Raw genomic sequence first — 144,179 nt, forward strand, 5'->3', positions numbered from 1 at the left:
ATATGGTGCTAGGGATGGACTTGGACCTCTTCCATGGAAAGCATGTACTTCAACTGGTTGCGCTACATCTTAGGTCCTGTAGTTCAAATGTAAAAATCACCGATAAATCACTAATGAGGGGGCCAGAGAGATAGTAGAGTGGGTAGGGCACTTGCCAAGCACAGGCTAACCAGGATTCATCCCCAGCATCCCAAATGGTCTCCTAAGCACTTCCAGAAATAAGCCCTGAGCACCACGGGCTGTGGCCCCCAAAATAAGCAAAAAATAAACGAAACCCCAAAACAAAAATAAGCACTAAGGGGGGCTGGAGAGATAGCACAGCGGGTAGGGTGTTTGCCTTGCAAGCGGCTGACCCGGGTTTGATTTCCAGCATCCCATATGGTCCCCTGAGCACCGCCAGGAGTGACTCCTGAGTGCAGAGCCAGGAGTGGCCCCTGTGCATCGCCAGGTGTGACCCAAAAAGCAAAAAAAAAAATAAAAAAAAAAAAATAAAGCACTAATAAGGGTGGAAGAAATATCCCAGCAGGAGGGCTCAAGTGCTATCCCCAATAGGAGTGTCCCCTGAGCTCTGCCAGAAGTGACCCCTCAGGCCAAAAAGATTACAAAAAGCCCATGGCTCTGTGCTCAGGGGTGACTCCTACTGGTACTGGGGGAATCTGTGGTATTGAATGTGTGGTATTGGGACTGAGGCGGAGTCATGCAAGCCAAGTGCTTAGCCCCTCTACTCTATCTGGCCCATCTTTGAAGAGACAGTCTGGAACCTGGTATTTTTCTTTCTCTTGGTGGTGGGTAGGGGCCCCAGCAGTGCTCAGGGACCACTCTGGCCCTGTGCTCAGGAGACCACATGTGGTGCCTGGATTCAAACCATTGTTGCACATCATAGGTCTTAATCTTCGTACTGTGTAATAAGCCCAAAATTTGGTGTCTTTTTTCTTTTTTTTTTTTTTTGCTTTTTGGGTCACACCCGATGATGCTCAGGGGTTACTCCTGGCTTTGCACTCAGGAATTACTCCTGGCAGTGCTCAGGGGACCATATGGGATGCTGGGAATCAAACCCAGGTCGGCCGCATGCAAGGCAAATGCCCTACCCGCTGTGCTATCACTCTAACCCCAAATTTGATGTCTTTTATGTCTTAATTCCGACCAGCTACATCTCAAACACTCGGCAGGCTTGACAAGTGACTGTGGATGCTGGTTCACCTTTAATGTTTCCTGAGTCCTCAAACATGCACATGTCCTTCCATTAAATCTGTATTTCCTGGCAGGTCTTTTCTTCTAACCCTTCCTCACTGGAGTATTCATGCTTTCCTCAGGCCTTTTATTCTCTTTTCATGTAAAATTTCTCAAGCGGGCCCAGTAACGTCTCCATTGGAGACTTTGTTGTTACTGTGTCTGGCATATCGAATACTCTCGGTAGCTTGCCGGGCTCTCCGAGAGGGGCGGAGGAATCGAACTCGGGTCGGCCATGTTGGCCGCTTGTAAGGTGAACGCCCTACCACTGTGCTATCGCTCCAGCCCTTTTCATGTAAAATTTATTACATCTGTTTATGTTTTGGTTTTTGGCCACACTTAGCAATGCTCAGGTCTTCCTGACTGTGCTCCCGGATCACTCCTGGCAGGGCTTGGGAGACCATATGGGGCACTGGGGATCAAACTCGGGTTAGCTACATGCAAGACAAGTGCCCTATCCACTTAACTATTTCTCCAGTTTCTTGATAGTTTATTCTGAAAATGGAAATATTTAAAACCTAACATCCTTGTGCAAATATCCCCCTTCTTTTGCCCCATTTTTGCTTTCACTTGCCTGCTTACACTGGGAAATCTGTGCTCATAGAGTAAAGTTGCATTTTCCATCTTAACTTACGTACAAATATTTGGTTGACGCAAAAGGAATCCTGCCCAGGGCTAAGGTGGGAAGCTCATAGGAAGCCACTGTACCTGTTGCTCTTCCTACCAGGTCCTCACCCACTGGGGTGGCAGTCTTGAAGTTCAAACAATATCATTGTCACTCGTTAAAGCTTCATTCCAGTCTTAGAGTTGCTGTTTTCAATTGAATAGGCAGCCCAGCACACACCTCTCTCTCTCTCTCTCTCTCTCTCTCTCTCTCTCTCATACATACACAAAGAACAGAGAGAAGAGAGAGAGAGAGAGAGAGAGAGAGAGAGAGAGAGAAAGAGAGAAATCTGGAAAACGTAATCCTTTATGAGAAAGCAATTGCTTACTGTAAGTACTATATAATTACTATCATACTTCTGAGTCTGGCTCTCCACTGCCATTCTGTGGGGAGTCACTGGGTGTTTGTCAGGAAAGTCAGTCTCTGAAGTTTTACTTAAGGCAGGCAGAGAGGAATTGGGATTCTATCCTGAGACCAGAACAAAGCAGGGACCCACAGTTTCAGCCAGGGCAGTTGGTTGCAACCCACCCTGAAAAATCCAAAGTCCTTCCTCAGTTCAGACTCCCCTTGAACTTAGTACCTAGTGTTTTGGTCTTTTGCCTTCCTTTTCCTGCCTTTTTTTTTTTATGGGGGGGTGGAGGGGTGGCACGGTGATGTGGGAGGGCATACCCAGTGGTGGTCAGGGCTTACTTCTGGCTCTGCACTCATGAATTACCCCCGGTGGTGCTTAGGGGACCATATGGTATGTCAGGGATTGAACCCAGGTCAGCTTCGTGCAAGGCAAATGCCCTACCCACCTACTATCGCTCCAGCCCCTCCTGCTAAGAAGCTTCCTGAGCGGTCCCTGTGGCAGCCTGCCCTATTTCCTTTCATCCTCAATGCACTACAGAAAGCTTCCGCACCAATGTAACATGGATATCCCCGATGCTGAGACTTCCTAGCTACTAAATTCTTGACTTGCTTCCCACCTTCCTCTTTCTTTTTCTTTCTTTTTTCTTTTGGAGGGGGTACAGGTGGGGAGGGGGTGGCTTACCTTGAACTGCTCAGAGGCTGCTCCTGGCTCTGTGCTTGGGCATCTGTGCAGTGCTAGGGATTGAACCAGAGTCAGCTGGTTCAAGACAATCACCTTAACCATGGTTCTCTCTCTCTAGCTCCTAATTTGCTTTTCCTTTGTCAACATCCTCAACGGTCAAACACCAGAGGCATTTCCATGGAGCTGGAACAGATACTGCAGTGGGTAAAGTGCTTGCCTTGCACTCAGCTGACCTGGTTTTATTCCCAGCACTTCACAGAATCCTGAGCTTCTCCTTGGAGTGATCCTGAGAGCAGAGCCAGGAGTAAGACCTGAGCATCACTGAGTATTGCTCCCCCACTGCCACTGCTATTGTTTAGGATGTTCTGGAAGATTAATTCAGTAAGTCTTATTAGAAAAATAAATGTAAACAACACATGTTGGAAAGAAGGAAATTACCTGTTTACAGATATGGAAAATTCCAGAGAATTATTTGAAAAACAGAACCTAGCAAAGAATTTAACAAGGTTGCCTGTTACAAGCTAAATGACAAATAAAGACAATTGCAATGCTTTGTGCCATTGTCCCTTCATTCATTTAAAAACTTTTATGAGAGAGCAGACAATGTAGAACCATTGTTTCTTACACACTAGGACTACAGTAATGAACAAAAGATATATGGTCTCTGCTCACATAAAGTTTACATTCTAGTCAAAGGAAGTTAGATATTATAATGAAAACAAATTCCACTTGGGATCAGGATGTGGTTCAGTGGCACATACTTTTCATGTGTAAAACCTTAGGTTTAACTTCAATTCCTAGCAATTTTCCCCCTGCAAAAAAAAATAATAGTAATAATAATAATAAACAAAACCCCACTTATAATAGCATTTATTAATAGAAAATATCTAGAAATAATCTTTTGTTGTTAGTGGTGTTTTGTTTTATCTTGGGCAACACTGAACAGTACTCAGGAGTCGCTCCTGGCTCTGAGTTCTGACCTGGATTACTCCTGGAGGGCTTGAGGACCATATGGGCTGAAGGGGATCAAACTCAAGTTGCCCGTGTATAAGGCAATTACCCTACCTGCTGTACTAATGCTTCAGCACTGTTATGGTTTTGTTTCTAATCATTTTTCTTTTTTGGCCATATCATCCAGAGCTCAGGGATTATTCCTGACTGCTAGGGAACCTTTTGGTGCTGAAGATACAACACTAGTCTTTCACATGCAAAACGTGTTCAGCCCTTTAAGCCATCTCCCTGGCTCTCTAAGGGGAAAAAAAGGGCTATAATGTAATATAAGTATACAGTAATGTGTATGATTTATTAGTATAGGACTGGAGAGATAGTACAGAAAGTAAACACTTGCCTGCATGAGGCTAACCTTGGTTTGATCTCTGGTACTGCATATGGTCCCCCAATCCCTGCAAGGCGTGATCCCTGAGCACAGAGCCAGGAGTAAGCTCTGAAAACTGCCAGATGTGGCCCAACATCCTCCCCAACCCCCCAAAACAATTAAAAACTAAAAATGGAAGTAAATCTAGCTACAGCTAGATTTGAGCATCTAATATGAATTCAAAATTATAATTTATTTTGAATTTATTTGATGCAGTGAATGTAGCCTGACACTTAAGTTTAAGAAAATAGCCAAGACAGTTTTGAAAGAGGTGTTAGGCTTGCCCTGCCAGTTATTGCCACAGAAGGAATGACTAAGTGGGGTGGAGCTGTAGGAAAAGACAAGCATATCAACAAAGCAGAAAGAAAATGGATGTAAAAGCATGTATTATCTAATAAAGGCCTCTCGCATCTGAGGGGAATAGGATACATTAGAAAATGACAAAAGTTTTCCAGTTGATGCCAAATGTCCAGGTAGTTGATGGTTCCTGAAACCCTAAGAGGATGGGGAGGCCTACTCTGAGCTTGACCAGGAGGCCTGTGTTTGACAAGAAATATCTTCCCTGGGCCAAGGCAGGCAAGACTACACTCAGGCCATGCATTTGCCATTCCTGGATTATTCATAAATATCATTGGGACAAATAGCAACAATTTTGGGAAAAAATTATTAGCTTTTTTCTTTCTGATACTGAAGACAGAAATCATAAAGGTAAAGATTGCTAGATCTGGCTACTTAATTACTGAGCAGTTTCTTTTTTGCAGGGAGAGAGGCATACCTGGAGGTGCTTAAGGCTTATTTCTGGCTCTGTGCTCAGAGATAACTCCTGGCAAATGTGGGGGACCTTATGGGGATACCAGGGGTCGAACCCAGGCTGGCTGTTTTCAAGGCAAACACCCTATTATTATTATTATTATTATTATATAGTATTATTACTCTGGCCCCAATCACTAGAAACTTCTGTAGGGTCAACTGTCAATGGACATTGATAATTTAAAGGGAAAATGCATGAGATATAATGATTAATTAATATTTTTTACTATATTATAAGTTCCTCAATAAGAAAAATACAAATACCCAAAAGGAAAAGGTGAAAAAGATGTGAGTAGCTAATTCACCGAAGAAGAAATGTAAGCAGTTGAGAAATAATTTTTTCCTTTGCTCACCAGTAATCTAAGGAATGAAGTAGCATAAACATAGTTTATGCCTTTTTTGTTTTTGTTTTTAGGGCCACGCCCAAAAAAACATTGGAGGTGCTTGGGGGACCATAAGGTGCTGGAACACTGGATTCCTGCATGCGGAGCAGCTCTCCAGTTCTCGAGCCATCTCCTCCACCCTATGCAGTTTCTGTTTGTTTGTTTGTTTGTTTGTTTTCACCTGTCAAGACTGGCAAAGAAAAATCTGCAGGCCTGAGAGATAGTACAGCAGGTAGGGTGCTTGCCTTGCAAGTGGCCAACATCCTCACCATTCAATAAATACCCAGAACCCCTCCAAGAGTGATCTCTGAGCACAGAGCCAGGAGTAAACCCTGAGCACAGCCGGGTATGGCCCCAAAACAAAAACAAAACAAAAGAATAAGAGAAATCTCTTATTTCCATGGGGTCCACCCAGGTTTGATCCTTAGCACTGCATATGGTCCCTTGAGCACCAGGAGTGATCCCTGAGCTCAGAGCCAGGAGTAAGCCTTGAGCACTGCCAGCTATGGCCCCAAAAACAAACAAAAAGAATAAGGGAAAGCATCTGAAGTGGAGAAAGCCCCAGCGAATGGAGCCTAGTCACCATGGACTCACACTCTACCTAGTATTGGTTTCTGATCACCTTTTCCAGAGAGCATCAAGCAGCAGTTGTGAAAGGCGCTGATAGGTCGCTAAAATATAATCTGCAAATTTGTGGTTAGCTAGAATATCCTGTCAGTCTGTTAAGTTCTAGTTTCCTTTTCTTATTTTAAAATGTCTTTTCCCCAGAAAATGGGTCATGGCTGTACAGGCAAGTATCCTCTAATAAACTTTGAACTCCTTGGATGTCCAAATTTCTGGCTAAATGGTTCAGTCTACCCTTCAGAGTACAAGGTGACAACCAGTCCTCTGCAGGCTCCACAGTGGGGCCAGGAGACTCCCCTGTGGGTTATTTCCCCACAGCAACAGGCCCTTTCAGGCTCGAGCTTCCTGAGAGGGTGAGACTCACCTCATTCAGCGTGCAAACAGTCCACCCCACATTGTCACTTGGTTTTGGGAATCCCCTATTAATCCCCTAGAATTCCCAAGGACGCTAGGTTGAAAAGTATCAGGCCATGGTGATATCAATGATAGTCTTCATTCTGGTTAAAATGTGATTCCACTTTCCGGGTGTAAGACCCAAGTAATCAACAGGATTAAAAAAAAAAGTGGGAAGATTTTATTTTTAGTTTGTTAGCAGTCCAAATCAGGACCTTCTGATGCCTTCTAGGTCAAATAGGCATATTCACACACGACTGGTGGGAAATGAAATTAGATGACAATTCATTTTACTTTGGGTAGGCAAGATGTAAGTATGACATCATGGAGGACAGAAGCCTTGCCTGGCGCAGGTTTGTTTCCCAGCATACAGTATAGTCCCCTGAGCTCCAAGTGGAGTGATCTCCGGGCACTGTGTGCAGCCCTCTCCTCTCTTGCCCCCCGCCCCCCATAGAATATAGGACTGGGAGTGTTGTTAAGTAATAAAGCACTTGCCTTGCATGTGAGGTGGTCCTGGTAGTGCCAAGAAGAGGAGGAGAAGGAAGAAAGGGTGGAGGAGGGGGAGGGAAAGGGGAAGGGGAAGGTGGAGGGCATATGGTGCCTCTAACATTGCCAGAAGTGACCCCTGAGCACTGCCAGCTGTGGCTCTAAAACAAGCAAGCAAAAACATCTAAGATACTTTAAAAAAAAGCAGCAATATAAACCATCATGATTTTGTATCCAGAAATGGTTTCTTAGGTATGAGTAAAAGCAATAAAGGAAAAAAAAAAGATGAACCAGACTCAAAAAAAAAAAATAGACTCTATTAAAAAATAACCTTTAAAGGGGACAGAGCTGTAGTACAGTAGATAGGGCATTTGTCTTGCAATTAGATAACCCGGGTTTGATTCCTGGCACCCAATATGGTTCCCTGTGCCCTACCAGAAGTGACTCCTGAGCACAGAGCCAGGAGTATTTCTGAGCACCACTGGGTATGGCCCAAAAAGAAGAAAAAAGAGGAAAAAACAAAAAACAAAAACACCCGATGAAGCCAGCACTTACCTTATATCTGTATAGCCCTCAGTTCTATTCCTGGCCCCAACTAAAAGGGAACAACTCACCCACAAAATGGGATAAAATATTTGATATTTTCAATCAGATAGCAGATAATATACAAAATGATATAGAACTCTTGCAACTCAACAACAAAAAGCTTAGGCAGTTTTTTAAGTGGGTTAAGAATTTGAATAGACATTGCTCCAAAGAAGGTATACATACTGCACATGAAAAGAAACTCAAGTAGGAAATGCAAATCACTAGGGTGAGTAATGAAAATGAAAACCACATTTGAGATGCCACTTCATACGAAGCAGGACTTCTTGAGAAAACAAAAAAGAGGCCGGGGAGATAGTGCAGCAGGTAAGGCACTTGCCTCACAATCAGCCCCTGTGTTTTTCAAACTCTGGAGTCAAGGTTCCCTTGATGAGTTAAAAGTTATGTGGGGGTGTGGGGGGAGGATTCAGAGAGATAGCAGGTAGAGCACTTGCCTTGCACACAACTGACCCGGGTTCAGTCCCCAGCATCCCATATGGTCCTTAGAGCACCTCTAGGAGTGATTCCCCAGTGCAGAGCCAGGATTTACCTCTGAGCACCACCAGGTATGACCCCAAAACAAAATAACAACAATAACAAAAACAAAAAGGTTAAGGGCCAGAGTCACGTGCAGTGGGTAGGGTTTTTGCCTTGCATGTGGTAGACCTGGGTTTGCTCCTCAGCATCCCATAAGGGTTCCTGGAGCATAGCGAAGAATAAGTGCAGAGCCAGGAGTAAGCTCTGAGCACTGCTGGATGTGCCCCCCGCCCCCAAAAAAAGTTATGTCAGGGACTGGAACAATAGTACAATGGGTAAGGCACTTGCCTTGCAGGAGCCCACCAGGATTTGATCCCCGTATGGTGCCCCAAGCCCTTCCAGGAGTGATCCCTGAGCACCACTGGGTGTGGCCCCAAGACAAAAGTTATGTCAATATGTTCGCTGGCTCTCAAAATATCTTTAGACCATGCTTGACCCGGGTTAACTGAAGCCACAAAAAGCAAAACTGTCACTGAGGAGGAACTACTGTAACTCAAGAGAAATGAAAACCCAGATTTGCACAAAAATTTGTGCACAAATATTCCCAGAAGCATTCATAATGGTGAAAAAGTGGGAACAAGCCAAATATTTGTTAGCTGGTAAGTAGATAAACAATGTGGTATAATTGTACAGTGGAACTGTTCAGTCATAGAATGAAATGAAGAATTATGCTATAATAGGGATGAACCTTGAAAACCTGCTCAGAGAAATAATTCAGTCACATATTATATACTTCTATTGTATCAAATGTCTATTAAAAGCAACCCCAAAGTCAAAAAGTCGCATTGTGATGGTCAGGTCTACGGTAGAGGAGCATGAGTAAGGAATGGGGAGTGAGTGATAATGGGTCAGAGGTGTTTCTTGGAGGTCAGGAAAGACTGGCCCGGGCCAGAGTTTAGGGATTAAGTCATTTTTCTTTACACGCGGTTGACTCTGCTTTGATTCTGGTTATCACATATGAACTTCCATGAGCATCTCTAGGAGTTACCCCTGAGCCTCATTGGGTATTGCCCTGAAATCAAACCAAACCAAACCAAACCAAAACAAAAAAATATTTGACATAAGACAGTAGTTGATGAATACACAACCTTGTGAACACACTGAAAACTACTAAAGTGTATACTTTAAAATGGTGAGTTCTAACTATGCTCCCTTCGTTAAAAATGATTAAATAATGCATTCTAAACTATGATACCTAAATAAAAATGAAATAAAATGGTGAATTCCATGGGACTGGAGAGATGGTACAGCAGGTCGCGCCCTTGCTTTGCACATGGCTGATCCAGGTTTCATCTCTGGCACCACATATGGTCAGTCTGAGCCCTGCCAGGAGTGATCCCTCAGCACAGAGCCAAGAGGAAGCCCTGAGCACTAACCAGGTATGGCCCCCAAACCCAAATAGCTGCTTGAAGACATCAGTTCTGTGGCTCAGTGGTAAAACATATGCCCTGCATGTATGAGACCCTAGGTTTGATCCCTGAGCACTGTTGGCAGTGACTCCCTACCCTTCCTTCCTGTTGCGTGTGGCCCCAAAATGAGAGAGAGAGAGAGAGAGAGAGAGAGAGAGAGAGAGAGAGAGAGACAGACAGACAGACAGACAGACAGGCAGACAGGCAGGCAGGCAGGCAGGCAGGCAGGCAGAGACAGACAGAGACAGAGAAGTTTGGGAGCCTGACTGCTGTGTTCAAATCTCTGCCACTCATCAAATCAAAACTCTGCCATCACCTCACTCTCTAACCCTGGACAAGTTACTTCATTGCTTGGTGACTGTTTTCTCCCCTGTGAAATGGCATCAAAATACTGTCCACAGGGCAGGGGAGATGGCTCACAGGGCTGGAGGCATGCTTTGCATGTGGGAACCCTGTGTTCAATCCCTGGCACCACATATGGTCAATCTGAACACTGTTCTCTGAACACACATGGTTCTCTGAACACTGCTGGGAGAAACCCAAAGCATTGAGCCAGGAGTAGCCCCAGCACCACTGTGTGGCCTTCCCCAAACAAATCAATCACCATCTGCCTCTTCTGGCCCTGTAGACTAAATGATTAATTTATTTAAAGTGCTTGCAATACTGTTTTGCAAATAGTAAACTAGTGATAAATATTAGCCAGGTCTGGAGAGGTTGCTTGCAGCAGCTCAGGGTGAGACTAGGGAATTCCCATACCTGACCTCACTCAGGTTCTGGGAGAAAACAGTGGGAGACACTTCTCTTTGGGGTTCACTGAGTTAGGCCAGAAAGTGCTTTTTTGATGTCAAAGTGAAGCAACAAAGGCAGGTACAGGTTTTCATCCACGCAGAGGGAGGGTTAAGAAGGTATCTGGAGAGCTGCTTCAGGGATTAAAGCGCTTGCTTTGCATGTGGTTGACCCTGGTTCCCTCCCTGGAGCCCTGTATGGTTCCATGAGCACCACCAGGAGTCATCCTTGAGCACAGAGGTAGGAGTAAGACATGGTATGTTGTTGGGTATGGCCCCAAACCTAAAAAGAAGACAAAACAAAAGAAACAAAAAGAAGATGCACCCAGGGGCTGCAGACCTGGCTCAAAGGGACAGAGCTCACACTGTGTCTGTAGCAGGTGTGACGGCCAGCAAGGCCTGGTTCCTGAGCACCTCACAGTGTGGCCCAGAAATAAGTTAAAAAAAAATCAAAGTGTATCTGTATGTCCTCTCTGTGGTAAAAAACCTTAGGGAAGAGGCTGGAGCGATAGCACTGCGGGTAGGGCGTTTGCCTTGCACGCGGCTGATCTGGGTTTGATTCCCAACATCCTATATGGTCCCCTGAGCACCGCCAGGAGTAATTCCAGAGTGCAGAGCTAGGAGTAACCCCTGTGCATCGCCCTGTGCATCTCCGGGTGGGACCCAAAAAGCAAAAAAAAAAAAAAAAAAAAAAAAAAAAAAAAAAAAATTGCTTAGGGAAGAAATACTTAGGCATCTTTCATTTCATTATTTCATTAGTGGGGACTGAATAATGCTGCCACTAACAACAGTTGCCTCAATTCCCTGCCAAGGAGTATTCAGCTTGGTGGAGGTCTGGGGTCCTCACAGGTGCTGGAGAAGGGTGGGGGGCAGCTCTATTCCTTCCTCCTTCTGTTAGTTGACAGGACGTCCGAGGAGTGAGAATTCCCTCAGCGAACACCCTGAGAGCCTAAGAGCAGAAGGGGCTGTGGTGTGGTAAGGGGAAGAACTCCCCACGGAGTAATGTTCTCTGGCACACGCCTCTTCGCCTTCCCCTCCCCTGTCGTCTCCTTCCACTACTCCTCTGCCCCTGTCAACTCTGTAGCTGGTCAGCACCCTCAGGGCTGTTCAGAGCAAATCTCTCTGTTAGTTCCTTCCTCCGTGCTTCCTCCTTAATCAGTCCTTGAGAATACCCACATGCCCATGTGTGACTTACTGCTGCCACTTTTTGTTAACTTCCTTTTTCCTCTCAGGGTGTTGAGGGAAGGCCTATGTATCAGAAGTCAGCCCTGCGGGACGCGGCGGAACCAAGACTTGGTGCCCACAAAGGCAGTATTATTTCCCGAGACAGCTTGAGAACCCGGGTGATTATCTTACCCCGTTCTCTCAGATGGAGGACTAAGATCCAGAAAGGGGAGCAGCTGGTCCCAGATCACCTGCTGGGTTGATGGGAGAGCCAGGCCTGTAAGTCAGGCCTCCTCAGGTTCCACTGGGTGGAAGTTTCCTTGCAGAATGCTGATGCTGAAGAGCAGGAGCCCCACTTGGGAGTCTCAGAACGCCAGTTTGCTAACAAAGAAGAGAACAGCTAGGGTGGGAATTACGAGGATCTGATTATTTTTCACAAGCAAGGTTGCCCAAGCAGAATGACTCTGAAAGTCTGTCAGGGAGGCAAGGGAGCAGCAGGCCTGGCACTGGTGAGGCTGGCCGTGACTGAGTCTGGAGGGCCGGGCATTTGTGCTGAGTACTTTGGATTTTCTCCTGTAGGCCATGTGTAGCGGTGGGACTTTAAGCAGAGGAGTGATGTGGTCAGACTGGAATTTTAGGAAGGCCCCTCCGTGGCCAGGCCAGGCAAGATGGCCAGAGGACTTGGCCACGGATGGTTTTTCTGGTGGTGACTGCCTATTTATACGTCTGGCTGGGTGCTGTGTTGTTGGCTGCAGACGTGAGGCCCAGCCACATGCACCAGTGTGTGGTTCACCAACTGGGGGGGCCGAGAGCAACCAGGACAAGGTGAGCTCACTTCACAACGCTCAAGCTCCTGACCTGAGTGGCTTACATTCAGGGGGACAGAGAGCATGCTGTCACTCCATGGGAGACCTCAAGAGGGTACCCAAACTGACAGCTGGGGTAGGGCAGACAGGAGTGTTGGAGGTGGGTGTTGCGTGGTACCCCAACTGTGGGCCGGGAGTGGAAGGGAGACCAATCTTTGTAAACATGCAGGACCACTGCTGGAGCTCTGAGCTGACAGGTGCTTGGCCGTCTACTCTTGACAGGCCACGCTCAACTGTCAAAGAAGTTTAACAGCTGCAAAAGGCGCATCTGCTGCTCAGCCCACAAATAAGGTGGGGTGGGGAGTGACCCACACTCACTGCCCCAAAGGACAAAGGAAAGGAATCCTGAAATAAAAATCCCTCTAGGAAAAGAGGAAAATTAGATTCTAATAACGTGACCAGCCTGGCTCCTGGAGTATACTGCTCTGAGATGCTCTATTACCCAAATCTTCTTTTCTTCCTTTTTTCTTTTCCCCTTTTGGCCACACCTGGTGGTACTCAGGGGTTATTCCTGGCTAGGCACTCAGGAATTACTTCTGGTGGCGCTCAGGGGACCACATGGGATGCCAGATATCTAACTTGGGTTGGACATGTTCGAGGCAAGCGTGTACCAGCTGAACTATCTCCCCAGTTGCTCATTTTTTTCTTTTTCTTTTCTTTTTTTTCCTTTTGTGGTGTTGATATCGAACCCTGGTCCTGACACATTTCAGGCATATGCTCTTACCGCATCTCCCCAGCCCCTGTCTGATCCTTTGTTTTTGGTCGTGCTGGGATCCAACCCAGGTCTTCACACATGCAAGGCAAGTTCTTTGCTGCTCAGCTACATTCCCAGCCATCCAATCCTTTCTTACCTGCAGTTTCATTTTCAGCTTTCTGTTGGTTCTTGATCACATGCCTTTAATGAGGTTCCTTTCCAAATCCAAAGCAAACTTTCACCAGTTCTCCCTATCCAAATTATTGTTCAAATGCCTTCATTATGCTGCCAATTATTTGAGTTGTCTGTTCTAGCTCTACTTCCTCGCTGCCAGGCCCTCCTTTTCAGTAGCAACTGGCCTCCACCTCACTCTTCTGAAATTTTGCTTCCCAAGGATATCCACAACACTGAAACAGTCTCCCCAGTATACTGCTATGATCTCTTGGGCAACCAAGAGATGTGCCCACACCAAATTAAGGGTTGAAAACCAGACCCTTCCACAAGCAAGGCAAGTACTCTATTTCTGAGTTGTATATCTAACCCCATGATTTATAAAATGACAGATAATATCTAAAAAACAATTAGAGGGGCTAGAGAGATCGCATAGGAGGTAACGTGCTTGCCTTGTTTGTATTGATCTTTGTTCGAATCTCCATCACTTAGGGTTCCCTAAACAGTGCCAGGGTTCATGCCTGAGCAGAGCCACTGGATTTGGCCCCCAAACTATTGGAAATTAGACTTGAGTTTTTTGTTTGTCTTTGTTTTGGGGCCACACCCAGCAGTGCTCAGGGCTTACTACTGGCTCTTTACTCAGAGGTCACTCCTGGGAGTGCTAAGGGTCATATGGGATGTCAGGGATAAAACTTAGGTCTGCTATGTGCAAGGCAAGTGCTCTACCTACTGTACTAGCTCTCTGGCCTTGAGGTTTTTTTTAAAAAAAATTTTAACATTTAAGTTATATATGTCACTGTCACTGTCCTCCTGTTGTTCATTGATTTGCTTGAGGGGGCCCAGTAACATTGTGAGACTTGTTACTGTGTTTGGCATATCGGATATGTCACAGGAGTTTGCCAGGCTTTGCCATACAGGCGAGATACTCTTGGTAGCTTGCCGGGCTTGCCAAGAGGGGCAAGTTATATACAGTATGTAGAGTTCTGTTTGCATATGGTTCATAAAAAAGAATGAAGGTCATTATATATGTAAGTTACAAATAAATTTGGTATATGCTAAGGATGTTTGCATATAAATTTGGTATATAGTAAATATATAAAGCATATAGATTTGGTACATATTAAGAGGGAGTGCCCTTTTGTGGGGGCTACTCCTAGCAGTGCTCATAGCTTTGGGACTACTCCCAGTGGTACTAGGGGCTAGTGGTACATGGTACAGTAAAAAGGTAAAGGCCCTCCCGTTGTTCGTCGATTTGCTCGAGCGGGCCCAGTAACGTCTCCATTGGAGACTTTGTTGTTACTGTGTCTGGCATATCGAATACGTCACAGGGAGCTTGCCAGGCTCTGCCGTGCGGGCGAGATACTCTCGGTAGCTTGCCGGGCTCTCCGAGAGGGGTGGAGGAATCGAACTCGGGTCGGCCATGTTGGCTGCGTGCATGTTTTGTGGGGGTACACTTTAAAAAAAGTTTCAGGGTAAGCTTTGAATTTTGTGTTATGGTATTTTAGGCTCTTGATAATTTTGCCTGATTTCCTGGTGTCTGCCGCCACCTCTTCCCTTCATTTTCCACTTACTGAGCTACAAGTTACTACATGTCTTCCAGCTGCACCGAACATTGTTTCAGCAAAGTAATACGGTGTTCAAATCCAGTAACTGCTTTACTATCAGTCTTGAAACTTTCCCTTCTGATTTCTCTCAGGGGCAGAGGGTGATTTTTTTTTTTTCTCATGGACTGTTTCTTTTCTCATATTTGTTCTGTAGATACTTATTGAGCCCTGCTATGTCAGATACATGCCTGGCATTAGAGAGGTGGTGAATAGTCTAATTCAGTCCCTTACCTCAAAACTAATCTTTAACTTTTTCCACTTGGTTTCTTATTTCCCTATAGCTCTTACCTCTTCCCTTGAGTTTGTCTGTTTCTAGGGAAATCACAAAGTTTTTTTTTTTTTTTTTGAGTCACACCTGGTGATGCTCCGGGATTACTCCTTGGCTCTGCACTCAGGAATTACTCCTGGTGGTGCTCAGGGGACCAGATGGGATGCTAAGGATTGTACCTGGGTTGGCTGCATGCAAGGTGTACTCACTGTACTATCGCTCTGCATGCAAGGCCTTACCCTCTGTACTATCACTCTGGCCCCTCTGTTGACTATTTCTATCTGCATAAACTCATATCACCTGTCTGAATGAATTGTTTCTTTCTTGTATCTTTCTTTGAACTTCCACCCAGTTCCAATCTTCCCATCTTTTTTTTTTTTTTGGTTCACACCTGGTGGTGCTCAGGGCTTACTCCTTGCTCTACGCTCAGGGATCACTCCTAGTGGGCTTGGGAGACCAAATGGGGTGCCAGTGATCGAACCAGGGTTGACTGCATGAAAGGCAAACGTCCTATTCACGATCACCCTGGCCCAGATACTGAATTCTTAAACATTAGACCAAACGGTTTTTTGAGGAGCACTCCTGGCAGTGCTTGGGGGACCATATGGGGTGTCTGGAATCAAACTAGGGTCATCTACGTGCAAGGCAAGCGCTCTATCTGCTGCACTATCACCTGGGCCTACATGAGGTAGTTTTCTGACATTTTGGGTCTCTCCTCCTTGCCTTTCTTCTTAGGCCTTACTATCTAAATCATTTTCTAAATTATTTCCAGTTTTGCCTGTTGTATGGGAGAGGATTGAGAAAAATGTTATTTTTTTTTTTGAGGGGTGGGAGAAGGAGCACCGGCCAGGTGTGCTCAGGGACTATGCCTGGCTTAATGCTTGGGGGGGCCATTCAGTGCCAGAGACTGAACCCAGATCTCTTGCACACAAAGCAAGCACTCCAGCCTGGTTCAGTTCTCTATTTGATCTTAGGCCTACTTTCCATTACTTCACTTTGGAAGTTTTAGGGACTCCTCAAAAAAATCATTTGATCCACTGTTTAAGAATTCAATATTGGGGCCAGAGTGATAGTGCAGCAGGCAGGGCATTAGTCTTGCATACGCCAACGGAAGTTCAGTCGATGCCATCTCATTTGGTCCCCCATGCCCTCCAGGAGTGATCCTGGAGCACAGAACCAGGAATAAGCCCTTGTGCACACCAATTGTGGCCCCAGAGCAAAAACAACGAACAAGAGTTCAGTATCATTCCACTCCTGCTCTATTCCATAACACCCTGTGATTGTTACACCTGGCTTACTCCCAGCTCTGTGCTCAGGGTTCACTCTTGTTAGTGAGGGACTAGACAGTGCTGGGGATCAAATGCATGCAAAGCAAGTGCCTAAGCTCTTGGTACTAGTTCTCCGGTCTCTGATGGCCCTTGCTATTTCCACTTATTTTTTAACCTCTTCTACCTATCCTAGTCCTTTTGTCTATTTTCTCTCAGCTTTTTAGCAATATTTAATAATAAAAGATTATTATCAAATCGCATCGCTTGCTATCTTTAAATATGTCTTTGACTAGATACTGTGGGTAGAAATGGACTTCTGGGTACACTAAAGTTTTGTTTTTGGACATACGCAGAGAGGTGGGGGCTACTGGCACAGTGCTAGATTAGTCCCAGGGATCACACTTGAGCCTGTAGCACACACATTAACCCTTTTTCTTTCGGGAGTTTGGAGCACACCCAGAGGGGCTCAGGGTCTATTTCTGCTCATTCCTGAAGGTACTCTGTGGACTACATTCGATGCAGATCAAATCCTGCATATATATATATGTATATATATATATAAAATCTCAAGAGCCTGACTTCTGTATTATCTCTCTGACCCCAGAGGTAGCTTAAAGGTTTCAAGTGTTTTAATCAGATCTTAATAATATACACACTTTTCCTACCATCCCAAGTCCAGGATTCGTGTACCTTTAATACCTCCATTTTATAGAGAGGTTAAGTAATTTGCCTACGCTTACAAGTGCAGAACTCAATCTTGAATTTAGGTGCAGAACTCAAATTTAAATTTAGGCCTTTTTTTTGGGGGGGGGGGGAAGAGTGGCACTTCTGATGGTACTTGGGGACCATGTGGACCATGTTGTGCTGGGGATTGAACCCAGAGCTACAGAAATATAGAATGTGCACTCCAAGGCCTGAGCAATAGCATTGAGGGTAGGGCACTTGTCTTGCAAATGACTGACCCAGGTTCAAGCCCCAGCACCGCTTAAAGTCCCCCTGAGCCCTGCCAGGAGAAACTTCTGAGTGCAGAGCCAAGAGTAATTCCTGAGCACTGTCAGGTGTGGCCCCCAAACCAAAACCAAATGTGCATACCAGGTATTTTTTTAGTTCTCTCTCTCTCCCCCAGACTATGAATTTAGGTTTAATTTCCCCAAACTGGAATCCTGGATTTCAGTGATTACCCGCCTAACCCACAAGTGGCTATAAAATATGGGACACCCCTCCCTCCCTGTCCCCCCATCTTACCTCCAGGAACTTTTAGAACCAGTTCTATACTTCAGAAATGGATGGACTGTGGAGAATAGTTCTCAACAAATATTTATCATGGTTAATACTCTCCTCCCACAGGAATTTCTCTCTGCTGTTAGTGATCTCCCACAGTGCCTGGGGGTTTCAGCTACACACTCTGGCACCTAATCATCTATTGTCTTCTACAGTTGTTTTAGTGTTCAGTATTTTAGCCTAATGGAGAATTAAAAAAAATTTAATTAGCCTGAGAATTTTTCTTTTATCAGGTCCAGCCTAGTCCCACAGGCTGACGGGGATGAGTCTTTATAGCAGGATCTTCTTAATCTGCTGGGAAAGAAAATCATGGCACCCAGATATAAGAACACGTTGGGAGTGTGAAAATGCAGTCTTCTGGGTAGGTTTGGGTTGGGACCCAGGAATCCCCAATTTCAATACCAAGGTCATTCTTAAGTCGCAATCAATGGGCCAATCTACATTCCTGCCCGTGAGGGGCACAATTATTTCCTGGTACCGATTTCTCTAAACATTGCACACAGCTGAAGGATTAGAAGCTGGGCCCCTTTTGTTTCTGGATACGGCCACTTGGCAGGTGTAATAACATCCTGACAGGCTGCCGGCCACAGGTGCATGCTCGCCACGTGCGCCCCTGCTGGTACCATCCCCCACTCTGGCGGCCCAACCCCAACCCCTCCCTCTACCCCCACCACCCCAAAGCAATTGCCCCTTCCCCTCCCCGCCCCCATCTTTCCCTCCCAGTCCAGCCCTTCCCTCCCCCGCCGCTCACTAGGCCCCCCCAGGCTCCTCCCACCGCATAACATTTTTTTTGTTCTGAGTTTTCCCTGGGAGATGGGGGTGGGCGGGTGAGGAGGGAGACTCACAGCCGTGCACTGGGGGTCCGATCCGAAGGGCAAAAGCCTGATTTCCTATCAGAGAAATGGGCAGAGGCCTCTCTCTGGAACTTGGCTGGAGGGACGTCTCTTGGGAGACCGTCTCTGCAAATATCCCGAAGCAGGCCCTGCCTGCCGGGTTCCTTTGTTGGGACGAGGAGGAAACGAATCTCACCAGTAAGGTGAAAAGGGCCGGAGAATGCCGAGGGCCTACCCGTCTCCCTACCGACACCTAGCACTGAAAGGGAAGAAAAAAGGCACCAACAAAGAGTTTCGATAGCAGTTCCCAGCTTTTTCAAATAGGAAGCATTTTTTAACCAATCCACTTTTTAATTTTTTTAAATTTTGACATTACAGAACTAAACTGAAATTTATTAACATTCCACTCTTACATTTCTTATCGACAAACAGAAATAAAATTCATGAGCCAAAACCCAAACAAACTAAAAACAGGGAAAAGCTTATAAAACTAAATATGAATCCCAGCGTTAACTGCTGAACAGAGAAGGTGATTTTTTTTTAAATTCTTAGCGGATGATAAAGTTGTGTATAAACTGAACACTTACAAATTATTTAAAACCTGGAATCACTGACCAGAAATTACACAGTTGGATCATGGGAAAAACAGCAGAAAGGGTTATGAGTGAACCTACACCGTTCTAGCTGCACCCCATGCCCTTCTCAGAGGAAAGCCTGGCATTGATTAGATACTGGGCCAGACTAATACTGGCGGCCGAACCAGTGATAGTAACCTGCCTACCAGAAGAGCCTTCCACTGGGTTGGCAATTTTGATCTGGGCCCCCGACATCTGGCGGATCTCATTGATGTTGGCGCCCTGGCGCCCGATGATGCAGCCAATTAAGTTATTTGGAATGGTGAGTTCATGGGTGGTTTGAGTGGATGCATCCAAACTTGCCCAATAGCCTTTCACCTCTGGAGAGCTGGAGTCAATTCCGGCGAATCCGGTCCCGCCGTGCATCATGGCAAAGTGAGACTGTTGTCTTGCCACCTGGTTCAGCTTGGCCAGGTCGAGCGGCGAAATGGTGTGTTGTCCTTGAATCGAGTAGGCGTCTAGCGGGGGTCCCTCCAGGTCGTGGGTGGCGTGCGGGTAGCCCGCCGCGTCGCTGCAGCGATCTTGGCCGCCCGCGCAGATGACCGGCGAGCTGGCCGGCATGGGCTGGTACGGAATGGTCATGACTCGCCCCTGCGGAGACTGCGAGAGCGTCTCCAGCATGACCAGGCAGATCTGCTTGACACACTCGGTGACCGACTGCGGCACGCCCGCGATGGTGATGGCCCGCTCGGTGGAGTTGGGCAGCATATCCCCCGCCACCTGCACCTGGGCGCCCGTGCTCTCGCGGATCTCTTTGATCTTGCAGCCGCCCTTCCCGATCAGGGAGCCGCACTGGGTGGCCGGCACCACGAGCCGCAGGGTGACCGGGGGCCGGCTGGCCGCCGTGCTGTTGGTCATGGAGCTGTTGATGTCTTCCTCCAGCTTGTCGATGATCATCGCGAAGGCCTTAAAGATGGCATTGGTGGGGCCCGTCAGGGTGATGATTCTCTCCGGGCAGTTCCCCTCCGAGATGTTGATCCGCGCGCCACTCTCCTCGCGGATCCGCTTAACCGACTCCCCTTTCTTCCCAATGATGCTTCCCACTTCCTTTCCGTGCATCAGCAGCCGAATGGTGAGAGTCACATTTAGTCCGCTTTCAGTCACACCGGCATCCATGGCGAGCGGCGGGCGGCGTTCGGGGGAGTTGGGCTCGTTACGTGGTCAAGTCTTTGGCGGCGGGCGTGGGGGAGGGGAGGTGTAGGCCCAAAACTGCCGGCGCGAGGCGAGCGAGGGCCGCGGGAGCGAGCGGGCGCGGGCGGGAGGCCGCGGCGTCGTCGCAGGAGCGGGCGGCGGCGGCGGAGGGGGCGAGCGGGGCCGGGAGCGGCGGGCGGGCGGGTGGGCGAGGGCGCGGCGGTGGCGACTCCAGCGGCAGCCTCGGCGGTCTGGGCGGGGCGGGAAGCCCGCTTTCAACCCCGCGTACCCTCTGACCCCGGAAGTGCTTGCCGCGCAGGACCCCTTGAAAAAAATCGAGGACCCGTCCTTTTTAGGTCACGCGATTGCGCCAACCCCTGCGGGGCGCGCGGAAAAAAAAAACCCCGGGGTGGCCTGGCATTGAAAATAACGCCCCGATGGGCCGGAGGGGCGCGTCCGGCAGTTTTAAAACGGACACATATTTTTATTGCGCGTAGCGGCACGGGCGGCCATTTGGAGATGTTCGTGGGGTGTGCGGGGGTGACACGTTACTTTCGGGCCTATGAGGGTGGTTTTTTGGTGCGGAGCGACTCGGGCAGCCCCGCCGGTCACTGCAGGCGGCAGCTGGGACGCCGCGGGTTTAAAACGTGCGCGTGAGGCGGCCAGGGCGCATGCGCCGGGGTATGGGGTGACGGGAGGGGCCGCCGCGGCCTTCCGGGGGGGAAGGGCGGTTCGGCGAGGCCCGCGGGGCGGGCGGGCGCGCGCGCGGGCGGGCACGTGGGGCCTCTTCGTCCCTGGCGTCCCGGCGGCCCGCGCCATCCCCCACCCGGTCCCGGCCCCGTGGCGGCGGCGGCCGGTGAGGCGGGACGCCGAGACCCTCCCCCAACGTCGCCCGAATAGCGGCTCTGATCGTTTTTTTTTTTCTTTTTTCGGGTGGGGGGGGGGCGCAGTGCTGTGAACGCGGGCGTCAAAAGAATGGCGTCCATTTACATAATGCTTTGTTTGCGTCTTGCAAGTCTCCGGTTAAAACCCCGCCAAAGCCCCACCTCCTGTCCCGGTGTTTTCAGTTGCGGCGCCCTCGGTGGACGCTTAAGACCACGATGCGTTCCCGAGAGGCGCTTTTTTAATTCGGGGGATACGGGCCCGGGCTGCGGGGGTGCGGTGTGTGCGTGTGTGTGTGTGTGTGTGTGGGGGGGTGCCTGCGCTTCTCCCCGCGCGCTTTGCACTCGGCGGCTGCCCTTCAGGCCTCTCCTCTTCGGGGGCAGCCGCCGCGCCCGCTCCGGGGGCGGCCCCTTGACGGGGCGCCGCCATCTTGGAAAGCCGCTCCTGCCGGGTGTCGCCACCGCGTGCTCCTCGGGCGAGGGGAAGGTCGCCGGGACGCTGGTGTAATAACGCCTTGTCATTGGGGAACCCTGCTCCTCTTCCTGAGCTCGGCCAGCAGGGAGAGGCCGTGTGCGCCGTGCGCCCGCGGCCATCAAGCCGAGGCGGCTAACGTGGCGGCCCCCTCCTTCCCTTCCCCCTTCCCCACGGCGGCGGCCGCCATGTTTCCTGCCTACAAAATGGCGGCATACGATACCCGGAGTCGTCGTTAACGAAAAAATAGGGTCGGCCCGAAAGCTCTAGAACGCAACCCCCTCCCGCTCCACACCACAGCGCCCGCGCGGCTCGGGGTGGGGGTTGGGGGGAGGGGTCTCCCCCGCGCCTCGGGGGCCACTATCACCCGGGGCTCTACACTCCCGCTCCCGGCTGGCGAATTTTAATAAGAGCCCATTCATTCATTTGAGCTAGGAACCCGAATGGCGTCAAATGGCCTGAACTGCGCACCGCTCGTCCGCCCTTTTCCAGCTTAATGAGGGCTAATGAGACGCGGGCAGGGGAGGGCTGTAGCAATCAGGGGGTGATTTGGGACCCCCAGTACCAACATGTTTTAGCGATCACGGCTTTCCTAGATGCCTCACATAAGGCCATTGGGCTGGAGAGACGAGGAAACGGTTTCAGCACGCTCTTAATAAAAAAAATAATAACAGTAATAAAAAAAGACACTTTCTCTGAGAGGACATGGACGCTGGGTCCCTTTTTTTTTCTCACGGGCCAACCGGCCGGGAAACTCATTTCGTTTCAAGTGCAGAAGGGCATCATGCCCGACTCTGCCCGGCTCTGTGCTGGTATTTTGCCTTCCATGACCCTTATTTTTACGATGATCATCAGGTAGGTGATATTACAGTTCTCTCTCTCTCTTTTAACAGACAAAATCATTTAGAACCAGAGAGATGAAATGACTAACTCAAGGTCACTCAGTGTGGAGGAGACAGTGTCGAGGATGGAATCCAGACCTTCTGATTTCCTTATTGGTGAGCGCATTTTTTTCAACATTTTTCTGTTAGTGGGGGCCGGAGCCATAGTACAGCGGGTAGGGCGCTTGCCTTGCATGTGGCCCACCCGTGTTGGGTCCTCACCGTCCCATGTGTTCCTTCAGAACCTTGTGCTGGACCTGTGAGCTCGGAGCCTGGAGTCAGCTCAGAGCACCGCCGGGTGTGACCGCCAAACAAAAACCGAACAAAATCCAGTACTTTCTGGAAATAAAAGTAGAGTGATTTAAGCGCAGTTTCAGAGTTCAGGTTGAGCGTAAGCGCTTAGCCATCTCTCTTCGAGGATTTCCCATTTCTCCTGATAGGTACTATATCTGTTAAGGCTCCGTGGTATTTTTTGCTTTGGTTTGGGGACCCACACGAAATAATCCTGGGGGCATCCTGTGGCCCTGGGGAACCATGTGATCCCAGGATCCAAATGGGGGTAGGGAGGGAGTGTGAGATGGAGTGTTGGCTGTGTGTGCCTTGATCCCGTTGTATCTCTTAGGCCCTCATGCTTTTCTCTTATTATCCATAACAAAATCCCCAAATTTCGTAGCTTAAAACATACGTTATCTCACGCTGTTGGTCAGAAACCAGGCAGAGCTTAGGTGGTCTCATGCTAATTTTTATGAGGTGACTAGGTGAGGAGAGGATGGGGGAAGTGATTCAGCATGTCTAAAGGCCCACGTATCCACGGGTCTTCCTGGCTCTGTAGGAGCAAACAATTTCTCTGTATGACTCACTAGCTTCCTTCAGCTTCCATGGGCATGACTTCTGTCTTCCCCACCCCAGTGTCCCAACCAGGTAAAAAATAATTTTACTCTGGCGCCAGGCCTTCATTTATTTCTTTGCAAATATTGACAGAACATGACTGAATGCTAGATAAATCATAGTCTGTGGACTCTTCAATGTAACAGATAATTTGTAGGGTAGGCAACAACTTTGTGCCTAAACAGAGCTTTACTTGTGTGAGGGCATTTTGTTTCCTTTTGCTTCCTTTAGCTTAGCACTAGTGTCACATAGTAGACTTCCCAGAGTACTTTCACTTTTTAGGATGCTACACATACCTTTAATAGGTGCGGAACAGCAACAATGATGATACTAGCACTGAGTTTACTATGTGCCAGGCACTGTTTCAAACTTTATTTTATGCATTATTTATTTAGTGACTCTCACCTGGGGGAGGAGGGGGCACGAGGGCAGTTTAGACCACACCCTGAAGTGCTCAGGGCTCACTCCTGGCTCTGCTCAGGGGTCATTTCTGGTGATGCCGCAGGAACCATACGCGGTGTGGGGAGTTTAACCCTAGTAGGCTGTGGAACCCTAGAATGCAAGAGCCCTGCTTGATGTTCTATCTTTCTAGCCCTATTTTACATCTTTCAAAACAAACTACCACAGGGCCAGAGTGGTAGTACGGCAGATAGGGTACTTGCCATGCACATGACCCACCTGTGTTTAATCCTGGGCATCCCCTGCGGTCTCTTGAACCTGCAAGGAATGATACCTGAGTGCAAAGCCAGGAGTAAACCCTGAGCATAGCCAGTTGTGGTCCAAAACCCAAAACAAAAAACACGAAAATACCGAAGCATAAACTACCACAAGGAATATAACAGTTTGTACATATATGAACATATGTATACAGAAGAAGCAAAACAGTACTATTTTCACTACATGCAGTTTTCTCTGGTAATTTCCGTTCTGTATTACTGTTTTGTTTTTTGGTCTATTCACGTTGGTGCTCTGGGAACCATGCATTGCATTGGCTCAGTCCACTAGCGATTTGCGCTGTCTTCCCAGCCCTCCATTTTCTTTTTTTCTTCCATCCTCCTCCAAAAAAAAAAAAAAGAATAAAAACTAAAGTGATTAAAGTCCACTATTAGGTTGTGACCAGTATGAGTAGTATATTTAACCTCCCCAGATCTAGCATAGGGATATTATTTCTATTCCACAAAGGTACACAGAGGTGAAGGAGTTTGGCCTAGATCACAGAGTCATTAAGTAGCAAGGCAAGACTTTGAATATGTATTGTCAATCTGAATCCAGAGATGATTTCACTACTATTTCACAATGGAGCAAAATATGGTCTCTGTAGAACGTCTTGTTTGTGGGGAGATAAGAGTTGATCAGGAAATTTAAGAGCAAAAGTTAAAAATTTGAGAGACAAGGAATAAATTACATTTAATTAAGAATTAAAGCCAGATTCTGGGGCTAGAGTGATAGCACAGGGTGTGGGGCACTTACCTTGCATGAGGCCAACCTGGGTTTGATCCCTAGCATCCTATATGGCCCCCAGAGCCCTGCCAAGTGTGACCCCTGAGCCTGGGCCAGGAGTAAGCCTTTAGCACCCTCAGGTGTGATCGTCCGCCCGCTTTGCCGAATTAGCTAGATCCAAGATGGGATGTGATTCTGGTTGAATGCATGTGTGAGATCCTGGATTAGATTCCTAGTGGTAGGGAAAAAAATACCCAGATTCATAGTATCACCTATTTTGCCCTAACGGAAATTTATTGATCAGCTACTTCCCCCCTCAAGTTGCCTATTTTAAGCCTTTTCTGCCAATCTTAATTTTTTCTTATCTATCAGGTCTCTTCTCCCCAAGATTGTCTTTACTGCCAGAAATAGTCTGGCAGTAAGTAGTCTTAAATTTTTCTTTTCTTTCTTTTGCCACTCCCGGAAGTGCTCAAGGATCACTTTTGGCAGGCTCAGGGAACTATTCACGGTGCTGGGAATCAAACCACATGCAAGGCAACCTCTTATGCATTGTACTGCTGAGGGTAGGGCACTTGTATTTTTTGAATTGTAAAGTGTCTCATATTAATAATGTGTTGTATAGGCCACAAGTACCTTGGATGACCCTGTTACCTGATAAGAACAGGCTCTCATAGCTTCAACTCTGTCACTTACTGACTGGGTCTGAGTCTTCTATAACCCAGTTCATTTCCTTTTTATTCCTTTAAATTTTATTTTGTAAATGGGCCACACCTGACATGCTTGGGGCTTACTCCTGCCTCTGTGCTCAGGGACTCACTCTGGGTGGGCTTGGGGTACCATTTGTGGTGCCGGGGATTGAAGCTGGGTTGGGCACGTTGCAAGGCCTACCTGGTGTACTATATATAGCTCGACCTCAACCCAGTTCATTTGCTAGATCTTGCTGTTGCCATCTATAAAATGAGATTAAATTGTCTCTAAAGCCCCTTATAAATCTGTTCAGGGAGTGATGATATTTGATGATCTTGATAATTCATCCCTAGCGAGGAGGGTTATATGAATATTTTTTTCCTCTGTGACAAATTTTCCACCTCCTTCCTTAGAACTACTCCGTCTTGTGGACACGTGAGTTCCACAAGATTTCAACATGAATTCTACCACCCATTTTACAGATGAAGTCACTGAGATATGGAGCAACTGACTAAATAGTCATAGCCGCACCCATGGAACCTCACAGATGACTCTTCTCTCAATCAGGTATTGGACATTGGTTAAGGGGTTTGGGAAGGTGAGTCAGACTTAGACTTTAGCAGGATTTATACTTCATTCTGAGGAAGTTTTTTTGCTACTTCACCTTGGCATTTTATATAAGACCTTTCAAAGTGATTTCACATTAATCATCACAGACAACATACTTTCCAGGAAGGTATTATGCACATTTTATGGAAGAATTGTCTGGATCAGAGGAGGAGAGTTCTTTACCTAGTGTTATACAGCTTGTTAGGATCCTGAGCTGATTCTGTTAATAGTTGTGCGCCATTTCTTTCCTTGGTTCCTTTCTTTTCTTTTTTTTTTTTTGGGGTCACACCGGCAATGCACAGGGGTTATTCCTGGCTCTGCACTCAGGAATTACTCCTGGCAGTGCTCAGGGGACCGTATGGGATGCTGGGAATCAAATCCAGTTCGGCCATGTGCAAGGCAAACGCCCTACCTGCTGTCCTATCACTCCAGCCCCTCTTTCCTTGGTTTCTGAGGCTGTGGCACTGACATTAACACATGAGATAATTTTTTATCTTAAAAACTTTTCATCCACGGGACCAGAGTGATAGTATTGCAGGTAGGGCATTTACTTTGCATGCAGCCAAACCTGGGTTTGATCCTTGGCACCCTATATGGTTCCCTGATCCCACAGGGAGTAGTTCCTGAGTACAGATACAAGATCCAGGAGTAACTCCACGCGCAAAATAAACCTTTCAATTTTTATTTTTTCTTACCCCAAACTTGCAGCATTCAACTTCTTAGCTTCTGGATTAACATATTTGGGGGTCAGAGCTATTCGATAGTCCAGTGGGTAGGGAGGAATTTGCCTTATAAAAGACCAATCTGGGTTTGATCCCAGGCATCCCATATCCCATATGGTCCCCTGAGGACTACCAGGATTAATTCCTGAGTACAGAGCCAGGAGTAACCCCTGAGCATTGCTGGGTATGACCTTCCCTTATCTCCCACCCTCTCCCCCACCAAATACTCCTTTTCTCTTACTGCATTTATGGTTTTCGGAAATGGTTGGAATGATTTCCTCAAGTGAACTTAGTTTCCTGGGGAATAGGGACCACAGTTTCTTCTTTTTTAACCTGGCTCATCATACACATTAGTAAAACAATGTGTGGCTTTTTGGGTCACACCTGGTGTTTGGGGAGCCATATGGGATGCTGAGGATCGAACCTGGGTCAGCCACATGCAAGGCAAAATCCCTCCTGAAGCAGGATAGTTTTTATTTAATGAAATTTATTTAGAAGCGAGGGGAGAAAAAGGACTGTGTTCATGAGAAAACATGGGTTTCTTAATAGTTGAAAAAGATAGATTTGTGTTCTCAAGGAGAACACAGGCTTGAAAGGGCAAGCAAGGAAGTAAAGAGACAAGATACATGTTCCGGGGAAGGAATAGGCTGGAGAGAGCAAGCCTTTATTACTGCTTTTAGCAGTTCTGGGACTCAATCCCAGGGCCTCTCCCATACAAGTGAAGTGCTCTACTGCTCAGCCACACCCCCGATTCTATTACTGTAATTTTTATTTGCCCTATCAATATGCAGCATTTTCCCCAAAACCTTGGTTTCTTTTTCTCCTTCAAATTTAGCTTCCCATTTCTTTTTTTTAAACAATTATAGTAAATTGAGAGGACCCTTTTCCCTTTGGGCCTTCCCCACTTTTTCTCTTAGGAGGAAAAAAAGGCTGAAGAGTGCAGCCTCAGAACATGTCTTACCCACTTTGTGGTTATTAACAGTTGACCTCATGTCGTCATAACCATGCATTGCTGTTATGGAGTCACTTCATAGTTTCTTTAGAAGTGTAAGAAATATGTTGATGCTGTACAATAAGTGACTAGGCATTACAGCACAACTTTGACTAAGTTCTCCTAGTTGGTGAAATAGTGTCCATAGATTCTTCAGGGTGACCAAGTGAATTATAGCATGGTGAAGAGAGTACAGAGGAGCAGTAAAGGGAATATGGAAACTAAATGCAACTACGGAGTATAGAAAGTGAAGAAGAAAAAAAACGGAGAGAAAAAGAACAGGTTAGAGAAAAGTTGTGAATACACAGCTACTAAAAGAAAGATAAAGAGATCAATCCAGTGGCCTGCTCTTCCTTTCTGAAGTATGGGAGTCCTTTTTTTTTTTTTTCCCGTTTTTTGGGTCACACCTAGCGTTGCACAGGGGTTACTCCTGACTCTGCACTCAGGAGTTACTCCTGGCAGTGCTCAGGGGACTATATGGGATGCTGGGAATCGAACTCGGGTTGGCCGCAATGCAAAGCAAACGCCCTACCCGCTGTGCTCTCTCTCCAGTCCCAGGTATGGGAGTCTTTATGGGCTGTTATCTTGGACGAAGTAAGAACATCTGAGCTGGTCTTGGTTAGTACCTCTCATATTGATTTTTAATTATTTTGGTTTTTGGTCACAACTAAGGTTTTTACTCCTGGTTGTCTGTTCAGGGATCACTCCTGGTGGTTATCCGGGAACCATATGTGGTGTTGGAATCTTATTTTTTCATTCACGACTAATTAGGGGATACCAGGGCCAAACCAGGGCCATCTACGTGCAAAACTCATGTATCAGCCCATGCTCAGCCCATTGAGCTTTCTTTTCTTTCATGTAAACAGTGGTTTTGTTTGTTTGTTTTTGTTTTGGGGCCACACAAGAGCAGTGCTCAGTGTTAACTCCTGTCTCTGAACTCAGGAACTACTCCTGGTATGCTTGGGATGCTAGGTGTTGAACCTAGTTTGCTGTTGCAGGGCAAGTGCCCTACCTGCTGTACTACCTCTCCAGCCCCTACAAATAAATAGTTATTGATTGGTATATCCAGATATTAAGTGTATACACTTTGTATACACTTGGGAGGTCCTATCCTTGTCTTCAAAGTATTTATGGTCTGGAGAGGGAGTCAAGGAAATTCACAGTGTGTTAAGTATTAGGATATATGTGAGCAGGGGATGCAGTTGTCTCAAAGGAGATTCATCCCCTGATTCAACCCTAGAAAAGTACTCAAATTGCCTAGAGAAGTAATATTCAGATAGAGTCCAATCTTGGCCTGTTGCTAGGTGGAGAGCAATGAACAGTATTTCATCCAGGCAGAGGAAGCAAAGGATTAAGGATGGGAAAACACATTTTATTCAGGAGTTGTTGCCATTTTACAAAGGTCTGAAGGATGTTGGCCTGATTCAATTTTCTGTTACTCAGAAAGAAATGTGAAGGGCTGAGATATAGTACAGCTGGGAATGCTTTTTCCTTGCGTGTAACTGACCCTGATTTGATCCCTAGCATCACATATGGTTCCTTGAGCACTGTGAGGCGTAAACCCAGAGCACAGAGCCAGGACTAAGCCCTGAGCTCTGATGGGTGTACCTCTCCCCACCAAATGGATTATTGAGACTGATTATGCTATTAAGAAAGATAAAGTTTATCAGAAAATGTACTTCCTGTTTGGAGAGTCTGAGGACAAAATGTAAATAAAGCACAGTCTTTAACAATAATAATAACAACAATAATAAAATACTTGTTAGTATTTTGGGTTTTTGGATCACACCCTGCAGTACATAGGACTTACTCCCATCTTTGTAATCAGGAATCACTTCTGGTGGGCTTGGAGACCATATGGCATCTTGGGGTTGAATGCGGGTTGGCTGCATGCAATGCACAGGCCCTATCCGATGTACTCTCACTCTGGCACCTTAACAAATTAATTGTTAACTCTGTCATAAAAGTAGGTGCAGAGCTCAACAAATCCCTTTCTCATCTCCCTTTTAGATTTGTTTGTTTGTTTATTTATTTATTTTTTTGCTTTTTGGATCATACCCAGCAATGCACAGGGGTTAACTACTGGCTCTGCACTCAGGAATTACTCCTGGCGGTTCTCAGGGAACCATATGGAATGCTGGGAATCGAACCCGGGTCGGCCACGTGTAAGGCAAACACCCTAATTGCTGTGCTATCACTCCAGCCCCAAGATTTATGTTTTTTTTAGATTATTTTCCCTTTTTTTGTTTTTAAAAAAAAATTTTCTTTTTTTTGGGGGGGTATGGGTTACACCTATCAGTATTTAGGACTAGTAATAATTATTATAATTATTACTCTTAACTCTGCTGTCATGGATCACTTCTGGTGAGGCTTGGGGGATCATGTGGGGCACTAGGGATTGAATCCGGGTCAGCAGCATGCAAAGCAAGTGCCTTACCTCCTGTACTGTCACTCTAACCCCATGATTATCTTCTTTTTTTTTTTTCCTCTTTTACTGTTTTGGTTTTTGGGTCACATCTGGCAGTACTGATGAATGACTTCTGGCATTGCTTGGGGGATGATATGTAATGTTGGAGACTGAACCTGGGTCTTCTATGCATACATTTCATTCATCCAGCCCATTGAGCTATCTCCCTAAACTTAGTTTTTTGTTTTTAAAGGGGTATGTGTAGAAATTTAAGGTCTTTGTTTAGCTGGTTAGGATGTTTGAGTTAGGGAGGTGGGGAGGGAGTTTAGAATAATTGCTACTTTACGGCAGAACAAAAGAAATATATTTAAATAGCTTCTTCCTCTGGACCCACAGAGCACAAATAAGACAGTCAGAAACTTTATTTCAGAAAAACAATCACTTCAGCCTGACAAAGCATTCTACATTATTCACTGTAAAATCTATTGTGCCCATGTTAAGAACATTGATTTTGTGTTTTTAAGACTTAGACTTGTATTAAACAGAAACTTTATATGATTCATTAGACAGTACTGAGATTTTGCCTAGACTGAAAGAAAAAGTGACGTGTGTGGAGTTAGGAAAAAGCATGTTTAGAGAGTAGCAGATAGATTCAGCGGTTATTTTTCAGTATCCTTTCTATATCTCTTATGGTACTTGAAACTCCCTTCTTCAAAGTCATTTCATTTGGGTCTAGGATGCCACTTCTTGATTCTACTTCAGTCTCCTTATTTTCAAGTCTTTTGTGGGGGTTGGATTGATGGGCAGGATTCTTATCTGCAGTCTCCAGTGATGGAGTATACAGTGGCATCTTTGGATCTCTTTTTGTTGTTGTGCTTCTTTTTTAGTTTCTTTCAAGACCATTTTTACTCTGTTCTCAAGTATATATGAATAGCTTGAATGTCTTTTCCTACTCTTAAGACTTCCTTTTATTGCTTACTAGATCTCTCCACTTGAGTACCTAATGGCTTCTTTAGCTTAATAGAATACAAAATATAATTTAAAAAATTAGCACTAGAGTTTCCATCAAACCTGAATCTCTAGCATTTTTTTCTCATCTTGGTTTTAGTTCTAGGGCTGGAGCGATAGCACAACAGGTAGGGCATTTGCCTTGACGCTGCCGATCCAGGTTCGATTCCTCCGCCCCTCTCTGCAAGCAACCAAGAGTATCTCACCTGCACGATAAAGCCTGGCAAGTTACTGGTGATGTATTTGATATGCCAAACACAGTAACAAGTCTCACAATGTTACTGGGCCTGCTCGAGTAAATCGATGAACAATGGGAGACAGTGACAGTGACAGTTTTAGTTGTGTTGAATTGATAATCATGTTGAATAGATCTTCTTTGACTCTTCTTTCTTTTACTCTCCTCATCCAAGCAGATTCTGTCAGGTATATTTTCAAATATATCTGGGATTTAAACACCTTGTACTCTCTCCCCTGGAATATAGCTTTTTAAATGGTTTCTCTCCTTTTGCTCTTGATCCTCTCAGCTTTATCTTTATAGTTCTCACAGTAATTCTAAAGTATATGTAAAATCATGCCACATCTCTGTTGAAAAGCATCTGTGAGGTCTCATTTAGGTGGGAAATTAAGACTTTCCAGTGATCAGCCTTTCTTCACCACCTTCCCTACCCTCATCACCTACCAGTTATCCCTGGTGCTTGAGCCACACTGATAATTGAACTTACTCCAATATGCCAAGCCTTAGGGAACTCTGCAATTGCTTTCTTTGTCCAGGATGCTTATTTCAGATATTGTATGGCCGCCTTTCTTACCTCTTTCAGGTTTCTGTTCAACTCTTGCTATTTTGAAGCATTCCTTAACAATCCTAAAGTAGAATTTCCCTATCTCTTCATGTTCTGTCCACCTTCCCTGCTTTGTTTCTGTATATCTTACTATATGTGATGCACTGTTCATTTGTTCACCGTTCAGTTATCAACAAAGTATTGCTTGCTTTGTGCCAGGGCCTTTTCCATTATAGTTAATTGTCACCCCTTACTAGAATATAAGTTTCATTATGATTATTGCTATATTTTGTTTATTGCTATATATATATATCCATCTCGTAGAATAGTGTGTAATATGAGTGCATAGGTATATCCAATTTGGGGAGGTTGGGCCACATCTGCTATGCTCAGGGCTAATCCTGGCTCTCCATCTCAGGGGTCACTCCTGATTTATTGGGGAACTGTGTGTGATGCCTGGGATTGATAATCATACATGATGTGGGGGATTGAAACAAGAATTACTATCACTGCAGCTGCGTCCAAAGAAAGTACCTTCTCTCTGGCCCCCAAATTTATCAAATTTTTAAACAGATAATTTCATATATGAATCAGTGGTTTTCAGCTGCCTCTGTGTGAACTGGTACTGGTCTGTAGATGTGAAAAGGGTGAAAACTCTCTTCTACTTTGTTCAGTTATTTATTTATTTTTGAGTCACACCGGCAATGCTCAGGGGTTTCTCCTGGCTTAGCACTCAGGAGTTTCTCCTGGCGGTGCTCAGGGGACCATATGGGATGCTGGGACGTGAACCCAGGTCAGCTGCATGCAAGGCAAATGTCCTACCCGCTGTACCATTGCTCCAGCCCCTTGTTCAGTTAAAAAAAATTTTTTTTTCAGTTTTTTTTCTTGGGGTTGGAGTATTTTGACCACATCTGGTGGTGTTTAGGGTTTATTCTTGGATCTGTGCTCAGGGATCACTCGTGGCAGACTCAGTGACCATATGGGGGCCTGGGGATTGAACCTGCGCCAGCCACATGCAAGGCAAGCACCTTAAGCCCTGTATTTCTTGAGCCTTACTTTACTTAGTTAAAGCAGTGGTTCTCAACCACTTGTCTTTTGACCGGTTTCAGTCCACAGGTATAAAAAGTACCAGAGAATGAGGGGAAGATCTGTATGATTAAGAGATTGTTTCTGTCCTCAGTTGTTCAGTTAAGAAAAAAACCAAAATACTTATGGGGCTTGGGGTATGAATCAGTGGGCGGTAAATTGCGTGTGTCTGATAACGTGAGATGTGAGTTCAATCCCTGGTATCATAAAACAACAGCAACAGCAGCAAAACCCTGCTTATTTTGTCTAGAGCGATGTTGTGTTCTGTATTACTAGAATTGGGGAGGTAAAGACTGGTCTGTACAAGAATATGGGTGCATAAAACATTTGGTTTTGGATTTTGGACCATACCCAATAGTGCTCAGGGCTTACTCCTGGCTCGTGCTCAGGAATCACTCCTGGTGGGGCTCAGGGGCTCATGGGCTCTTACTGGGTGCTGGGCTTTGAACCCAGATTGGCTGTATGCAAGGTGCTCACTTACTGCTGTGGCCTGAGAACATGGGTATTTTAAGAGACAAATTTCTACTTTGTCAATTATTTGATGATTTTGGGGGGAGGGCAGGACTGATGTTACCTCCCTGCATTGCAAGTTTATTCTATTATAGTTTCTTATAGCGCAGTAGGTAGGGTTTTTTGCCTTGCATGCAGCCAACTTGAGTTTGATCCCCTGCACCACATATGGTCCCCCTGAACCCACAGCCAGGAGCGAGCCCTGAGCAGCTGGGTATGCACCCTCCATTTTTCCTGCCCGCAAAAATAAAAGTTCATTAGATTATAATTTCTGTTTCATTTTGCTTTTCTAGAACAAGAGTTATTAAAAAAATCTCCATATCAGTCTTAGTTCTTTTTAGGTACCTTCTAGGAACCTTCCGTCATAACCACCTTCTCTCAGGGTAAGTGAGTTTATTGTTTTTATCTTCCTTTTTAATTGAAAGTTAATTTCTAGAAATTCTGGCTTCCAGCCTACTAGTTATTTGATCCTAAGCTTCTTTGTGCCTCTGCACTTGTCAAGTGGAAATAAAGATGACAGCAGTCTTCTTGTGAGGATTAAATACCTAAATACACTAGTCTTGATAGCGGGAGCAGAAAGCGGAAGAAGGTGGAAGTCAATTTTGTTTTGTTTTTGCACAATGCAATGCTCAAATACTGAAATATTTAGTTTGGGGGCAGTGCTCAGGGCTAATTCCTGGGCAGCGTTCAGGAGACTGTATGGTACCAGGGATTGAACCCAGGTCAGTCGTATGCAAGGCAAACACCTTATCCACTATAATCTCTCTAGGTCTGCTAGTTTTTATTTATTTATTTATTTATTTAGAAACAACTAGATTTTATTTGGAGGATTTTTAAGGTGTGGAGGGAGAAAGAGAGAGGGAGAGAGAGTAATGTACTCAAGAGGGAACACAGACTTCTCCAAGGACGGAGAGAGCCCCTACACACATCCTAGCAATAGACACAGGAGCATGAAAGAACACATCTCAAGAGGGGAGATGCGGGCGACACATGTGCTTAGTCCACATGTGCTCGGCCACATGGGCACAAGCAGCACATGGGCTCAGGCAACATATGCACCCTGCTAGTTTTTATTTTAATATATTTTGGAGTGGGCAGGAAGTGTACCCAGCAGTACTCAGGGCTTCATCTTGGCTCTGTGGTAGCAGGGTTTAAGGTATCATATGAGATGCCAGGGATGGAATCCAGGTTGAATGTGCGCAAGGCAGATGCCTTACTTGATGTAGCATTCCTCCAGCCCTTGCATATTTTTTTTTAATTGCAGTGCTTATCAGGGGTTTCACACTTCAGTTGTGGTGCTTGTATACATCTGGTCGAGTGCTAGAGGTCCCATTCTCTGTTACTGAACTGGAGTCACAGTCAGCAGTGCTGCCAGGATTGGTCTTGTTACATGTGTGCAACACTGGGGAGCAAACTAATGACTGTGTACTTGTAAGACAGATACATTTAATTCCTTAAGCGGTGAAAAAAAATTTTTGGTGGGTATTTGAGCTATGGGCTAGAGCGATAGCACAGCGGGTAGGGCATTTGCTTTGCACATGACCAATATGGCCGACCCGAGTTCGATTCCTTCGCCCCTCTTGGAGAGTCTGGCAAGCTACCGAGAGTACCTCGCCCGCACGGCAAAGCCTGGCAAGCTACCCATGGCATATCCGATATGCCAAACACAGTAATAAATTTCACAGTGTTACTGGGCCCGCTTGGAGCAAATCGATGAACAACAGGAGGACAGTGACAAGTGATTTGAGCTACACCTGGCTGTGCTCAGCAGTCATTTCTGGCAGTGCTCAGGGGATTGAACTCATTGTCAGGGATTGAATTGCAGTTGGCTGCACACTAGGCAATCACCTAAATCTTTGTACCATCTCTCTGGTCCCTCTGAAAAAGTTGTTTGTCCAGGAATGTGGCTCACTGGTATAGCATGTGCTTTGTATGTGTGAGGCTTTGGGTTCAATTCCCTTCAGTTCTTTGTATGACCCCTGACACTGTAAGTAACAACATATATTACTTTTTGGGTCACACCTGATGATGCACAGGGCTGATTCCTGGCTCTGCACTCAGAAATTACTCCTGGCAGTGCTTGGGGGACCATATGGGGTGATGGGAATTGTGTTGGCTGAGTGCAAGGCAAACGCCCTACCCGCTGTACTGTCGCTCCAGCCCCAACTTTTCTAATGAAAGTTATGAAGATTTTATTTATACTTAATTTTGGTTAATGGTTGTGCTAAGAGCTTACTCTTTGCTCTGTGCACAAGAGTCACTCCTGGCAGTGCTTAGAGGATCCTATGTCTTGCCAGGAATTGAGGTTGACTAGTGCAAGGCAGATACCTTAAGCCCTGTACTATTTGTCCTGCCCAAGATTTTATTATTTATTTATTTATATATTTTTTAATGTAGGAGTACTGCTATTTATTCAGCCACTGATTAGCTGATTGAATTGGGCATAAACTCCATTGCAAGATTTTATTTTTTAAAACAAAGTTTTTCGTATGTTGCTTTTTCCCCTGGTGGTGATTAGGTCTCCAGGGTTACTTCCTTACTCCTGATAATACTTAAGTGGGGAGGTGGGCAGATAGAGTCAGTCAGGGATCGAGCCTGGGTCTGGGGCACTGTACTAACTCCCTAGCACTTGGTTTCTGAGTAGGAAAACAGTTTTCTAGGCTGGAGAGATAGTATCAGGGCAGACACACACACACACACACGCACGCGCGTGCGCCCCTATACAGACAGAATAACCCCTATGCTCTCTGTCTAGTGTCAAGATTTGTCTTAATACAACAAGATGAGAAATAGCATATTCATTTATCACTTTATGTGCCATGCATTTTACATGGATCGTGTCATTTAATCTTTATTTTGTATGTGTTTTGGTCACACCTGGAAGTACTTGGGGACTAGTCCTGGCTTGGTGCTCAGTGGGTACTCCAAGAGACCATACAGTGCTAGGGATTGAACCAGTTCCCAAAGTTTGCATTCCAGCCCTACTAAGCCATCTCTTCTGCAAGCATCTAATCTTTAAACAAAAATGTGCCAAGGGACGGGCCATGGTGATGACTCAAGGGGTTAGTTGCTCTTTCTGGTTACTTTTTTTTGTCATACTAAGTGGTGCCGTGCTCAGGGCTTAATTCTGACTATGTACCAGGGATGATCTGGCTGGGCTTACGTGACCATATGGCGTGCTAGGGACTGATGCTAGGTTCGCTGCTGCTGGGTAAGTATGCCCCACCTTGCTCTCTCTGGCCCCTGGAGCTTGCTGCTCTTATTCCTGTTTTATAGATGTAAAGAAAGTTTAGTGCCTTTACACAATGGCATACTATGCTGCTGTTAGAAAAGATGAAGTCATGAAATTTACATATAAGTGGTACTACATGGAAAGTATAATGCTAAGTGAAATGAGTCAGAAAGAGAGGGACAGACATAGAAAGATTGCATTCATCTGGGAAATATAAAGTAACAAAATAGACTAATATGCAAGAATAGTCGAGATAAGTACCTGGTTCACTCCATGGCTTGAAGGTCAGCCGCACATGCTAGGGGAAAAGGCAGCTCAGATAGAGAAGGGAACACCGAGTAAAGGGTGTTGGGAGGATCCTCCCAGGATGGGAGATGCATGCTGAAAGTAGATTATAGACCAAACATGATTGCCACTCAATGCCTCTTTTGCAAACCTCAGCACCCAAAAGGAGAGAGAGGGAAATGCCCTGCCACAGAGGCAGGGTGGGATGGGGGGCATAGGGAGGTAGGAGGGATACTGGGATCAGTGGTGGTGGAAAATGGGCACTGGTGGAGGGATGGGTACTTGATCATTGTATAACTGAACACAAGCACAAAAACTTGTTAAGTCTACAACTGTACCTCATGGTGTTTCACTAATAAAAATTAAAAAAAGGTTTAGGAAGCTTGCTTCAAATCATGCAGTAAATGGTAAAGATTGAATTTAAATAATTTGCCTTAAGAGTACATGCACCTGATCAAAACAACAATGAGATATCATTTCACACCACAGAGACCGGCCCACATCCAAAAGAACAAAAGCAACCGGTGCTGGCGCGGATGTGGCAAGAAAGGGACCCTCCTTCACTGCTGGTGGGAATGCCGACTGGTTCAGCCCTTTTGGAAAACAGTATGGACGATTCTCAAAAGATTAGAAATTGAGCTCCCATTTGACCCAGCAATACCACTCCTGGGAATATATCTCAGAGAGGCAAAAAAGTATAGTCGAAGAAACATCTGCACTTGTTTGTTCATTGCAGCACTCTTTTCCAGAATCTGCCATTGCCAGAATCTGGAAAAAACCTGAGTACCCAAGAACAGATGACTGGTTAAAGAAACTTTGGTACATTTACACAATGGAGTACTATGTAGCTGTTAGAAAAGATGAAGTCATGAAATTTACATACAAGTGGTAGTACATGAAAAGTATCATGTTAAGCGAAATGAGTCAGAAAGAGAGGGATAGACATAGAAAGATTGCATTCATCTGGGGAACACAAAGTAACAAAATAGGAGACTAAAACCCAAGAGTGGCCGAGATTAGTACCAGGAGGTTTGCTCCATGGCTTGGAGGCCAGCCACACATGCTAGGGGAAAAGGGAGCTCAGATAGAGAAGGGAGCACCAAATAAAGGGTGTTGGGAGGATCCTCCCAGGATGGGAGAAGCATGCTGAATGTAGACTATAGACCAGACATGATTGCCACTCAATGCCTCTTTTGCAAACCACAATACCCCAAAGGAGAGAGAGAACAAAAGGGAATGTCCTGCTACAGAGGCAGAATGGGATGGGAGAGATGAGGGGTGGGAGGGATACTGGGACCCGTGGTGGTGGAAAATGGGCACTGGTGGAGGGATGGTACTTGATCATTGTATAACTGAAACCCAAGCACAAAAATGTGTAAGTCTACAACTGTACCTCATGGTGTTTCACTAATAAAAATTAAAAAAGTAAAATAAAATGAACATGAGAAAAAAAAAGAGTACATGCACGTGACTTTTTATGCTGTGCTATACTCTTTATCCGTGTAAAGTATTTAGTAAGGTCCAGTGGGCTTAGAGGCTTATTAGTAGAACTACGCCTATTTTAAAATTTTATTTATTTATTTATTTATTTATTGCTTTTTGGGTCGCACCTGATGATGCACAGGGGTTACTCCTGGCTCTGCATTCAGGAGTTACTCCTGGCAGTGCTCAGGGGACCATATGGGATTCTGGGAATCGAACCCGGGTTGGCCGCGTGCAAGGCAAATGCCCTACCCTCTGTGCTATCTCTCCAGCCCAGAACTGTGCTTATTTTTCCCATTTGAAATATGCAAAGATTATTAACTTCAGGATTAAAGAGACTTGTGTTTTTTTTCTTTTAATTTTTAATATATTTTGACTTTTGGGCCACACATACTTGGGTGGTACTCAGGGACCACTCCTGACTTTGTGCTCAGGAAATACTCCTGGTGGTGCTCAGAGAACCATATGGGATGCCGAGGATTGGACCCAGGTTTGCAGTGTGCGAGGCAAAGCACTTTACCTGCTATACTGTCTCTCCTGACCTCTTAACTTTTCTAGTGTCCAAATGGAGAACTTCCTCAGATTTGGAGATAACCATGTCCCGGGAGGTGGTGGAAGAATCCAGGTCGGGTAGTAATTGTCTCAGATGCAGTTGGCGGGTGTTTTTTATTTGTTTGCTTAAAGAATAGAGATTTCCAGGTCACAGTGAGTGACACTTTTTCTCAAAAGGCAGTGATAGGTAAAAAAGTTTTGGGAATCCTCTGGATTTTCTCTGAGATTTCTTTAAATCATAATAAGGAGAGTGACATTGGCTCAGCCAATTGCACAGTATTATTTTTGAGGATTTTTGAGGTGTTGGGGAGAGCTTTGTGCAGGGTGATGACTGAGGGCTAGGCAGGAAAGCTGCCTTCCTGACGAAGGTAAGTCTGAACTCTTTTTGGAGTCTGGTTACCAAGGGAACCTAGCCTCTGGCCAGCAACAGCCAAGAATATTTTAGTTGAGGTTTGGGGACAGATAACTAAAATAAACGGTGCATTTAGATTTCACTTTCCTTCCTTGTCTCCACTTCACACCACTGCTGTGACCCAGAGGTAAGGACCTAACTGCTCAGTGTTGGGGGCCATCAGGGCTATTCATGGAGATGCTAGGAACAGGGTGGTGTTCGGGATTGAACTCTAGGCCTAGATCATTCAAGGTATGTGTTCTAACTCAGTTTCTTAACCTGAACTTCTGAAATTATATGACCTCTGGTAGGCTTCTAGAATATCTCAGGTTGGCCACAGCTGAAAAGTGTGTAAATGGGGGACTTTGGCAGAGGAGTAGGGGGCAGTAGGTCAGATAGGAAGGAAGCAAGCTTGGAAAAGGACCATAGTTAGTAAAAGGTGAGAAACATTGTTCTAGCCCTTTGAGCTGTCTCTTTCCCCTTCTTACTTAAAATTAAAAAGTTTTGGACCAGAACAATAGTATAGTTGTATGCAGCCAACTTGGGTCTGATCCCTGACATCCCATATGTTCCCTGAGTACCCGCGGTAATGATACCTGAGTGAAGAACCAGTGATAAGCCCTGAACAATGCCAGGTATGGCTCCAAAAGAAAATTAAAATTTATCTGGGCCTCCCAAGCCATGCTCAGGGAGCCTAGGCAATTGACCAGCAAACAATCAGTGACCCAGCGGAGGTTCAGCGCTGGGGCCTGAGAATACGGTGCTACTTCGGAGCCACTAGGGCCACACTGGCAATACTCAGGAGGGCAAATAATTCTGGGTGTTCACGGAGAATCTTACATGTGCTAGGCATGTGCCTGTCTTCCCTGCCATCATCCTCCCCTTAAAAAAAATTAAATTCCCTTTTTATCTTTCATTATTATTATTATTATTAATTGTTGCAATGATACCTGTTTTTGGTGCTTGCTGAGGTCCCACATTTGTTTACAGTGCTCATAAACTTAGCTGTGGTCTTTGTACACTTTTAGTTGTACTTGTACATGCTAAGAGCTGCACTGTTTTTTCTTTTTTGTTTTTTAGTTTAGCCCTGGTGGTCTCAGGGTTTCTCCTGACTCTGCGTTCAGGGATCACTCCTAGCAGTGCTCAGGGAACCAGATGGGGTGCTGGGGATCAAAACCACTTCAAGCATGTGCAATTCAAACACCTTACCCGCTATACTATTGGTTCAGGCCCATGGGGAGTCACACTCTATTTTGTGTTCACACATGTGCTTGCTGGAGATTATTCACCTGGTTGAGTTGCTCACGATGAGTGACACTTCAGTTTTTAAATTTTGTTTTTCGGGTCATACCTGGTGATGTTCAGGGGTTACTGCCTCCGACTCAGGGATTACTCCTGATGGTACTCATGGAACCACATGGGGTGCTTGGGAATAAACCCGGTCGACCACATGCAAGGCAAACATCGAACCCACTGTACTGTGTCTCCAGTGCTGAGTCACACATCAGTTGTATTGCTTTCATATACCTGGCTATGGTGTGCCACAGGGAGTACACACTCCATTGTGCTGCCACTGTCTCAAATAGCAGATCCAGAGGGGCCCATGCTTGGTAAATATGGGCAATGTGGGATTGAATTTTTAGCCTTTTGGTTACCAGGCAGGCACTTTCACCACTGAACCATCTCCAGGCTCCTAGTTTCATGTTCTTTGTACATGTTTTAAATTCTTTATGAAATATCATGTAACTTAATCTTCATAGTAATATTCTGAGGTATGTTATTGTTCTAAATTCATAGAGAGTAAGCTGAGTCAGATAAGAGTTAATTTTTCCACACCTAATAAAATGGAAAGATGTATGAAACATACTGAGTTGTACTACCTTGTCAGAGCTTAAAAAAATGGAGGGATAACTCTAATAGTGTTACTTATTTGCTTTATTTTTGTTTTATTTAGTATGATAGATTCTTGGCATTGAAAGGGCCTTTGAATGAATATGATCAATCTTGTCCCCAGTCAGCCATCCAATTACAGGGATGCTTTCTGTCATGCCTGACTGATTTATCATCTCAGTGCTCTTATTGCTTGGATAAGTTCTTTTTGAACTTTCCCATTGCTGGGAAGCTCATCAACTTCTTTTTTTTAAAACCTTTTCTTTTGTTTGGTCTCATTATTGCTTGGCATACCACCCCCAAACAATCATTTTTTTTAATTAAAAGGTTATTGTTTTAAAAAAATTCCCATTGCTGCGAATTTAGGTCTCATTCTCCTAAAGAGCCTTGAATATAGCACTTTCTTAAAAATGTCAGGGCTAGGATGAAGGAGACGTTACTGGGGCCTGTTCGACGCAATCGACGAATAACAGGATGGTCGTGATTCGTGATTGTTGTGATGATTGGTGATTTTTCTTTGGCCACGCCTGGTGGTGCTGTGGATTTACTTCTGGCTCTGTGCTCAGGAATATCTCTTGGCAGAGTTTAGCGGACCATATGTGATGCCAGGGATCAAAACGTGGGTCAGCTGAGTACAGATCAAGTGCCCTACCTGCTGTACTATCACTCTAGCCTGTAATGACTTGAGATTGTGCACACAGCCTTGTTGCTCACCTGAGGTCACACTTCTCAAGTTGTGTTGCTCACACATATGCTTGTTGGTTGTTGCACTTTTACTTTTTTGCTTCTCATTGAAGTTGCACTCCTGATTGTGGTGTGTACATATTGTGATGCTTGCCAGAGCTTGCACCCTTTAGTTCTGTTCACACACAGCTAATTGCAGTTAAGCTAGAAATAGATTACTGTATACTGGAGATCACAGGCAGCAGGGCTGCCAGGATCACATTTGTTCTATGTGAGATTACCTGTGGGCCTCTTATTTGCAACGCAGGAACTTTAGTCACTGAGCCATCTCCCGTGCTGGGGATTATCCAGGTCACCCCCTGCAGTGTTTGGAGGCCTGCAGGGCCACACGTGGCCGTGCTGGGGCCTCCAGGCTGCACCCTGCAACACTCAGGACTAGGTGGCGCCTGGCCACTTGTAAGTCATGTGCCTTAATCTCTGTTCTCTTTCCAGCTATCATTTTTTAAAGAATCCTATTGCTGAATAGCTTTCACTGGAAGAATTTTTTTAAAACAATAACCTTTTAATTAAAAAATCGATTGTTTGGGGGTGGTATGCCAAGCAATAATGAGGGGGTCTGAAGTCACTCAGTGATATTTTATTTGGTGCTCTTTGGGGGACCATGCAGTACAAGGAAATTGGCCCAGGGCCTTTCCATGTCTTCCAAGTGTTGTTCCACAGTTCTGAAAATTATTTCTCGTATTAATTTGAAATCTAATTTAGACTTCTCATCAGTTGTAGGCCTATCCTAAGAACTGCACAGGATAAATATACATCTTATACATGTCAATCTATGATTGTTTAAAGACTGTCTTCATGTTTCAAAAGCATATTTGCTTGTGTGTGTGTGTGTGTGTGTGTAGGGTTGGGATTCCAACCCAGGGTCTCACACATGCTCTGCTACTGAGCCCTTGTAGTATTCTTGCAGCATAAAAATGCATTTTCCCCCTTCTTTTCTTGCCCTTCTTTTGTTGTTATTGTGCTGACCAGGGTCATATGTACCTAGTTGTGATTCTTGCACATTTAGTTGTAGTCCTCACTTCACATGCTTTGTTGTGGTGCCAGAGATCACAAACAGCACTGTTGCCAGGATTGCAGGTGGCATTTGGGGTGGTGCTGGGTATCAAACTTATGGCCTCATGCCTGTAGCAGGTGCTTTACCACTGACCTCTTCCTGACTCCTCAAAACTTGCTTTACGGGTTGTTAGTACACTGAGTAGGTAGGGCATTTGCCTTTCATGAGGCCAGCCAGGGTTCGAACCCCAGCACTGCATTATGGTCCCCCAAGTCCCACCAAGAATGATCCCTGAACACAGAACCATGAGTAAGCCCTGAGCACTGCTGGCTGTGGTCCCCCCCAAGCCAAAATTAACCAAACAAACAGACAAAATTTTCTTTTAAATTTAAGTTTGCGGCTGTAGTTCAGTGGAGGTGCATTTGCCTTGCATGTGTGAGGGCCTTGGGTTTGGTCTCAGCATTATCTCTCTCCTCTCTCTCCCGCTTCCCCACCCCTCTCTCTTTCTCTCTCTCTCTCTCTCTCTCTCTCTCTCTCTCTCTCTCACACACACACACACACACACACAATGTTTTATTTATTTAAACTTTTAAATTAAAAAAAATCATTGTGAGATCGACTCTTATAAAGCTGTTCATGATTAGGTTTCAATCATTCAGTATTCCAACACCCATCCCTCCACCAATGTACATTTCCCAGCACCAGTACCCCAGTTTCCTTCCCATCACCTCCCACCCCTCACCCCCTGCCTGCCTCTATGGTAGGCGCTTTTCTTCTCTCTCTCTCTCTCTCTCTCTCTCTCTCTCTCTTTCTCTCTCTCTCTTTCTCTGCCCCCCTCTTTTTGGGCATTGTGATTCGCATATTGATACTGAAAGGTTATCAAGAATATCCCTTTACCTACTTTTAACACTCAGATATTATCCAGCGACTCACAACATTTAAAAACTTGCTTTTTTGGGCTTGCTCTTCAAGCCCGTTCTCTCCTTTGAATGCATATCTCATATCTCTCTTAATTATCTTTTGTTTCTTCTTTTGCCTATTTCAACTCAGGAGAAGCCCAGGTTCCCTCTTGGAATACACTTTTCTCTCTTTCCATTTATAAATAAGTTTTACATCTTTCTAAATAAGTTTCAGTAAAAACTACCTTGCTTCAGGGCTGGAGAGATTGTACAGCAGTTAGGGCTTTTACCTTGCACATGGCCAGCCTGGGCATTCTATCTGGTTCCCTGAGCCCCCCAGAAGTGATCCCTGAGTGCAGAGCCAGGAGTAACTCTTCAGCATCACCGGGTGTGAACCCAACCCCCCCCCAAAAAAAAAACCCCAATAACAAAACACAAAAACTATTTTGATTTAACAAAACACTTGCTTTCAATTCAGATAGCTCCTCACAAAAAGTAGTCTCTCTCACTGTGCAAGCGCAACCTTGCAGTCTGTCAGTTCTTGTGATTAGTTAAAAACAATATGCGGGCCCTTCCCCCATCCTTGGAGAATGTATGAAAAGTGAACTGAATCTACACAATTGTTGAGAGTTGGGAGATGTTCTAGTCTCTTTCATAATATCTAGGACATTAGGTTCTTATTCTGCTGTACCGTACACACTCAGAATTCACAAAATGGCTGGAAGTTTATCCGGGCACTTGATGAAGTTGCATTTACTTCATGAGGCCACTAGGTGATGAACAGCTAGCAAACATAGATCGAGAGGGATGCTGAGTTTTTGTTGATATGTGGGAAGAAGACTGTCAGAGGCCATTTAATACTACCTCCTTAAAAGGTGTGTGTGTGTGTGTATTTTTTTTTTTAAGGGAGAGGGAAAATACTGCTTTTGTACACTTCGTCTTTTCCAGCTTGATTCTAATTTTAAGTGTTAATTTGACAAGGACTTTTAAAAGTTACTAGAAAAGGAGCATGGCTGGATCTTTCAAATCCTTTTATGTCCAGATTTACCTTTTTAAAATTTTTTCAGATGGGGGCTCCTAAGTGATGTTTGGGCACATGAATGCCACTCATAGAAATATTTGCTCTGATTGTTTTATGCTTAGGTTTAGCAGTTCTGAGGGTCATTGGGTCACACCTGGTGGTGCTTGGGGTGGGGAGCAGCATGTGGTGCCAGGGACTGAATTCAGGGTCTCCACATGGAAGGCATGTACTCCAGCCTTTGAATTATATCCCTGCTTTCACAACTGGGAATTTTTTAATGAGACAGGAATTTTGCCAAAGGTTTATGAGGAATGAAGGAAGAAGAGGCAATAAAGTCCATTATGATTAAAATGTAGCCTATTTGAAGGACTACATATTTCACAAATCCTCTGGTAGCTCAGTTAATGTAGCTACCCAAACATCTTTTCTCTTGGATGGGGGCATACCCAGCAGCGCTTAGGGCTTACTCCTGACTCTGCTCAGGGATCATTCCTGGCAGTGTTCAGGGGACCATATGGGTGCTAGGGATTGAACCTGGTTCAGCTGCATGCAATAAAGTGCCCTACTTGTACTGTTGCTCCGCCCCTCATTCTCAAAATTCTTAACAGTAAACCTGGAAATTCGATTGAACACTTGGAGAATTAGATATTTCATTGTCAGGGGAGTTGGATAACCTGACCTTGCCCTGTTGTAAATATTGGAAAACATACAAATGGCATCTGAAGACTTGGAGACAGACATCATAAACTCTGTCTTATCAGTGGTCTGGTTTCTGTTTTGAGTTCCAATCTGGGACCCTTTTCTGACTGGGAACCACCGACTCCTATCTCTGTTGATCTTTGTATTTTCTCCAGTTCCTTTCAGTTTTGAAATGAAACCTACCTGAGGGCGAGGTCAGGTACTGAGAGAACTTTGACAGCTCACATGAAGTTGTTTTCTTTCCAGAGGCCATTGGTATGTGACTGCGTGAGGCATGAGACTTAACAAGCTGTGATATAAACTAATTGATGGTGAATCAGCTATTGGGTAGGGCCTAGGCAGTATCATTTCTTTGGGTAAACAGGAAAACATGTAGACCAAATATGTTGTCTTTTATCCTCAGAAAGTTGAAGGTTAAGGGCACAGTGACTAGAGGCCTGCTGGGATCTCTCTACCTTTGGCTTTGTAAAGAACAAAAAACTTTATTTCAGTGTGTTTTTTCTCCTTCCTTGTAGAACCCCCTTTCTGTTCAAGGAGTCAAGTCCCTGGTCTCTGTTTGCTGTTCCAGCTTCTAAGACTTTATGCTGCGCACTCTAGAATTGCTGCTTTTGATGCAAAGTGATTTCTCTAGATACCCTTAGAGGCGTTCCCTCACATACATATACTCTTTGCCCCTGAACCCCAACTATTTCAGAGAATATAGCTTCTTTGTTTTTTTTTTTCTGCTGTAATATGGTTTCCATCATTTTAGAGTGCTTTGCTTGGAATTTTTATGAGTGAAACTGACTCCATCCGGCTCCATCCCTCAGCACTACAGAGGAGCTTTCAGCCTTAAGATGGCTTTTTGAGACTTCTTCAGGAACAAAAACTTGGTCCCTATTCTTGAAGTTGGCATTATATACTCATTTTTCCCATGTTTGTTTAGGACTTTCTGTAACCTAAGCTAAGAGTTTGGTGCCAGGGTTGCCTAAGGCCAAGGATTTGAGAGTAAGGTATGGAATTGGGGGGCTTGGTGTTACCATTTCACATTTGGGAGATGGGTTGCCAGATGATCTGAATAGGAAGGCCTGTAGAAGTTGGAAGGGACAGAACAAATTTAATACCTGAGGCAAAGACTATACTTTGAAGGTTCCCATTTCTGCCCACATCTTTTTATTATTATTTTTTTTATTCTTGGCAGTGACAGGTATTGAACTCAGGGCTAAGTATGTGCTCTACCACTTGAGCCATTTCCCCAGCCCCTGCCCATCTATTTATTTTGTGTGTGTGTGTGTGTGTGTGTGTGTGTGTGTAGTAAAGAAGTTTATTTAGAGAAATTTACTTAACTGGTAAGCATAGCTTGCTCTTCAAGCCCATGTTCTCCCTTGGACACATGTCTCACATGCTTGTCTATGTCCCTTTGCTTTCCACTCTGGAGAGGCCTGTGTTCTCTCTTGAACAGATACCTTCTTTCTTTCTCTCCCCTATATCTTTCTAAGGCATTTTCAATAAAAAACTGTCTTGCTTCACCATTTAAAAAAATCAAAAAGGAATGTGAAGATAAAGAGAGAAATGTCTGTCTTAGAAAGAACATGTTGCCCATCTTTTTAAAATTAAAAAATTTTCCCCAGGGATTTGGGAGATAGTACAGTGAATAGGGTACTTGCCTTGCTTGTGACTGTCCTGGGTTCCCTGGCATCCCATATGGTCTCCTGAGCCCTACCAGGAGTGATCTCTGAGTGCAGAGCCAATAGTAGGCCCTGAGCACTGTCTTGGTGTGTCACCAAAACCTCCCCCCAATTTTTTTTTCCATTTTATTTTTGATAGGCCACACTGGGCTGTGCTCAGGGCTTACTCTTGACTTTGTGCTCAGGGATCACTCTTGGTGATGCTCAAGGAACTATATGCAGTGCTGGGAATAGAACCCAGGGTAGATACATGCTAGGCAAGTGCCTTACCCACTGTGTCTCCACCCCCCAAATTAAGATTTTATTTTTTTGAGTCATTTTAGGTTTGAAACAAAATTGAGAGGAAGGTAAAAAGATTTTCATTATTTTTTGAAAAATGGATCTTTATTTATATATATTTTGGTTTTGGGGTTACATGCATCTATGCTCAGGGCTTGTTACTCCTGGCTCTGCACTCAGGAATTACTCCTGGCAGTGCTCAGGGGACTATATGGGATGCTACGGATCGAACCCAAGGGCAGCGGCATGTAAGGCAAATATCCTACCCACTGTACTATTGCTCTAGCCCCCAAAACTGATTTTTAGAGCTGAAGTGATAATATAGTGGGTAGGACATTACTTGCTTTGCATGTGGACGACCTACATATGGTCCCCTAAGTCCTTCCAGGAGTGAGTCCTGAGCACCGAGCCGTGAGTGAGCCCTGAGTGCCGCTGGGTGTGACTCAACCTCCCCTCCTCCCAAAACATTCATCTTTTTTTTTCTTCTTTTTGGGTCACACCCAGTGATGCTCAGGGGTTACTCCTGGCTCTGCACTCAGGAATTACTCCTGGAGGTGCTTGGGAGACCATATGGGATGCCAGGGATCGAACTCAGGTCAGCTGTGTGCAAGGCAAATGCCCTATCCGCTATACTATTGCTCCGCCCCCCCCCCCCAAACATTCATCTTTGATTCTTTAAGAACATGAGAACATTGTAGATAGTATTTTGACTACTTTCTCCTCTCTCCTATTTCAGTAATTAAAATTTCCCAGTATTAATCTTGTTTTGGAATATATCTCTTGAAGTTTTTTTTTTTTTGATATGTCTGCATCATATATCTGAAACACACTTCAGGAAGCTTTCCGGACCCGCGCAGCTGCAAACACATCATAAAACACTAAATACCCATCTTCCGGAATTGTCGTACCGTATTTGATAGGGTTCAAATATGGTAACACCTACAAGGGTGATTAGAGGTCGCCCCAAAAGCCTCTATCCCTCTCGGAAAGACTGGCAAGCTACCGAGAGTATTCCGCCCGCACGGAAGAGCCTGGCAAGCTATCCGTTGTGTATTCGATATGCCAAAACCAGTAATTACTACAGGTCTCATTCACCTGACCCTGAAGGCTTCACCGACATGGCAGCACTGAGAAGGATGAGAAAGGAGAGGCCGACAAAATCTCAAGGCCGACCTAGGCTGCCACAACGAAGGAAGACAAAAATGATCATCTGTACTTTCAATGCACGTACGCTAGCATCAGATGCATCCATTGAGGACCTGATGGTACAAGCGCGAATGATCAAGTACGATATCATTGGTCTGACCGAGACAAGAAGGCACGAATCTCACCATGCCGTTTTCGACACTGGAGAAGAATTGTTCCTCGGAACATGCGATAAAAGAGGTGTTGGAGGCGTCGGTGTCCTTGTCAACACAAACTTGGCCAAGAGCATTGATTCATTCGAATGCCTAACAACCCGAATCGGACGTTTACATTTGAATAGATGTGGCTCACTGTCGGCAGTTTCTATCTTCGTTGTCTACGCACCAACATCTCATAATGATGAAAGAGAAATCGAGAAGTTCTACATGGAGCTAGAGAAGTTCTATAAAGAAGACCACACCTTCTACAAGATCATTGTGGGTGATTTTAGTGCCAAGATAGGACCGAGAAGATCAGCTGAAGAACTTCACATCGGGACCCATGGCCTAGAATGGAACGAACAGGGTGAGAGACTGAGTTCATCATGTCGACCAAGACCATTCATGGTAACTCACAGTTCCAGAAGGCAGAATCTAAACGATGGACATGGGAGTCTCCCGGTGGACGATTCCACAACGAAATAGACCACATCATATTCAATCGACGGTTTTGCCTGACTGATGTCGCTGTTGTCCCAAAATTTCGAACGGGATCGGACCACCGTCTCCTTCGTGCAAAATTCTACTTCACAGAGCGGGGAGAAAGGGCTGCAAAGTTCAAAAAGAGAACTCCCAGAATGACCACCAACTGGGAACTCTTTGGTACTATTGTGGCAACATGGGAAGATGCCATTGTTGACAACATTGACGAGGAATACGATCGACTGGTTCACCACCTCCATGAATGTGCGAGGAACGCCAAGAGAGAGATAGCCACAAAAAACCGCCTATCTTCGAAAACTCTTGAGCTAATTCGCCAGCGTGGTTTCGTGCATGCCTCAGGCAACCGCAAGCTAATGTCCGAGCTCGCAAAGCAGTGCAGAGATGCGATCAAGGAAGACCTCAAAGAGAGAAGAGCAGAAGTACTGGTAGATGCGGCAGAAGCCGGGAAAAGTATTCGTAACGCCCGCCTGTCCTTCGCCAACTATAAGACCAAGATGACTGCCCTCCGACATCCTGATGGATCCATCACATCCTCCAGAACGCCAATGGAGAAGATTATCCATGACTTCTACTCAAATCTCTTCGACAGCCATGTCCACTTGCCGACATACCAAATTCCACAGGATGGATATGTCGTTCCCAATGTTCTCCCTTCTGAAATCCAACACGCCATTTCGTCGGTAAAGAAACAAACAGCACCCGACCCAGACAAGGTCAGACCTGAACACCTGAAAAACCTGCCGTCAGTACTCATCAATACACTGGCTTGGCTCTTCACTTGCTACCTGTGTGAATGCAAGGTTCCGTCCCAATGGAAAACCAGCAGGACCGTACTACTGTTCAAGAAGGGAGACGTCCATGACATTGGCAACTATCGCCCGATCTGCCTATTGTCTGTCATCTACAAGTTGTTCACTCGAGTCATCCTAAATAGGATTGGCAGAACACTAGATGAAGGACAACCATGCGAGCAAGCCGGGTTCCGCCAAGGATTCAGCACCATCGACCAAATCCACACGATAACCAAGCTCATTGAGGTTTCTCGGGAGTTCAAGATGCCGCTGTGTTTAACGTTCATTGATTTAAAGAAGGCCTTTGATTCTGTTGAGACAGAAGCGGTCATTGAAACCCTAGCCAATCAGGGCATTCAAGCCCAATACATCAAGATCCTCTGTGAGCTGTATTGCGGATTCACTACCAGGATCTCACCATTCTACAAAGAAGTGATCGTTGATGTCAAGAGAGGGGTGCGGCAGGGTGATACCATTTCATCAAAACTCTTCAGTGCCACCCTCGAGAACATCATGCGACGACTGGAATGGGAAGGAATGGGAGTGAAGATAGATGGTCGGCAACTACACCACCTCCGCTTTGCTGATGACATTGTTTTAATAACACCAAACATCAGCCAAGCGGCACAAATGCTGGCCGACTTTGACCGTGAGTGTGGAAAGGTAGGACTACAGCTGAATCTTATGAAGACAATGTTTATGAGAAACAGCCTCGTTCCTGATGCCCCATTCGCTCTCAATGGAACAACCATCTCCGAATGCAACAGCTATGTGTACCTAGATCGAGAGGTCAACATGACAAATGACCTGGCACCCGAGCTGCGCAGGAGGAAGAGAGCGGCTTGGAACGCCTTCAGGAACGTTGAAGAAATAGCTAAGAGGACGAAGAACCTCCGGCTCCGGGCACATCTCTTTGATTCCACTGTTCTTCCTGCATTAACATATGCCTCAGAGACCTGGGCCCTACGCAAACAGGATGAGAACGCTATTCAGGTCTCCCAAAGAAGAATAGAAAGAGCTATGCTTGGAATATCACGTTTCACTCAAATGAGAGAAAGAATCCGGAGTTCTGACATCCGTGGATAATCAAGAATCAGGGATGCTGTCTCATTTGCCAAGGTGTCGAAAATCAGATGCGCTGGTCACGTAATGAGATTTAAAGACGACCGCTGGACTAGAACTGTTACCGACTGGATTCCACGGGATGTCAAAAGACCGCGTGGCTGCCCACCCACCAGATGGTCAGACTTCTTCGTCAAGATCATGAACAATCGGTTTGAGGCCCTTCATGTTCCCGGAGCGAACAGATGCCATTGGGCTACACTAGCACGTGACAGGGACAAATGGAGACGTTACTGGTGTCCGCTCGAGCAAATCGACGACTAACGGGAAGTTAAGTGATTTAAGTGATTAAGCGATATATCTGAACCCAGAAAAAACACAAAAGTATTTACACAAATGAGAAAATATTTCATGTATCATGGTATTTCTTTGATCCAGTAATATGTATAGTAGTATTCCTTGTTAGAGATAATAAAGATAATATCATTCTTTTTGAAAACTGTAGAATATTTCATAAAATAAATATATTGAATTCTACTAACCTATTTTCCTTTTCAGGTACATTAAGTATTAAGATAGGTTTAATGATCTCAATAATGGTGGGTCTGGTGTCAAAATATTGAATGTGATCAAAGTAGAGAGAGAGAAATGTGGAAATCATCTGCCCCACAGGTAGGGGAAGGGTGAAGGATGGGGGTATACTGGGGTTTTTGGTGGTGGAGAATGGGCACTGGTGAAGGTACGGGTGTTTCATTGTATGACTGAGACTTATACCTGAAAGCTTTGTAACTGCTCTCATGGCGATTCAATAAGTAAAATTATAAAAAATGAAAAAAAAAGTAAGGTGGAGTTCATGCACAATTCAATCAGCTAATCAGTGGCTGAATATATAATAGTATTCCCACACAAAAAAATAGGTTTAATGGTTTTATTATTATTATTGATTTTTTTTTTTTTTTGCTTTTTGCTTTTTGGGTCACACCCAGCAATGCTCAGGGGTTACTCCTGGCTCTTCAACTCAGGAATTACTCCTGGTGGTACTCAGGGGACCATATGGATGCTGGGAATCGAACCCGGGTCGGCTGCGTGCAAGGCAAACACCCTATCTGCTCTGCTGTGCTATAGCTCCAGCCCCTTATTATTGATTCTTAATGAATTTTTTTTGTTTGTTTTTGGGTCACACCTGGCAGTTCTCAGGGCTTACTTCTGGCTCTGTGCTCAGGGATCACCCATGGTGGGCTCAGGAGACCAGATGGGGTACCAGAGATCGAACACAGGTTGTCTGTGTGCAAGGCAAGTGCCTACCCACAGTACTATTTCTCTGTCCCTGAATCATATACTTCTTTTTTCTTTTTTGGATTTTGGACTATACCTGACTGCTCAGGGCTTACTCCTGGTTCTGTACTCAAGGATCACTCTTAGTGTGGCTTGCGGACCATAAGGAATGCCAGGGATCAAACTCAGGTCTCCTGCATGCAAAGCAAGACCCTACCCACAGTATGATCCCTCTGGCCCCATGTGGCCCCAATTCATGAGTTTTAAATACCAGCATTCTGTCCTTGTGCCTCTTTCTTTTCCTTAAACTCTCCCTGAGTGATCTCTATCTCTTGACAGCTTCAGTTACTTTTTACACATGGATGATACCCAAATCTCTCTTCAGAACAGAATATCCTACTGACTACATGGACAACTCCCCTGGGATATTTTTCATACTTGGCAAAATGTAGCTGGGAGATGAGGGTGAGGGGAGGGATTTTCCCCACTTGCTCCCTCTTCAGTGCCTTGGCAAGTTGCAAATGACTTCACCACCCAAGGAGCTGCTAAGTCCAAAGCCTAGTTAGTACTCATTCTAAATACTTTCTTTTCCCACAATTGATAGCTAGCCCATTGCCAGGAAAAATCCATCCTCTGGATTCTTGGACCTAGTGACTTCCTTCCTTCTTTACCACTGCTTTGCCTCTTAGTTTTCTGATATATGAAACAGATCATTTGTGAGGGCTAAATGAATTAATATGTGTAAAATGCTTAGAACAATGAAACAGAATCTAGTAAATGCATGTGAATGTTAATTGCTCCATCATTCATCTTCTTCATCTTATTCTACATCATCCTCTAGCTTTGCCTCTGTTAAGTTCATATTGTAACAGTGATTTATGAAATGCCAAAATGACTGTGATCTAATTCCCTTGTTTAAACTTTTGCATATGCTGTTTAGAATGTTTTTTCCAGGACTAGAGCAATAATGCAGCAGGTAGTGGACTTGCCTTGCGTACAGCCAACCTGGGTACAATTCCTGGCACTGCAAATGGTGCATTGCTAGGAGTGATTCCTAAGTGCAGAGCCAGGAATAAACCCTGAGCACTGCTGGGTGGGCGAGGAAACCAAAAAAAGGTGGTGGTTGTGGGGGGGTGGTGTGGAGGGGGAAGCCTTTTCCGTTGAGGGGTTTTTTATTTTGGCTTTTTTTTTTTGAGTCATTCCCAGTAGTGTTCAGTTTTAGTTTTGGACCATCTTCCCTGTTTCATTCTTAAGGGATTACCCTGTCTATCCCGGGGCTCTTGTATGTAAAACATGAGCTCCTGAACTCATGCTTGATCTGTCTTTCTGGTCCTTCCCTTTACTTTGGGATATATAGTTTGTTTGTTTGTTTGTTTGTTTTTAATTGAGATATCTGCTCTTATTTTGTTTCAGTTTTGGGGCCATATCTAGCAGTGCTCAGGGACTACTCCTGGCTCTCTGCTTAGTAGTTACTGATGATTGGCTGCTTAAGGAACCGGATAACAGCTGCATATAGGTTAGGTGTCTTAACCTTTTTACTGTCTCTCTGGTCATAACATCCCTATTTTTATATTTTATTTTTGGTTCATGCCTAGTAGTGCTCAGGGCTTACTTCTGGCTCTGTGCTCAGGGATCACTTCTGGATATTGTTAGGGGACCATGATGGGTGTCAGGGATCATACTTGGGTTGGCCGCATGCAAGGCAAGCAACCTATGGGCTGTACTATCACTCTGACCCCCAATGACCCCCAAGATCATTGTTTTTAAATATCTGTTCAGAGGTGTCTTCTTGTTCACCTAATGATTCTATATTAACCTATCATGTTTTTCTTTTCTTTTTTAATGGACCATATCCAGTGGTACTCTGGGCTCACCGTGGTGGGGCTTAGAAATTATTCCTGATTCTGTGCTCAGGGAACACTCCTGGCAGTTCTCAGGGGACCATAGGCAGTGCTGGATATTGAACTTGGATTAGCTATATTCAACTCCTTATACTATTTCTCTGGCCTGCTCAATGAGTATTTGTTAAGTGAGTGATGAAGCAGTTTCATAAGCTTTCCTTAGTCTCTCCAGAACTATTTGTCTTAACATTTTTCTGCCTTGACCTTCCCATCTCATCTCTTTGCAAGTGCTACATTTGCCTGGAACATTGTTCCTCAAGTACCTTGCTTTGATATTCCTATTTATCCTTCAAGTTTCAGTTAAATGTAATTGAATAGTTCTTGTAACCTTACTACTCTGCTTACACTATAATTATTGTACGTATTGTAATTATTTGTCTCTTTCCTTCATTAGACTACAAGTCCTGTCAGGCAAAGATCTATTTAGTTTACCATGAATTCTTAGTCCTATCTACTGGGAGTTGGAAGGATCTTTTGAGGTGTGTGTGTGTGTGTGTGTGTGTGTGTGTGTGTGTGTGTGTGTGTGGAGGGGAGTGGGTGAGTGGGGGAAGGTGGAATAACAGGAGGTATCATTCAAGGGCTAAGAAGAATGCCTTAGAATGTCAGGTAGCACTGTCTCCACTGTCCCCTGTTGTTCATTTGCTCCAGAGGGCACCAGTAATGTCTCCATTGTGAGATTTGTTGCTGTTTTTGGCATATCAGATACACCACGGGGAGCTTTCCAGGTTCTGCCGTGTGGGCGGGATACTCTCGGTAGCTTTCTGGGCTCTCCAAGAGGGACACAGGAATTGAACCCGGGTCTGCCACATGCAAGGCAAACACTCTGCCCGCTGTGCTATCGCTCCAGCCCTAGAATGTCAGGTGAAGTCCAACATTTTTTGCTCTGGATTTTTGTCATTCTCCTTATTTCATCATCTGGCTTTTCTGCTCTTTGTCTATGTGATCCATCTAACATGCTTGAGATGAACCATCTACTATGTTTGTTTGTCTCTCTCCAAAACATATACATAAAACCAGGGTATGCCTTATAGGGACCTGCCCATAAAGAGTGAATGTATGCTGAGGATAAAGATTGAGGATCTAGATAGGTTATTTACTCTTAGTGACTGATGTCAGAATAACTGAGAGTGGAATCCTAAATAAGGAAGAAACCAAAGACTTTTTTTGGTTTTTTTTGAAGTAAATAGATCTTATTTGGAGGGTTTTTTTTTTTTGAAAGTGTGGAGGGAAAGAGAAAGAGAGAGAGAGGAGAGAGAGAAGAGAGAAAGGAGAGAGATGGACTTCTCTAAGGGCAGAGAGAGCCCCTACACACATTCCAGCATTAGACAGGAAAGCATGAAAGTGGGGGAGATATGGGTGACACATGTGCTTGGGCACCACATGTGCTCAGCCACATGGGCGCAAGCATCACATGCCTGGGCAGCCTATGCACCAGAAACCAAAGACTTTAGGGATAGGGAGAGGCAAAAAGGAAATTGAATCAGGTCAGAAACTAGAGAATCAGGATAGTGGGTGGAGTATCAAAAGGGATAGGCCAAGCAGTACAGGATTAGGCAGTAACTAATCTCAGGGATTGCTTCAATTGTATTGTGGCTTTAGTCTAGAACCAGCTTTTTTTTTTTTAATTTTTGTAGTGCCAAAGATTGAACCAGGTCTCACATGCAGGTCAAATATGCTACTGCTGACCTTTATCCCAGATGCTAGAACCAGTTTATAGCTGGATTATAGGAAGGGTCAGTTGTTGACAGGGATTTGAACTAGATTGCATGTTACTTTGCTTGTATTTTATGTGCGACTTGCTTTAAAGTCAATCCCCCTGCCCCCAAAGAAAGGTGGGGGGCCAGGAAGATAGCTCAGACTGGAGTATATACCTGGCATGAAGAAGGCTCTGGGTTGGATCCCTTGCACTGCATTGGCCTCCTGTGGAGCACTGGGTCTACTGTGGTCATCTCTAGCACTGCTGGGAATCTGCCCCCCCCAACCCATAGACAAAACAAAAAAGTTCCCCAAAATTTACCTTACCTTTCTCTGCACTTTATTGCCAAGTGCCTGTATTCACTCCTTTTCAGTATATTAGGTTTGGAGCTTGGTGGATGTCTCAGCATCAATAGTGGTTGCCTTCTAAGAGTGCGACTGTATGTTTGATCCCTTGTGCTGCTCACATGCTCTAAGCACAGTCCCACTGGATCCTTCAGGATCCTCAGTGCCACAGCTAGAATATGTTATCGCTAGTACACAACCCGTTGTGTGTGTGAACTGCAACTAAAATATGTGGATATATGATTACTGCAGCTAGAGTGAGAGCCTCAGCGAGCATATGTGCAAGCATTGCAACCCAGATATGTGAGCAGCAAACGTTTGTGTGATTTGCCACCGAAGTGGCAAAGGGAGGGGGGAAAATAAGTACATGTGCACTTATTAAAAAGTATATATACATGTATACATATGTACACACACATGCACATGCAAAAATATACTGGATTGAAATAGCTTGTCTACTGTGTGTGCTTTTTAAAAACATCTGGTCTAGAGAGATAATATAGCAACTTGGACACTTGACTTGCATGGGGCCTTCCTGGGTTCATTCATAGCAGGATATATGGTCCCGAGTTATGCCAGAAGTTATCCCGAGGGAGTAAGCCCTGAGCACTGCTTAGTATGGCCCCCAAATAAACTTCTGATAACCAAGATTTGTGCATGTTTAGTGTGGTGCTTGCAGGGATGGTGATACTTGCATACTTATCTGCAGGGTTTATATTTTTGTTTTGAGAGTCCTACCAGGCAATGTTCAAAGGCTGTTCCTTGCTGTATGCTCAAGAGTGACCCCTGGCTATGGTCAGGGGATTATATGTGGTGCTGGGGATTTGAACCCGGGTCTGCAGTATACAAAGCAAGGCAGCTTAATTGCTCCATATCATGTTTTTGGCCCTCTCACACTTTTTATTTTTTATTTATTTGTTTTTTAAAAATTTTTGGGTCACACCTGGCGATACTTAGGGGTTACTCCTGGCTCTGCACTCAGAAATTACCCCTGGCGATGCTCAGGGGACCATATGGGATGCTGGGAATCAAACCTGGGTCAGCTGCTTTCAAGGCAAATGCCCTGCCTGCTGTGCTATCACTCCAGCCCCTCTCTCACACTTTTTATTTTATTTTATTTTTTTTGCTTTTTGGGTCACACCCAGCAATGCACAGGGGTCACTCCTGGTTCTGCACTCAGGAATTACTCCTGGTGATGCTCAGGGGACCATATGGGATGCTGGGAATCGAACCTGGGTCGGCCGGGTGGAAGGCAAACACCCTGCCCGCTGTGCTATCACTCCAGCCCCTTCTTACACTTTTTAAAGTTGTGGTTTTTGCTGCATAACACACACTTTAATTGTAGTGCTTGCACACATTTGATTTTGGTGGACTAGAGGTTCCAAACAGAAGATCTTCTGGGATTGCAACTCAGTGCCAGCAATCAAACTTGGGACCTCATTGACATTTGCTCTACTGTGGTACTGTTCTCAGGCTCCTCAACTATCTTTTCTTTGAACGTGTTTCCTATACAACAGAAATCCTAGAGTGCTCTTCACTTGGGGCAAGCACCCATTCAGGCTACTTCAAGCCAGTTGTAGAAACTAACCTCACCAGCTTCAGGAAATGGGGATTCTTCCCAGCCTGGCTGTGAAGTTTCTCTTTTGAAATTTATCTGTGAGTATAACATAAAGGGCAGGCTTCTTTTGTTCTTATTTTTTTCTTTCATTGTTAAGAACAATTTGATGGATGGTAGTTGGAAATGATCACTTTGGACAAGAATTGAGCACTGAAAGTAGGTAAAGGGATATACACGATAAACTTTTAGTACTTATATTGCAAGCAATAGTGCTTAAAAGGAAAAAGGGAGTAAGAGAAAGAGAGTGAAATAGAGAGAGAGCGCAAGAGGAAGTGAGAAAGAGAAAGAAGGAAAAGTGGTTTCAGTAGAGGCAGAAGGGGTTGGGGGTTACTCCTGGCTCTGCACTCAGAAATTACCCCTGGCGATGCTCAGGGGACCATATGGGATGCTGGGAATCAAACCTGGATCAACTGCGTTCAAGGCAAATGCCCTGCCTGCTGTGCTATCACTCCAGCCCCTCTCTCACACTTTTTATTTTATTTTATTTTTTTTGCTTTTTGGGTCACACCCAGCAATGCACAGGGAAACTAGGAATATTGGTGGTGGGAAATGTACACTGGTTAAGGGAAGGGTGTTGTAACATTGTATGATGGAACCCAGTCTGAACAACTTTGTAAATATGTATCTCACAGTTTAAGAGTTTAGCAAGATAAATCTGAAAAAAAATTGATGGAGCTGCAGAGCACTATAGCGGGCAGGGTCTTTGTAGGTAGGGCATTATAGCAGGCAGGATGTTTGTAGGTAGGGTGTTATAGCAGGCAGGGTATTTGTAGGTAGAGTATTTGCAGGTAGGATACTATAGCAGGCAGGGTGTTTGTAAGTAGGGTGCTGTACTAGGCAGGGTGCACACAAATGGCTCAGATTTGACCCCTAGTCACTATCAGGAGTTAACTCTGAGTACAGAGGCAGGAGTAATCCCTGAGCACCAGATGTAGGCCCTCTTCCTTTCCCCCCCCCCAAAAAAAATCACTGTCACTCTTACTGTCCTCTCATTGTTCATCGATTTGCTCGAGCGGGCCCAGTAACGTCTCCATTGTGACACTTGCTACTGTGTTTGGCATATCGAGTATGTCACAGGTAGCTTGCCAGGCTTTGCCGTGCGGGCGAGATACTCTTGGTAGCTTGCCAGGCTCTTCGAGAGGGGCGGAGGAATTGAACCTGGGTCAGCCGAGTTGGCCGCGTGCAAGGCAAACGCCCTACCCACTGTGTTATCACTCCAGCCCCACAAAAAAATACAAAACGAAAATTAAAAAAAAAAGTAAAATATTTTGATAGGTTATCATAAATAAATCCCTGTAGATATTCCACTGTGCCACATACATTTGTGATGTCTGTTCAACTGATGTGTAAGTGGATGGTGTTTCATCCATAGTGCACACCTTGCATGTTATTGGTGTACATTGCTTCCAAATTCAGATATCATACAATCATCCCCAAAGTAAGCTCAAAACCATTTGTTCAGGCATTCTAGGATCTGCATAAGGTAGAATTCTTGAGTGAAACCTAGTAATAGTGGAAGACAAGATAGGCATAGATGTTTAGCCTTAGAGTTTTAACTAGGACTAGGGGTCAGGTTAGGGCTCAGTGGCAGAGCACATGGATGAGTTCCTTTTTTTTATTAAATTTATTTAATTACATTTGTTTTTGTTATTTTGTGCCACACCTGACTGTTTAGAGTTTATTTTTGGCTTTGTGCCAGGGATCATTCCTGGCAGGGGTTGGTGGCCTATATTTGGTGTTGGGGATTGAGCTCAGGTTGTCTGCATTCAAGACAAACATCCTGGTAGAGTACCAGCTGTACTATTTCTCTGGCTCTTTTTTTTTTTAATTTTTTTTTTTTTATTAGTGAAACACCATGAGGGACAGTTGTAGATTTACAATTTTTTGTGCTTGGGTTTGATTATACAATGATCAGATACCCATCCCTCCACCAGTGCCCATTTTCCACCACCATGGATAATATCCCCCCCACCCTCATCCCCCCATCCCTCCCTGCCTCTGTGGCAGGGCAATCCCCTGTGTTCTCTCTCTCCTTTTGGGTGTTGTGGTCTGCAAAAGAGGCATTGAGTGGCAAACATGTTCAGTCCATAGTCTACTTTCGACATGCATCTCCTCTCCTGGGAGGATCCTCCAAACACCCTTTATTTGGTGCTCCCTTCTCTATCTGAGCTGCCCTTTCCTCTAGAATGCTCGACTGGCCACTAAGCTATGGAGTAATCCTCCTGGTGCTGATCTCAGCTATTCTTGGGTATTAATCTCATATTTTGTTACTTTTATATCCCCCAGGTGAATGCAATCTTTCTATGTCTATCCCTCTCTGGCTCTTGTTTTTTAAATGGAGTTATCATGACTTGCTGTAGCATTAATTCTGTGTGTGTGTGTGTGTGTGCGCGCGCGCCACATCTGACAGTACTCAGAAGCAATTACTAGTTTTCTGCTCAGGAGCGACCCCTGGTCACATGCAGACATATATTGGGCAAGCACATGTGGTACTGGGGATTCGAACCAGGGTCATGGCCACTACAGTACATGCAAGACAAGTGCCTTACTCCCCTGTACTATCTCTCCAGAGGGTGCAGTTTTGATATTACTGTACCTCACTGACCACTGGAATGCCCATGTTCCTCCAGTACTGTCCATAGTCCCTTCAGCAGACTCAGTCCTATTGACAGAATCTCAGATTGTTTCATTGACCACTGTCTGCTTCCTTACTTTGTTTTTTCATACTTCACATGAGCAAGATCATCTGGTGATAGTTCTGACTTCACTTAGTATGATATCCTTTGGAACCTCCCAAGTTTCAGTGAGCTAAAAGATTTCATTTTTTCTTTTGAGTAGAATTTCGTTATGTATATATGCCGTAGTCCATCTGGCGGGGAGGGTCGGGGGGGAGGGTGGTAACTGGAGCTTAGGGACTACACCTGACTGCACAGGAGCCACATCTGATGGTGTTCAGGGAACCATATGTGGCACTAGGATTTGAACCATGATCACAGCTGCATCCACATGCTGGCAAGCACCTTAATTTTTGTACTATTTCTCCTGTTCATATATTACAATTTCCTTATCAACTCATCTGTTTGTTGGATCTGACAAACTGTAATAGTCAGATTTTGACTTGTACATAGTTCTGTAATAAACATAGAATGCATATATCTTTTTGACTTAATATTTTTTTAGTAGTTGTCAACCAGTGGGATCACTGGGGCATGTGGAAATGCTATTTAAAAATATTCTTTTTGGTTTTTGCACCACAAACTCTCTGATGCTCAGTGGTGACTCCTGCCTCTCTTACAGAGGGATTACTCCTGCAGTGTTTGGGGACCACTTGGTGCAGAGAAATCAAACTTGGGTCTCCTGTATCAAAACATTCTCTATCATTTAGTTTATATCTATGGCTTTGTTTCAATTTTTGGTGGGACCTTGTGTTGCTCAGGGACCACTCCTGGCTCTGCTCAGGCAAAATTTATTTTGGGTTCGGCCAGAGAAAGAGTACAGTGGGTAGTATACTATTTCATTTGTCTTGTACATGGCCGACCTAGGTTTGATCCCCAGTACTCCATGTGGTACCCTAAGCCCCGCCAGGTATAATCCTTGAGAGCACCGCCAGAAGTAAGCCCTGAAAATTGCTGCGTCTGGCTCCAAAACAAAATAAAGGTGTATGGGGTGTTTTGGGCCACACCTGGCAGTGCTCAGGGGTTACTCCTGGTACTCCTGGTGATCCTTGGGGGACCATATGTGGTGCTGAAGGTCTTACTTAGGTCAGTTGCATGCATGGCAAGTTCCTTAACACATATACTGTACTTTGGCTGTTTCAAAATCTTGAGAATGCTCTATATTATTATCTTTTTGTCCCTCTCAGTCTTCCCCTGCAGTGCTGGGGATTGGATAAAGGTTGTATTCTTAATTTTTGGAGACATCTCCATATTGTTTTTCATAGAGAATTCACATATGCAAGGCCAGCAGTTCTACTGCCCAGCTATCTCCCCAATGTGGGGATGTCTCTGTACTATTTTTCATAAAGGCTGATCAAGACAACAGTCCCACTCCGTAAATATGGGTTCTTTTTTTCATTGCATACCAGCCTGCAGTGGCTTTTTCTGGGTTTACTGATATGGGCATTCTCACTGGTGTGAAGTAATATTCAGTGTCATTTTGATTTTCATTTACCTAAATGGTGATGAACACTTTCCTGCGCGCCTCTTGACTATCTGTATATCTTTGTATCTTTGGGGAAATGTCTGTTCAGTGCCTCCATTTTTTTTTTTTAAGTTAAACGGATTTTATTTGGAGGGGTTTTGAAGGGAAGGAAGAAGAGAAAAGTGGGAGAGTGGAGAGTAAGAGAGACAGAATAATGCGCTCAAGAGAGAACGCAGGCTTCTCCAAGGGCAGAGAGACCCCTACACACATCGCAGGGTTAGATAGGGAAGCATTAAAGTACACATCTCGAGGGGAGATGCGGATGACACATGTGCTCGGGCACTGCATGTACTCAGGCACACAGGCGCAAACAGCATACGGGCTTGAGCAGCGTATATGTCTCATTGCCTCCATTTCTTTTTTTTTTTTTTTTTTTTTTTTTTTTTTGCTTTTTGGGTCACACCCGGCGATGCTCAGGGGTTACTCCTGGCTCTGCACTCAGGAATCACTCCTGGCAGTGCTCAGGGGACCAAATGGGATGCTGGGAATCGAACTCAGATCGGCCGCGTGCAAGGCAAACGCCCTACCCACTGTTCTATTGCTCCAGCCCCGCCTCCATTTCTTGATGAATATTTTTTGTTGTTGAATTTTGTGAGCACTTTATATATATCTTGGACATTAGCCCTTGGTCAGGTGTATGGCATCCACATATTTCTCACACTCACTGAAGTGTCATTTTCTTTTTTATTGGCTGGGGAGTGGTTGGGCACATCCAGCAGTGCTCAGGGCTTTTTTTCTGACACTGTAGTCCGGAATTACTCTCGTCAAGACTTGAGGTAACCTTGGTCAGGTGCATGTGAGGCCAGCACCCTGCCTGCAAAACTATCTCTTCGACTCTAAGTGTCATGTCTTTTGTAGAGCAGACTGTTTTTTGGGGGGGGGGGAGTGAAGGGGCGGGCACACATGGCTCTGTCCTCAAAGATCACTCCTGCAGGGATCAGGGGATCATGCGTGGTATTGAGGATTGAACTCGTGTCACCTGCCTCTGTTCAGGGCTTACTTATGACTCTGTTCAGGGTTTACTCCAGGAGGTGCTCAGGGGTTTGTATATGGTATGGGGAATCAAAGCTTGTTCATCTGCATGCAAGGGAGAAGTATTTTACCTTATATACTTTCTTTGCCCTTCATTGCTATAGATTCGTAATATAATTTAAAATACGCAGCGCAAAGCCTCCCATCTTGTTTTTTTCTCAGAACTGCTTTGACTATTCAGGGAATTTTATGGCTCTATACAAATTTTAGCAGTATTTATTTTGTGTCCTTGAAGAACAGCATGGGAATTTTAAATTATTTTGAACTATTGAATTTCAGTAGTATTTTGGATAGGATGGACATTTAATTTATTTAGTTTTTAAAGTTAATTACTTATTTATTTATATTATGCCTGCAGTTCTTGGGGGCTACTCCTGACTTGGTGCTTGGAAGTTACTCTCAGTAGTGTTCTGGAGATTTTGTAGTATCAGGGGTTGAATTTGGAGCTTCCCGTGTGCAAAGCATGTGCTCCAGCCCTTTAAACTATCTTTCTAGAAGAGGATGGTAATTTTTGTGCTTTTTTTTTTTTTTTTTGCTTTTTAGGTCACACCCAGCAATGCTCAGGGGTTACTCTTGGCTCTGTACTCAGGAATTACTCCTGGCGGTGCTCAGGGAGACCATGTGGGATGCTGGGAATCGAACCCGGGTTGGCCGCGTGCAAGGCAAATGCTCTCCTCGCTTTGCTATCACTCCAGCCCCAGTGTGTTATTCTTTTTCTATGAACAAGGAGTATGTTTCTGTTTCTTTGTGTCTTCTGTTTCTTTCCATAGTGACTCAGTAACTGTTTTCATTTCTTTACCTTTATTAAGTTACCAGGTACTTGATTTTTTAAAACATACTTGTAGTTAGGATTTATTTATTTTGGGTTTTGGGTCACACCTAGTAATGGACAGAGACTGTTGGACATTCCTGACTTTGGTGCTCAGGGACCATATGTGGTGCTGGGAATCAAACCCCACCACATACCTACAAAGCATGTGCTCCAGCCTGGTGACCTGTCTTTTTAAATTCTTTTTTGTGTTAGTTTGGTTGATTTTGGTTTTGGGGCCACATCTGCTTGTGCTTAGGACTTTCTCCTGGCTCTGTGCTGAGGAGTCACTCCTAACAATGCTTGGGGGACCGGTGCCGAGGATTAAACTGGAGTAGGCCGCATGCAGTCTTTGTTTGGATTTTAGTCTGCACTCTGGTGCTCAGAGGCAAATCCCAGTTTTGTGCTCAAGGGTCATTACTGGTTGTACTTGAGTTACCAGACAGTACTGAGAATTAGCCCAGGATTTCTGCATGCAAAGCCATCTGATCAGCATATTGTGCTGTCTCTCTGGTGATCTAGTTCTTTCTCTCTTTTCATTGTTTGCATATAAAAATATAAGATTTCTGTATGTTGGTTTTGTGTTCTGCTTCTTTGCTGTGTAAGTTTATTATTTCCATAAGTTTTTTGGCAGTCCGTAGGGTTTTCTGTATGTAGTACTACTATGTCATCTGTGAATAGTGATTGTTTAACTTCTAATGTTTCCCATTAATTTCTTTCCTGCCTTACTGCTATGGTAAAGGCTTTCATTACTGATGAGAGTGAACCTCCTTGTCTTGTGCCTGGTATTAGAGAAAGGGCTTTCAGTTTTTGTCATCAAGTATAATAATAGCTATGGATTTATGATATATGGCCTTTACTATATTGAAATAAATTCTTCTATTTCCATTTTGCTGAGTTTTAATTGTAAATTGGCCTTGGATCTGTTAAACACTTTCTGTGCATATGTTGAAATGATTACATGATTTTTATTTTGTTTTAGGGCTACATCTCTGATGCTTAGGGACTATTCATTGTTTAATACGTAGGGTACCATGAAATGCTTGGAATCAATTCTGGAGCTTCTGCATGCAATGCATATCCACTATCCCTTGGAGCTATCTCTCTAGCCCTGATCATGTAATTTTTACTTTTCCTTCTATTGATATGATTCAGCACATTGACTTGCATATATTGACCATCCTTCTATCCTTCCTTCTTTTTCTTCTCTTTTTGTTTTTGTTTTTGGGCCATACCTTGTGGTTCTAAGGGCTTACTCTAGGTTCTGCTCTCAGGAATTACTCCAGGTGAGTTCAGGGGACTGTTTGGAGTGCCAGGGATTCAACCCAGGACAGCCACATGTAGGTATTCTACCTGCTGTACTATCTCTTTAGTTTTATTGACCCATCCTTGTAGCCTGTATAAATCCTTTATCTTGTAGTGTATGATTCTTAATTTTTAAAAATTTAATTTTTATTTTAATTAAATTTTTGTTGTTGGTTTGGGCCAGATCTGGTAGTGCTCAGAATTTACTCCTAGCTTTATGCTTAAAGATACCTCATGATAGTGATCCCTCTGGGATCATTTCTAACAGTGTTTGGGGGACCATCTATAGTGCTAGGGATTGAATCAGGGTTGGTTATGTGCATGGCAAATGCCTTAAACTGTGTAGTATTCCTCCAACCCCTATCTAATTCTTTTAATGTATTGTTAACTTCAATTCATTAAGATTTTGTTGAGGATATTTGCATCAGTGTTCATCAAGGATTTGGTCTGTTATTTTCTTTTTTAATAATGTGTCTGTCTGCTTTTGATGTCAGGGTAATGTTAGCCTCATAGAAACTGTTCAGAAGAATTCCTCTTTCTTTGACTTTCTGGAAGAGCCTGCAAAGGATAGGAAGAAGATCCTCTTTGAAGGTTTAAAAGACTTACTAGTTAACCCTCCTTAACCTTGGCTTTTGTTTTTGGGGAGTGATCCTTGAGTTTATGGCAGCATTAGTGGGGCTTTGATGTACCAAGTAGAGAGTCTTGGTGAGTAATACTAATCATTAGCCTTTACAGATATTTTGTATATTTTTCTGTATAGTCTGGAGTTTTCCTGCAGACTTCACAGTAATTGGCATCATGGTAGGAGATGAGGAAAAATCATGGAATGAGGATAGAAATACGACTTACCAAGGAGGGGGTGTTCTCTTTTAGAGGTTAGATGGAGTGATTATATTGGGTAATCTAAGATCTGGTCGTCTGGTCTGTGTGAAGTTTGGTGTCTGTGTTCACCTTTTTGGATTCCCCTTGGGGAAACAACTTAAATCAGCCAGTGACTGTGACCATTGTTAGTGATTCTTGCCAAGAAATCGTCATCTTTGCTTGACTCCCTTTCTAAGTCTGGCACTCTTTTTTCTTTTTGGGTCACACCCGGCAATGCTCAGGGGTTTCTCCTGCCTCTCTACTCAGGAATTAATCCTATCAGTGCTCGGGGGAGCATATGGGATGCCAGAGATTGAACCTGGGTCAGCTGCATGCAAGGCGGACACCCTACATGCTGTACTACACTCCAGCCCCTAAGTCTGGCATTTTTGTCTCCTCCCTTCTATTTACTCTTTTTGGGCCTTCAGATTTAATAATCCATTTGAGTCCTCTTTCTAGATTACCTTATACCCAACTGGACTCTTAACTGTACATATAGTTTCATTTTGATGTTGTTAGTCAGCTTCATTGATGGTCTTCTTCTGTCAGCCCTGTTTTTAGAGTTACAGTTATGGAGCTTTTCTGAATCAGAATTACCCATGGGAACAAGAGGAGTTGGAGACAGAACTGGTTATGTCAATAAAATACGGACCCCTACTTTCTAGGTATAGAGTGGTAGCACTGTCACTGTCCTTCGTTGTTCATCGACTTGCTCGAGCAGGTACCAGTAACGTCTCACAACCAATTGTAAGATTTGTTGTTACTGTTTTTGGCATATTGGATACATCACAGGTAGCTTGCCAGGCTTTGCTGTGCGGGTGAGGTACTCTCAGTAGCTCGCTAGGCTCTCTGAGAGGGGAGGAGGAATAGAATCTGGGTCAGCCGCGTGCAAGGCAAACATGTTACCTGCTCTGCTGTTGCTTCTAGGACTATTATTTTTGATTGGCTTGCTAATTATTCTGACACTAGTCATCATATTTGAAGAGACTAATTTAGAGGACTTAACCGGCTCCTAAGGAATAGGGAAGGAGATTTGAACCCTTTATTTGGGCCCTAAGGTCCTAAGCATGTTAGGTACCTGATGTCCAATGGGGACAATGGATATGTACTGGCATCTCATCTTGTTACCAGAGTAGGAGCAGACCCTGTATGAGGTAGAGGTCCTCATGGCATATCTTTGGGATTTACAGATAAAATGTTGGCGTTGAGGGCTGCCGGTTACACTTAAGATTTGTCTCTAGGGGTACCTGTTTTTTGTTTATGTTGACCTTGTAGTAGTGTAGGCCATTTTCATTTGGTCTCCTAGCTTTCTTTTTCTCATAATAGTCATCCTCCATACTACTTTCTTTATCCTCCTGTAAACAAATCTCGGGTCAGAGAGATAATGTATGAGGTAAGATGCTGGCCTTGTGGTTGAGCTGGGTTTGGTTCCTGATACCACATACAGTCCCCCAGGCACCATCAGAAGTGATGGCTGAGCACAGAGCCAGGAGTAAGCCCTGACCACTGCTGTGTATGCCCCTTATCCCCCAAATAACACCCCCCCCCAAAAAAAACTCAAGTTTTTCCTCTCTCCATTTTATTTATGTATTTTGTTTTTGCTACACTTAGCAGTGCTCAGGGCTACTCCCAAATCGGTGCATGGGTTGCTCCAGCAGTGTTCAAGGGACCATGTGGTGCCAGGAACAGATTCCAGGTATTCCACATGTGAAGGATGTACTCTAGCATCTGAGCTATCTCACCAGTCTTGCATAGTCTTTTTTTCACTTTTTTTGGTTTAGGGACCACACCCAACGATGCTCAAGGGTTACTCTTGTTCTATACTCAAGGATTACTCCTGACAGTGCTGGGGTGACAATATAGGATGCTGGGGCTCCAACCTGGTTTGGCTACATGCAAGGCAAGCTCCTTACCCACTGTACTATGACTCTGACCCCCTGTGTGGTCTTTTTTAAAAGAATTTTACTTCAGGCTGGGAGGATGACTCAGAGCCCTTGAGTGCATCCTTTGTGGGCAGGAACCTGGTGTTCGGCTGCCAGCACTACATGCTTCCCTGGGCACCACACGCAGCAGGAGTGACCTTTGAGTATTTCCCTGTGTGGCCCCCAAGACTTTTTTTTTTAATTTATTTTGTATTTGGGGCCACACCTGGGCTGTGCTCAGGACTCACTCTTGGCTCTGCACTCAGGGATCACTCCTGGTAGACTTGGGGGAACATCTGGGGTGCCAGGAATCAGACCTGGGTTAGTAATGTGCAAGGCAAGCGCCTTACCTGACACTGTACTATCTTTCTGGCCCATGTTTTCGGTTGTTTAATTAAAAATATTATGTTTTACTTTATTCTATAACCATCATCCTAGGAAGTTAAATGTAAATATTACCAGATACGGTGTTGAGGGTGTTAAAATTATACCTATTTTTAAATTTTTGGTTTTGGGGTCACACCTGTCAGTGCCCTGGCCCTGGGCTTATTCCCAGCTCTGTATTCAGGGATCATTCCTGAGAGATTGGGGGATAATTTGGGGTCCCAGGAATAAAACCCAAGTCGGCCACGTGCATGGCAAGTGCCCTACCTGCTGTATTATCACTTCAGCCTCATAGTTGAATTTACTCTAAATCAAAGGGAAAGATCTTTATGTGTGTGTGTGTGTTCTGAGAGTGATTCCCAACTTTATCTTTTTTTAAAATTTAAATATATCATGTGTACATATTTTTTTCTTTTTGGGTCACACCGGGCGATGCACAGGAGTTACTCCTGGCTCATGGAATTACTCCTGGCAGTGCTCAGGGGACCATATGGGATGCTGGGAATCAAACTGGGTCAGCCGTGAGCAAAGCAAACACCCTACCCCCTGTGCTGTCGCTCCAGCCCCACATATGTACATGTTTTGTGTTCACACACATTACATAGTTCAGGAGCTACTCCTGGTTCTGTGCTCAGGAGTCACTCTGGGCAATGTTTGGGGGGATCATACTGGGAATTGAACTGAGTTCTGTCTAATACAGGACAAGTATGCCAATCCTATACTATTTCTCTGACCCCAGATTCCCAACTTTATATTTTGGATTTTTTCTGTTTTTGTGTCTTGGGCCACACTCAGTGGTACTCAAGGACTATTGCTTGCTCATTGCTCTGGAATGACCCTGGTCATACGTGTTACTAGGAACCTGAATGGGGGTTAGTTGGGTGCAAGGCAAGTGCCTGTACCCTATACTCCTCTCTGGCTCTAATTTACACTTTTAATTTTTCTCTTGATGTGAGACACTTACTAAGAATGGAATAAGGAAATTGTTTTTGAAATTAATGTACTTTTTAACATTAAGTTTCCTACCATTTGTATTACTTGGCTTATCCCTCTGTTTGTCTTAACAGCATTTTGATAGTAAAGCTGTTAAGACACTTGTCTTCAACATCCCTGGCATTCTGTAAGGTCCCCCAAACCTGTTATGAGTGGTCCCTGAGTGCAAAGCGAGGAATAAGACCTGGACATAGTCAGATGTGGCACAAAACCAAACACCTCCCTTCCCCTGCCCCCCCAGTATTTTGTTTCTTCCTATATTAAAAATTTGACATTCTCTTTTTTTCTTTCACATTTTAAAGATATATTTCTTTAATTGAATCACCGTGAGATACAGTTACAAAGTTGTTCATGACTGAGTTTTAGTCATATGATGTCCTAACACCCATCCCTTGACCAGTGTACATTCCTGCCACCACTGCCTCCAGTTTTCTTCCTGCCTGCGCCCACAGCCTGCCTCTATGGTAGACACTTTTCTCTCTCTTCCTCTCTTTTAACTTTCCTTTTAGGCACTGTGGTTTGTAATACTGTTACTGAAAGGGTATCCTGCATATCATTTTACCTCCTTTCAGCAGTCAGGCATTCTCTTTTCTTAACTTTTCCTCTGTTGATTTTGTCTTTCCAAATGGAGTGAATTCTTTAAAGCACGAGTTATGACTTAGATGATCACCTGTAGTGATGAACATAATATAAACTGTGCAGTAATTATATATTTGATAAAGATAAGAAAGGTAGAGAGATGGGATATGGCTCAATGTCCTTTATATGTAAAGCTTTAAGTTTGATTCTTGACACTGCAAAGAAAAGGTTGGGATGCAGGGGCTTCTATGAAAGAGCTACTGTTTTCCCTTTTACGAGGGGGATGATGGGAGAGAAATTGAGAGATGTGTGTGCGCGTGCGTGTGTGTATGTGCGTGTGTGTGTGTGTGTGCACATGCACAAGGCATTGTGTGCACACAGTGTGCATGTGTGCATTCTTTCCCTGTTGAAGGACAGCAGAAACTAGAATGGGGCCTTAATGCTGAGACCTGATGGTGTCTTTTGAGACTTTTCTGTTACAGTTCTGAGAAGATATTTAGATTTCTTCCAAATTCAAGGTTGATATTCAACTGTCAGCCGGGCAGCTGGATCTTTATGTGCCTTACTCTTCTTAAATTTAGTTGCTCATAGAGGGAATGTTTGACAAAAGTGATTTGACATTTTTAGATTGTATATGAAAACATTTACCACCTTTCTTGGCATATGGTAGCTATCCCAGAAATGACAGAGTATGTGAGAAATATTTTTTTTTCCATTTTTTATAATTTTATTTATTGAATCACCGTGAGAGCAGTTACAAAGCTTTTGGGTCTAAGTCTCAGTCATACAATGAAACACCCGTACCTTCACCAGTGCCCATTCTCCATCACCAAAAATCCCAGCATACCCCATCCCACACCCTCCCCCTGCCTGTGGGGCAGATGATTTCTACATTACTCTCTCTCTACTTTGATCACATTCACTATTTCGACACCAGACCCACCATTATTTGAGATTTTACCCCAACACTCAGATCTGCTGAAAAGGCAACAAGAGACAATTTGTGTTGTATTGCTGGTTATGAATAACATATGATGTCGTGTGGCTGCAGTAGGGCCATGTGGTTTTGAAATTTTGAAATTTTAACACTTAAATCTGGAGGGATTTCTGCCAAAAGCCACTGGGTTTAGAGATCTGCTCCTGAGTCTCTGGGATCATGGCCGTTGAGCAGCTTGATGAGGAGCCAAAGAGGCCATTCGTGGGCGATGACTTGGGGTCTCATTGGGGCGGGGAAGACAGGCCCGGCTCCGCCTCCCCCCCCATCCCGTGATACCCAACAAGTTTCGTCACTGCGGGTCCAAGCCTGACTGTCCAGTGGCCTCTGGAGGATGACAGCCACCAAGTCGCCAAGAGGGAGCAGGCGGGGGGGACAGCACTCATTCCCCCCTGGGGTGGCCCGGCGACAGTAACCTACTGCGGGGTCCGGACACATTTCTGACAAAAGCCACTGGGTTTTGAGATTTGTTTCTGAGTCTCTGGGATCAAGGCTGTTGAGCAGCTTGATGAGGAGCCAGAAAGGCCGTTTGTGGGCGATGACTTGGGGTCTCGTTAGGGTGGGGAGGACAGGCCCGGCTCCACCTCCCCCCTCCATCCCGTGAGACCCAACAAGTTTCGTCACTGCAGGCCCAAATCTGACTGTCCAATGGCCTCTGGAGGATGACAGCCACCAAGTCGCAAAGAGGGAGCAGTTGGAGGGACAACACCCTTTCCTCCCTGGGGTGGCCTGGCGACAGTAATGTACTGTGGAGTCCAGACACATTTCTGCCAAACGCCACTGGGTTTTGAGATTTGTTTCTGAGTCTCTGGGATCATGGCCATTAAGCAGCTTGATCAGGAGCCAGAGAGGCCATTTGTGGGCGATGACTTGGGGTCTCGTTGGGGTGGGGAGGACAAGCCCGGCTCTACCCTCATCCCGTGAGGCCCTGTGTGTCTCGTCACTGGGGTCCCAAATGTGACTATCCAGTGGCCTCAGATGGATGGCGGCCACTGGGCCGCCAGGGGGAACAGGCCAAGGCACAAAACCTATTCCCACCTGGGTTGGCCCAGCACCGGTAGCCTACTGCAGAGACCAGACGCGTTTCTACCTAAAGCCACTGGGTTCTGAGATTCGTTTCTGAGTCTCTGGGATCATGTCCATTAAGCAGTTCAATCAGGAACCAAAGAGGCCTTGCCTCCAATTATATAGCTGAGCCGGAGGTGGTTTGTGGGTGTGTTCCCCACATACCTAACTTTTGGCCGTTTACTTTCTTCGTAAACTTTGCCCCAAGTTTTTGGGGTCTGGCCAAAGGCACAGCAGCAATTTTGGGGTATCTGGAAGTCTGAAGGCGCCATGAGGCTGCTGATGCACTCGCCTCACAGGTACAATTGGACCTGCTGGTGGCACCATACCCCCAGAGAAATATTTTGAAATAGTTTGTAACAAATTTTTTTTTTGAGATCCTTTACCTCTCCTGAGGCTGCCCTACCCCCAGGCTAACGAAATAGGGGATAATCACATGGATTTCATCTTTGGGAAGTTGCCAGTTGTTCTTGTACTTTATGCTCAGATGTGAAGTATAATTCGCAAGCTGGGGAGATAGTACAGGGGTTAAGCTACTTGTCTTGCTTGCAGCCAACCCAGTGTAGTCCCCCAAGCACCACCACAAAAAATCCTGAGCACAGAGTGGGGATTAGCCCCTGTACACTGCTGGGTGTGACCCAGAACCATATCCCTCCCTCCCCTCCAACAATGTGAAAAAGGAACCCTCATTCACTGTTGGTAGGAATGTCATCTGGTTCAGTCTCTATGGAAAACAGTATGGATATAGCTCCAAAAATTAAAGAGCTCCCATGTGATCCAGTGAGTCTACCTCTTGACATCTACCTCTTAAACACAAAAATAATTTGAAAAGATACATACTCAACTGGGTCCATTGTAGCACTTAGTACAATTGCCAGGATATAGAAACAACCTAGATGTTAACAACAGATAAATGAATAAAGAAGTTGTGATATACACATTAGAATATACACAGCAATAAGAAATGATGAAATCTTGCAGTTTGCTGCAACATGGATGGAAGTGGAGAGTATCATATTCTCTTAAATAAGTTGGAGTTAGGGGTCAGAGCGATAGTATAATGGGTAGGGCATTTGCCTTACATGCTACTTACCTGGGTTCAATCCCTGGAATCCCATAGGGTCCCTCTGGCACTGCCAGCAGTGATTTCTGAGCACAGAGCCAGGAGTAAGCCCTGAGCACAGCCAGGTGAGACAAATAAATAAGTACAACCAATGGGGGTATGGTGCCACCTGTACCTGTATGGGGTCAATCTGTACCTGTGAAGTGAGTGCATCAGCAGCCTGATGGCACCTTCAGACTTCCAGATACCCCCAAATGGCCGCTGTGCCTTTGGCTAGACCCCAAAACCTTGGGGCAAAGTTTACCAAGAAAGTAAAAGGGCAAAAGTTAGGTATGTGGGAGACACACCCACAAACACCTCCAGCTCAGCTATATAATTGGAGGCAAGGCCTTTTTGGTTCCTGATTGAACTGCTTAATGGACATGATCCCAGATAGAGACAAATCTTGGAACCCAGCGGCTTTTGGCAGAGATGCGTCTGGTCCCTGCAATGGGTTACCAGTGCCGGACCACCCCAGGGGGCAAAGGGTGTTGTCCCTCTACCTGCTCCCCCTTGGTGGCTCGGTGACCACCATCCTCCAGAGGCCATTGGACAGTCAGGTTTGGGCCCGCAGTGACAAGACACGCAGGGCCTCACGGGATGGGAGTGGAGCCGGCCCTTTCCTCCCCGCCCCAACAAAATCCCGAGTTGCTGTCCATGAACGGCCTCTTTGGCTCCTAATCAAGCTGCTTAATGGCCATGATCCCAGAGACTCAGAAACAAATCTCAAAACCTAGTGGCTTTTGGCAGAAATGTGTCTGAACCCCGCAGTAGGTTGCTGTTATGGGCCACCCCAGGGGGGGGAAAGGGTGCTGTCCCTCCGCCTGCTCCCCCTTGGCAGTTCGGTGGCTGCCATCCTCCAGAGGCCATTGGACAGTCAGGTTTGGGCCTTCAGTGACAAGACACGCTCGGCCTCATGGGATGGGGGTGGAGCCGGCCTTTCCTCCCCGTCCCAACAAGACCCCGATTCGCCACCCACGAACATCCTCTCTGTCTCCTGATCAAGCTGCTTAACGGCCATGATCCCAGAGACTCAGGAACAAATCTCAGAACCCTGTAGGTTTTGGCAGAAATCCTTCCAGATTTAATTGTTAAAATTTCGGAATTTTAAAATCGCACAGCCACTACTGCAGCTGCGCGACATCTTATGTTATTCCTAACCAGCAATAGAAAACACATTTTCTACTCTTGCCTTTTCAGCAGATCTGAGTGTTGGGGTAAAATCCCAAATAATAATGGTGGGTCTGGTGTCAAAATACTGAATGTAATCAAAGTAGAGATAGAGTAATGTGGAAATAATGTGCCCCACAGGTAGGTGGAGGGTGTGGGATGGGGGTATACTGGGGTTTTTGGTGGTGGAGAATGGGCACTGGTGAAGGTACGGGTATTTCATTCTATGACCGAGACTTAGACCTGAAAGCTTTGAAACTGCTCTCATGGTGATTTAATAAATAAAATTATAAAAAATGAAAAAAAATGGTGGAGTTCATGCCCAATTCAATCAGCCTAATCAATGGCTGAATAAATAGCAATACTCCTGCAAAAAGAAAAGAAAAATAAATAAATACAACCAAGTCAGAGGCAGAAAGACAAATACTTTATATATATCTCACTTATCTGCAGTATATAGGTACAAACAAGGGGATAGTATTGAGTGATGACAAGCCCTTGGCCTTGCATTACAAAACATTACCAAGTAGTACTGGGGAATGAAGATGTGAACTAGAAAGTGGTGGGTGTAGTTAACTGTACATCAGTACCCTAATTGGTAACATAATTGTAACCATGTTATCCAAACTATAAGAAAAAACAAGGTAAAGTGGGGGAAAAAATGTCTGATATGCTACAGTTGAGAGCAAATTTATCTGTACCCTATCTATAAATAAGGTTATACTAAGCATCCTATTATTTAGGGCTAGAGAGATAGTACAGCAGGTAGGGTACTTGCCTTGCATGCACCCAACCCAGGTTTGATCCTCCTTACCCAATATGGTAATATGGTAATATGGTCTCCCAAGCACTCCTAGGAGTGATCCCTGAGTGCAGAGCTAGGAGTAACCCCAGAGCACTGCTGGTTGTAGTCCCCAAACAAAAACCAAAAAAAACTTCATACTGTTTAACTGAAAATATTCAGACCTGGGGCTGGGGAGATAGTACAGCATATAGTTTGTTTGCGACATATCCAACCCAAGCTTGATTCTTGGCAGCCTATAATGGCACAGAGCACTTACCGGGAATGATCCCTGAGTGGAGAGGCAGGAGTAAGTTCTGTGCACAGCCAGGTTTGACTCCCAAACTCACACCCCCCTCCCCCCAACAGCAAAACAAAACCCAAAAAGAAAATATTTTAAAATAGTATATTTGGTCATCTTATGCAGTTTTCTTATTGGGGACTTAGTATTGAGAATCTTGATGGGAATTTGTGTGAATCTCTGAGATAATCGTGACAAGGCAATGGGGGTGTGTGAAGTTGGGCATGAGTTAACTCAGGATAGCTTGTCATGTGCAGTAATGGAGGAAGGGATGAGGTAGGAGTCACAAAGATTCAAGTCTGTCCTTTTCTTGTTCTTAAGAAAATGTAGGTACTCATGTACAAGATGCAGAGCTTTGACCTGCAGTAGCTTATTATGTTGTAGCTCTGTAAATGAGTCAGTCTTGCTCTTGGCTACGTTGTAAGGCACTTGGGATTTAGTAGGAGATGATTTAGGGAACCAGAATCAGATAGTGTTGCTTCAAATCTTGCAGATCTGTAGGATGGAAATGTGCCTCCCAGGATCTGTTTCCTGTCTACTGAATTAAAACTGGGGTTTTCCTCTTTTTTTAAATTTAGTCAGTTTACCCTGATACTGAGTTTTTATCCTCTCACGCTATTACTGATCTGGTTTCTAGGAAGAGGGGAAGAAGGATGAGGGAAGATGGGGTTAAAGAACTTGTAGGACTATGTGGATTTTCTGTCCTTAAATTCTTTCTGAACAGTGTAGGTGTGGGGAGGAGGATGCGTGTGGGTGAGAAAAAAACACAAATGTCACTGTTTCACTTGTCTGCTCTCATACCAGGCCTTATTTGGTATTATCAAACTGTCATACTGTTTTCTCTTTCATTTAAAGCATAAGAATTTATGCACAAGTAATTTCAAACAATAGAATAGTTTTATTTTTGGTGGTAATCAGAGCTTACTCCTGGCTCTGTGCTCAGGGATCAGTCCTGGCAGGGCTCAGGGGACATACGGGGTGATGGGAATCAAACCTGGGTTGGCTGTGTGGAAGACAAATGACCTACCCATTGTACTGTTGTTCCAGTGCCTCAGTAGAATACTTCATTAAAAAAATTTTTTTTCCGAGGGGGCACACCTGGGTGCGTAGGGCTAGGGCTTGCTCTTGGCTATATGCTCAGCGATTACTCCTGGCAGTGCTCAGGGGACCTTATGGGATGCTGGGGATTGAATCCAGGTTGACCACATATAAAGCAAGTGCCCTATCCACTGTGCTATCACGCTGGCCCCCTCAATGGAATACTTTATTTTTCAAATTAGTTTATTTTTCATTTTTGGCTTTTTGGGTCAACACCTGGTGGTTCCTAATGCTTACTTACGGCTCTTCACTCAGGAATTACTCCTGGTGGTGCTTTTTGGGATACTGGGAACTTTTTGGGATACTGGGAATTGAGCCGAGTCAGCCACGTGCAAGGCAAATGCCCTACCCACTGTACTATTACTCTGGCCCCTCAGTGGAATATTTTAAATAATTTCTTCTCTAATAACATTCTGTAATATTTAAAATTTTTTTTTTCTGGTTATTGGGCCACATCCATTGGTGCTCAGGGGTTATTCCTGGCTCTGCACTTAGGATTCACTCCTGGCAGCCTCAGGGAACCACATGGGATGCTGGGATCGAATCCAGGTTTGCTGTGTGGAAGGCAGTTATCCTACCCACTGTACTACCTCTTTGACCCCCATTCTATAATCTTGTAAAAAAATTTCCAGTAGCTTTGTTGAGATATTACTGATATGCATGTCATAGTGTATAAGTTTAAACATGATGTCTCGATAGAAGTATATATTGTTGAATGAACACCACAAACAAGTTTCACATTCATCAGCTCACATTTTGTGTTTTAATTTTGTGCGTGTGGCAAAATCTTTTATTGTTTTCTTGCTAGTAAATATATACTAAATGGCTGAACTATGTTTCAAAGCATATATACCATAATGCATTTATTATCTAATTATCTGTTTCATCTGTTACCAATGTGATGTTCCCTGATCCTCTTTGAAATTGTAGGATCTTTCCTTCTTTACATCTGTTTTTTTCTCTAGTACTTAGCACCACTTGATAAAGTTCTTGTTTTTCTGTCTGTGGATGGTCACACCTAGTGTTGCTCATGGATTCCTTTTGGTGCCCGTGTAAAGGTCACTCCAGGAAGTGCTTGGAGACGTGATGGTGCATGATGCAGGGGACTGAATCTGGGTTTTGTGTGTGCCAAGTATATTTTCTAGCTCTTTGAGGTGTCTCTGGCCCCTATATACTTTACTTAATTCTGTATTGCCTTACTTCTTCTTTCATTATATTGTAGGCTGCATGGAAACAGTGGTGTGTGTGTGTGTGTGTGTGTGTGTGTGTGTGTGTGTGTGTGTGTGTGTAGAAGTTCCACCCAATCACTGCTCAGGGGGCCTGAGACCATCTTTGGCTGAGCCAGGAAGTTCACTGCTAAGCTGCTTTGGCTCTGCAGTGCTGGGGACAGTCAGAGCTATCTTGACAGTGCTTAGGGTTCTCTAGGCATATAGCTGGCTATGTGGCGGTGCCAGGGGTATGTGATGTGCTGGGGTTAGACCTTAGGTCTCAGTACGTGGCATGTGCCCCTGACTGTTGAGCTATGTTCCCAGCCCCCTTCCTTCCTTCCTTCCTTCCTTCCTTCCTTCCTTCCTTCCTTCCTTCCTTCCTCTCTGTTTCTCTTTCTTTCTTTCTTTTAAATCATTGTTCTATTCTTGTTGCATAGAAGTTCCTGGTATACATTAATACACAACAAATATTTGTTGAATTTGTTGAACTTTTGGTGTAGAAAATTCTTGGGTTTTTGTGTAGAAAAACTCTTGGGTTTAGAGACTGAGGGATAGTATAGTGGGTAGGGGCTTGCCTTGCACATAGCAGACCTGGTTTGATCTTCAGCATCTGATGTGGTCCCCTGAGAGTGATCCCTGAGCACAGCCAGTTGTGACCCCAAAACAGAACTCTTGAGGTTTCTTGGTTTTGTTTTGTTTTTGCATTATACCTAGTAGTGCTCCTCTGCTCTCCAGAATCACTCCTGACAATGTTTGGGGCATCCTATGGAATGCCAGGGATCAAACCTAGATTTACTGCATTGCAAGGCAAACACCCTACCCACAGTAATATCACTCTGGCCTCTAAAGTTTTTATCTGCAGAATTTTTGTTATTACGCATTTTGTGATTAGCATCCTGGTCTGTGTTTTTGTTTTTTGTTTTTTTTAAATAGACTGCTTATTTTCTTAGAATGCATTTCAAGAAATGAAATAGCTGAATTAAAGAATAGGTATATTTAAAATGTTTATTCATAGAACAATATTGTATTTAAGAATGTTAGCTTCTACTATTTATAAGATTGCCTGTTTTTCCACATCATCTGTAACACTGAGATGTTTTTTGTTTTTTTCCATCTGACAGTTGAAGTGTGGTCTTGTTAGCACAGCAAGGTAGTTTAAAATATGACTTTGGATCCAGCCTGTTGGATTTGAATTCTGATTCTGCCATTTACTGTGTAGTTGTGGGTAAGTCATTTAATTATCTGTCTTTCAATTTCATTTTTGCTAATGGGGATGATAGTGCCTGTTCATGAAAAATAAATCAGTCCAAATAAAATGCTTTGAGTAATAGCTGAGACATGATTCTCAATAATTGATTCCATTTGCATTTCCTTGGATATTAAAAGTTGTACATCTTTACAACTGTGTTTTGGGCATTTTCATTTTTCATTGTAGCACTTAGCATTTACATTTTCACAATAATGTTTTATTTTGGCATTTTTTTTCACCATACTTGGTGATTCTCAGGGGTTACTCCTGGCTCTGTACTCAGAAATCACTCCTGGAAGTGTTCAGGGGACCAAATGGGATGCTGGAAATTGAATTTGGGTTAGCTGTGTGCAAATCAAGTGCCCTATCCATTGTACTATCGCTCCAGCCCCAGTAATGTTTTCTTTTTTGATTTTTAGACCGTATCTTATGGTCAGGACTGCTTAGGAGTAACTCCCAATGGTGCTTTGGGGAACCATGTGTTGCCAGGGGTTGAACCAGCATACAGAGACACATGCATTACACTTTGAGATATTTTCCTGGCCCCCAGTAATATTTTCTTAGAGTTAATATGATGATTATTACATAGAGTGCAGAATTGTTCACAGCTCTGGACTCAGGAGTCAATAATTTGTCTTTCAGCTTTGTTTATGTAATTTTCTCGTGTCTGGAAGTTTTACATTTTCAGGAAGTCAAAATAATCTCTTACAGCTTTTTCCTCGTCCTATGCCAGTGTTTAGAAAAAGCATGCTTCTCTACCTCAAAATCATAAAAAATAGTAACTCTATGTGTATTTTTTAAAAAGATTTTAATCTTTAAGACTTTGACCCATCTGGAATTAATTTTGATATAAAGATAGCAGTTGACATCTGACTCTGTTTCTCTCAGTTGAGTGGTGTCCCAGGCCCATTTATTGAAGAAGGAATGAGAATAGGAGCCTTTAATCTTTCTCCTAAAAATATAACCTAGAAATAACTGACATTCTAGAGAATCAATTAAATGTTTGACTCAGAAGTGTTTGGGTTATTAGGATTAGGGATGGATATGTAAAGCAGTTTGAGATCAGAACTCACAGATTGACACTAAGTGCTGAAACTGTTGTGTTGGCTTGTTTGGCTTCTCCACTGATTCTTGAGATTTTTCCCAAGTAGATCCTAACTTGGGGATTGAGGCGGGGATTGGCATTGTTAATTTACAATGAAAAGTTCTGAGTTCTTGGACCAGAGAGATAGTTACAACTGGTAGGGTATTTGCCTTGCACACGGTCAACCTGGCTTTGATTCCTGGTACTCTGTATGGTCCCCCTAGTCTGCCAGGAGAAAACCCTGACCACCACTAGGTATGGCCCCAACCACCCTGCCACACCCACACACACACACACACAAAGAAAAAGGTTTTTTTTTGTTTTGTTTTGTTTTGCTTTTTGAGTCATACCCGGTGATGCTCAGGGGTTACTCCTGGCTCTGCACTCAGGAATTATTGCTGGCATTGCTTGGGGAACCATTTGGGATGCTGGAAATCGAACCTTGGTTGACTGCATGTAAGGCAAATGCCTACCTGCTATGCTATTGCTCCGCGCCTCCCCAAGTGTTTTTTTTTTTCACACTGTAAAGTTTTTGCAGTGTAATTTACAAAGTTGTTCATAATACTGTTGTTTCAGGCATTCATTGTCCAACGCCAGTTCTGGCACCAACGTGATCGTCTCTCCACCAATGTCCCCAGGTTCTTTATCAGCCCCAAGCCTACCCTTTTAGTAGGCACAAACAGATTTATTTAATTGCTTGTTACAACAACATGGCAAATGAAATTATCAAAAAATAAATCAATAAAGTCAATTTGTGATAGTTGTTTTATCTTACAGTGTTGTTACTAAAATCATGGGAATCTACTGAGCTGGTTGGTGCTACTCAAGCCTTCTGTGTTGTTTTCACTAATTGAGCTTGGTGAGCTTCTCTGCAACTCCTACCTACTCAGCTGTCAGTACTGGGACACTTGGAGTGTCGTTTGGCTGCTTAGCAGCTTGTGGAAGTTCATTTATGGAGCTGGGTTGTCTATATACTGGAGGATGTTGGGTGTGGGTGGGACTTGTCCAGAAGGGAGGGGCACCTGCTTGTCCCCATTCTTAGTTCTCAGCCCAGAGTTCTCAGCCCAGAGATTAATCTACCTGGAATGATTCAGTGGCTTGACATCTTTTGAGATTAGTTGATTAGTTGTGGAGCTAGGTCATTTATCATTTACATGCTGGAGGGGGAAAAGTTTTTTTTTTTTTTTGAAGGGTGCTGGCACACCTAGCAATGGTCAGGGGTTACTCCTGGCTTTGCACTAGAGTTATTATTGGTTGTACTCAATATGGTGGGGATCAAACCAAGGTTGGCCATATTGTAAGGCAAGTACCTTAGCTGCTGTGGCCCCAGAAAAAAATTTTCTTTTTTTGTTTTGTTTTGTTTTGTTTTTGTTTTTGGGTCATACCCGGCGATGTACAGGAGCTACTACTGGCTCATGCACTCAGAAATTACTCCTGCAGTGCTCAGGAGACCATATGGGATGCTGGGAATCAAACCCAGGTCAGCCATGTCCAAGGCAAACACCCTACCCTCTGTGCTATTGCTCCAGCCCCAGAAAAAAATTTTCTTTTTTTTTTTTTTTTAATTTTATTTATTTATTGAATCACTGTGGGAAAGGTTACAAAGCTTTCAGGTTTATGTCTCAGTCATGCAAATATCAAACACATTTCCCTTTACCAATACTTATTTTTTACCATGAAGAACCCCAATAAAACCCCACCCCCCACCCCTCCCCGTCCCTGTGAGGCAGATGAATTCTAGTTAACACTCTATCTGCTTTGATTAGATTCATTGTTCCAATAAAAGATTCACCACTATTATTTAGAGTTTATCCCCCCCCCCCCAAATCAGGCATGCTGAAAAAGCATTGTGGAGTGATTTGCTTTCTACAGCTGGTTTCGAGAATTAAATGTTGGTTTTGGATTACTGCTATTTTACCTATTGACCCTGGAAGTATTTCTACTGAAAGTCAGATAGTTAAGAAATTGGTTTCTGTGTTCTGGAGTCGTGGCCGTGCTGGAGAGCCGCTCGCGGGGGGCAACCGGTGGCCTCGGTAGGGCGTGAAGGGCGGAGCGAAACGCCCCCCTTTCCATGAGGTTTTAGTCGCCCCCACACTCCCGGCTCATACCTGCTGTCCACAAGGCTCCCATGTGGCCGCCATCTTTCTTTCCAGAGAGGAGAGGGCGAATAGAAAAAAATTTTCTTAAGAAAAATAAAATCAGGTCTTTGAAGAGGAAATCAAGTAAAATGAAATCTTGCTGTATTAAAATCAAATTTCTGGTACTCTTAAAAGAAGAGGGAGACTCACATAGAAGATGGCCCTGTGAAAATAGAGACAAGAGATTTAACTTAATACTGTCGCAACTAAGGAATGGCAAGAATTACTTATGACCACAAAGAAGCTGGAAATTGCAGGAATAGGAAATGACTCTACTGACTTCCAGATTTCTTGTCTCCAGAATTATGAAACAAATAAGTTCTATTGTTTAAAACTACCCAATTTGGCGCTTGCATGTGTTGCATGTAGGATGCCTGGGTTCAGTCTACCACACCCCACAGTCCCCCAGGCACCACCAGGTGTCCAAATCCCCTTTGAATTAAAAAAAAAAACTATCCAGTTTTTAGTTTTTGTTATGGGTGCTTTCCAAAACCAATATATGTCATTATTAGTGTTTTCAGGCAAGGAAACAGACCCTGGTAGGCCAAATACCTGGAGGTAGTTCTAGGCCAGTGCTCTGCTTGTTGAGCACTTTTTCTGTTATCATTATTGTCAACTCTCCACCTTCATCTGGGCTATAGTAGCTACTGTTATTGCTGGGGTTGAGGTACTGGAATGGCCTCTTTTTTCTTTTCTCTTCTTTTTTTTCCCCCCTGCAGAGTGGACCACAGATCTTTCTCTCTTTGCCTTTTCTTCCTGTCCTGCAGGACTCCTCTCAGGTGGTATCTGATGACAGACTGGTCATTTCAGTAGATCTCTTCCCAGCTCCACTCCTGCACATAACATCAGGAATTTATTTTCCTTTTTTCCCCATTCTTTCCCATGTGGTATCAGAAATGTGTCTGTGACAATTTTGGGGAGTCACTCAGTTTCTTTTGGCAGTTGTTTTTATGCTTTCCATTTCTGACTTTCTCTACTCTCTAGAATCCTTGTCTGTAGACTACCCAAGTATTGTTTACTTTTGAAAAGTTTAGCTCTGCCACACATCACAACTTATGACTGAATAGAAAGGGACAGTTTCATGGCAGCATTATCTCAGAGAGAGACCTGATCACCCTGCTTTTATTTTTTTTTTAAATTTTTTTTTGGTGCTAGGAATTGACCCCTCACATATGCAAGACATATGCTGCCCTCCAACCCTAAGCCCTGATCACCTACTCTGGAGGATCACAACTCACCACAGTGGCTCTCTCAGAGAAGGGGGAGGTATGTGGGGGGAGGGGAAAAGGCAATATCTCACTCTGCTTCACTCCCTTAACTTTTTGTCTGCCCATGGTCTTTTTTGGTTGGCATCCTGGAAGAGATTTCCTTCCTGTGTATTCTATCACTGACTGTAGATTCTTGCCTATATCCCTCTTGATGCTTTTGAGTCTTTTTTTGGGGGGGAGGGGTGGGTTCCAAGCAGTGCTCATTGGACCCAGGGACCACTCTTGGTAATACACAACCTGGCTGTATAGACCTAAAAAGGTTCACACTTAAACTGTGTAGACCTAACAGTTCAGTTGTCCTGTGATGCTATTTATGTGCAGCGGTGCTCAAGGCGTCCAGAGCCTCACCCAGTGATGCCTAGGGATCATCATGGCAAGCATTGAGCGTTACTTAGTGGTATCAAGGGTTATGCATGCTGGGAAGCACTCTTGGGACCCTGTGTATGTCAGGAATGTGCTCTAACCCCCTGAGCTCTCCCATTTTATTTTTACTGTACCAAAAATGTCTTTTATTTGTTATGTTTATTATCTAATCACAGACATAATATGTCCAATTTCGAGTGTGCCTGAATCAATTCTGAATCCTATTTTTATTCTCAGGTCTTCTCAGGAGATTGAACTTTTGGAGCTCAGGGACCATATCTATTTTGTTTTCTCTTGTATCCCAGAACTGAGTAAAAATCCAGCATTTTCTTACCCCTCAGGAAATGTTTTTTGGCCAAGAAGATAGCTCAGAGAGCTAGTGCACTTGCTGGCATGTTTGATTCTTGGCACTGTACATTCTATGAACTGCTGGGAGCAACCACTGAACAATTTTCTGGGTGTGACCCTAAACCACACACACACACACACACACACACACACACACACTCTCTCTCTCTCTGCCCTGCACACACATACACATGTGTGTGTATGCACGAAAAAAAATATTGAATGAAGAAAGCAATATTGACTTTGAAGTTTTGGACTCTAGATTTTCCTTCTTGCTGGTACCAGAGAGCTAATTAGAACTTTAAAGATATAAGCAAGAGAAAGATTATGGTATTCCTCATAATATTCAGTTCTGAATTAACTATTAAAATATAGGGCCCATGGACTGGAATGATAGTACATCAGGTAGGGCATCTGCCTTGCCTGTGGCCGACTCTCATTCTGTCCCCGGCACCCTGTATGGTTCCCCTGAGCCCTTCAGTAGTGATCTCTGAGCACAGAGTTAGGAGTAAGCCTTGAGCACCATGAGATGTGATCATCAAACATACAAAAATAGCCCCAACCTCTCCTTTCCCCCCCAAAAAATAACCCACTTTGGGGCCAGAGCCATAGTACTGCACGTAGGACATTTGGCTTGTATGTGGCCAACTGGGTTTCATCCTAGGCATCACATACCTGTCCCCTACGCACCATCAAAAATGATCCCTGAGCTCAGAGCCAGAAATAAGCCCTGAGCACCACTGGGTATATTCCCTAGAAAAGCCCCCTCTTCCCCACAGAAAATTTTAAAAAATGATTAAATGCAAACTTAGTATAAAATCAAGCAAGGCCTAAGGAAAACCTAGCAAAATTTTCATTTTTTTTCCCTTTCAGGTAATATTAGGTAATTTGAATGATTTCAGGTTTGTCTCTGCCTATTATCTAAATACATGCAATTAAATAATCCTGTATGGACCATTTCCTTCTTCACATTGGACTTAATTTTTCATTTTCTCTTTATCCCATCTACTGAAGTTGCCAGTCAACTTCTTTTGCCTTTTTTATGTGTTTCTGACTCTTGATGTCCCAGCCTGGGAACGTGATAAGAAAGTAGGGGACAAGAACAGGTCTCAGTGTGGTGGAGTGAGACTCTGTTTGTTCCTTGGCACAGCATACCTCTTGCCTCAGCATTGCTGGATGTCAGTGTGGTAGCGCTCGAGCACTACTGGTTGTGACCCTGGTGGGCCTTAGCATTGCCAGACCCGATCACTGAACCATCTCTGTACATTTGGGCTTGAATATTGCCTGGAATGGCTCCCAGGGCCTCCCTGAGTACTGCTGATATGGCCCCTATTTTTTTTTTTTAAAGAGCAAAGAAGGTCAAGTAGAATGTACATAATACTACAAGTACCTCAGAGTATGAATTCCTATGTTGAATTGTGCATAGCATATTGTGCCAAGTGATTATCTTTAGTTTGTTTTGTTTTTAGTTACAATATATGCTTTTTTTTTTTTGGTTTCTTTTCAGGTCACACCTGGTGATACACAGGGGTTTACTCCTGGCTTATGCACTCAGGAATTACTCCTGGCGGTGCTCGAGGGACCATACAGGATGCTGGGAATTGAACCCGGGTCAGCCACATGTAAAGCAAATGCCCTGCCCACTGTGCTATCGCTCCAGCCCCACAATAATATGCTTTTAGGGACCCTTCTGTGGAGAGCCCAGAAATTTCCTGGTGGTTCTTATTGGATCATTGGGAAAGAAGTTATGAGGGCCTGGAGCAGTAGCACAGTGGGTAGAGTGTTCGTCTTGCATGCGACTGACCTGGGTTCGATCCCCAGCATCCCATATGGTCCCCGAGCATTGCCTTGAGTAATTCCTGAGTGCAGAGCCAGGAGAATTCCCTATGCATTGCTGGGTCGGACCCAAAAAGCAAAAAAAAAGAAAGAAAGAAAGAAAGAAAGAAAGAAAGAAAGAAAGAAATTATGATGCAGGCCTACTCTTCTATATTATTGAGACTTGTAGCGACCTTTTGTAGAGAAGTAGTTGTGATTCTGGAAATAGGGCCCAGGTCTGAATACTGCTCTAAGGCTCCGACCATAATGAAATCCTGTTGTTGCTTGATTTCAAAGAGTTTAAAATAGTGTTGGAAACCTCATAGGAAAAAAAAGTACACTGTAACTTCCTGGCTAAGGAAATGGTGTGCACTGGCCAGAGGAGAAAGGGTAGCCAAGGCTCCCAAGTTCTATTCTGGAACCTGTTGATTTGAGGTATGACATTCAGGAATCTGACATGATGCTCTATAGCTCTGATGTTTTCTTGTTCTTCAGCAGAGTGATAGAAGCTGTGCTGTCATAGCGAGGCCAGCATAGTAATGTCCTTGAGCTTCTTGGAGAACCATCTTTTTATTTGTTTTTCTAGGATCCCTTTAAAAAATACAACCCCTCCCTCCTCCTCCCATTAACAGCTAAGGGCTGGATCCCTGGCACTCTATATGGCCCCAAGTCTGTGTGGAGTGATCGCTGAGCACAGAGCCAGGAGTAAGCCCTGAGCACTACCAGGTATGCCCAAACAAAACAAAACAAAAAACCCCAAAAAACCCTCCAAACCAAACCGAAACAAAAAAGCCCATCTAAAAGCTAAAAGGCTAAGATACGACTCATGGTACAGTATATGTCTCACATGTGAGACCTGGGTTCATTCCCTGGCACTGCCAAAATTTCTCATTAAATATTTATAATTTAAACACCATGATTTACAAAGTAGTTCATAATACAGTTGTTTCAGGCATTTAGTGTTCCAACACCAATCCCACCACCGGTGTGACCTTTAGTCCCCAGTTTCCCACTCACCCCTTCAAGTCTGTCCAACAGGTACAAATTAATTTACTTCATAATGCTTGCTATAACAAAATGGCAAACGAAATTATATAAAATAGGGGCTGGAGCAATAGCACAGTGGGTAGGGCGTTTACCTTGCACGCAGCTGACCCAGGTTCGATTCCCAGCATCCTCTATGGTCCCCCGAGCACTGCCAGGAGTAATTCCTGAGTGCAGAGCCAGGAGCAACCCCTGTGCATCACCATGTATGACCCAAAAAGCAAAAAAAAAAAAAAAATTATATAAAATAAAAATCAGTGGGACCAGAGAGATAGTGCAATGAATAGGGCTTTTGCTGTGCATGTGACTGACTCACGTTTGTTCCCTGGCACCCCATATGGTTCTCCAAGTGCAGAGTCAGGAGTAATCCCTGAATACTACCAGATGTGGCCCCCAAACAACAAAAATAAAACAGCAAATCACCTCAAAATAGAGCAGTAAGAATCTATTTGTGATAGTTATATTCCACAATGCTGTTACTGAAGTCATGAGGATTTACTGAGCTGGTTGATGCTGGTTGAGCCTTCTGTATTACTGTTTCCACTCATTGAGTGGATGGGCTTCTGCACAACTTTTCCATCAAATTTGCTGTATTTCTACTGAACTGTCAGAAATGTGACATTTGGAGATGTCACTTGGTGGCTTGGCAGCATTTTGAGGCTCACTTGTGGAACTGGGCCGTTTTTATGTTGGAGGATGTTGGGTGTGGGTGTGGGCTGCTGGGCCTATCCAGTAGGACGGGTCATTTTTCTGCCCCCATTCCGACAAGGTCACAGAGTTCTTTGCCCATAAACAGATCTACCTGGGATGTTTTGGCTACTTGGTGGCTTGATGAGATCCAAAAAAAAATTTTTTTTAACTTTGAAGAGTTCTTTAAGGACAATGGATCCAGATTTTTCTTGAACATCATTTAATTAGACTGCTTTCTTTTTAACTGATTAAATTAACTCTTCTACGTGATGGGGATCTGGTAGGATTTAGGAAAGGAAGGGAAGGTTTTTGTGGAGCACACACAGCCTTGTATAGCAGAGTATAACTTTACTAGGTGAGAAAGGGCAGAAACGGTCTGGAGAGCTGGGAGGTGTTAGATGCTTTTAGTATATTTTCTTAGTTAGAAAGCAAAAGATACTCAATTTTTGCATGTGTGGATTTGCTAAAAGTCAGGGTCTGTCATTTGCTCAAGGTCAGACAGCTAATAAATGTCTACTAGAATTTATTTCTCCCCTGGTATGTCCAGCTCCAAAGCTCAGTTTCAGAGCTCTTCTCTCTCTCAGATTTAGGAAAGAAAGGTGGAAAAGAAGAAGAGGAGAGGTGCCATCTTTCTCTCCCTCACAGTTTTGCTTGTTGAGACATGTCTAGCCAGAGCATCTTGTTTATAGAATACTAGGTTCTGTATATTTGAGGAGATAAAACAACATATGGGAAAGACACCAACTGGCTATTGGGGAGGTTAAAAAGAGAGCCCTTTTTTTTTTTTTTGCCACACCTGGTGGTGCTTAGGGGTTACTTCTGGTTCTGCATCAGGAATCACTCTTGGCAGGCCCAGGGGACCATATGCATGCTGGGGATGGAACTTAGGTCGGCAGAGTGCAATGCAGTCACCCTATTCATAGTACTATTGATCCCAAGGTCCCTCAAAGCCTTTGTTCTTTACCTCAAAGTCCTCATTGCATTGCTAATGACTGGTTTTCTGCTTTAAAGGCCCAGTTTCAGGATGTGGGGAGAAAGAGACTCTTTCATTGTTTGTGGGAAGGCTGACTGGTCCAGCCTTTCTGGAAAACAATATGGGTATTCCACAAAAAACTAGAAATTGAGCTTCCATATGACCCAGCAATACTACTTAGGGAGTATATCCCGAGGATGCAAAAAAAGCATAGTAGAAATGACATCTGTACCTCTATGTTCATTGCAGCACTGTTCACAATAGCCAGAATCTGGAAACATCCCCAGTGCCTGAGAACTAACGACTGGTTAAAGACACTTGGTACATCTACACGATGGAATACTATGCAGCTGTTAGGAAAGATGAAGTCATGAAATTTGCCCTTATGTGGATGGACATAAAGTGTATCGTGCTAAGTGAAATGAGTCAGAGAGGAACAGATATAGAATGACTGCACTCATTTGTGGAATATAAAATAACATAATATGAGCCTAACACCCAAGGACTGTAGAGACTAGGGCCAGGAAGATTGATTCACAGTTGGAAGCCTGTCTCATGAGCTTGGGGAGAAGGCAGCTGGGATAGAAAAGGGATCACTAGGTCAATGATGGTTGGAGGAATAGCCCGGGGGGGGGGGGGGGGAGATGTGTGCTGAAAGTAGATAAAGGACCAAATATGATGGCCGCTCAGTATCTTTATTGCAAACCATAATACCCAAAAGTAGAGTGAGAGTAAGAGGGAAATTGTCTACCACCGAGGCAGGGGTGATGGGGGGAGGGATACTGGGGACATTGGTGGTGGAAGATACAGACTGGTGGAGGAATGGGTGTTTGATCATTGTATGACTTAAACTCAATCATGAAAGCTTTGTAACTGTATTTCATGGTGCTTTAATTAAAATAGAAAGAAAATCCCGGTTCTTTCTCATGATGGGGGTAGAGTAGGGGCTGTGGTGTTTCCCTACTGTGTGTACTCTATTATATAATAGGTGCTGGTGGCACCTATTATGTGAGTATTACTGAGTATTACGTGTGAGTATTATGGTGTCTCTCTTTTACCTTTTTACGAAGACCAGATGGCAGTGAGTGTTGGCCCAGATCCAGAAGAGGCCTCTGGGCTTGCAGAGGGGACAGCTTGAGGGTGTCAGGTGATGTCATAAATAGAAAGGGTCAAGTGGTATAATTTCAGGGGTACCAAGAATGTGTCTAGCTTTTCAAAGACTTGGCCTAGCTATTTGCTATTGCTTGGAATTATACAAGAGGAATTTCTTTTCCTTGATTTAATCTCTAAAGCTTTGTTTAAAACAAAGACACTCCTTGGGACTGGTAGTACAATGGGTAGGATGTTTGCCTTGCATTCAGCTGACCTGGGTTTTATCCCTGACACCACATATGGTCCCCCAAGCACTACCAGGAGTAATTCCTGGGTGCAGAGTCAGGAGTAACCCATGAGCATTGCTGGGTTTGCCTCCCCTCCCCCCCCCACCCCCCCCACCCCAGAAAAGCAATAAAAAGAATACAGAGACTCTAGTCTTGCTCTCTCAAGCCCAAATTCCCCCAAACATACCGTGTCTCCCTAAACACATCTTTTTCTCTGCTTGCTTCTTCTGTTGCTCTTTGAAGAATATGTTCTCTCCTGAACATGTATACTCTCTTTCTTTCCCCTCATGTCCTTCTAAGTACATTTCATTCAGTAAAAATTATTCTGCTTTAAAAGTGTCTGCCACAGAGGCAAGCTCTTGGGATTGAGCTGAGGGAGGTGAGCGGGCAGGAGGGAAACGGCTCATTGGTGGTGGGAAGTGTGCATGGTAAAGTGATGGGCGTTGGAACATTGTATGACAAACCCAATCACAAACAACTTTGTAATTATATATCATGACAATTCAATAAAAAATTAAAAATTAGCTTTACTTTAAAAAGTATATGTAATCCTTCTCATGTATATATACATATATATTTCTACATATATGTTTATGTATATGAAGGTATACTTCACGAAGGGGTTTGACTGTGAGACATTTGGTCATGTAAGTTTTACTGTAAAAACAAACACTGTCCTCCCGTTGTTCATCGATTTGCCCGAGCGCGCCCATTAACGTCTCCATTTTGAGACTTGTTACTGTGTTTGGCATATTGAATACATTACAGGTAGCTTGCCAAGCTTTGCAGTGCGGGGGAGATACTCTCGGCAGCTTGCTGGGCTCTCTGAGAGGGGTGGAGGAATTGAACCCAGCTCGGCTGGGCTGGCTGTGTGCAAGGCAAACGCCCTGCCGCTGTGCTGTTGCTCCAGCCCAAGTTTTACTATATGAAATAGATTTCTGAGAACTAGATTAAGGCAGGGATTGAGGGGAGAAGGCTTTCTGCCCTGACAGGAAGGAGCACCAAGGCCCTAAAAAGAAAAGCTTCTGGGTCCCTCAAGAAATACTTTGTTTCTTTTACAGCTTTTTCTGAGAAAAGACAAAACAGCTGGTGGTGGGATAGAGGCACTTGACTCCCAAGAACAGATCATGGGTAGAGATTTTCTACTAGTGTGCTGGGTAGTGTAGTGAAGAACAGCTGACAGGCAGAATGTAGTAAGGAGTATAGGAGTTTTGGGTCTGTGGTTTGCTGCGATGTCCTCAGACATGACTGTCACAGATCTTAGGAAGCAGGCGACTTCCCAGAAATGATGTAAAGTGATGGCGCAAAAGAGGCCTCTGGTGACAACTTGGGCAGGGCACTTCCTCAGTGCCCACTGGTCACAGACAGTTTCTGGTCTGGATTTCCCAACGAGCGGTGCAGATATAGGGCTTTACCAAAATGTGTGTGTGTCTGTGTGTGTGTGTGTGTCTGTGTGTGTACATATATGTGTATATAAGTTTGTATGGGGTGGGGAGGGGACACCTGGCGCCACGTAGGCAGTGCTTGGGTCCCAGATTGGTGCTTAGGTACTGTGTGGTGTTGGGGATTGAATTTGGCACTTTCAGCCCTTTGAGTCATCGCGCTAACCCATCGAGTTATATTAAAAGCAACAACAGTGCACTTGGGATGTCCTCTTGAAGGTGCAGTTCCTCTTATCCACTAATTTTGTGATGCCATAATAGGTAATCAGTAGACTGCCAGCACAGTGACTGATTTATACCTATAGCTTTTTGGGCCTGGTTCCTTCAAAGAGAGATTAACTAGTTGACTATTAATCTTTTATTTACCACTGCACCCCAACTAAATCCTCACAATCCTCACTTTTTTCTTCCTCCAGGGAGTCTTTGACAAAGGAAACTCAAATTCCACTGCCTTCCTGGCTTCTCGCGGTTGGGTTATGGATGCTCTTCATTCTCAATCTTGAGCTTCTCTCTACATTCTTACCTTGTCTCTAGAGTGGTTTTTTTTTTTTTTTTTTTGATTAACGTTGGCTTCATGCAGGCCTGTTGAAGTTTGTATTCATATTTTTTTCTGGCACATTTCCCTCCAGGGCTATCCTCAGAATGGTCCCCACCCTGTACCTCCTAGAGTTTGACAGGTCCTTAGTGGAATCAGCACAGCCCTGGGAGGTTTCTGTGATTATCTTAGTTCTTTCTTCTTCCTGATCACCACAGCCCTATATACAACGCCAGTTATCAGGATTTTGGCACTTATTTCCCAACACAGAGGGACTTTTGGGTATGTGTCTCTTCCCTGAGTCACAGTTCTGCCTACTATTGTCTGTCTCTCTGTTTCTTTTGTTGGCTTTTCTCTAAGAGGTCTGAATGTCCAGTTGCCCTCTTGAGCCACCTAGCCTTGTCCAGCACTGCAGCCTGGATTTAGCCCATTTTCAATTGCAAGAGCCTTTGATTTTCATCTTCTTAGTCCAGGTTCCTTCTCTGATTAGAGTTTTTTTTCTTTTTTAAAGTTTTGGGTCACACCAGGTGATGCTTGGGTTAATCCTGGCTCTGCACTCAGGAATTACTCCTGTCATCGTTAGGGAAACCTGGTGGTGCTAGGAAAGCTGGGGAATCGAATCCAGGTTACCTGCGTGCAAGACAAGCACTCTATCTGCTACACTATCTCTTCACTAGAGCCTTTTCTTACAGCTAGACTTTGGTAGAGAGAGTCTTACCCAAATACGGATCTGCCAGAGGTGACCATCCTGAACTCTGTATTATTACTCTTGAGTTAATTGGATGTCATGCTGGTCTCTCCAACAGTCCTTCTTAAAGATTCTTAGTTTACTTGGTCCCCTGTTCTGAATTTCTTGGTAGTTTTCCAAGTGCTTGTGCCTCAGAAAGAGTTTTTAATTATGCATCATAAAACTCTAAATGGGAGATAAGAAATAAACATTTCCCTACTTATTTAATTAGAGAACTATTTTTTTATTAGATGAATTTTTATTAAATTCTTACAGAATATGGTATCTGGTGGAAAAGTTTTGGAGAGCATGAGGCTTTATTCCAAAGGAATGAACATAAAATGTAGGGATTCTTGATGATAATTAGTGATAATGAAAATTAATAAAAGAATTTATTGGGACTGGAAAATCTCTTGGTGCTTTTCAGTCAACAAATGCTTAGTTTGTGCTTACTACTTAGACTTTCTGCTGACTTATACCGTGTGTTGTACTACTTACTGTGTATCTGCATGCGGCTTGAGGCTTATTTGGAGTAGAGCCCTCAAGTGGAGGAGGTAGGGATTCTACATTCTTTCCCTATGCATTTGGATACTCTTCTTCCACCATTTGGAGCAGGAAATGGTTACTGGTGATGCCTTCATAGCCAAAATTACTGTCAGCTCTGGTCCAAGGAATGAGGCCTTCTTGTTTCTTGCACTTCCCAGGATTTCTCTAGCACTTTTTTTTTTTCTGGGGTCACACCTGGCGATGCATTGGGGTTACTCCTGGCTCTGCACTCAGGAATTACTCCTGCTGGTGCTCGGGGAACCATATGGGATGCTGGAAATCGAACCCGGGTCAGCTGCATGCAAGGCAAATGCCCTGTCTGCTGTGCTATCACTCCAGCCCCTCTAGCACTTCTGAGCGTGCTTTCCCTTCCATTCTTAAAACTAGTTAGTATCAGTCTCAAGACTTCACCGCTAATTCAGCATTTTGACTTTACAGAGGGGATCAGTGTCAAGTTGAATGGAACTCATTTTTATGGAAAGGATATCATGTTTTAGATTTCCTATTTTCTCTCTTTATGTAGCATATGGGCAATCCAGCCTGTATTATTTATTTTTACCTTTCATTGGAGATAAACCTGTAATGAAGCAGGGTAGTCTTGCAGGTGAGAGCCGTTTAAAACTGGCAGAGTGGGTAACCAAATGTTGGGAGTTTCAGCTGGCCTAGCTGGCAGCCCATCAGTTAAGCCAGTCATTTGCTCTCATACCCAACCCAGGACACCAGGAAAAGGCCTCTGGAAGCAGCTAGAAATCTCTGAGACTTCTGATGAAGAAATTACTAATTTTTGTACAGAGAGATTAGTTCAAAAGACTGAAGCTCATGCCTTGCATGGGGGCAACCCAGATTTGATTCCTGGCACTACATGGTCCCTTGAACAAGGAGCCAGGTGTAGCCCTTGAGTTTGCCACCCATGCCACTCCCCCAGAAAGAAATTACTGAAACTCCTTTTGAGGTCCTGATGTTATTGTGACTGTCTCTGACCAATCCTTTTCTTTTTTTGAGTGGGGGGGGGGGTCTCCCAAGCATTGTTCAGGAGATTGGGGGCCACTCCCCGTGATTCTTGATCAGTGGGGCCTCCAAGCCAACACCCAGCAGTGCTTTATGGTCTCTGTGGCTACACTGAGCATCGTTTAGTGGGCCATGTTGTGGGATTGAGCTGAACTGTATAATCAGCTGCGTACAGGGCTTGTGCTTTAACTCCTGTACTATCTGTCCAGCCTGTCTTTGATCAGTTTTAACCTATTTAGTAGACTGTGCTGATTATAAAATTAGATTTAAAAAAAAAAATCAAACCTGGAGGGTCAGAGTACTGATACAGGCCGTAGGGTCCTTGCATGTGGCAAGTACATTGGTTTGATCCAGCACCATATATGGGTTACTGAGCACCACTAGGACTAACCCCTGAGTACCTCAGGGTGTGGCTCAAACTCTCCTCTCCCCCTAAAAAAAAAAAAAAAAACCAGAAAACTGTGTGTAGATGCATCTCAGTGACTCACTGATAGAATACTTGTCTCACATGTGTGAGGCCCTGTGCTTAATTCCTGGCATCTCTTGGTCCTCATAGCCCCTAGATGTGGCACCAAATCGCCCCAGGCAAGACAAAACCCCTTGATTGAAAGGCACAGCTTGACCCTACTTTTAGATATATTGATGTTTGACTGTTTAACCAATACTGTTTTTTTCATTTAAAGGGCCTTGACCTATTGTTAGTCCGTCTTTGCTACTACTTCTAAAAGACCATAGCTTTTAACTGTTATGATCAGGGAATCAGCTCATTTGCAGGAAGTTGGAAAGAGGATTTAAAATGGGCCTATAGCAAGACCTCTCTGGCTCCTGATCGAACTGCTTAACGGCCATGATCCCAGAGACTCAGAAACAAATCTCGGAACCCAATGGCTTTTGGCAGAAATACGTCCGGTCCCTGCAGTAGGTTAGCAGCGCCAGGCCACCCCAGGTGGGAATAGGTTTCAAATTTGGCCTGTTCCCCCTGATGGCCTAGTGGCTGCCATCTTCCAGAGGATGGACAGTCAGGTTTGGGCCCGCAGTGACGAGACACGTGGGGCCTCACAGGATAGGGGTGGAGCCGACCCTTTCCTCCCCATCCCAACGAGACCCTGAGTCGCCTCCCACAAACATCCTCCCTCTCTCACTCCTGATCAAGCTGCTTAACAGCCATGTTCCCAGATACTCAGAAACAAATCTCGGAATTCAGCAGGTTTTGGCAAAAATCCTTCCAGATTTAAGTGTTAAAATTTAGGAATTTCAAAATCGTACGGCCATTATTGCAGCCACGCGACATCACATGTTATTCATAACCAGCAATAGAAAATAAATTGTCTACTGTTGCCTTTTCGGCAGATCTGAGTGTTGGGGTCATGGTCACGGTCCTCCCGTTGTTCATCCATTTGCTTGAGCGGGCCCAGTAACGTCTACATCACGAGACTTGTTGTTACTGTGTTTGGCATATCGAATACGTTACAGGTAGCTTGCCAGGCTCTGCCGTGCAGGCGAGATACTCTCAGTAGCTTGCCGGGCTCTCCGAGAGGGGTGGAGGAATCGAACTCGGGTCGGCCATGTTGGCTGCTTGTAAGGCAAATGCCCTACCACTGTGCTATCGCTCCAGCCCCAAGTGTTGGGGTAAAATCCCAAATAATACTGGTGGGTCTGGTGTCAAAATACTGAGTGTAATCAAAGTAGAGAGAAATGTGGAAATCATCTGCCCCACAGGTAGGGGGAGGGTGTGGGATGGGGGCATACTGGGGTTTTTGGTGGTGAAGAATGGGCACTGGTGAAGGTATGGGTGTTTCATTGTATGACCAAGACTTAAACCCGAAAGCTTTGTAACTGCTCTCACGGTGATTCAATAAATAAAATTATAAAAAATGAAAAAAAAAACGGGCCTATAGAATTCTTCAGTGGAGCCATTTGATTATGTAATCAGCCTTGACGTATTAGGTGACCCATAGGGTTTTATTGTTTTGTTTTGTTTATTTTATTTGTGCTGGAGCAATAGCACAGCAGGTAAGGCATTTGCCTTGCACATGGCCAGCCTACATGGCCAACCCGGGTTCGATTCCTCCACCCCTCTCAGAGAGCCCGGCAAGCTACCGAGAGTATCTCGCCTGCACGGCAAAAGTCTGGCAAGCTACCTGTGACGTATTCAGTATGCCAAAAACAGTAACAACAAGTCTCACAATTTGTTGTGAGATGTTACTGGTGCCCGCTCAAGCAAATCGATGAACAATGGGAGGACAGTGCTACAGTGCTGTTTTTTTTTTTTAATTTATTTTGGTTTTGGTGATGCTCAGGGGTTACCCCTAGTTCTGCACTTGAATCACTCCTGGCAGTGCTGGAGATGACCATATGGAGTTCCTGATCAAAGGAAGCAAGCACCCTACCTGCTGTACTATTATCTCTTGGGCTCTGAGGCTTATATTTTCTAACTGGTCTTTCCCTAACATTCTTCCTATATGAAGATACTTTCTTTTTTGGTGTGTATGTGGGGGGATGGGGGGGGCGGTAGAAGAGTAGGGTTTGGTAGTGGGAGCTATTCCTGCTTAGGTGCTGGTGTGGGGGGGCGTTTCCCAACAGCGCTCAAGAACTACTTGGTGGCTGGGATCAAACTTAGAGCCCTTGTAGGTAAAGCGTGTGCTTTCAGTCCTTTGTACTCTCTACCTGGGCCTTGTGAAGCTATTTTCTGCTTTTTCTTTGTTTTTTGGCCACACCTGGCAGTGCTCAGGACTTACCTGACTCTGAGCTCAGGGATCATTCCTGGTGGTGTTTGGGCGACCATATGGGGTGCCACTTATCAAACTGATCAGCTGCCTGCAAGACAAGTGTCTTACCCACTGTATTATTGTTCCAGCCCCAAAGAAGAGGATATTTTCTAAGGTCCTTTGTTTATGCTCTCTTAATTCTTCCTTCTTTCTATATGCAATCTGTAGGTGATGTCATCTGTTTATGGCTTTAGCTATTATTAATATATCAAAAACCTCTATTGCCAAACTAGATCTCTCTCATGAGTTCCTTAACTCATCATGGCCAAATATATTTGTTAAGATCATAGCCAACATAGACACTTTATTTTTATTTTTGGATTTTGGAGGCCACACCTGACTGTACTTGGGACTTGTCCTGACTTAGTGCTCAGGAGACTGGAAATTGAAACTGGGTCTTCTGCATACAAAGCATGTGTTCCAGCCATTTAAATGGTCTCTTCTGCGCTGTCTTAGGACATTTTAAACTCATTGTGTCCCAAGCCACATATTTTCAGCAGCATATTTTTTTTCTTCATGTTTCCCTATTCTTTTTTATTTCTTCATCCTTTGTTCCTTGACTTAGGAGGATCACTATCCAGGAACATTTGTAATGTTGATTTTGCATCCTAGTTTCCAGTATTTCTTCACTAGGAATTTAATAGACTCTGAGTATAATGGGAGATGTTCAGGATGTGAGAGATTGATAGTTCCATTCTTCCTTTCTCCCTCTCTTTTTTTTCTTTTCTCCCTTCCTTTCTTATCTTCTCTATTGTGGACAGAGCAGTTTAACAGAAAAATATAGTTCAAAGTTAATTATGTTCAGATGGAAAGTGGAAGTGCTGTAGCCAAAACTTCTGAGAGCTAAGACCCTGGTAGAAATCTTTCTAGAAGAAATGAGACAAGAACATCCGAGGAACCAGAAGACCCCGTTATAGACATGCAGAGTAAAGATATTATGGGACATAGATTCCTCCACTCCTTTTGGAAAGCTACCGAGAGTATCTCGCCCGCACAGCAAAGCCTGGCAAGCTACCTGTGACGTATTCGATATGCCAAACACAGTAACAAGTCTCACAATGTTACTGGGCCTGCTCGAGCAAATCGATGAACGGGAGGACAGTGACACTGACAGGGTACTCAGCTTGTTTCTTAGATAAGCAGAGTCATTGGTTCCTGCCCTCTGGGCTGCTTCTGTAAGTCATCACTGAACGTCATGGTTTGAATTCTTTACAAAGATTCTGTGGATTCAGTGTAAGCCATTACTTCAAAGGGATCATCCTTTCTGTTACATTTTTGGCTCAAAGTGATTATTTTTATTTGTTTGTCTTGGGATCATACCCAGCAGTGCTCAGGGCTTACTTCTGCCTTTGTGCTCAGGGATTACTCCTGGCAGATTTGGGAGACCATATGGGGTGCCAAGAATCAAACCCAGGTGGCCGCATGCAAGGCAGATGCCCCACCTACTGTACTATCTCTCTGGCCCTCAAAGTGATTCCTTAACTTGTCATATGTATGATTCCCTCACCCAGAATTTTTCAGATTCCTGGAAGACATTTATTTATGGTTATTCTAATTTTGAACTTTGCTTTCACTAAATTAGATTATAATCAGTTTTACTCTCTCAGGCATGCTCTGTTTCCTTCCTCATCGACCCTAATGTAGAATTCAGGTATCTTCCAGCTGAAGCCTTTAAGTATTATTAAATGTTTGAGGCAATGGAGAGAATTTTTATTGCAGCAAAACAAGCTACTTGAATCCTAATACTGGCTCTCTCTGTCCCTTAAAGTACTTTTCCCTCCTCTCATTTGAGATTTATTACCATTCATTACCTATACAAAGCCTTGGACTCTTTTTTTTTTAAACAAATGTTTTGTTTGGATTCTTACTATTCTTAGTCCTCTACAAATGTTTTTCACTGTGTTGCCACTAAGCACGCCAAGTGCTTGCACTCTTATGCAAAGCAGTTGAACACTGTCTCTCTCCCTCTGAACTCAGCTCTGCATAGCCACAGCTCAACTGAAAAGCTCAGCTAAGTAAAAAGCTCATCTACCTCTTTTGCCACTCAAATATTTGTAGAACCTCTGATTACATTTCCTCTTTTGAATGCATTTCTTGTTTTAAATAGTATTTACTTCTTGCCTCAGGAATGGTTTTGTTTTGAAGAAATCTGTGGAGGGATGGTAAGAGGATATTCCAGTCCAAGGCAGTGGTGTGAATATAGACTGCAACCTACATAACACCTATTGTGGGCAATAAAAAAACTAGTCCAACTGGAAAGAGGAATTCTTGGCGACAAGGGCTCAGGGTAGAATAGAAAGTCCAGAATCAGGCCTAGGTTTCCATGGGGAAAGGATAATGTTTAGAAAAATGAGACAGGAAAACTGTCTATAGCAGTCCTTAAAAAAGATTCTTGTCATCATCTAGCTAGAGTAAGTTCTAGATGGGTTAAAGATTTTTATGTAAAAACTATATAAAGTTTCAACTATATGTTGAAATCGATTTTTTATTTTTTTGACTTTCTTATTGAATCACTGTGAGATAGATCATTACAAAGCTGTTTATGATTGAATTTCATTCATGCAGTATTCCAACACCCACTGCTCCACCAGTGTACATTCCCCAGCACCAGTGTCCCTAGGTTCACTCCCATCGCCCTCCACTTCCCTCCCACTGCCTGCCTCTCTATGGCAGGAACTTTTCTTTCTCTATCTCTCTCTCACTCTCTTCCCCTCCCCCCACTCTTTGGGCACTGTGGCTTGTAATATTGATACTGAAAAGTTATCCAGAATATCCCTTACCTACTTTTAACCTTCAGCTCTTGTCCAATGTGATCATTCCCAGCTATTCTTGTCATAGTGGTCTCTTCTCTATCTTACCTACCCGCAGCATGACACACACTTGTGGTTAGTTACAACCATTGACCAGTCCTCCTAACCCCCTGTTTTCCCTGGCAATGGATATTAGGAAGAGATTTTTAGTATGTTGCTCAAAGCAGAAATAGGATAAAGGTTGATGGATAATCCATAAAACAGAACAAAAACAAAACCACAACAGGGCTGGGGAGATGATTCAAAGGACTAGGGTAAATGCTTTGCATGCAAGAGCCTCATGTTCAGTTCCCAGCACCACTTGGTTCAGAGCACTGAGCTGGTGTTTTGTCCTACTGTTTTTGCCTTAGTACTGTCAAGTGTGGCCCAAACACTGCCCCTGTCCCTGCTCCTATCTAAGCAAACAGAAAAGTGCAGCCAGCAGGGGTGGAGCGATAGTACAGCAGGTAAGGCACTTACTTGCCTTGTACACAGCCAACCCGAGTCCGATCCCTGGCATCATTTGGTCCCCCAAGCAGTGCCAGGACTAATTCCTGAGTGCAGAGGTAGGAGTAACAGTACCCCTGAGCATCGCCAGGTATGGCCCACAAACAAACAAAAAGTACAACCACTGCAAACAAAATAAAAAATTGATGACAAATTGCCTTTTACAAATATATGCTTGTATTTTTTGTTGTTGTTTGGGTGACACCCAGCAGTGCTCAGGGGTTATTCCTGGGTCTACACTCAGGAATCACTCCTGGTGGTGTTCAGGAGTTGATATGGGATGCCGGGAATTGAACTCGGTTCAGCTGCATACAAGGTGAGTGCCCCAATCCCTGTCCCCTATAGATTTGTTTGATTTTTTTTTAAAGGCAGGGGTCCATACGTCCACAGTGAGTGCCCTACCACTGAATTGCACTTGCAGCCTATTGCTGGTAATACAAGTTCTCTGAATTGTGTTTTGGCAATACGTACAACATTTCAGCGCTCTTGCTCTTAAGCCCGGGGTTTGTGAACAGAGGTATATGTATGTGAATTATTTTTATTGCAGAGTTTACAGAGCAGTCAGAATGACCCTCAAAGGACCCAGAAGATGGCTCAGTGGCTTACAGTGCATACATGGTGAGCACAGCATTGAGAGTTCAAAACTTCCGTATACTTTCACTGTCTGACAGCTCTGCTGTTGAAGATCTCAGAGAGGAAGGGCCTGGACTTAGTCTAGGTGAGTGTGCGGTCCTGAGCTTTAATCCCTGGTGCTGTATGTGCAGATGTGATCCTGACTGCCACACAGTCTGGGATCCTCCATGAGAGGGAAAAGCAGCCATTGAGGTGAAATTGTTACATAAATTATAAATGGAGTTATTTTTATAATTCTGACACAGAAATATTAAAAATTATATGCATAAGGAACCTGTTTCCCTGTATGTATTTTTAAAAAATCTTTCTGCATAGTGTTAATAGAAATTATCTTTTCTACTTTAGAAAAAGAAGTTCGGGACTGGAGCAGTAGCACAGCAGATAGAGCATTTGCCTTGCACGCATCCGACCTGGGTTCAATTCCCAGCATCCCATATGGTCCCCTGAGCACCGCCAGGAGTAATTCCTGAGTGAAGAGCCAGGAGTGACCCCTGTGCATCGCCGGGTGTGACCCCCAAAAAACAGAAAAAGAAAGAAGAAAAGTTCATTTGAGCAGTAGTAAAGTAGGACCAGACAGGTAGCTAGCTCATCAGATTGGACTGCATGCGTAGCATCCAGGAGGTCCAGGCTCAAACCCCAGCACCATATGGTCCCTGAGCTCAGGAGTCACTCATGAACACTGTTGGGTATCTTTCCCAAATAAATAAAAAATGGTGGTAGGTAGGCTGAAGCCAGACACAATTATTTTCATCTCGACCTATGCAGTGAATATTGTTGGTAAAAGCAGTGATCGGGGATGGTGTTATGGTGTGAATGTATGAAATGAAGGAAACTAAAAGGTTATGCATTGGTTATAAAGCTGAGGTGCCACTCCAGCCCTGAAACAGTAAGGCATCAGTTGGGGTAGGCAGCTGGGTTATAAGAAAAACCAATCTGAAGGACAAGTTAGTGAAAAAGAAGTTATAGAAGAAAGAATCAAAACAAGTCACTATTCATTCTATAGTTGTCTACCTTGTGGAACTGAAAAATATGATTGTCATGACAGAAACTAGGGTAACTGGCAAGGGGAATCACTCTTTTATAAGGAAAAAGCAAAGTTTTTTTTGTTGTTGTTGGGGGGGTAGAGGGTCACACCCATGATGCTCAGGGGTTACTCCTGGCTCTGCACTCAGGAATTACTCCTAGCAGTGCTCAGAAAACCATATGGGATGTCAGGGATAGAACCCAGGTTGGTTGGCCACGTGCAAGGCAAACACCCTACCCACTATACTATTGCTCTGGCCCCCAAATTTCTTTTTCCCCAAAATTTCTTTTTTCTTTTTTCTTTAAAGAGCTGGAGATAAGGGGCTGAAGTGATAGCATAGCGGGTAGGGCATTAGCCTTGCACACAGCTGACCTGGGTTTGATTCCCAGATCTCATATGGTCCTCTGAGCACTGCCAGGAGTAATTCCTGAGTGCATGAGCCAGGAGTAACCCCTGTGCATTTCCAGGTGTGACCCAAAAAGCAAAAAAAAAGGGGGGGGCTGGAGATATATCCATAAGTTATATTATTTTGGGATATGTTTGTTTTGGAGTCATACCTGGCTATACTCAGGGCTTAATCCTGGCTCTGTGCTCAGTGGTCACTCCTGGTGTACTCAGAGCACCATCTGGGGTGCTAGGAATCAAATCCAGGACAGCTGCATGCAAGGCAAACATCCTACCCACAGTACTATTGTTCTGGCCCCATATATCCCTAAGTTCTGGGTTCTTACTTAGATAAATAGATTTCTAAAATAGAGAAAATAGGGCCTGGAGGTCAGTGGCTTAGGATGCAGCCTTACAGATATGTGGACAAATACATTTGTTCAAATGTCCAAATGAGTTCAAATCTGGCATCACCACCTGTTCTGAGCATGATCCTGGCCACTCTGCTGTTGATCCTGGGAGCTCTGCTCTCCAGTCACAAGTGCTACAAGCAAGTGAATTCTGGCCACACTGTAGCCTTGTGTGTGTAAGCATCAGAAAAAGTGATGTGGGCCAGAGAGATAGTACAGTTGGTAGGGCACTTGCCTTGCATGCAACCAACTGGGATTCAATCCCCAGCATCCCATATGGTCCCCCAAGCATCGCCTGGAGCAATTCCAGAGTGTAGAGCTAGGAGTAATCCTGAGCATCACTGGGTGTGCTCTTAAAAACGGTTACCCTTGACAAGTACCACAACTGAGATGTGGAGGTGCTACAATCAAAAAGCTGTGTGATCACTGAAGTGACCCCAGGAGCCAACAATGTATGCCTCAAGAAGAGTGGAACCCTAGTGAGCATATGTGCAAACCTCAGTGAGCTCATTGTTCAAGTGTGCAGATACTGCAGCATGGTGTACAACCGTGGGGAGCACACACTGCTAGCAATGTGGTCGAATCGCAGGCAGGTGTGTGTGTAGCCTCCAGAGTTCACCACAGAAGCATCATCAGTGAGGAAGGGAAAGTTGGGGAGAGAAGGAAGGGGAAAAGAGTTGTTCGTTGGAGAGAAAGTACAGGTGTTTTGGTGCTTACCTTGCGCTAAGCTGACCCTGGTTTAATCCCCAGTACCACATATGGTCTCCTGAGCATCACCAGGAGTGACCCCTGAGCACAGCCAGGTTTGGCCGTCCCCCCACCAACAAAAGACTCCTTAAGGTATAATTAACTAAAGCTTCTTAGAAAGGAGCTGTTAAAATAGAGAAAAAAGGATAAGAGGGGAATGCTCCAGGTTTGGTCTTTGACATACTTGGGGGATGGATTGTTGAATCTTGATTCATCCTTTCCTGCTTGCAGTTGTGTTAATTTCTTTGTTTTTTTTTTTTTAATTTCCTTTTGTTTTGGGACCATATGCAACAGTTTTCAGGGCTTCTGTTGTGGTAAGGGACCTTTACTGGCAGATCCCAGGGGACCATATGCCTTGTCAGGGAGCAAACCAGGGTCAGTTGTGTGTAAGGCAAGCACCTTAAACTCTGTACTGCCTCTCTGACCCTCCTACTGGCAGTCTTGATAGATCTTCAGAGAGATATGTTATGGTAGTCTCAGTTGGCACCTGAGAGGTAAGAGTAATGATGGTAGGAACACAAAAGCTACAACATTATTTTAAAGTCACTCTATGTGGGCTGGGAGATAACTGAAGTGGTGCACACTTACCAAGCATATGTGAAGTCCTGAGTTTTGAGGTTTTTTCTTTTTTTTCCTCCCTTTTCTGTTTTGGACCACTCCTGGCTCTGCACCCAGGAATCCCTCCTGGTGGGACTCTGGGGGCAATATGGGGTTTGGAGACCATATACTGGGGTTCAAACCCAGGTCAGCCACATGCAAGGCATATGTACTGTCTGTCTGACTGGAAAGTTCTGAATTGTATCCTTCATACTCCATGAACCCCCAGCAGTGCCAGGTGCGATTCCTCTGTGGTTTGTCTATATATAAAAAAGAAAATCTTTATTTACAAAGGCAAATATATCATATGTATATAGAATTATGTAGGCTATATCATTATAAGTAAGGCCCTCCCATTGATCATCGATTTGCTCGAGCGAACCCAGTAATGTCTCCATTGGAGACTTTGTTGTTACTGTGTCTGGCATATCGAATACATCACGGGGAGCTTGCCAGGCTCTGCCGTGCGGGTGAGATACTTTCGGTAGCTTGCCGGGCTCTCCGAGAGGGGCGGAGCAATCGAACTTGAATCGGCCATGCTGGCTGCGTGCAAGGCAAACGCCCTACCACTGTGCTATCATTATATAATAGTTATATCACTATATATATCACTATATAGCTGTATCACTATAATGATATAGCTGACAATTCTATATGCTTTGCATTATTATTTTTCTCCTTTTATGTACACTGAAGCTCAATTAGAGAGTAGAATTAGGACGTAAACTTAGGTATTCAGAATTTAAATTCCATTGCTTATATCCCCACTGAGTCATTCTCCCTCATCTCATTGTCTTTTAGAAGTGTACTTAGAGCAGAACCTGTGATATAGAGCTAGGGATATCCACAGTTACGAGATAGGCGGGAAAAAGAGCCAGGAAAGGTACCATGTCACTTACCATCACAACCCAGATTTCCGTAACCATAGAAGCTTGAAGGTTCCATTAAATTTGAGTGGGGGTGTTGAGTTTTCATATGTTCATAAATAGCTTGAGGTGTTTTGGAAATAAATTGGCTTATTTGCTTACAGCAGGACTAAGAGTGGCTGTTTCGTGGTATGTTAAATTCAGGGTTTGTTCTTTTGAAAACAGAACGATAAAAGCCTATTGATTTGACCCATGAGTCTAAGGGCTTACCTGAATTAATTACATGAAAAACAGCTTTTGCGATGTCATTAGACTTGTTTACATTTAGAATTACATGGACCTCTCTTGTTCATGTATGAGCTAACTGGTGAAGATCCTAAGAGAGGTGGAATTAGTGAGCGGGAAATCAAGTTTCCTTAAGTCACATAAATTTTCAACTATCTTATTGATAGGATTAAATTACCCATCTAACCTATTCTGATCAGTATAAGCACAAAAATGGAATTACTTTTTGTCAGAAGTTTTGAATCAGTGGGATACATTTATTTTTATTTTTGGGTCGACACCAAAGGCATCAGTCTTTTATTTTTCTTCTTATTTTGAACTTAGCTAGATTTACCTGTAAAGTTCTGTGGGGGCTGGGGAGATAGCTGAGTGGTAGAGCGCATGCCTAGCTTATGCACTGCCCTGAGATTGACCCCCATGCATTACATACCTCTGCCCCCAGCTCTTAGGGCACCAATGGGTATGACCTCTATAATAAAACAAAAAGAATCCCCTGAAATTGCTAGCAGTAATATCTGGTAAGAATTTGCAAGTCATTTTTTATATCCCAGTTAGTGTCAAAGCATGAAGCAATGAATGCATGAGTAAAGGAATCCTTTTGTTTGTTTTTGACAGGGAGCGGGATGAGGAGGGATGCTTGAGCCAACCCGACAGTGCTGGGATTCAAACCTTGGAATCATTGCTGCAGCCACATGCAAGGCAAGTGCTGTTAATCTCTGTACTGTCTCTGCAGCCCAAAGATGGAATCTTTTTTTGGTTTTGCTTTGTTTTACAATTATAAAGCTTTCATGTTCGAGACTCAGCCGTACAATGATCAAACACCCATCCCTCCACCAGTGCACACCTTCCACCACCAGTGTCCCCACTGTCCACCCCCCCCCCCAACCCCCCTCTCCCCCATGGCAGACAATTTCCCCAATATTCTCTACTTTTGGGCATTAAGTTTTGCTCAGATTTTCCAAGCACCATTCTAGCCTGCTTGCCAGGGGCAGATGCTAGATCATTTATTGTCCATTGCTCATTTTGGGGCTGGAGTGATAGCACAGCAGTAGGGCATTTGCCTTGCGCGCAGCCAGCCCTGCCAAGCTGGGTTCAGTTCCTCCGCCCCTCTTGGAGAGCCTGGCAAGCTACCGAGAGTATATTGTCTGCACGGCAAAGCCTGGCAAGCTACCCGTGACGTATTCGATATGCCAAACACAGTAACAGTTGTCACAATGGAGATGTTACTGGGCCCGCTCAAGCAAATTGATGAACAACGGGAGGACAGTGACAGTTTGAATATTATGAGTGCCGTGACCACTCGCTTCTGGAATCCTAGATTGTAAATGGTTGGTTTCCAGAGACATTTCTGTAGAGCACTAACCCATTTTGGGATTCAATTGATGTCTGGACCAGGGCTGTTGGTGCACTAAGATGGAGCCCAGAGGCACATTGTGGGGATGACAGCCAGGCCCATGAGCGGGCGGGGAGCCAGGAAGGAACAGCCTGGCGCCTCTGCTGCCATGCGGCATGGAGATTTAGTCCTGGAACCCATGTACCTGGGCCTTGCTTGTGGAAGCTCTTGGTCACCAGGATTCCATCTGGAGCAGATGGAATCTTTTTCAAATCTTCCCTTCCTGAGCCATCCTTCCCCAGCCTCACTACAACTTTGTTGGGTAGTTTGGGGACATTTTTAGTGGTAGCTTTTATAGCGGGGGGTAGCGGGGTAGGAGGCGGAGAATGAAGGAACTGTGGGAATTTTCTACTTCGTGGAGCCACCAACTCACAGCAGACTCTTCTCATAGTTCCTAAAATTATTAATGCCTAATGGGGTATGGATAGAGAGGACGGGGATTAAGATGCTTGTCTTGCATGCGACTGACTTATTTGATTCCCAGCACCACATACGGTTCCCTGAAAACCATCAGGAGTGACCCATGAACACAGAGCCAGGATTAAATCCTGAGCATAGCCAGGTACGGTGTAAAACCAAACAAAACTATCAGGAGATACAGCTCAATGGTAGAGACTTACATGGGTAAAATTATGGGTATAGTCCTGGACACCTGAGGGTGAGGCAGAGGGTGGGTAGGTAGCAAAAGATCACTGAAAAAATCTTTGGGGCAACAGAGGAGGTGAAAGGAGATTTCCTATGTGGATTTTACCCAAAGAGTATTTACTTTTGTGTGTGTGTGTGTGTGTGTGTGTGTGTGTGTGTGTGTGTGTGTGTGTGCTATCTCTCCAGCCCCCGAAAGAGTATTTACCTTTTTTTTTTTTCCTTTTTTGGTCACACCCGGCGATGCTCAGGGGTTACTCCTGGCTTTGCACTCAGGAATCACTCCTGGCGGTGCTCGGGGGACCATATGGGATGCTGGGAACCGAGCCCAGGTCGGCTGCGTGCAAGGCAAACGCCCTACCCGCTGGGCTATTGCTCCAGCCCGGAGTATTTACTTTTTAAGTTGTTCTTTACCACCATTCCTCTTTGCTTGCTTGGATTCAAAATCAGTATTATTTCTGGCTCTTAGAAGACTTTAACTTACTAGCCTGGCTCTACACCCTGGCCATGTACTTCTAATGAGTTTTAGTGTGGCTGGAAATTAAAACTTGCATGAGAGCTTCAGAGAGACTTGGGGCCTATCACCTGGCTCTGCCCTGTATTTTCTGGCTTTCATTCGTAACTACCTTTATACTCTTAGCACAATCCTCCAGGTCCATAGTTCTGCCTGGATGAGGATTAAGGATTCTGTTTGGGGTACTGGGAATTGAACCTGGTCAGCTGCATGCAAGGCAAGTGCTCTACTCTCTGCGCTGTCTCTCTAGTCCTGGATTCAGGACTCTTCTTCAGAGGGATCATAGAGGCAGAAACATCCTGATGTTGGTTTTGCCATTGTCATTGCCATTGTCTTGCCTTTGGACAGCTAATGGTTTCTTGGAGGTGAACTGTCAACTATACTGGAAGTGATTGGGGGACTTAACATAAAGGATTACCACTGAGTTTCTTTTTTTTTTTTTCATTTGCAGTGAGAGGACTCGAAGCCAGGGACCCCTGCACACAAGACATATGCAAAGATATACGCAATACTTCCAAGCCATATCCTTCTGCCCTTCCACCAAGTTTCAGTATTGTACCTGCTTTTCAAAATAAAATTTTTTATTCACACTGTAATGTTCAATTATTTGCATCAAGAAAACAAACATTTCAGATTTTCTAGATTGTTTTGGACAGAAATGAGCACAGTTTGAGAGGTTTAGCAAGCGTAAGGCCCTGCCTGTGCTGAGGGGAGGTAACTCTTGAATTGTGTGAAAAGCCCTGAAGCAGAAGGGAGCAGCAACCGAGGAAGTCGTAGTCTTTCCTAGAGGAGCATCTCTCAGGGTATTTTTCAGGCAAATGGTTTTTTCTCTAGGAATGCCCTTCTCACATCGCTCAGACTGGACAGTTCATGAAACTTTTACCTTACTTTTCCACACTAAAGCCAAACAACATAGTAATGCCTCAGTATTTGAGACTTTTCACAGGACATTAAAATAAGTAAAGGGTCCGAGAGACAGAACAAGCACTTGCCTTGCATGCAGTCAGTTCTATTTTGATCCCCGGAACTGCAGATGGCCCTCCAAGCATCCCTAGGAATGATCCATGAGCATTTGTTGGATGTGACCATAAAACAAAACATAGATTGACTCATAACTAAATCTTGAAAGAGAAGAGGGGGCTGCAGGGATGCTTCTGGACCCCAAGGTAACCATCCAGTTAAAAATTTAACTCCAGTTGTATCAGCTTATTCAAAATTTTAGAATTTCTGGAGCAACATATTATATTCTACACCACAGATTTACCAGGAGTAGCACACCAGATTGGATGGGATGTAAAGTAGAAGGCAACCAATCTCGATGAAGAAAATAGGGGCTGGAGCGATAGCACAACGGTAGGGCGTTTGCCTTGCATGCAGCCAACATGGCTGACCCGAGTTCGATTCCTCCGCCCCTTTCGGAGAGCCCAGCAAGCTACCGAGAGTATCTCGCCTGCACGGCAGAGCCTGGCAAGCTCCCCGTGACGTATTCGATATGCCAAACACAGTAACAACAAAGTCTCCAATGGAAGACGTTACTGGGCCCGCTCAAGCAAATCGATGATCAACGGGAGGGCCTTTACTTACTTTATTTTAATAACACAATGCTTAACTTGAAACCACATGTTACTAATTTCATGTATAAGGGCTTAATGACTCCAGGGTGAGATAGAACAATATTTACACACCTTCTTCCAAGAAAATCTTTTTTGATCATTTTTAGTGAATTAATCAGAACAAGCAGTACAAAATAAATTATTTAGGGCCTGCTATTGGGGCAGGCATGGGTGGTGGTTGGGAAATTGGAAATATTGTTGGTGGGATTGGAGTTGGAGTACTGAATGTAATAAATCACTGTGAACAACTTTATAAAAATAATTTAAAAAAAAACTATGATAAAAGAAATGAGCAAAACTTAAAGGATGTGAATGACCAAATACAACTTTGTTAATTATGCCAAAAAAAAAAAGCCCTAGTATAAAGTTAGCAAAATGTCAACGGTGGTTCTTTAGGGTGGTTTTAGGTTCTTTATTCATTAGGTTGATTTGTAATTAGAATTATCTGTTTGTTTTTTGTTTTTCTGGGCCATACCTGACATTGCTCCAGGGTTACTTCTGGCTCTGTACTCAGGAATTACCCCTAGTGGTGTTCTGAGTATCACATGGGATGCCAGGGATCAAACCTGAGTAGGCCACATACAAGGCAAGCAGCCTACCCACTGTACTCAGGATTTTAGAATTATCTGTTTGGAATAGGAGTTTGTAAAGTACATTCATTTATTAAATATACTGTTTATTAAATAAACTGTTGGTGATAATGGAATATAGTGATAGGGTGTGGACTAGTGCTTTAGAACTCAAAGGAGAAATTGTTTCTAGTTTATTTATTATTATTATTATTATTATTTTGAACTTCCACGCTTTTCTCAGGTGGCTGGGAGGCCACTCAGCTGGGTTTAACAATTCTATTCTAATGCCCAGTGGTGCTGGGGGGCGGTCTTCAAGAATATACCACGCATGGGGAGAGCTAGTGCAGAATTAAGGTTCTTTCCTTGCATGTAGCTGGTCTGGATTTGATGTCTGGCATCTCATATGGTTCCTCAAGCATTGCCAGGAGTGGATCTCTGAGTCAGAGCCAGGAATAAGTTCTAACCATTGTCAGGAGTGACCCAAAGACAAAAGCAACAGAGAAGAATGCACAAAGTAGTGCAGGATGGGAGTTGGGTGGAAGGGGAACAAAATCTAGTGAGTTTAAGCCCCTGCACATGCAAGTTAGGTGCCCCTGACCCCTGAACTATTGCCGCAACCCCTTTTTCTAACTTTTTATTCTTTAGAGAATTTGGAAAGATTTGAACATTTGTTTGTCTTAAAGAACACTTTAGAGCATAGACATAGAGCAAGGTTTAAGGCACATATCTTGCATGTGGCTGACCCTGGTCCAATCTCCAGTATCACGTATGATACCCCAAACCCTACTGGAGGCAGCCAGGAATAACACCTGAGCACTACCTATGGCCCAAGACCCCTTTTCCCCCAAAAGAAGGAAGAGGAGGAGGAGGAGGAGAAAAAAATCTTGTTTATAATCTGGTCAGAGGTAATGATGAAAAGGAAAATATTTAGGTGTCTGAAAATTTTTTGTTTGGGCTATACCTGGCAATGCTTAGGGGTTACTCTTGTCTTTGTGCTCATGAAACATATGGAGTGTCAGGAATTGAACCTGGGCTTGCTGAATTCAAGGCAAGTGCCCTAACTGCTGTTCTCTCTCTCTCTGACCTCATATTTAAAATTTTGAGCAGGACCCTGGTCAAAAAATTGAAGAAAAAAATTGTACTATACCTTTAGTAACTCTGCAGAGATAAAAGCAGAACTGAACAGAGGATGAAGCTACCACTTCGATACTTCAACACCACTAGCACCACAATTTATGGCATTCCTGCCTTTTACAAGTGCTCTTTGAATGCTTTCAGGTCTCATTTCGATAAGGGTGAGAAAGATGATGGGCTTGAGGAGGATTTGGTAAGATTTTAGAAAGACTGTTGGAGTCATTTTCTAGGAGCAGGCGGGGTGGGGAGATTGTGGCGAGGTTTTTAGGCGCTCTTGTGTCAATGGCAGGGGTCAGAGGTAAAGGATAGGTGATCTCAGTACTAAAAATCCAGTTAGTGTTAGAAATGATTTTCTAGAAGAGTCTTTCCCAGAGTGGACTGTACTGCCCACATCTTTTTGTTTTGTTACTGGTAAGGTTTAGGAATTTTTTTTTCCATTATTTTCCCTCTTGGTACTGCTTGGTACAAAAGAATGAATTTTGGCAAAACCTTTGTTTCTGGATGCCAAATACCTCAAGGAGGGTCAGGTTTCTCTGAGGGCAGGAGGCCAGAACCATCTTTGAGGCCTCCTTTCTGTGCTGTCTGCCAAAAGAAAAAGATTCTTTTCTCTTTTTTCCCTTTTCGGCCCACACTTGCCAGTACTCCAAGACCAAGTGGTGTGTGTGGTGCTGGGCATCAAACCCAGAACTTTTTGGGGGAGGCCGTGCCCTGCAGGGCTCAGGGTTTACTCCTATCTCTGCAACTCAGTATCACTCCTGGCAGGCTTGGGGGACCGTATGTGGTGCTGGAGATTAAACCCAGGTTGACCATGTGCAAGGCAAGCACCCCCTACCTGCTATACTATTGCTCCAGCCCTGAAACCCAGGACTTCTGACAGGCTCCCACTCTTTGATCTGCTCATCCCAAGGAAATTGGTCAACATACTGATCCTCTAGGCTCAGTTTGTGAGGACAGGGCCTTAGTAGTCTTAGAGCAAAATTCTACTTCACTTTTCTTTTTTTTGTTTTTTAAAAATACTATTTAGGATTGGATTATATCGTGCCATTGTTAATCTGTGAGAGACTGAAAGGAACATTCGTAAGGGTTTCTTGCTTAAAACTCAAGGAGTCAGGGCTGGAATGATAGTGCGGCCTTTCACATGTCTGACCCTGGTTTGATTCCCAGCATCCCATACAGTCCCCCGAGCACCACCAGGAGTAATTCCTGAGTGCATAGCCAGGGGTAACCCCTGTACACTGCCGAGTGTAGCACTGTAGCACTGTCCTCCCCATTGTTCATCGATTTGCTCAAGCCGGCACCAGTAATATCTCCATCGTGAGACTTGTTACTGTTTTTGGCATATCGAATATGCATAGGGAGCTTGCCAGGCTCTGCGTGTGGGTGGGATACTCTCGGTCGCTTGCTGGTCTCGTCTCTCCAAGAAGGGTGGAGGAATTGAAGCTGGGTCGCCTGCGTGCAAGGCAAACGCCCTACCAGTTGTGCTATCACTCCAGCCCACTGCCGAGTGTGTGGCCCAAAAAAAAAAAAACTCGAGTCATTAAATATTCTTGAGCTTTTTAATTCCTATGGGGTCTGGAGGGTCCCCCCCCCTCCCCAATCTTTGCTGACAGCAAATAGTCCTTGAGAGTCTATTTAGTTTGAGTCTAGAAATAGTAAGATTGTTGCTTAAAAAGCTGCTTTTCAGGAACCAGAGCCATAGTAAGAGGGTAGGGAGCTTGCCTTGCATGCAGTCCACCCAGGTTTGATCCTCGGCATCTCATATGGTCCTCCACTCATTGCAAGGAATAACCCCTGAATACTGCCAGGTGTGGCCCGAAAACAAACAAAAAAACATTTTGTATTTTTAATGGTTCGGATACCCTTTCACATTGTTACCAACATCAATCCAAACATTTGAGAAAGAAGCTCCATGAGCAGAGGTAAAGCTTCACTGGATAATTATGTGCTTTGCATGGGGAGGTCCAGTTTTCATTCTCAGTAAACTCATATGATCCCCTGAGTACTGGGAGAAGCCCCTGAGCACTGTTTGACTTAGAAAAAAGTGACAGAAAAAAAGAAACTGCCAAACAACTTAAATGAGATCTTTACAATTCTGACCCTTCCTGGATTGATCCATTTATTACACTACCACCCTGACTATAGAAACACATGTGAATATTATCTAATAATCACCCCAGCAAGGTTTTGTGGCCCCCAACAGAAAAGGTGATACAGGCGTGGGGTATAGATGAAAGATGAGGAGATGGTGCTTCTCCTATGAAAGTACTTTCTCAATTCTTTAAAATTGGTTTTTGTCATAGAAAAGTGATTTCTGGGTCCGGAGAAATGTAAAGTGCATCAGGTACTTGCCTTGCATGCAGCCTATCTGGGTTTGGTTCCTGGCATGAATATGGTCCCCCAAAGGGCCGGAGCAATAGTACAGCTGGTAGGGCATTTGCCTTGCACACAGCTGACCCAGTTTGATTTTTGGCACCCTTTATGTTCTCCTGAGCACTGCCAGGAGAGATCCCAGAATATAGAGTCAGGAGTTGCCCTTGAGCACTGCCAGGTGTGTGTCCCCTCCCCTTGCCCCCCAAAAGAAATCAAACAAAATACAACTCAAAATGCAAACCCCAGTATGGTCTCCTCAAGCTCCACCAGCAGTGATTCTTGAGTTACAGAGCCAGGAGTAAGCCCTGATTACCACTGGGTTTGCCCCCAACCCCCACATCCCCACCAAGAGGCAAAAGGAGTAACTTGTTTTTTAAAACTTGTATTAAAACCCTGACTTACAAAGTTGTTCCTAATACAGTTGTTTCCGTCATTTAGTACTAACACTGCAAGTGTGAAATGTCCCCAGTTTCCCTCCCAATCCCAATCTGCCCCCTTACTCACATAACAAATTGACTTTATATTGCCTGTTCCAACAAAACTTGAAGAAATGGCAAATAGAATGCTCAGAAAATAAAACAGAGCCAGTTTGTGATTGCTATATGATTTTCACCTATGTAAATAAGAAAATGAAGGCCATTTAATACAATATAATAAAATGCCTATTCTTATTTACATAAGTAAATTTTCAACTCTGAAATCAAATATATTGCACTGCATTTTTTTTCTTGGATCTTATGGTAATAGTCATGTTTTACCTGTCATTAATAAACTTAAAAAAATTCTGTGCTGATCTATTTTGGAGTTTACGTGAAATAGGTAAGGCACCGCATATGTAAAAAAAAAATTCCCTCTGCACATTATTAAAACACTGTAGTTTACAAAGTTGCTCGTGATGATTTATTACAGGCATTCAATACTCCACACCAATTCCACCACCACTTCCCTCCACCATTGTCTCCAATTTTTCAGCCATCCCTCAAGCCTATCCCTATAGCAGGCCCACGATAATTTGTTTTACAATGCTAGTTACCAATAAATTGCTAAGGTAATGATTTAAAGGTATTTCTTTGGGAGAAAACTAGTGTAAATTGCTATATTTCAACATGGAGACAATAAGACCTTGTGTGAGGGATTACCAGGATGTTACAAGTTAAGACCTCTGTGTTAATGTTTCTATTATATTGGTTGACTTCTGCTCTACATCACATCCAGTTTGGTGTGTTACTACTGTATTATCAGTGTTGTAGAGTTCGGATATGTTCGTGCACTCCAGAAAACTCAGAATATTTAATTGTGCAGAACAGCTGGAGTTGGGACTTTGGGTCTGGATGTGGCTACTGAGACTTCTGGAAGTACAAGGAGGTGATACCAGAAGTACAGGAGGTAGCCTATCCCGACTCTGAGAAAGCGTACCTGATTTCTGGGCAGGTTTGTTTCTCTGTGAGCTGGTGGGGTCTGACCAAAGGCATGGCATTGACATTGGAATGTGGGACCAAGTGGCTGCCAGGGGTCTATTTGAGCAGGTGTTGGCCTACTCCCCTCCAGGGTGCCCTGGATATCTCAGTCAGGAGCAAGATTCTGGGAGATTTTGCGACTGGTTGATCTTTTCTGAGATTTATTTATGAGTAAAAAGAGTAACTTCTATCTGGAAGATTTCATAAATTTTTAAGACAGCCCATAGGATTGAAGAATTTTTTTGCAAAATATAGCACTGTAGCACTGTCCTCCTGTTGTTCATCAATGCTCGAGTGGACACCAGTAATGTCTCCATTGTGAGACTTGTTGTTACTGTTTTTGGTATATCAAATATGCCACAGGGAGCTTGCCAGGCTCTGCCATGTGGGCGGGATGCTCTTGGTAGCTTGCCAGGCTCTTCGAGAGGGACAGAGTAATTGAACCCAGTTAAGCTGCATGCAAGGCAAATGCCCTACCTGCTGTGCTATCACTGCAGCTCTTTGCAAACTATATCGTAGATAATGGATTAATATTTATAATATATAGGATTTGACAACAGGATTCAAGGATTTGACAACAGATCCAATAGAAGATAGGCAAAAATAACAAATAGCCATAGCAGGAAGACTTTCATCTAAAGAAATGCTTTTCCTGTGACCAGAGAAGTAGTACAAGAATTAAGGCAGCTTGGGAACTTTCCAGAATGCCCGCTGGGGAAAAGAGGCGGAGGAGGAGCCACGACTGCCCGAGCCACGCGAACAGTCAATGCTGCTTCGAAACCCCCACCTCCACACTTCCACCCCGCGCCAACACCGGCCTCGGCCCCGCTCTCCGGCTATAGAAAATGGTGAAAGAAGCCACTTACTATGATGTTTTGGGAGTCAAACCCAATGCCACCCAGGAAGAATTGAAAAAGGCTTACCGGAAACTGGCCTTGAAGTACCACCCAGATAAGAAGGAGAGAAGTTTAAACAGATTTCTCAAGCTTATGAAGTGCTCACTGATGCAAAGAAAAGGGATTTATATGACAAAGGAGGAGAACAAGCAATAAAAGAAGGTGGAGCAGGTGGGGGTTCGGATCCCCTATGGACATTCTTTTTTTTTATATATTTAAAAAAAATTTTTTTATTAGTAAAACACCATGAGGTACAGTTGTAGACTTACAAATTTTTGTGCTTGGGTTTCAGTTATACAATGATTGAGTACCCATTCCTCCACCAGTGCCCATTCCCCACCACCACTAATCCCAGTATCCCTCCCACCCCCCCATTCCCCCATCCCACCCTACCTCTGTGGCAGGGCATTCCCTTTTGTTCTCGCTCTCCTTTTGGGTGCTGTGGTTTGCAAAAGAGGAATTGAGTGGCAATCATGTTTGGTCTATAGTCTACGTTCAGCATGCATCTCCCATCTTGGGCGAATCTTCCCAACACCCTTTATTTGGTGCTCCCTTCTCTGTCTGAGCTGCCTTTACCCCTAGAGTGTGCGGCTGGCCTCCAAGCCATGGAGTAAACCTCCCGGTATGTATTGGACATCTTTGATATGTTTTTTGGAGGAGGAGGAAGGATGCAGAAAGAAAGGAGAGGTAAAACTGTTGTGCATCAACTCTCTGTAATCTTAGAAGATTTATATAATGGTGCAACAAGAAAGCTAGCCCTGCAGAAGAATGTGATCTGTGACAAATGTGAAGGCTGCGGTGGTAAGAAAGGAGCAGTAGAGTGCTGTCCCAATTGCCGAGGTACTGGAATGCAAATACGAATTCATCAGATCGGGCCTGGAATGGTCCAGCAAATTCAGTCTGTGTGCATGGAATGCCAGGGCCATGGGGAATGGATCAGTCCTAAGGACAGATGTAAAAGCTGCAGTGGAAGAAAGATAGTCCGAGAGAAGAAGATTCTGGAAGTTCACATTGACAAAGGCATGAAAGATGGCCAGAAGATAACATTCCACGGTGAAGGAGACCAAGAACCAGGACTGGAGCCAGGAGACATTATCCTTGTTTTGGATCAGAAGGACCATGCTGTTTTCACTAGGCGAGGAGACCTTTTCATGTGTAGGAACATACAGTTGGTTGAAGCATTGCGTGGCTTCCAAAAGCCAATATCTACTCTTGACAACCAAACTATAGTAATCACTTCTCGTCCAGGTCAGATTGTGAAGCATGGTGATAGCAAGTGTGTGCTGAATGAAGGCACGATTTGCCATAGACCATATGAGAAGGGTCGCCTAATCATTGAGTTTAAGGTAAACTGTCCTGAGAATGGCTTTCTCTCTCCTGATAAACTCTCCTTGCTGGAAAAACTCCTTCCTAAGAGAAGGAAGTAGAAGAGACTGATGAAATGGATCAGGTAGAATTGGTGGACTTTGATCCAAATCAGGAAAGATGGAGCCATTACAATGGAGACGCTTATGAAGATGATGAGCACCATCCTAGGGGTGGTGTTCAGTGTCAGACCTCTTAATGGGGCCAGTGAGTTACACACTGCTGGCATTTCATGTGCAATAGTGAATGAGTGAAGGACTATCAGTAATATACTCACTACTTGCAATGGTTTTGTTTTAATATTCAACTATAGTAGTGTTTTAAAAGTTAAATGAAGAATAAACTGAAATATGAAAGCTCAAAAATAAAAATAAAAGTTAAGGCAGCTTCCTTGCGTGCAGCAGAACCTGGATTAATCCTCAAAACTGCATGTGGTCTCCTGAGCACCACCAGAAGTGATCCCTGGGTACCACTGATTGTGACCTAAATGCAACTTCCTTGCCAGAAAAGGCATATTCTTGATCATTTTTAGGCAAGAAAACTATTTTACTGTTCATTTCAGTGTAAATATCCCTGTATAAATTATACTCTGTGGCCATGAAAACACTGAAGCTGTATCAGTGAAGTAAAAAATAAGAATAGATAGTTGCTTTTTTTTTTTTTTTTTGGTGAGGGAAGGATGCCAAGGAAGGAATACAGGGCCTCAAATCAATGAAATAGTAGTTGACACTTGCGCACATGCATGACCTCTGCGTTTGTCTTTTATTTTCTTTTTTGGGGGGGGTACTTATTTACTTATTTATTATTGAATCATAGTGAGATACAGTTACAAAGCTTTGATGATTGAGTTTCAATCATAAAATGATCAAACACCTATCCCTCCACCAGTGTACATTTTCCAACACCAATGTCTCCAATATCCCTCCTGCCACCCTCACCCCCACCCTGCCTCTATGGCAAACAATTTTCTTCTTATTCTCTCTCTGCTTCTGGGCATTATGATTTGTAATACAGATACTGAGAGGCCATCGTATTTGATCCTTTATCTACTTTCAGCACATATTTCCCCTCCCAAGAGATCTTTCCAACCATCATTGACTTAATGATCCCTTCTTTATCCCAACTGCCTTCTTCCCCAGCTCATGAGGCAGGCTTCCAACCTTGAAGCAATCTTCCTGGTCCTTGTCTCTACTGACCTTGGGTGTTAGGCTCATATTTTATATTCCACAAATGAGTGCAGTCATTCTATGTCTGTCCCTCTTTTTCTGACTCATTTCACTTAGCATGATACGCTCCATGTTCATTCAATTATAAGCAAATTTTATGACTTCATCTTTCCTACCAGCTGCATAGTATTCCATTGTGTAGATGTACCAAAGTTTCGTTAACCAGTCATCTGTTCTCAGGCACTTGGGTTGTTTCCAGATTCTGGCTATTGTGAACAGTGCTGCAGTGAACATACAGTTGCAGATGTTATTTCTGCTGTGCTTTTTTGTACCCCGAGGATATATTTCCAGAAGTGGTATTACTGGGTTGGATCGTATGGAAGCTCAATTTCTTGTTTTTTGTTTTTTGTTTTTTTTTTTTGCTTTTTGGGTCACACCCGGTGATGCACAGGGGTTACTCCTGGCTCTGCACTCAGGAATCACCCCTGGCAGTGCTCAGGGGACCATATGGGATGCTGGGAATTGAACCTGGGTTGGCCGCATGCAAGGCAAACGCCCTACCTGCTGTGCTATTGCTCCAGCCCCTCAATTTCTAGTTTTTTTGAGGAATGCCCACATATTTTTCCAGGAAGGCTGGACCAGTCAGCATTCCCACCAACAATGAAAGAGAATCCCTTTCTCACCACATCCACACCAGCACTGGTTGTTCTTGTTTTTGATGTGTGCCATTGTCTGTGTTGTGAGATGATATCTCGTTGTTTTGATTTGCATCTCCCTGATGATTAGTGATGTAAAGCATTTTTTCATGTGTCTTTTGGCCATTTGTATTTCTTTTTTGAGGACATTTCTGTTCATTTCTTTTCCCCATTTTTTTGATGGGGTTGAAGGCTTTTTTTAATCTTGCACAGTTCTACTAATTGTTAGGGAACAGTTATCCCCAACATGCCCGGACATGTGCACTGAGTCTGGGCAGGAGCCTGGGTGTGGGGTGAAGGAAAACGAGTGCACAGAGACACCCTCCACCCCCTGGGAGCAGTTGAGTACAGCTCATTCTATTGCCAAATACAGGCATTTTTATAGAGGGTCTTGGCTTACAGGAGGTCCAGTCACATAGAGCTTAATACTATTGGTCTATCACTTTTTCCTTTCTGCTTTGTCCCCAGTCCAATCCCCGTCAAGTCTATATGTTGTGGTTAGAATGACTTGCTAAAGACGTATATGAGAGTTTCTGCATTTTAGATGTACGTGACTAGGGGGTCGAATGAAGCTCAAGACTGGACACATGATGCAGGCTCCCTGTTTTGCTGACTTTGCCAAGTGTCTCCCACTTGCGAGGTTTCACTTCAGGGCTGCTTTGCAAGAGTCGTGTTTTTTCTGCTACAGTGCCTGTTGCCCTGCTCCACAACTAAGGTCTTGTATATCCTGGATATTAACCCCTTACCTGATGGGTATTGATAATGAGTTATTATTATTATTTTTGCTTTTTTTTTGGTCACACCCAGCCGATGCTTGGGGGTTATTCCTGGCTCTGCACTCAGGAATCACTCCTGGCAGTGCTTGGGGACCATATGGGATGCTGGGAATCGAACCCGGGTTGGCCGCGTGCAAGGCAAAAAGGTAGGGCCGCGTGCCCTACCTGCTGTGCTATTGCTCCAACCCCGAGAAAAATTATTTACCGTTTGTCTTTCGTAAGGACATGCATGACCTCACCGTTTATCTTTTATAGGTTGGAGATGCAGTACAGCAGATAGGGCTTCTTTCTTTGCATGCAGCTGGCCTAAGTTCGATCCCTGGTTTCACATACAGTCCCTCAAGCCCTACCAGGAGTGGTCTCTGAGCACAGAACCAGGAGTAAGCTCTGAAAACAGTCAGATGTGACCCTCAAACAATTCCTATTCGATTTGGATTATGGTCAACTTTTGTCTTCCACTTACAGGATTTCTTTTTTGTATTCCCCTTCTTTCTCTCTATTTGTTTAATCTGGTACTATAATTCTTAGTATCTCAGAAGTAGATAGCGTCTTCTCCCCTTTCCTTGGGAGGAGGTAAAGGATTTCCTGAGGGAGGTTGCTGGGCTGTGGTTCCTGCATTAGTACTCTCGGTGTGATGAACAAAGGAATTCAAAACATGGGAATTTTTTTTTTCAGGGGGTTTGGGTCACACCTGGCTATACTCAAGGCTTACTCCTAGCTCTGTTCAGGGTTCACTCCTGGCTGGGCTGTGTGGTGCGAAACCAAAGATCGAAACCAAACACATACATTTTTATGACCCATGAGGGTCAGCCCTCATGCAAGGAAAGCAACCTACCCTGTGTTGTATCTCTCCAGTCCCCAGAAATGTTCTTCTCCAAGATTTGTGCCTTTCTGTTACTTCCAGGCTTGCAGAGCCTGTCTACTCTTGCTTGCAGCGGAGGAATGGATCTTGGAGCCTTGCTTGCTCCTTCTCTTCAGAAAGAGGAGAGAAGGCCCTGAGTGGTCCGGAAGACAGAATTTAGCGCTCATCTAATCTTTGAGACTCTAGAGAAGCCCCTCAATCAGTTTTAATCTTGGACTTAAGCCTCTGTCAACTTAAGTATAAAGAAGCACTTGTTTATTTATTTTGCCTATTTGACCAGATTTTGCTTTTGTTTGGGGGACACACCGTATGGTTCTCTGGGGGATATTCCTGGCCCTGTTGTCAGGTCACTCCTGGCTGTGCTCTCAGGCCCATGGTGTAGGAGATCAAAGAATTCAGGCCTCCTACAGGAAAAGCATATATTCCAGCCCTATCTCATAGACCTTTAATATTTTTTGGGGGTGGAGGCACACCTAGCAGAGATCAGGGCTTACTCCTGGCAGTGCTCAGGGGACCCTATATGGTGCCAGGAATTGAACTGAGTCAGCTACGTGCAAGGCAAGCGCCATAGCTCCTGCACTATTTTTCCAATCTCCCTAGCTATTGGTTTTGAGGCTCTAGAGCTCCATCATAGAAATAACAGGAACTCCATCATACAGTAGCATAAGGAGCTAGCCCCTTTTAAAAAAATCTTGAGGAGGGGGCATACATCCCCTGTCACTGTCACTGTCCTCCCGTTGTTCATCAATTTGCTCAAGAGGGCCCAGTAACGTCTCCATTTTGAGACTTGTTACTGTGTTTGGCATATTGAATACATCACGGGTAGCTTGCCAGGCTTTGCCGTGCGGGTGAGATACTGCGGGCGAGATACTCTTGGTAGCTTGCCAGGCTCTCTGAGAGGGGCAGAGGAATCGAACCCGGCTCGGCCAGGCTGGCTGCGAGCAAGGCAAATGCCCTACCGCTATGCTATCGCTCCAGCCCATACATCCCCTAAGGTATAGTATTCTCATCGGTAAGCTGGGGGGACCATGCAGTCAATACTGCGCTCCTGTATGTAAAATATGTGGGCCAGCCCTCTGAACTATTTCCCTAGGGCCAGCCTTTTATCATATTTTGGGGATGGGATTTGGGTCACACCTCGCAGTTCTCAGGAGTTACTCCTGGCTCTGTGCTCAAGGGTCATGCCTAGCAGTGCTCAGGAGACCATATGCAGTGCTGGAGTCAAACTAGGTTTGGCTACATGCAAGACAAGTACCATATCCTTCTCCCTCATGCATCATTTAGACGGCAATGCCTTTGGACAAAAGCGTTGCTTTCCCTTTATCATCTCAGTGTGGGTCTATGGAAATTTTTGACAGTGTGCTTTCTCCTCGCTGGAGGATTTCTAGTGTGTGTGTGTGTGTGTGTGTGTGTGTGTGTGTGTGTGTGTGTGTGCACGCGCGCGCGCGTGTGTGTGTGTGATAGGATTTTTCTTGTTCTTGGCCCTTTCCTTAGGGGTTACTTCTGGAAATGCTCAGGGAACCATATACAGAGCTCGGGATTGAATCTGGGTCAGCTACATGCATGGCAAGTGTCTTAACTTCTGTACTATCTCTGGCCCCAAGGAATTTATTTTATTTTTTTATCACTTTAATATTTAAACACTGTGGTTTATAAAGCTGTTCATCATAATTTGTTACAGGCATTTATATTCCAGCACCAGTCCCACTTCCACTGTTACTTTCCCTCCACCATTGTCTAGGAATTTATTTTAAATCAAACTGACTGCAGCTGGTTGTGTTTCTAAAGAGGAGTGGGATTGGAGGTTATGTGGGCTTGAGGTTATGCTTTGCATGCAAGAAGGCCTTAAGTTGATCTTCAGCATTGCATGCTTCCTTAAACACTCACAGGAACTGATCTCTTGAGCATTGACCTAGGAGTATTCCCTGAGCACCACAGGGTTTGCCCTCCCTCAAACCCCCACAAAAAAAAAAGAAGAAAAAAGAAAAAGAGGAGTTTGGGCCAGAGGGATGGTACAGAGGTTAAGATACTTCTCTGCATGTGGCTGACCCTGGTGTGATCTCTGAGCATGGTGGGGAGTGATCCTTGTGCACAGAGCCAGGAATAAGCCCTGAGCACCTCTTGGTTGTTCCAGAAACCAAGGGGTTAAAAAAAGGAGTGGAATAATTCATATCTGTAGAGGAAGAAATCAGTTTACTTCGTCATTCCGTAGTGGTTTTCCTGAGTGTTAATCAGGGTTGGAATCTGGAATGAGTGATTTGTAGTAGGACTGACTCTACTTAGGGCATACTGGGTTTCCAGGGGAAGCAGCTGAGAGCTGAGTTGGTATGAATACTATAAGGGAGTCAAGTTGGCTCCAAGGGCTAGGGAACAAGCCCCAGTTGTGATCCTGGGCACAGCATGGTCCCCAGCACCAGTTGGAGCAATCCTGAGCACTGCCAGGAGAGTAGTCTCGAGCACCCACAAGAAAAGGGGCGATTTAGTTTCCTGAAGGAAGGAGAGGTTCCCTCCCACGTGTGAGCGGAATCTGAAGAAAGTAAAAGAGCCAAGCAACAAGGTAATATAAAACCCCTCTCTGTATTTCCAGGAATGTTAGGATGAACACCGTGGGATGTTTTGTTTATTTGATTTTGTTTCTGCTGCTGGGGATTGAGTCCAGGGCCTCACACAAGCAAGACAAGTGCTCTGTTTCTGAGCCCCATGCCTCCTGTCCTTGAGTGAGTGTGTGTGTATTGTATGCTGGAATGATAGCATAGCGGTAGGGCGTTTGCCTTGCACGCAGCCAATATGGCCGACCCAAGTTCGATTCCTCTGCCCTCTCAGAGAGCCCGGCAAGCTACCGAGAGTATCTTGCCCGCACGGCAGAGCCTGGCAAGCTACCCGTGACGTATTCAGTATGCCAAACACAGTAACAAGTCTCACGATGTAGACGTTACTGGGCCCGCTCGAGCAAACCGATGAACAACGGGAGGACTGTGACCGTAACCGTATGTATATATATATATATATATATTTTTTTTTTTTTTCTTTTTTGGTAAAGCATGGACAAAGGGAGCTAAGCCCCACCTTTGGGACAGCGCAGAGTGGAGGAAGAGTCTGGGTTCAGGGGGCAAATTGTGAGTGAGATTAAAAGTCCAGCAGGACTCAGAGCCAAAGGGACTTACAAGCATTAACTGATGGGAATTTGCGTAAGTTGTGGAAGGCTTACTGGATTTGGAATGGGGGATTCAAGCAGTTCTAAAAATATGCCCAAGGGGACAGGGTTATTGCAACAGACATCCAATTGCTGTCATGCTGTGTAACCGACAGAGTGTTGAACGGTGTTCCCACCGCACTCCAGATTTTATGGAGGTGTGTGCTGGATGCTCTCGGCACTATCCCCATACTCCTTTCCCCTCTCAGTAGAAGCACTTACAGTCCAGACTCTACAGGAGAAGCAAAGCTTTCCAACCATGACTTGCCATTCTCTTCCCTGTTATTTTTATATGTCCTAAGGACTGGGCAGGAGTCAGAGAGATCTAGCCTTTCAAGCCGCAGTAGCACTGAGGACACATTTTGTCGTAGGCAAAAATCTTTTACAAAATCTTTGACTTAAGACTGCCTTGAGCAAGTATGCAAGCAGATTGTAAGGCTCATGTGAGAACCCGAAAGTGAAATAGCCAAGGTCTCCTGAACTGGACTGGCATGAGGGTAAACCTAGCCTTACAGAACAAATGTTCCTGCTCATTCCCTAGGGAGGAAGACCCAGTTGACGGCAGAACCTACTGCCTAGTAGCTTTTATTTTTTTAATTGTAGGGAAACACTTCTGGCTGTGCACAGGGTACGGTGCTGGGGATCAAACCCAGACCTCCCACTTCCAAAGCAGGGGCACCCCAGCCTGCTGGGCGTCTTCCTGCTCCCACTGCATAGTCCGAACACCTACTGTAATTCCATATTTATTTATTAATTTATTTATTTGCCTTTTGGGTCACACCCAGCGATGCACAGGGGTTACTCCTAGCTCATGTACTCAGGAATTACTCCTGGCGGTGCTCAGGGGACCATATGGATGCTGGGAATCAAACCCGGGTCGGCAGCGTGCAAGGCAAGTGCTCTACCTGCTGTGCTATCTCTCTAGCCCCTGTAATTCCAATTTTGTGGGAAATGGAGAGCAGTGGTCTTCAACTGCACAGCACACATTCTTAGGGAAGACTTGGCATCTTGGAAGAGCCACTTTCTTTCTCTCTCTCTAGCAGGGCTGGTGAGGTCAGCACTATCTCGCGGTGCTCAGGTTGGAGCAGTGACATGTGGCTTTGCCAGAGTGCAGAATTTATGAAGGTTTGTTGGGGATTTTTGACACCTGCGTCCAGGAGACTTTTCATTGATGTCATGAATTGTATATCATCATTACAAAGTGTGGTTTGGCCTTCCTTTACAGATCCTTTTGTCTTCAAGTGCTGAATTATAAGTTTGTTACATAAATCAAGAGCAGACCTATAAAGAACCTAGCATTATTCTCAAACATAGGGAGAAAAAAGAAACAGTAAATATTAACTTCAGGAAGTGAGGAAGAAGGGTGGTGGGCAGAGAAGAAAGATCTGGTCCTGAATTAAGAGTTCCAGAACTCCTTTGTGTAATCTTGTAGTACCCCTCAGACTCGCTCAGGTCTCTGTTCTACCTGCCCCTCGTGCCCTATACTTTTCTCTGGTAGCCCCTCATCAGGGTTTGTAATGATACGTTTATGTCATATTTTGATTAATGTCTCCCTTACTCACCTGGCAGTTCCACCAGGACAGTAATTTTGCTCACAGTTACACCCCCAGCAACTAGTTCAGTGTATGGGATTCTAAACATTGAATGGGTTTTCACACATAATTATCCAAATCGGACCGACCCTCTTTGTTACTTGGGGTAAGAGTTGTGGCAGAAGCAGCAAAATCAAAAAGCCACTGCCCCCAAGCCAGCCTACTTTGTCTTATTAGCACTGTAGCACTGTCCTCCCATTGTTCATCAATTTGCTCGAGCAGGCCCAGTAACGTCTCCATTGTGACACTTGTTACTGTGTTTGGCATATTGAATACATCGTGGGTAGCTTGCCAGGCTTTGCTGTGCAGGTGAGATACTCTCAGTAGCTTACCAGACTCTCCAGAGGGCAGAGGAATCAGACCGGGGTCGGCCGGGCTGGCCACCTGCAAGGCAAACGCCCTACTTCTGTGCTATCACTTCAGCCCACTTTGTCTTAGTCATGGTCACGGTCACGATCCTCCCATTGTTCATCGATTTGTTCGAGCGGGCCCAGTAACGTCTCCATCGTGAGACTTGTTGTTACTGTGTTTGGCATATTGAATACATCACAGGTAGCTTGCCAGGCTTTGCTGTGAGGGCGAGATACTCTTGGTAGCTTGCCTTAGTAAGATAGTGAATTTTGACTTGGTCGTGAAGTACTCACACCCGAGTTCTTATATTTTTGTTGGCCCATTTTATTGGAGAATTCCATAGTGCAGTGGTCGGCCTGAGGCAGAGAGCCCCCCAGAGGATTGGGTCAGGTCCCTGTGATTAACCAGCAGTCAGCCGTGCCCTCATGTCTTTATAAAATCATCTATTTAGGAGTCAGAATGTGGGGCTGGAGTGATAGCACAGTAGGTAGGGTGTTTGCCTTGCACACAGCCGACCTGGGTTCGATTCCCAGCATCCCATATGGCCCCCTGAGCACTGCCAGGAGTAATTACTGAGTGCAGAGCTAAGAGTAAGCATCGCCGGATGTGACCCCCCAAAAAAATTAAAAGCAAAAGAAAAAAAAAGCAGTCAGAATGTGCCTCAGTGGTAGAGTCCACTCTGGCATGTGTGAAGGGCTGGTTTCCATTCATGGCACAGAGATGAGGCCCCCAAGATGACGATGACGGAAACAACAAAAACATTAGTATTAATAGGGATACTGCACTCTCACTCAAGCTTTCGCTGGAGTGTGTTGGAGGCAGTAGGAAGTTCAGCAGGGAGTTAAATGATAGCAGTGGGGGGTGGGGGTGGGTCATCTGAACTCCCTCTGTCTCCTAGCACCCAACTCTGAGGCCCCAGTGCCTCCCTCCTCTCACCACAATGCCCTTCTCTGGAGGCTGTGCAGTGTCCCTCCCCCCAGTCTGCTTTGCCGAGGAGCGGGGAGTGTTTCCCAGGGTCCACGTGACTTCACTGGCAAGTGACGCCTACAGACGGTTTACTAGTCAGTAAAACTGCCAAAGGCTTTTGTGCTATAATAATCCTTTTCCTGTTTAAAACTCTGGGGATTTTCTACTGTTGCCAGTAGTTTTTCAAGTCAGCAATTACGGTGTGGATTATGTAATAACTAGGTATTAAAAATAGAAAAGACTAGAGTTTGCCTCTATTTTAACCAAATCAAAACAGAGCAAGGGGAGGGGCAAGGAGGAAAGGGAGCCCGAGAGGAGAAGGGGGAAATGACATGACAAGAAGCTGGGAGACAGCATCCTGTGATGATGGTCCAGCCCGAGATTCACATGCCTCCTCCCTGCCACTCTTGGCCCAGGGACCTACCTTCCCTGGAGGGGACCCTCAGAGAACGCTGAGGATTAGAACAGGAGTTCCCTGAACCCCTCACTACCCTGGATGTTCCTCAGCTCAGCTTTGGGGTGTTTGCCTGCCTGTGAAAAAATTCCTGAAGGGAGAGGTTGAATTTGATGTTCCCCTACTGCCCAGAGCTTGTCTTGATTTTCCAAGGTCTTGGTGCTTAGTTGTTTATTCTTGTTGCAATGATAGTTAAGGGATGTTTAATAGGATTTTTAGCATCTCAACTCTCTTATTAGTTTCTTGACCAAGTCTAACCACCTCCCGCACACCAAATTTTCATTGCAGTTTAAAAAATAAAATAAAAACACCATTTTAATATAGTTTCAACTCTTCTACTCCACCCCATTTTTCTTTTCTACTTGATCATCCTCTCTAAACCCTTCATCTTATAATCGTAGCTCTACCACTGGTTTGTTCTTGTGTGACTTTGCGCTAACCTCCCCCCTCCATCTGGAGTTGAGATCTTTGTATTTGTCTTTTTTCTTTTTCTGTTTTTTTGGACCACACCCAGTGGTGCTCAGGCCTTATTCCTGGCTCTGTGCTCAGGGATCACTTCTGGTAGGCTCTGGGGACCATCAGGGATGCCTGGGAAATGCCCTTCCGCTGTATTATCTAGCCATGCTACCTGTCTGGCTCCTAGGTCGTTGTAGTTTTCTAGATATGTCTCGAGTAACTTTTTGTTGTGTTGGGGTCACTCCTGGTGATACTTGGTCAACTAGGAAACTGGTTCAGTGCCAGGCCCATGGATGTACTTCTTGGGTTCTGTGGTGCTGGGGAACATCAGGACCATCTGGGCAGTTCTTATGGACTTCCAGGGTTGTAGCATCCTTTGATGCTCAGCAGGCAATGTGGTGCCAGGGGTTGAACCCACATTGGATACATGCAAAGCATGAACTCTAACCCTGTACCATCTCCCTGGCTCCCATATTGAATAACTTTAAGGACTCTGTAATGAGAAATGTTAGGTGCCAGGTGTGTCTGGAGAGAGGTGATTTTGGAGGATGATTTCTAAGGAGCTGACCAATACCATATCAGGTTTCTTACTAGGCCCCCATCCTAGATATAGAGGAGGATTTGGGGTTAGTCTCTTATAACAATACCTGTATATGGAGCCTGTGCTGAAAGGACTCCTTACTGAAAGTGTCAGGGCATGATGGATACTTAAAAGCAGCAGATGACTGATTGCCTAAGATTGTTTGTTTGTTTTGTTTTTGGGGCCACACCTGGTAATGCTCAGGGGGTATTCCTGGCAGGGCTCAGGGTAATTCCAGGGATCAAACCTAGGTTGACCACATGCAAAGCAAGCGCCCTACCCATTGTACTATTGCTTTGGCCCCATGGCCCATAGTTTAAGATGCAAGAAGCTAAATCATCAGTAGACTTTGTTGCAGATAATATTGGCTGTCTCCTTATTGTTCATTCCCACAATCCAGCATCACACTGTATTTGCAAAGCTTTCATTTATCCTAGGGTGGAGTAGAGTGTTTTCAACTCAGACTCCTACTGGTTCTGTCCCCACCAGCTTCACCCAGCCTCGGCTCGTGCTGCCTAAATGAATGGAATTGCAGTGAAAGGAAGATGACTGTAATATAGGGATTTTAGACCTCAGTTCACTAGATAGTAGGAGAGGTCTCAGGACCTTTCTTTATAAATAATAATACTGACTTGGATTGGGAAGTGCTGAGGATATGGCACTTCTTCTCTTGTAGATTTTTAGCTTTCTGATGCTGGATTCCTATATACGTTCTCACCAGATGCTATCTTTGTAAGGACCGCCAAACTTACAGTGAGGTCCAGATTCTAAGTCTTCCAACCACTATGTCCATTAATGCACTAGAACACACCTGATAAAGTGGCCTGGTCTTGGGTGCATCAATTTTCTCTAATCTGGACGGGCTGGCCACTCCAGATCAGCAGAATTTGGGAATCACAGATCTTCAAATCCGAACCTCTCCCATTCCCAAGATTTGGAGCAAGTTGAGGAATCTTCTGGAAGCATCTCCACTTTCCACCCTGCTAGGATTGAATGTCAGTCCGGGACAAAATCATTAGCAAGGTCCACAGAAGTCTTTTCTACTTAAACTCAGCCTTGCTGTGGGCTCCTTTCCCTCTCTTCCCGAACTATGGCTGGAACCACAAGGAGATAATACAGTTTGATCACAGCAATGTTGGGTATACAGTAGGTCACCCACAATCTTTCTTAGAAGGTCATCCTGCCTCTTATTAAATATTTTAGTATTTTTATTTTATGATAAAAACAATGGGGCTGGAGTGATAGCACAGTGGGTAGGGCATTTGCCTTGCACGTGGCCGACCCAGGTTCGATTCCTCTGTCCCTCTCAGAGAGCCCGGCAAGCTACCAAGAGTATCTCTCCAACACGGCAGAGCCTGGCAAGCTCCCCATGATGTATTTGATATGCCAAAAACAGTAACAACAAGTCTCACAATGGAGAAGTTACTGGTGCCCGTTCGAGCAAATCGATGAACAACGGGAGGACAGTGCTACGGCACCACAGATACAGACAATATACTGCAGAGTATGCACTGCAGCTCTTTGTGCTGTCTCCTGGGTCCCACCTAGCATACTCCTCTTCCTACAGAAAATGGGAGAGGGGAGGCAGGGGAAGGGAAGAAGTGCTGAAAGGGAAAGGAGAGAAGCAGAGAAGGAGTGAGGAAGGTAGATGGGAGGAAGGGGTGTAGGAAGCAGGAGATTGTGAATGGAGCCTTAGGTTGGGAGAGCCAGAATGGCAGAGATTTGTCTGTGCCTTCAGTCTGGGACTGAATCTTTGCTATGCCAGAATCTTACCAGGGAGAAGGCAGGGTATGTCTGAAAGCCTGGTATAGCACTGGGGTCATCTAGATACAAGCCAACAAGGTTGCTATACAGGACGGTGGCAGCCCCTCTTCTATACACCAAGAACCCTCTTTTCCAGTCCAACTGTCAGACGTGGGTTCCAAAGACCCTTCTCTCTTGTCATAAAAGGCAACGGAGGAATGACCCTTCAGCAGTTAAACTTCTCTGAGGTGTTTCCATTTTATGAGAAGACAATTTTATCAGTCTTTTAGTCCAGCTATTAAATCACTTAATCACGTAACTTACCATTAGTCGTCGATTTGCTCGAGCGGGCGCCAGTAACGTCTCCATTTGTCCCTGTCGCGTGCTAGTGTAGCCCAATGGCATCTGTTCGCTCTGGGAACATGAAGAGCCTCAAACCGATCGTTCATGATCTTGATGAAGAAGTCTGACCATCTGGTAGGTGAGCGGCCACGCGGTCTTTTGACATCCCGTGGAATCCAGTCGGTAACAGCTCTAGTCCAGTGGTCGTCTTTAGATCTCATTACGTGACCAGCCCATCTGATTTTTGACACCTTGGCAAACGAGACAGCGTCCCTGATTCTTGATCGTCGACGGATATCGGAACTCCGGATTCTTTCTCTCATTTGAGTGGAACGTGATATTCCAAGCATAGCTCTTTCAATTCCTCTTTGGGAGACCCGAATAGCATTCTCATCCTGTTTACATAGGGCCCAGGTCTCTGAGGCATATGTTAATGCAGGAAGAACAGTGGAATCAAAGAGATGTGCCCGGAGCCGGAGGATCTTCGTCCTCTTAGCTATTTCTTCAACATTCTTGAAGGTGTTCCAAGCCGCTCTCTTCCTCCTGCGCAGCTCGGGTGCCAGGTCATTTGTCATGTTGACTTCTCGACCTAGGTACACATAGCTGTTGCATTCGGAGATGGTCATTCCATTGAGAGCGAATGGGGCATCAGGAACGAGGCTGTTTCTCATAAACATTGTCTTCGTAAGATTCAGCTGTAGTCCTACCTTTCCACACTCACGGTCAAAGTCGGCCAGCATTTGTGCCGCTTGGCTGATGTTTGGTGTTATTAAAACAATGTCATCAGCAAAGCGGAGGTGGTGTAGTTGCCGACCATCTATCTTCACTCCCATTCCTTCCCATTCCAGTCGTCGCATGATGTTCTCGGGGGTGGCACTGAAGAGTTTTGGTGAAATGGTATCAACATTTCCCTCTCGGAAAGATTGGCAAGCTACCGAGAGTATTCCGCCCACACGGAAGAGCCTGGCAAGCTATCCGTTGTGTATTCGATATGCCAAAACCAGTAATTACAACTGGTCTCATTCACCTGACCCTGAAGGCTTCACCGACATGGCAGCACTGAGAAGGATGAGAAAGGAGAGGCCAATAAAATCTCAAGGCCGAACTAGGCTGCCACAACGAAGGAAGACAAAAATGATCGTCTGTACTTTCAATGCATGTACGCTAGCATCAGATGCATCCATTGAGGACCTGATGGTACAAGCGCGAATGATCAAGTACGACATCATTGGTCTGACCGAGACAAGAAGGCACGAATCTCACCATGCCGTTTTCGACACTGGAGAAGAATCGTTCCTCTTAACATGCGATAAAAGAGGTGTCGGAGGCGTCAGTGTCCTTGTCAACACAAACTTGGCCATGAGCATTGATTCATTCGAATGCCTAACAACCCGAATCAGACGTTTACATTTGAATAGATGTGGCTCACTGTCGGCAGTTTCTATCTTCGTTGTCTACGCACCAACATCTCATTATGATGAAAGAGAAATCGAGAAGTTCTACATGGAGCTGGAGAAGTTCTATAAAGAAGACCACACCTTCTACAAGATCATTGTGGGTGATTTTAATGCCAAGATAGGACCGAGAAGATTAGCTGAAGAACTTCACATCGGGACCCATGGCCTAGAATGGAACGAATAGGGTGAGAGACTGTCTGAGTTCATCATGTCGACCAAGACCATCTATGGTAACTCACAGTTCCAGAAGGCAGAATTTAAACGTTGGACGTGGGAGTCTCCCGGTGGATGATTCCACAATGAAATAGACCACATCATATTCAATCGACGGTTTTGCCTGACCCATGTCGCTGTTGTCCCAAAATTCTGAACAGGATCGGACCACCATCTCCTTCGTGCAAAATTCTACTTAACAGAGCAGGGAGAAAGGGCTGCAAAGTTTAAAAAGAGAACTCCCAGAACGGCCACCAACTGGGAGCTCTTTGGCACTATTTCGGCAACATGGGAAGATGCCATTGACGAGGAATACGATCGACTGGTTCAGCATCTCCATGATTGTGCGAGGAACGCCAAGAGAGAGATAGCCACAAAAAAACGCCTGTCTTCGAAAACTCTTTTTTTTTTTTTGAATGGGAAAGGGTTAGGATTTTTATTTTCATTTTTTTCTTCCAAAGAATACCCAAAGTCATTCTCCCAACATTACACAACACCCAACTGAAGTCACTAACTATTGCCTTGTTTTCTGGAGTAATAAACCATAAATATCCAACCGTTGCTTAAAAATATGGAATGCTTCACGAATTTGCATGTCATCCTTGCGTAGGGGCCATGCTAATCTTCTCTGTATCGTTCCGATTTTAGTATATGTGCTGCCGAAGCGAGCACTGTCTTCAAAAACTCTTGAGCTTATTCGCCAACGTGGTTTGGCGCATGTCTCAGGCAACCGCAAGCTAACGTCCGAGCTCGCAAAGCAGTGCAGAGATGCGATCAAGGAAGACCTCAAAGAGAGAAGAGCAGAAGTGCTGGTAGATGCGGCAGAAGCCGGGAAAAGTATTCGTAACGCCCGCCTGTCCTTTGCCAACTACAAGACCAAGATGACTGCCCTCTGACGTCCTGATGGATCCATTACATCCTCCAGAACGGCAATGGAGAAGATTATCCATGACTTCTACTCAAATCTCTTTGATAGCCATGTCCACTTGCCGACATACCAAATTCCACAGGATGGATATGTCGTTCCCAATGTTCTCCCTTCCGAAATCCGACATGCCATTTCATCAGTAAAGAAACGAACAGCACCCAGCCCAGACAAGGTCAAACCTGAACACCTGAAGAACCTGCCGTCAGTACTCATCAATACACTGGCTCGGCTCTTCACACGCTACCTGTCTGAATGCAAGATTCCGTCCCAATGGAAAACCAGCAGGACCGTACTACTGTTCAAGAAGGGAGACATCCATGACATTGGCAACTATCGCCTGATCTGCCTATAGTCTGTCATCTACAAGTTGTTCACTCGAGTCATCCTAAATAGGATTGGCAGAACACTAGATGAAGGACAACCATGCGAGCAAGCCGGGTTCCGCAAAGGATTCAGCACCATCGACCATATCCACATGATAACCAAGCTCACTGAGGTTTCTCGGGAGTTCAAGATGCCGCTCTGTTTAACGTTCATTGATTTAAAGAAGGGCTTTGATTCTGTTGAGATGGAAGCGGTCATTGAAGCCCTAGCCAATCAGGGCATTCAAGCCCAGTACATCAAGATCCTCTGTGAGCTGTATTGCAGATTCACTACCAGGATCTCACCATTCTACAAAGAAGTAATCATTGATGTCAAGAGAGGGGTTCGGCAGCTATTAAATGTATTACTAAAACTGGAGCGATAGCACAGTGGTAGGGCGTTTGCCTGGTGCGCAGCTGTCCTGGCCAAGCCGGGTTCAATTCCTCCGCCCCTCTTGGAGAACCTGGCAAGCTGCCGCGAGTATCTCGCCTGCACGGCAAAGCTTGGCAGGCTACCCGTGATGTATTTGATATGCCAAACACAGTAACAACAAGTCTCACAATGGAGACGTTACTAGGTCCGCTCAAACAAATCAATGAACAACAGGAGTACAGTGCTACTAAAACTATATATTTCTCTTTTTTCTTTAGTCAGTTTTATTAGGTTTTAATTTTTTTAGTCTTTATTATTTTTTAAATTTTAGAACATTTTTTGTTTTTTGGGCCACACCCATTTAGTGCTCAAGGATTACTCCTGGCTTTGCACTCAAGAATCACTCCTTAGCAGGCTTGGAGGACCAGATGGAGTGCTGGGGATCAAACCCAGGTTGGTCTGGAGCAGGGCAAGTGCCCTACCCACTGTACTGTCTCTCTGGCCCCCAGTTTTTCTTAGTCTTTAAAAGTTATAAAAGGTTTAGGAAAGTATAAGCATAAAATATTTCACAGCCTCACTTTTATTTCTCTGATATTTATCTTCCCCCTTTCATTCTTAGTACTATTTACTTAAAGCTTCAAGTCTCTGTTTCATGATAGTTTTGTTAGGTGTCTATTTTTTCTGAGTCCATTTTAAAGTTATCTTTTTTAAAAAACTGTTTTATTTTAAAAAAAAAACTTTTATTGAATCACCATGAGATACCAAGTTACAAAATTGTTTATGATTTAGTTTTGGTTGTACAATGTTTGAGCCCCAATCCCTTCGCTAGTGTCCACTTCCCTCCACCAATGACCCTAGTTCCCCTCCCCCGACCTCCCCATCCAGCCTGCCTCTATGGCACTTTTTTCTTTTTTCTTTAAGAGTTATCTTTATTGGGGGCTGGAGCAATAGCACAGCGGGTAGGGCGTTTGCCTTGCACGTGGCCGACCCGGGTTCGATTCCCAGCATCCCATATGGTCCCCTTAGCCCTGCCAGGGGTGATTCCTGAGTGCAGAGCCGGGAGTAACCCCTGTGCATCGCCAGGTGTGACCCAAAAAGCAAAAAAAAAAAAAAAGAGTTATCTTTATTGTCTTCAATTTCATTAATTTTTACTTTTTAATTGTTTTAAACTTCATCTTGCAATTGAAAAGTGACAGCAAGGGTCTTTTCTCTTACAAGCCACTAAAAGAAGATCCAAAGCATGTACAAAGGATTGGGGAAAAAATCTGTGTGACTTATTAAGGACAATAGTTAGAAATAAAATAATGCAGCTCTTTAGGCTTGCATGGGGAAGAGGCGCATTTTAGAGTGCGTGACCAATGAGGACACTTTGGATTATAACCCAGAGATCACTTTCAACCTGTTTTGTATTTACAAGTATCTGCGAAGGCCATTTCCTCCCCCATGTAAATTGTGATAATAAAACTGACCCACCTTCTTTCAGTGGTGGCTCTATCAGATCAGATACTCACTAGGAAACAGATTAGACATCTGAACTCCCACTCAACCCTCCACCCCACTCTCTGTACTCCCACAGGTGGCAGTGGGCAGTGGGTGTGGGTGTGTGTACGTTTGTGTGTGTGTGTATGTGTGTGTGTGAATAAACCTTGCCTAGCCCACCTGTGCTTCTTACCAGGCCCTGCTGTTGAAGGATCAGTATTGATGGGAAGAAATGGTGTTTGTTTCCTCTTAGGCTCATTATTCCTACTATCTTATCACTTCTTCTGCTAAGTTTCAGTTTTGATTTTACTTTTAGGATTTTATAGTTCTGCATTATGTAGAGAAGTGAGTAGGTGGGGGTGGATATGCTGGAAACAGTCCTCAAGAACTGGAAGACAGGACTAGGCAGTCTGTTTTGTTTTAGGGCCTCACTTGGCAGTGCTCAGGGGGCTACTCCATACTTAGTGCTCAGGAAACCATGTAGCACTGGGGATTGAACCCACATTGCCCACAAGCAAAGCATGAGCTCTCTGAAGAATGGGCAGTCTGTATCAGTATTTCTCAAATGTTTCAGTTTCAGGACCCTTTTGCATCCTTAAAAAATATCAAGGATATTGGGACTAGAGCTGGTAGGGCATTTGTCTTACATGTGGCTGTCCAGATTTGATCCCCGACATATGGTTCCCCCGAGCACTGCTAGGAGTAATTTCTCAGTGCAGAACTAGGAGTAACCCCTGAGCATCACAAAAACCAAAGATAAGCCAAAAATATCAATGATGTCAAAAAGCAAATTGAATCACCATATACATAGTAACAACCTTGTTCATGGTTTTCATACAATGTTCCAACACCCGTCCTTTTACCAGTGTACATTTCCCACCACCAATGTCCCCCGTTTCCCTCCAGCCACCCCACCTTCCATCCTGCCTCTGTGGCAGATACTTTTATTCTCTGTCTGCCCACCTCTCTCTGTCTGTCTGTCTCTCACTCTCTCTCTCCCTCTTGCTCTATCCCTCTCATTTCTGTGTTTTTATGCATATTTCCCATAGCACAAATCTGGAAACATATTTGAAACAATTTGAAAGTATTAAAGTAATAGTAATAAATCAATTATATATTATTGTAGTTTTTATTTTAAAATGCATTTTTTGTTTGTTTCATTTTGGGGACCACACCTTGCGGTGCTCTGGTGCTCAGAGCTACTTCAGGCTCTCTGCTCTGGCCTTCCTCCCAGTGGTGTTCAAGAACCAGGTGGTGCCAGGGATGGAGACTGAATTCGTCACATGCAAGGCCAGCACCTTAACTCCTGTACTCCCACCACATTTTATATTTTCTAAAATAAAAACTTAGAGTGGAGAGTGTTAATGTTTTTATAGTTCTGAAAAATCTCTTCAATTATTGGCTTGAAGGACAAGCTAGATTCTCATATCTGTTTTTTTTTAAAAAAAACTTTTATTGAATCACTGTGAGACAGACAGACCCTTACAAAGCTGTTCATGATTGGATTTCAGTCATACAGTGTTCCAACACCCATCGCTCCACCAGTGTCCCCAGGTTCCCTCCCATCACCCCCCTCATATCTGCTTTTATATTTAGTCAGATGTGATCTTTTTTTTTTCAGCTGAAGTAGTTGAATAAAATCTGGTTTCATATAGATTTATAGTTAAAAAAATTAGAAGCACTTAACCTTTTCAGGTAGTAATTGTGACTATCTTCTTTGATTTCTCAAAGCTCTATCACTTGTCTTTGGGCAAGTGTCACTTTCTGAAGGATTAGTTGTAATAGGATCTGAAACCATGTCAATGAACTTCTCATATTCTCCCTCGGTCTGTTTTAGACTTTGAATGGGTCTTTTATTCAAGCTTGATTCTATAATGTCATGCATTGGCCGTGTTGAAAACAGCAGCTCCGTCAGTTCTGCAAGCCTTCCAAAGTGGACACTTTTTAGTCAATAGTCTCAAATTTTCACATTTATTAATATTACCACAAATTCTCAATAAAGTAGTTAGGTATTGGGAAACTATCAAGCTCAAATAAAGGGAGTTTCTGTTTTGGGGTCACACCTAGTGGTGCTCAGGGGCTACTCCGGGCTTTGCACTCAGAAATTACTCCTAGCAGCGCTCAGGAGACCATAGGGGATGTTGGGAATTGAACCTGGGTTGGCCGTGTGCAAGGCAAGTGCCCTACCTGCTGTACTATTGTTCCACCCCCCAAAGTTTTACAAAATTCTTATTTTCACTTAATACCTCAAGGATTTTTTGGCGGGGGGGGGGGGGGAGGCGGCACATCCAACATTGTGCAGGGCTTACTTCTGCCTCTGTGCTCAGGGATCACTCTTGATAGGTTCTGGGAACCAGATGGGATGCCAGGGTTCAAACCCAGGTCAGCCACATGCAATTCGACTGTACTATCTCTCTGGCCCCTCAAGTTTGTTTTGTTTAGTGGTTTTTTTTTTTTTGGCAGAAATCACGATTAGTTAACTTCCTTGATATGACAAGCTTACTTCATTTTTGAGAAAGTCTGCCAAATGTCAACATCTGAATAATCATAGTTCATCAGTCATTCTTTCAGATAAAAAATGATGTTCCATAGGCTGGTGATATATCTCACAGGGTTAGAGTGCACACTGTGCCTCTGAAAGCCTCTCATTCAGTCCCTAGCACTGTGTGGTCTCTTGAGTACCAGCAGAGCAGCCACTGAGCACTGCCGGTGTGACCTCAGAATGGCGAGAACAACAGTAACAACAAAAACTGTTCCATCACAAAAAAGCAGGTAGTAGAACTCGCAGCAAAATGTTCCATTAAATGTGTCATCCTTCCAGATGCAGCGGAAATGCTTTATGCCTGGACTGTTAACAAGATATGTGCCCAGGCGTTCAAGCTTCAAAAAAAATTAGTCACTTACTCCACTGTGGACATTCTTATGTGAACTGGACTTCGTTAAACAGTGAGTGTGTGTGGCTGAAGACCAGAACTGCTGACTGGTCAAGTTAGGTTGGCAGCCGTTTACTCACCGTTGTTTTGCATTATCAGTGCAAATATTAACAAAGTGACTTTTACAAACACACTTTTGATGTGATTATGAGAATGTTCTAGACCTCTCAGATCACCCTGGGTGGGTCCGGGAGTCTAGGAATGCTATTTGCAAGTGATCATTGGTACACTGACCTATATGACCATGGCCATGGCTGCTTGTTGAACTTCTCTCGTCACTTTTCCCGGCCTCAGTTTCCTCAGCTTATGTAAAGGGGCTGAGAAGGCTCCGTTTCTCCCTCTGCTGGACTCCGCTCATCCTTTATCCACGTCTGCCCTGAAAACTGTTAATTCTGTTCTTGTTGCTCTCTCCCTCTCTCCCTCAGTCTCCTTTTGCCCCTGGAGCAGCTGCTCCTCAGCCCTCTCCTCCCAGGTTGGATGTCCTGGTTTTACCTCCTTTCACTCCTTGCCAGTCTTTACCCATCCCTGCAGGCAGACCGCTCCTCGAGTCTCTCTCTCTGCAGTACCAGTGTCTGTCCTGGACCTTAGTTCCCCGAGTCCAGCCACCCTGGGTCCTCCCCACCCCCCACAGGCACGTCTGAGTTCACATGTCTGTTCGCTTTCATCATCTTCCCCCAGACACTGCTGCGTTTTCCAGAAGAGCCGGTCTTGGCCAGTGTGTCCGATTGCCTTAGCCAGAAGCCTAGAAGACTTCTCCCTGGGTCTGGCTCCCCCTCTTCCCTTTCTCATCACCTACACCTGTCAGTTCTGCACCCTGAATATTTCCCCATCTCTCCTTGCTCTCCAGCTTTACTACTACTGCCTCAGGTTAGAGCCTCATCACTTTTGGGGGGCGGGGCGGGGCAGGGCGGGAGGACCTCCCATGATGCTCCAGAGGTCTGCAGGTCCAACCTGGCTAGTGGATCAGCACAAGGGCCCAAAGATGAGGTGCCGAGGGAGCCTCCAGGGTTGGGTTTGGGGGCTGCTGGGGAGTTCTAAGAAGCCCCACTGAGTCGGAGGGCAGGAGAGACAAGCTGAGGAAGGGGTCAGCACGCAGCAGGGCATGGCGGGCGGGAGGTGCTGGGAGTGTGGTGATGAAACGCATTCCTGGGAATGTGATCACCTCATTTACCTGATTACACCGGAGTTTCACTGCTGCAGGGTAAAGTCTCCATTTCTTACCCTGGACCGCCAGCTTTGCGACCCCGTTCACCGCACCCCCAGATTAAGCCGCAGCTGTTTCCAGCACCGCCACCCCCTCCCCCCAAAGCGCTCTGCCTCCCCGCGCCAGGCCTTTGCAGGCAGACGCACGTGCAGCCGCTCACGCCGTCCACCGTCCACCGGGCGCACCCTCTCGGAATGACCAGGGTCAGCTGACTCAGGAGACCCGCCGCCCCACCCACGCAGACCTGGCGGCTCTGGGGCGGGGCCCAGGCCCGCCACACCCGGCCTCCCCCGCGCCCTCGCCTCCACGTGTGGCTCTGGCTCTTGCCTGCCAGTGCTGGTCCCAGAGCCTGCTCCTTTGGCACCCTCGCCCCGCGAACATTCTGGGCGGCCCCAGGGTGTGTGTCTCTCGTGTGCTGGTGGATAAGGCTAGACAGTTACCACCCCCAGCCCCCAAGCTATCTGTTCCCCACCTCTAGCTCTGTCACCTCCCTTTGCCCCCGCCACACCCCAGAGAGCTATCAGTTCTGCTGGACATTGGCACACCCATCAGACGCCCGGCACCTGCCCGCAGCCACTGAGCGTCCTGTTGGCACTGGTCGCTGGCTCCTCTGCTGCGACAGGGCGGTGGGGCTCCTGGTGCCCTCCCTGTCTTGCCCAGCGGTGGGATTTAGCCTCACAGATGTTCTGTGCTCAGGGGTCACTGCTGGCAGTGCTTGGGGGACCATATGCGGTGCTGGGGATTGAACCCGGCTGGACCAGGTCCAGTGCCTTCTCTCCTTAATGTCTCTCTGGCCCCAAGTCTCACGGATATTCTAGGTCACAGTGATGCTGTTGTTCAGAATTCCCTCCCGGGGGCCAGAAAGATAGTACTGCAAGCAGGGTACTTGCTTTCCAGGCGTCCTACCCTGGTTTGATTCCCAGCATCCTCTATGGTCCTCTGAGCACCTGCAGGAGTCATCCCTGAGTGCAAAGTCAGGAGCACCATCAAGTGTGGCCACAAACAAAACAAGCCCTCTTGCCTCGGAGCCAAGCAGGGTGTCTGGGTCAGTTTGCACTGGTTTTCTTCCTTTAAGAAAAGTTCTTGGGACTAGAGCGATAGCACAGTGGGTAGGGCGTTTGCCTTGCACGTTGGCCGACCCAGGTTCGATTCCCAGCATCCCATACAGTCACCTGAGCACCTCCAGGAGTAATTCCTAAGTGCATGAGCCAGGAGTAACCCCTGTGCATTGCCGAGTATGACCCCCAAAACAAAAAAAAAAAAAACAAAAAAAAACAAAAAAAAAAAAAGAAAAGTTTTTGGGACTGGAGTGATAGGGCATTTGCCTTGCACGCGACCGACCCGGTCTCGATTCCCAGCATCCCATATGGTTCCCTGAGCACCACAAGGAGTAATTCTTGAATGCAGAGCCAGAAGTGACCCCTGTGCATCACTGGGTGTGACCCCCCCAAAAAAAGAAAAAAAAAAGAAGAAGAAAAGTTCTTTCCCAACCATCCTTAATGCCTCTCATGCAAATAGACCTGCATCACCCTCCACCTCCAGCCTGGAGGCAAAAGATGCCTGACTATTATTTAAAGCAGCATATTCTGTGAACAGCATGGAGTACAAGCTCATGATTTAAAGATCCAAGCCATTTGGAAATAGAAGTTAAGGCTCCTCTGCCACCCCTCCCCCTATCCTAAAGTCTGCCCCGTGGGAGGCACTGTTGATTATTTGGTAGAAATATTCAGAACCTTAGCCCTGCATGTACAAATATGTGTGGCCAGAATAATACTGAAGAAATGAATGTTCCCTACCCTGCTCTGGATTTTCCCCTTTCTTTCTTTCTTTCTTTCTTTCTTTCTTTCTTTCTTTCTTTCTTTCTTTCTTCTTTCTTCCTTTTTATACACGGAGCTCATTTCCTTCCTAGCAAGCAACCAGAATAGAAAATAGAATTAATTTTCCAGAGTCTCTGGCTTTTCTGTGTCAAAAGTCTAAGCACTTAGGGAAACTTTAGTGTTTTCAGAATAGCTTTTCAAAGGAAAAGGATTTTTTTCCACAGACTGAATGCCTTGAATATAAACAAGATGGAAGAAGGGTTTTACCTGGCTTTGAGAGACTCCCTCCCACCCCACCCTCACCCCCACATCCCTGCAGTGCAAGTCTCTGCTCCCAGATGCTGTGCAGGAGTGACCCAGGCAAAGATCTGTCCAGAGTCGCATTTTGCCTTCATTCATCGGAGCAGACAGGAGGAAGATCTTTATCCAAGACCGCGGCCACCTGGTGGGGCCAAGCTGTGAGGATACAGATGGCTTGTACCCAGGCTCCTGGTCGCTTGTGAGTGGGACAGAGCAGCAAAAGCTATTCTACTCAACCTTGCCTGCCGGCCAGATACTTCCTCTGTCCCCTGCCTGGCAGATCCCAGTGTTCTGGAGAACTCAGCCACTGAGAATTGTTGCTGGTGGCAGGGTGGAAACTGACTTTAAATATTTAGTTTAATTTCTTGCATACCTAAATGTGTGACCTGAGATTTGTTTTTGTGACTTATGACTATATTCTGTCACTTTTTCTTTCTTTTTTTGGGGGGGTCACACCCGGCTTTGCACAGGGGTTACTCCTGGCTCATGCACTCAGGAATTACTCCTGGCAGTGCTCAGGGGACCATATGGGAAGCTGGGAATCAAACCTGGTCGGCCACATGCAAGGCAAATGCCCTACCTGCTGTGCTATCTCTTCAGCCCCTATTCTGTCACTTTTGAAAAAATTTCACATACTATCTTGAAAATGGCTCTGTAGCAATGTAGACTTTTTAAAATAAAAATAAGTGAATGCTATTATTATTCTCGTTATTATATAAGTTTGTGCGTCTAGAGCCATGGAGCTGGGGCTCAAGTGGTAGAGCACATGTGCTGCACGTGTGAGGCCCCAGACTTCACCCTTGGCACTGAATGGCACCAGAGCTCTGCTGGGTGTGGTCCTGGTGACCCTTGAGCAATGTTAGACCTGCAAACCCATGACCAGGAATAGTGCCCACACAATATAAATAAGCAAAGTCAATACACGCGCGTGGTAGGAAATTCTCTTTTGGTGGGAGGTGAGACAGGGGCTTTGAGCCACATCCAGTGCTGCTGGGGCCCCGTCCTGGTGCTTTCCTGGCAAGACTGAGAGGTTTATGTGGTTTGAGGAATTGAACCTGCCTCTCATCTGCAAAGCATATACTCCCTCCCTTTGACACCTTGCCTAAATGGTAGGAAATTCTTTATTTTCGTTTGTTTGTTTGGGGGCCACACTCAGTAGTGCTCTGAGCTTACTCCTGACTCTGCACTCAGGAATCACTTCTGATGGTACTGGGGGACCATATGGGATGCTAGGAATTAAACCTGAGTCAGTCGCGTGTAAGGCAAATGTCCTATCCACTGTTTTATTGCTCCAGTTGATAGGAAATTCCAACAGTAGCAAAGGAGGAAGCAAAATTCCCCAACTCTCCCCTGCCACTCCCTAGATACAACTAACAAGATCTTGAGAGTTCCAGAAATTTTCTCTGTGGATAAAGATCTGTATCTCTGTATGATTCTTTCATACCGATAATCTCAGATTATATATTTAGCAGCAGCATTTGATTTTTTTAAATAATTTGACTTATTGTTAAATCTACTTAAGTATAATTCTATTTCTTTTCTTTTAGTTACTGCCCACAGAATGAATGTGCTACCTGTATTTAATCAGTTGGTTGGCAGCATTTTCAACTTTTTAGCTCGTACCAACTCAAGGCGCAGTGAAGATCATGAGAACTAACCAGTTTGTACTGAACATACACATTGCCTTCACATACAGGAACTTGTCACATAACCCTTACAACAGCCCAGTGAGAATAGTTTATTATTGTCCCTGCTCTATAAATGAGATAAATGATAAAGCAGTTAACAACTTCCCCATGGTCACATATCTGCAAGATGGTGGATGTGGTAGTATTTGAGCAGGCATGCACACTTCAGCCCTGCTCGCTGGGTCTGGTCGTGAAGAGCACTATGCTGACATACCTGGGGTGCACATCTGTGTCTGTGCATTTTCGGTGTCCGATGGTGCATGTGAGACGTGAGTATTGCTGAATAGCCAGGCAGCCGTTTCTTCAAGAGCAGTGCATTTCTTCCCATGGAAGTGCATTTCTGCCTGTTCTTTCTTTCTTGCTTTCTTTTTTTTGGGGGGGGGTCACACCTGGCGATGCTCAGGGGTTACTCCTGGCTTTGCACTCAGGAATCACTCCTGGCAGTGCTCAGGGGACCATAGAAGATGTTGGGAATCGAACCCGGGTCAGCCGCATGCAAGGCAACCGCCCTACCCTCTCTGCTATCACTTCAGCCCCATGCCCGTTCTTTCTTGACCAGCGACCAGAGACGTCGCGGGCGAAAGGTGTCCGCGCATCCTCGCCAGGGCTTTA

The 144,179-nt window shown here is 44.7% G+C and overlaps 1 protein-coding gene, 1 long non-coding RNA gene, 1 other non-coding gene and 1 pseudogene across 6 annotated transcripts; 2 read left to right on the forward strand and 2 right to left on the reverse strand.

The window, feature by feature from the left end:
- Nucleotides 1–18,792: 18,792 nt before the first annotated feature.
- Nucleotides 18,793–20,449, reverse strand: PCBP1 (poly(rC) binding protein 1). Its single transcript, XM_056127651.1, has one exon. The coding sequence runs from the start codon at nucleotides 20,212–20,214 to the stop codon at nucleotides 19,144–19,146; it is 1,071 nt and encodes a 356-aa protein (XP_055983626.1). The 5' UTR covers nucleotides 20,215–20,449; the 3' UTR covers nucleotides 18,793–19,143.
- A 516-nt stretch (nucleotides 20,450–20,965) lies between these two features.
- On the forward strand, nucleotides 20,966–108,820 carry LOC130035762 (uncharacterized). Of its 4 annotated transcripts, none has more exons than XR_008794259.1 (7): nucleotides 20,966–21,085; nucleotides 22,476–22,580; nucleotides 25,892–26,045; nucleotides 79,184–79,287; nucleotides 101,283–101,453; nucleotides 106,297–106,384; nucleotides 108,686–108,820. It is a non-coding gene; the product is annotated as an uncharacterized LOC130035762 (long non-coding RNA). The 4 variants fall into 4 exon arrangements; XR_008794260.1 differs by having other exon boundaries at nucleotides 101,283–101,353; XR_008794257.1 differs by lacking the exons at nucleotides 79,184–79,287; nucleotides 101,283–101,453; nucleotides 106,297–106,384; nucleotides 108,686–108,820 and having other exon boundaries at nucleotides 25,892–26,083.
- A 7,343-nt stretch (nucleotides 108,821–116,163) lies between these two features.
- Nucleotides 116,164–117,996, forward strand: LOC130033572 (dnaJ homolog subfamily A member 1-like; annotated as a pseudogene).
- A 15,052-nt stretch (nucleotides 117,997–133,048) lies between these two features.
- On the reverse strand, nucleotides 133,049–133,155 carry LOC130038675 (U6 spliceosomal RNA). Its single transcript, XR_008794752.1, has one exon. It is a non-coding gene; the product is annotated as a U6 spliceosomal RNA (small nuclear RNA).
- Between the last annotated feature and the right edge of the window lie 11,024 nt (nucleotides 133,156–144,179).

Source organism: Sorex fumeus, unplaced genomic scaffold (assembly GCF_029834395.1).
Source record: "Sorex fumeus unplaced genomic scaffold, SorFum_2.1 ptg000006l, whole genome shotgun sequence".
Classification (NCBI taxonomy): Eukaryota; Metazoa; Chordata; class Mammalia; order Eulipotyphla; family Soricidae; genus Sorex; species Sorex fumeus.

Excerpts from the sequence above, each read along its gene's own strand:
- PCBP1 (XM_056127651.1), bottom strand. The coding sequence starts at position 20,214 with ATGGATGCCGGTGTGACTGAAAGCGGACTAAATGTGACTCTCACCATT.